Source organism: Triplophysa dalaica, chromosome 8, assembly GCF_015846415.1.
Source record: "Triplophysa dalaica isolate WHDGS20190420 chromosome 8, ASM1584641v1, whole genome shotgun sequence".
Lineage (NCBI taxonomy): Eukaryota > Metazoa > Chordata > Actinopteri > Cypriniformes > Nemacheilidae > Triplophysa > Triplophysa dalaica.
The window spans coordinates 14,692,148-14,836,326 of NC_079549.1; the positions used below are offsets into that span (position 1 = coordinate 14,692,148).

General features: G+C 36.9%; 6 protein-coding genes across 10 annotated transcripts in view; 1 reads left to right on the plus strand and 5 right to left on the minus strand.

The window, feature by feature from the left end:
* Window positions 1-4,026: 4,026 nt before the first annotated feature.
* ramp1 (receptor activity modifying protein 1) lies at window positions 4,027-26,846 on the minus strand. Of its 2 annotated transcripts, none has more exons than XM_056755077.1 (3): window positions 26,471-26,846; window positions 17,373-17,508; window positions 4,027-6,171 (listed from the first exon to the last, which is right to left on the minus strand). In XM_056755077.1, exons 1-3 carry the CDS (start codon window positions 26,514-26,516, stop codon window positions 5,916-5,918), a joined length of 438 nt encoding a protein of 145 aa, XP_056611055.1. In that variant the 5' UTR covers window positions 26,517-26,846; the 3' UTR covers window positions 4,027-5,915. The 2 variants fall into 2 exon arrangements, with proteins under 2 accessions (XP_056611055.1, XP_056611054.1); XM_056755076.1 differs by having other exon boundaries at window positions 17,373-17,511.
* Window positions 26,847-27,879: 1,033 nt separating this feature from the next.
* epb41l5 (erythrocyte membrane protein band 4.1 like 5) lies at window positions 27,880-49,514 on the minus strand. 2 transcript variants are annotated; one of them, XM_056754841.1, is made up of 26 exons: window positions 49,334-49,514; window positions 48,280-48,484; window positions 44,549-44,653; window positions 43,483-43,525; window positions 43,112-43,190; window positions 42,973-43,017; window positions 42,677-42,729; window positions 42,171-42,291; window positions 41,677-41,764; window positions 41,481-41,569; window positions 41,133-41,223; window positions 39,815-39,984; window positions 39,116-39,222; window positions 38,766-38,784; window positions 38,318-38,354; window positions 38,052-38,176; window positions 33,992-34,131; window positions 33,756-33,847; window positions 33,389-33,517; window positions 32,985-33,049; window positions 32,650-32,769; window positions 31,481-31,562; window positions 30,700-30,777; window positions 30,490-30,549; window positions 29,716-29,840; window positions 27,880-29,548 (listed from the first exon to the last, which is right to left on the minus strand). In XM_056754841.1, the coding sequence occupies exons 2-26, from the start codon at window positions 48,457-48,459 to the stop codon at window positions 29,482-29,484; spliced, it is 2,310 nt and encodes a 769-aa protein (XP_056610819.1). In that variant the 5' UTR covers window positions 48,460-48,484; window positions 49,334-49,514; the 3' UTR covers window positions 27,880-29,481. The 2 variants fall into 2 exon arrangements, with proteins under 2 accessions (XP_056610819.1, XP_056610818.1); XM_056754840.1 differs by having other exon boundaries at window positions 27,881-29,548; window positions 38,318-38,357.
* A 719-nt stretch (window positions 49,515-50,233) lies between these two features.
* On the minus strand, window positions 50,234-88,606 carry ptpn4a (protein tyrosine phosphatase non-receptor type 4a). The gene is made up of 27 exons (XM_056754796.1): window positions 88,221-88,606; window positions 76,836-76,990; window positions 71,291-71,398; window positions 70,611-70,653; window positions 70,407-70,485; window positions 69,795-69,839; window positions 69,478-69,530; window positions 67,553-67,673; window positions 67,328-67,415; window positions 66,919-67,007; window positions 65,871-65,934; window positions 62,196-62,368; window positions 61,688-61,756; window positions 60,948-61,082; window positions 60,492-60,653; window positions 57,198-57,351; window positions 56,871-56,954; window positions 56,730-56,786; window positions 56,286-56,442; window positions 56,004-56,170; window positions 54,795-54,885; window positions 54,648-54,709; window positions 54,410-54,556; window positions 54,174-54,302; window positions 53,728-53,876; window positions 53,449-53,584; window positions 50,234-52,452 (listed from the first exon to the last, which is right to left on the minus strand). Exons 2-27 carry the CDS (start codon window positions 76,971-76,973, stop codon window positions 52,348-52,350), a joined length of 2,805 nt encoding a protein of 934 aa, XP_056610774.1. The 5' UTR covers window positions 76,974-76,990; window positions 88,221-88,606; the 3' UTR covers window positions 50,234-52,347.
* A 1,806-nt stretch (window positions 88,607-90,412) lies between these two features.
* Window positions 90,413-91,838, minus strand: tmem177 (transmembrane protein 177). Its single transcript, XM_056755148.1, has 2 exons — window positions 91,723-91,838; window positions 90,413-91,457 (listed from the first exon to the last, which is right to left on the minus strand). Exon 2 carries the CDS (start codon window positions 91,445-91,447, stop codon window positions 90,515-90,517), a length of 933 nt encoding a protein of 310 aa, XP_056611126.1. The 5' UTR covers window positions 91,448-91,457; window positions 91,723-91,838; the 3' UTR covers window positions 90,413-90,514.
* A 2,536-nt stretch (window positions 91,839-94,374) lies between these two features.
* mrasa (muscle RAS oncogene homolog a) lies at window positions 94,375-111,224 on the plus strand. 3 transcript variants are annotated; one of them, XM_056754956.1, is made up of 6 exons: window positions 94,400-94,470; window positions 95,136-95,342; window positions 95,988-96,141; window positions 96,253-96,352; window positions 96,952-97,031; window positions 97,888-104,459. In XM_056754956.1, the coding sequence occupies exons 2-6, from the start codon at window positions 95,150-95,152 to the stop codon at window positions 97,985-97,987; spliced, it is 627 nt and encodes a 208-aa protein (XP_056610934.1). In that variant the 5' UTR covers window positions 94,400-94,470; window positions 95,136-95,149; the 3' UTR covers window positions 97,988-104,459. The 3 variants fall into 3 exon arrangements, with proteins under 3 accessions (XP_056610936.1, XP_056610935.1, XP_056610934.1); XM_056754958.1 differs by lacking the exons at window positions 96,952-97,031; window positions 97,888-104,459 and adding an exon at window positions 111,131-111,224 and having other exon boundaries at window positions 94,375-94,470; XM_056754957.1 differs by lacking the exon at window positions 96,952-97,031 and having other exon boundaries at window positions 94,375-94,470.
* The window catches only part of pth2ra (parathyroid hormone 2 receptor a), a 48,235-nt gene continuing 14,609 nt past the window's right edge, over window positions 110,554-144,179 (minus strand). Inside the window, exons 7-13 of the mRNA XM_056754955.1 lie at window positions 135,538-135,691; window positions 131,999-132,059; window positions 128,393-128,459; window positions 122,229-122,323; window positions 119,514-119,652; window positions 118,187-118,228; window positions 110,554-110,943 (exon numbers count right to left, since the gene is read on the minus strand). Of these exons, the coding sequence (XP_056610933.1) occupies window positions 110,554-110,943; window positions 118,187-118,228; window positions 119,514-119,652; window positions 122,229-122,323; window positions 128,393-128,459; window positions 131,999-132,059; window positions 135,538-135,691 (948 nt within the window). The remainder of the gene's footprint in view (window positions 110,944-118,186; window positions 118,229-119,513; window positions 119,653-122,228; window positions 122,324-128,392; window positions 128,460-131,998; window positions 132,060-135,537; window positions 135,692-144,179) is intronic.

Sequence of the window (144,179 nt, forward strand, 5' to 3'; positions counted from 1 at the left end):
GGTTTAATGAAAGGGTGTAAAAGTGAACTACATAAACATTATGTCACTGTGTGGATTTTTTTGAGGAACTTTAGACAGAAATGCAATATAATATACATACATATGTCTTCAGAGGTGTATAAAACCTTACATAATGAAGCATTATGTTTCTAGCACCATTAAGAATGAGCTTTTTCTATCTACATACAGCGCTGGTCCCCTTACATGGAATTGTTTCTACAGTATTCCTAAACGAACAAACTGCTCTTGTGTTTCGTAAATACGTTATGTCCTTTGGCAAAGAAGCGAAAATGTGAAGACATCTTAGTTCTGTGTCATCCACCGTAGTGTGTCCAAAGGGAGGGGTGGAGTGAGCCGTTGGTTGCAATTCGTGACCTCAACACTAGATGCCGCTGAAATTTCATACACTGAACCTTTAAAATCAGTTCATTTTAAACAATCATTTGGGTGAGTCGGCATTCACTTATAATGGTTTATTATGAGGGGGTGAAGGTGTAATGAAAAGCGTTCACAGATTTCTCAAAAGCCCTCTGAGAAAGCGGCTCCTCTAATTGGTGCATTACTTAACACTCAGCTGAAAATAACTCTCTGGTAATGTCTGTTAGCTCCATTGTGTCTTAAGAGACAGACGTCAAATTTGTCATATTACCAAAGAGTCTGTGCAAATTCATCTGTCATCTGAATACCTTTTAACCATTGAAGCATGACTCAAAATGGACGTTTTTGTGACAATTACTCCCCTCCTCTACCATCAAGGTGAATGGAGTCATTTTAATTGCCTGTTATTAAAGTGATTCATGTATGATATAGTCATCCACCCATATCAAGAACAACGACATCTGCAGCCTGCGTAGTCCAATATTCTAAGGTAATTATTAGGGTTATGGACACGAGTCTCATGACTTGCGCTTGATTCAGACTCAAGTCACAAATTTGATGTCTTGCTATAATACGTTATAAATATTTGGCCATTGACAATTGAATGTTGTTAAAGTAAACATTTTATGTTATGTCACATGTATTTTGACTATACTTTTAATTGATCGTTGTTCTGTTTTTGGACAAATGTATATTCACAAACAAATGTCAGAAGGTTCCTCATTTAATAATAATTTTACCTTGGGCCCCCACTCAAACACATTGCCCAGTAGTTAGTATGCCAGAAAGTATTTTCTTACTTTCTGTATTCTTACAAAAATGATGTTCAAATATGACAGTTTCATTGTCAATGCATTATTTAACATGATAATTAATCCCAAAATAAACATTTATTCACCTTTATGTTGTTCAATTACATTCTAAATTTATTTATCTAAATTACATTCTTACATTTTATTGAAAAGTTCCAAACTAATTGATAACAATAAATAAGAAAATTTTGACAATGTACCATTAAATGAAAATTGCATTCTGTTATATAATTAAATACCTAAATTCCATATATAATAATATGAACTATATAAAGTTATATATCAGGTAGAGTGGTCAGACCCAAAATCGGGATAGTTAGAATAGCTTGTTATAGTGTACAGATATTATCTATAAGCAACATCTTCAGTCAGATGTGTGAAGTAAATTTCTACCACGGTGCCCTTAGTGAAAATAATCTAAACTTCATCTCTTATAAAACATTGTGAAGCCTTTCTGACATAAATGAATATAAATCTACAATACTATTTCATACAGTGAAAGAGATTTGGGGAAAGAGACCTAATGACATGTTAAAGACTATAAGTTTAAACTTGAGGACTTGGACTTGACTCGATTGTCTTGATTCAGGACTTCACTCGAGACTTGCATGCAAAGACTTGAGACTTAATGTGACTTGCAAAGCAATGACTTGATCCCACCTCTGTAATTTATTGTGCACTAAGGGAATCCGGCTATTAGCATGTATTGAAAATGGCCTCCTATGTATTTCAAGGCAAAGATTAATTCAATACTCCACACTTTGTTTGTGATCAATAAACAGTGTACAAGGATGCTGAACTGAGCATTTGAAAACCCTTATTGATTGCACATGCAGATTATTTATTAATGTTGCCCTAGAGAGATGAACTTCCCTGATAAAGCACCAGCAAATCAGATAATTCTTTAGTGAGAAAAAATGGTGGAATTGTGTAAATGTTCTAAACAGAGCAGAGGCCATTTAAAGCAAACAGCCTGTTTTTGTACAGTACTGATAAGAACAGATGGACGGGTTTTTTGTCATCAGAATGCGGCTGTGAATATTTGGGGATATGCAGTTTGTGCCACCACCTCATATGTCCCTAGCAAAACATTTATAATTTATGGTTAATATCTAAGGATTTATTTGACACAAACATTGCCTGGGGTAAGCAAAACAAAATTTGTATTGCCGAAAAATATTCATTTTGCATTTGAAAGAGCTATATGGCATGCACTTATTTGGTTTTGTATTGTGATGTGCTACCTGTCATTTCATATTTATTTCAGGATGTGGTTGGAAATCAGAGTTCAATTTAAAAGAGAATGCTCTATTTTTCTTTCTCTGCAAGACATCTTGGAGTTTATTCTCTAACAATATCCTAAACACTGTAATTTCAAGATATGATAGGCAGGTAAAACAAGAATGATGTTCACTAAAAGATGTAGGGTACTATAAGAATCAAAGCTGGAATAGAAAAATGTGAAATCTGAATTGAGTGATTCTAAAAATATGTTTTCATCATTCATTCATCTTTATGTAATTTCAAACTTGAAGGATCTTATTTGAAGGACAAAAGATATCTTCAAAAACGTAACCAAACAACATTGGACCCCATTGACTTCCACTGTATGGACACAAAACCATTGAGACATTTTTTTCAATTTTCTTCCACGTTTCATACAATAAAAAAGTTATACAGTTTTTTGAACGACATGAAGAAATTGTTTTTTGTCTGTCATCATTTACTCACCATCTTGTCGTTTCAAAACCCGTATGATTTTATTTCCTATGAACAAAAAAAGAAGATATTTTGAAGAAAGTTGGTCACCGAACAGCACTGTTGTCCATACAGTATAAGTGAATGAGGGTTACCAACTTTCTTCAAAATATCTTGTTTTGTGTTCTGCAGAAGAAAGAAAGAGAGATCGACTTTCTCTTTGCTATAATAAGCCACAGGCATAAATGTCACAGGCTTTTAAACCACTACTTGTGGGCAAGGCACTCCAGAGGAACAGATGTTCCCAGAGGCGTTTATCTAAAAAGCAATTAGCAAAATTGAATGAAATAAAAACACCCTTTTAGTACTAATATGGTAAATAATCCCACGACCAATAATATTATCTCTTAAACTGGGGTGGTCTTCAGTGAAAGAAAATAAATTTCCCTTGACACGATGACCTTAAGAGCCCATGGAAATAGAAATACCAAGTGAATTCCTCAGTTCACTGCTCTTAAAAAATAGATGCATCAAGCTACCTCTCTGTCTACTGCCAGCGTACAGGTCTTTTACTGATGCATTTTAAAATATACTTCCACATGGAACATTCAACAATAAACCTATGCAGTCCTTGTATGGTGGACTTTAATTATCATCAATGCACAATAATCAATGATAAAATAAAAAAAATATCCATGACACTTAATTCACCCAAAAAAAAAAGTGCTGTTATCATTTACTCACATTTGAGTTGTTCAAAATCTGCATACAATTCTTTGTTCAGATGAATACACAGAAAGATATTTGAAAGAATACTTGTACGAAACAGTTCTTGGACCCAATTGACTAAAAATGACTTTATATTGTTCTGTTGAACACAAAGGAAGATATTTTGAAGAATGTAGAACGGTGAAAACTTCTGGGGCACCTTTGACCACAATTTTCATTTTTTCACTATTGTAGTCAAAAGGGGTCTAAGAACTGTTCTGTTACAGGCGTTCATCCAAATATCTTTCTCCATGTTCAAACAAACAAATACATGCATACAGGTTTGGAGTGACTGAAAGGAGAAGGAAGTAATTCATGACAAAATTTTCCCTTTTGGGTGAACTAGCTCTTGTGTAATAATAAAACAAGGTGAGGGAAAAGTTGAAATATTATTTAATTATGTAATGTACATTCTTTGTGTTTTAAAGCAGTTTAACAAATATAATGTTTTTTGTACAATATTGTGATGAATGCAGTGTTTCTCAACAGGGGATTAGAAAAACCTCATAGGGGGTCTCAAGGTGATTTAAAATGACAAAAAAACAACTACCAACTGAAAAAACTATAAACCAAGATAATTCTTGATGTTTGGTTATTGTTATTAGTTATACCAAACTTGACTATTTATTATTAAATAATATAAATGATGCCTTCAAATATTGAATCATAGCTTCTTAAGATCTCCACCTGGGAACCGTATTGAGAGGAGTTCCACCTACTTATAAGCTGCTTATACTTTATTATTGGGTCAGAAACAACAATTAAAAGCAATTTTAAACAATAAGCATACATCTTGAGATTAAAAGGTTTGTAGGATTATTTGAAACATTTCACTAAAGTGTTTCCAAAATTTTGACTGGTCGTCTAAATAAAATACCTTAATAATTGTACAGCCTTAAACTCAAAAACGTTAAGATCCACTGGACCTGTATGAACAGGGATGCTGTGTACAAATCTACATTTTATATGAGACTAAACTCATACATTACATGTTAATATATGCAGTATACCTGTATATGCACATACAATAAACAGAATACAAAATACTGGATACAACAGTCCAATATCAATTAGATTGAACTTTTTTTAGGTTAGTATTCCATCTATTATTCAATATAATTTATAAATAATAATCAACATTTCTCTTGGTTAAGGTCTTTCACTGAGCTTTTTACAATGACCTTGGGGATGCTCTTATCTGTGAATCATACAACATTTGTTAAGCAGGTTTCAAGTACAAAGTTCCCCTTTACATGTATCAGTAGGCAGCTTATTAGTTTTTGAAGTGCTTGAGTCTGTTATTGTAACATTTAATTTAGTCATATACATTCGCAGGAAAAATTAAGAGACCATTCCAAATTTTCATTTAATAAGCATTTCAATTGTGACCATTTCAGTCCAGCGTCCGTTGAATTTCAGTAAAATCAAACCTCAGGAGTAACATAAAATCATTTAACAGCAATGTGAAAGACTGACGGCATGACAGACACATGAAACTGTAATGCAAGAGCTTCAAAGTAATTATGAACTAGGTCTGAAATAAAACGGAGCATCTTTTTTCCTTATTTGACATGCTTCACCCGTTTTCATTTTCTGCAAATAAATGCAAATAGAAAAAATATTTGTATTTAAAATTATTGTTAGTAGTTCACATAATAAAACAAAAAATGATACATTTTAACATACATAGCTATAAATAGCACATTTAGATTTTTCAATGGTCTCTTAATTTTTTGTGCTGCTGTATCTAATAAGAATTGATATATTAAAACCCATTGATAAAAGATAACAATACATTAAGGCTTTTAATTACTTGATACATATGTACATAATAAGGATCATGACTGAATCATAATATTATTCCTTTCTACTGCTGTCATCATTTGGCAAAAAGTGTAACAAAAACTTATAACGACTGTGAAATGTACGGAGGTTGATGCATGAAATAAAATGAAATAAATAAAATGTCCAGTAATCACAAAACCAGCAAAGATACGCCAAATAAACACATGAATAGCGCCGTCTTCCTTGTTTTTCATCCATAGGTAATGTTTATCCACCATCAGACTGGTGATATTTAATCAAAAACTGCCTTATGAAAAATGTCACCACAAATGACTGGTGTGTTACCTGTTTGTCCATGACACAAGTGTTAGTGTTCTATAGTTCAATATCCAAACAAGACAAACTCATTCCTATTGTTCAGTCTGTCCATCATCACTTGTTCAGCGTGGGGTCACTTGGTTAACAGCTGCAGACTTATACGATTCCCTCGCTGCGTTTACTCCTCCACACAACTAGAGCTGTCATGAGAAGTGTCACCAGTATGGGCACCACGATAAACGGCCCCAGGATCCGATTGGGTGGGTCGTGAAGCAGTCGTCCAGTCAACGAGCAGTCATGGAAGTAGTGCCGGTGCACCCGAATGAAAAACTCATCCACCAGGCTGTTGGGCCAGAAACAGTTCATTTTCAGAGCCACCAGGAACGTGCAGTTCGTCAGTTCCCCGTAGGACCTTTAAAAAAAGAAATATTGGATAACTTACAATTGTACTCTAACATTTACATAAGATGCAACCTTGCATTTGTCAAGGTGAGATTGTGTTTCAAAGCATTTTATAACAGGTCACTACAAAGAGAAAATCGCTCATTTTTCATGGCGTAGAAGATTGATGTGCAGTAAGTAAACCATCCGTAGGTTGATTTCCAAGTATAAATGATAATTTATTCATATTTATTAACTCTGTATGTTAAAAATGAATAGAAAATAGTACAAAACAATGATGACACTGTGCACTCTCCCATATTAAAAGTCCAGTTTATGAAATTTAGGAGCATCTAGATGTGAGGTTGCGAATTGCAACCAACGGCTCACACCACCTCTCCCTTTCAAAGCACTAGAGGCTCTCACAGGACTAAGGATGCTTCTTTACATATTTACAAAACATGCTCTGTAGACCAGTTTGTCCGTTTAAGGCTACTGTAGAAACAACATGGCGAACATCGGTTTAAGTAGATAGAAATTGCTCATTCTAAGGTCATAAAAGCATAATGCTTCATTAAGCGTCACCTCTGACGACGTATATTATATTGCATTTCTGTGAATAGATCCTCCAAAATATTACACATTGGACCTTTAAACGTTACACATGTGCTAACCATTTGAGTTCCCATGAATCTTTATGGCCCATCTGTGTGTTATGTGAGAGATGGTGCGCGTGATAACCATCATTTGCACGTAACTATTCACGTGGTCGACTCTCTCTCTCTACGGCCCTTAAGGGGCTCTGGTGAAATCAAATCACCTCAATAATGATGATGATGAAGATGATGTCCACTCCGTTGAATGAGGAGTCCAGTGTGAAACAGTTCAACAGATGATCTCTTAATAGCGCCCTGTGTGAGTGTTAGACCCTGACCCCCATCCTCAGCTGTCTATTTATAAAGCCGGCCAGCCTAGCGTGGGATGCCTGACATAACCAGTGCAGACTTTTAATCAAAAGCCCTCTTCCGGGCCTGTTTTAGGGGCTGCAGCAGGCTGCACGCCTCCTCCCCTCACATTTCACCCGGAGGGATAAAGATGGCTCGCTGAACAGCAGCTCATGCCCACGGGCTGGACAAAGAGCACATCTCATCTTCCAAGGGAGGTATGTGTGACAGAAATGGATGTCTGGGTCACCCCTGTGTGCACAGCTGGGCCGTAGAGGGTAAAGGTGGATTGGTAAACACATGAAGTAGAAGCCAAATGAGAAGAGTTGATTATTCATTTTATTCTGTTTTAAAATTACCTTTTAATATCATGACATTTGTAGCTTCAACTGCCCTGTTGCTTTGGATAAATGCATTTTATAAAGATATTCATAAAATGCTCTATTTAGACTTAAAGTACTTGCCCTAAAGTAATATGAATTATGAATACAGACTGGTCATAAATACTCTCCAGTGGTGGGAGTGAGGCAGTATGTTAAACCCTGTCTGTTAATGGACTGACCCTGAGCTCTCAGCCCTAAATTGTCTCTGTCTGCCTGTGTATTTATAGCATGTAATGTGTGTTCACATTAAAGACTGATATATACAAAGAACCATCCCACTGTATCCCAACAAGTGGATGGTTAAATAATACTGAAATAAATAATAAAATAAAGATATAAATACTGCATTTGTATTTCTCAAACATTCAATTTTGAGTGGGCAAGCATCACTAGAGTTGTTCTGCGGTTCTTTTGACTTGAGCCAGAAACAACCACCTATTGACCGTAAACCTCATAAATGTATTCAGACTATATACTGTATATCCTGCAAATCAACACAACTTCAAGGCACTTCATACCTATACAGGGTGCCTAGTTTGTATACTTTTGTACTGTATTCATACTTTTTAGTTCAATCGGCTTTCGGCCCGGTGATGTTTGGTTTAGGGGTGTGGCTTAATTTATGCATTTTTCTAATAATAACTTTTTGTATGATTCACATCAACCAAGCTTCAAACTGAAAGCTTGTGCAAATTTACGCAAAATCGCCATCTTGGTCAATTATATTAACCCTTGGTGTTCAGGTCTGTACAAATTCAAACTCATCATCCTTGGCTTATTTTCTGTGAAGAACATATACAAGGACAAATTTTCAATGACCGCACACTGTACACCCCCTACACATTTATATTACATACAGGATGTTTGGGTCCACTGGACCCAGGGCTTACAAAATTGTGGAAACTGTAGGTTGTGTGTACCTTCATGTGTCCTCTTCATTTCTGGGCCTCCTTTTAAAATGTTTGTGTGTGTTTCTGTGTGCGTGTGTAAGAGAGAGTGTTTCAGAGTGTGTGTAAGTGTGAGTTTTCTGTATCTGCTCCTCCTGTGCCCACCAAAAAACATGGAGCACTTCAATTCATAAATGTGATCTAACAAAGGCACAGGGCAAAAATGAACCATATGCTGTTTAGATTGCTTGTTGTTGGGATGAAGTAAACATCTTTTAATTAATTTAACATAAAGTGTTTGATTTTGTTGAAATAAAAACCCAAAACTGCATGGGGTCCACTAGACCCACCAACACTGAGTAACAAAACTATGAAAACCACACAAGGGTTAAAGTAAATTAAACAAACCTAAATGGAAGTGGAAATATCATCAACTTTACACTTTTTACACTTTAATTGAAGGCGATTGATACAGCAGTGGAAAAAAACTAAGAGATCATTTCTGATTTTCATTTCATCAGCATTTCTAGATGGATTGTGATAATTCTAGTCCAGTGTCTGTTGAATTTCAATAAATCAAACCTCAGGAGTAACATAAAGTCATCCAACAGCAATGTGAAAGACTGACAGAATGACAAGACAAATGAAGACTGTGATAAAATTGAGGTTATCATATAAAAAATAACTTCTGGACTTTTCCTAAATACATGTAGAAATATTACTGTTGTATTCGTGAAAAGTGAATATGAACTTGTTTTCTTTGCAGTGTTTGAGGTCTGAAAAAACATAGAGCATATTTTCTGTCGTTTTACCTGTTTCTCCAGTTTTCAATTTTAAATGCAAATAGATACAATATGTTTATTTAAAATTTGGTATTTCAGGTAGTTCAAAAAATGAAACAGAAATTATTGTTTTACCTAAACACACAGCTAGTAAATTGAGAAAAACTGTAAACTATTTTGAAATTGTCTCTTAATCTTTTTTCTGTGGCTGTATATTGCAGGCTTTTGCTATATCAGCAGGTCAAAAGGTGCAAGTGACAAGAGAGGTCTCATTTGAAACCACATAGCAGCACATTTGAAAAGGTTAAAAGATGGATCCACATACAGACTCAACAAATGGCAAAGTTCCATGGTGACATTCAGAGACCATAGAGGTCACCACAAACTGGGAAAATTAGAGTCTAATAATATCATATTCTCTTCCGGATGATGGCTTATGTATTAACCCTAGAACATGTGCATACAGCTGTGCCATGTATTGACACTCCGGACATCTACAATAATTCTGGGAAAAAGTCATCACGTTGTGTTAACTTGTGTTTCATTTGTCCAGTTACCGTTTCAAACATTACCCAGCACAACTCTATTATAAATAACATGACATAATTTGCAAACCATTTTATTTGCAGCACCTTCTGCTTAATTCGTTGGAGGCAAATAAAAATGAAAACAGGCATAGTTTTTGCTCTGTTAAGGAGAAATATGGAACAAGTGTGTCAACATGTTTTCTAATAAAATTTGGTTTCTTGAACCAACCATACAGTCTAAAGAAAAACAGGTCATGTGTGCCATCATCATGACTAGAAAAAAACTGATAACTGTGATAGATTCAGTCCGTCTTAAATAAATTGAAATAGCTGCCCTGGGACTTTCATCACTGCCCTGTCAAGACTTACAGTATCATGCAATTATTAAATGAATACAGATAAGACTGAACCACAGACAAGAGTGCGGCTTTTCACGTTAGATCTGGGAGAAGGCCTTCAAGTTGGCCTAGTTAGTATTCTCCAACCGCAGATGTGAAACATCAATTCTAGAAAGTCTTTATGTGAAGATTAATACATTTGGTAAAGATTTTGGAGCAACGGGAATCAAAAAGTGAATCCAATAATTAAGTCATTCTTCAAGTCATGCCATCTTTTATTCAACCTTATTTAATCTAAAACCTGTATGACTCTCTATTTTATGTAGAATACAAAATCATTTGAGGCAGAATGGTGACTTAATATTCCTGTTCCTCACACAAAGCTGTCAATTGGTTTGAGAAGATTTTGGAAAATAATTAAGTTTTATGAGTTACGTTAATGGTGTCATTTTATCATCTTATAGCATGACAGGCCCAGTTACTATTTACGAACACACATACAAGTCATACAGTTCGAGAACTTCAGATTGGCAAATTAATGTTTGTATAATTTTATCTACAGCAAGTATAGGATTTTGTGAAATGTTTAAGTCACATTTAGTATTAGGTGGTATTATATGGACAGTATTCACATTAAATATCTGTTAACTAGACTCTAGATTTACTTTGTACAAATTTCTCAAATCGAATGAGTTTAAGGTACAGTACAGTTATTAGGATTAGAGATTAAATTAGGTTTTGGGGTAAAGGTTTGGTTATGGTTAGGGGCAATGCTATCCACAGTTACAGTTTAGTGCAAATATTTGTAATTTGTAATAAAAAAGTACTTTAAATATAATGATGTAATAAAAATAGTGTTTAGTGTTTAGCAATAATTGAAGAATAAAGGACAAAAAACATATTTGTTCACAAAAGTATCTTGTTTTGCACTGGGGGACACATACAGGTATATTTTCTCATTCTAAGTCTGTCTATTTAAAGAAGAGGAATCCATGAATTGCTGGTGTTCTCTGGTGTTCATGTGGTGGGAAAGTCTCTCTGTACCTTTCGGTGGTGTAAGATACCAGATAGAATTTCAAAATGGTTTAACGGCACTAAATATAACGCGTGAGAGGACAGAGAGCAGCAGGGACAAACATCAACAGAGACCATGACTACAGCACATGCTCAATTCTCCTGGGACACGATACTGTTCGCCTTGTAAACAAGATCAGATTTCATTAATACTCAATAACTTACGGTTGAGAACTAAAGGTATCAGACAACAGGCTGATGGATATTTTATTGCATTTCAAAAAATATTGCTATAAAGGGGACACATACCTCATACAAGATTCTTTCCCCAGAGGTCCAATTAAAATGTTAGCTCTAATATACTGGAAGGCTTTTTGCACCAATTTATAATTTGTTTTCATTACAAATTTTCACCTTCTCTCTGACCCTTGAAATGCAACTGATCCTTTTTGTAGCTGTGCTTTTAAGACATCAATGATAGTGAATGTGAAATGAGTACTGTGCTATGCTCATAAGATGTTTGTTTGCTGTCGGGTTCAGTTTAGTTGGCAGCAGTGATGTGTTTTATGGTCATTTTGGATGATTTCAACGATTTTAGCATCTACATTTTAATAAAAGTATTTTTGGACTGAGGAGGAAGTTGCGTAGAACATTGAACGTGTTTAATTCAATGGATCAATAATTTTTTTATCTAATTAAAAGGTTCTTTAGAAAAAGATAAAGTCAACGATAAGTGAGAGAAACTTAGGTTTGTATATACGTAACCAAAGATTTACTTAATTTTCATGTATTACAGATTCAGGGTTTATAAACTCAAAGTTAATAAAAACTGAGGTTAAGCTACTTTTTGAAGCACAGAAACAGTTCACAGGTCAATTTTATTATCAAATGAGGGTTCTTTTTTCAAGTACTGTACAAATCTTATATTCTCTTGTATATAGACAGTCTCTCTCTATCTAATCTCTCTCAAGTTATTAAACATTTCATCATCATTCATTGTTTTTTAGATGCCTATAACAAAAATACATTCATCTGAGACGTTATTTTTGTCACAGAACACTGACAAGTATGTTGATCCTGACATGCCCATTAAGACATATGAATGAAATCTGTATTTGATCTCTAACTGCAGTTGATCCTCCGGATGCTGAAGGACATGTGAATCGCTGAGACACTTTAAATGTCGGACTCTCATTGTGTTTCTCTCAAAGTCATTAGGTGTCATCACACAATACAAACTTGACAAAGGGGTTAAATGCTTTTGAGTGCGGTCACATTCTGAAAAGCTACTGGAAACAATTCCATAAGCACCTGGGCTATAATGTATGACTGCTGCATGCCTCAGGGAACAGATGGACTTTGGCATTAGAACTCAAGCCTGGGATCAGAGACCTGTAAAAAAGATCCAGGCTTAAATGGGTGACCCTGAAAACTACCTCAAAAAATATCAACCTTCAATCCTCAGTCACACCAGGTTTTCAATGTTTGTTGGGAAAGGCATTCTGGAGGGTTTTGCAGAAATTCAAAGCTATATTTTGGCACATTAATTTATCTGTGCAAAGACTTGTGTTATTCAAATGCTGGAAATCTTGTCAAGTGGTTGAATATTTTTGAACACGAAGACGTTATTCTATTAAAAAGCTAGTTATTTACAACAGGTCACAGAGGGTCTAACCAGTCAGAACTGCTCAAACACATTGCAGACGGTGCAATGGAGAAATAAGGTCCATTGAGTCAGGAGACTTGAGATGTTATACTACGTCAAAGGTATTACTGGTTCAAAGAGATCAACCTCCATCATGGAACACATTTCTGGAGAGACCAAAGGGGAACTTCCTCTACAATTTCCTGTATAGCTGCATTTGGCACTCATGACCTGAAATCTGTTGTAGATGAACTTATACAGTGGAATGAATCATTCCAAATGTTAATGCTCCATTTAAATACATACTGCATTGTACATCTCTCTGCTAATGCAAAAATTATATTTTATTCTATTCCATTCTACTTATAATGACACAGTAGCGATGACAGATAACACAAAATCAATTCAAAGTAAGGGGTCAACCAGAGTAAACCAATAAATCATTTGTATCTTAACTTGTTGATATGTAAAAATGTGTGACAGCAAAAGAGCAATAATGAATAAAATACATGCACCGATTTATCAGCTAAAATTGGGTATCAGTCGATAAAAGCAGCCGATAGTTTAAAAGCAGCCAATGATCAGTGCCAGCAAATTTTATGTTCAAAATTTATAGTCATTATATGACTTAACAACATTCAGAAAGTTAAAGTGGAGGTAGCATGCTAAGTCATGCATTCTGACTTCTTTACAATGAAAACGTGCTTGTTTCTCATGCATAACATGGTCAACTTGTTAAAAAACTAGTTTGAGGTATGACGTAGTATTTTTGTGCTTGATACACTCCCCCAGCACTCCAATTTGTGTTTTAAGTGTTTTTAAAGTCGGGATCCCTGTTTCGTAATAGGGATCATATTCCTTTTATTGGGCAATTTTCCCGGAGAACCACGGCAAGGCGAAAGAAAGAGCCCGCCCACGCGCAAACCGAGGAGCGAGACCCGCTTGCCATCAAGATTGTCTGCGCTGTGTCAAGATTGTCTGCGCTGCCCTGCAGATCATTACAGATAGTGAAGTTTAGGAGTGTCTGTTTGTTCACAGCATTTCAGTGATGGATGCTATATAAACAGAGAGTATAACGCTGGATTTGAAATTAATATGGCGCGGTCCCAGTGCTAAAAAATGCAGGACATGAACCGCAGTAAGTGAAACTAAGTCATATGTCTGTGTTTTGTTGGCAATCGCCGTGTACATGCATAATTGTGTGCTCGTGTTGTTGTGTTTATCCCACTGCCTGCCTCCAGCAGCTTGTGTATTCCGGAAATAATCGTCTAACTGCATCTTTCTTTAATAAATTTGATCAAACTTAATATGCTTTGAAGATACAACGTATGCAAAACTACTTTATAGGTACTCAAGATTAATATAAAATTGGCAGAAACTGAACGTGTTACCCGATCTTTAAGAAATTGTCATTTTCAGAATCAATCGGCATCAGTAGATATCATTCTGAATAATCGGCCATCGGTATCATTGGAGAAGTGTAGTCTCTATAACAAAATATGTTTTGCTCCCTGCAATAATTGTTTATTTGTGGTTTTGCTGTATTGTACTTGAAATTACATCAATATCTCCAGTCTTCATTTTGATCCATTGCACTACAGTATATTGAACCTATGGGAATCTAATCTATAGCGAAAAACTCGATCAATGAAACCAAGTGTTGAAAAGTGTAAAAAAATGTTTTATAGTAGATGAACACCTGCTCACAATTCCAGCCTCAGTTTTGCCATGTTGTATTTATTGTATTCTCGCCTTCTCGCTGTGATTCACAGACTGTTTTAAGAGCACATTGTATCAAAACACAAAGGCATGACCCCTTGCAGGGCAAGACCGGGCCTGTTTATAGATTGCAGGTTCCCTTTGAAGTAATTTAATGCACCATTGCCCAGGTGAGACAATTTGCTGAAGTGCAATAGTGTTTGGCTCTTCTGATAGTTTCTATATAACCTTAACTGCCTGCAATTGACTGTCCTCAGAGAGTCTTACCGAACCCTTTTAAGGCTCATTAGAAGGCACAAGTAGTACTTGCTTAGACATGATTCCAGACCTGTAGCTGTCCCCAGACAGTGCTTTGTGCATTATTGAGGAATGGAGCTGGATGACCACACGGAGGGAGCTCAGGGGCCATACATACTTTAATGAGTGTGTTCACGGGTAAGAGGGAGACTTGAACCTGTGCACAGATCAGAGATGCTTTTCCTTAACTAGAATCCACTCATGAGCCTCATTTGCACAGCTAAACTAAACTGTTATATTTAACAAACGTTCCATTAAAAACTATTAATAAGAAGTACTCAAAGTTACTCCAAAGGCAACGATAGTAAATCAACATCCAACACATCTAAATGCCTGCAGTTTTGGATGCATTAAATGCTTGCAAGAAAACAGCAGTTTTCTGACTTCAGTCATTTTTGTCGATAAATTATTAAAAGGCAACTAATTATTTGTTATTAAAGTTTAAGCAGATGAATCAGACAGAAAAGCATTTTAAGCAAGGATGATAAAGTCACTGTGCATATTTTGTGTAAAGGGCAGCGACACTTATTATATGAAGAAACAAAAAATGAAATGCCAGAAGTCGTCAAGGTCATTTATGTTTATTACCATGCATTATACACGATAAACCGAATCTATAATTCACTGTGACTCAAAAGAGTATCACGCACACCAGGCTTTTAATAAAGGTGACATATCCATTCAAGCAGGTGATATGAATAATACAACTGTGAAGGTTTAATTCAACAACAACCGCAGGAATCATTTGACCTCCTAAACACAATTCTGGTTTGATTTAACAAACAGCTTTGTTTACAACTCTAAGGCAACAATGGGAGATTTTAGTCTGATTACAAATTTACTGTTTTGCTTATGAAATATGAGTCTTATTTTCTTTATGATCATCACTCTACCTATACTGTAGGTAAATCTAAACCACATCCTATTGGGAATGACGAGATGAAACTGACTTTGGTACTGTATTTGATACCAGTACTGTAGAACACCATCAGCAATTTGCTTCAACAACACCTACAACACAATACTACGGGTTGGGTCACAGGGGACAAACCATGCGTGCAGTGTCAAACGACAGAGACTGGCAAACCTTGCACGTCGCAAACTGACAGCTTGGACATCATTGTCACTTTTCTTGATTCTTTCTTTTTTCACACCCTAGCGGCAACTTCAGTCTAAGGCTCGAGGTTGTCCTTTGGCCAGTTGTGACAGGGACAGACGTAAAAGCAGGACAGTTCCACTTGTTAACTCCGGAAAGTGAAAGTTCTTCCGTATCGTGTTTTGGAAGCACCACAAATAACCTCCTCGGTTATGTCACAGAGACAGCTGGGCACATGGAGGTGCCCAGGAATGGTGTACGCCTGGAGCTGTGCCACATGCTGCTGTAAATCCCTGGAAGCGGGTGTTATTATGGGAACCATCGTCTTTCTTTTACTGAGAAAACTTTGCCCTTCACTTTGTCATAAGGTGTTCAAATATACATGCCAGGGCGTCAGCTGTAAAGTGATATTCCTGTACACTGGAAAAGAGTGCTGGACTAAAGTGGCTGTGATGTGTAGAGGAAGTTGTGAAAAAGGCTTTTCAACCTTTAAAGGCCATTTTGGGGAAACTGCAAGGTGGATTTGACATGGCAGGAAACATTAGAAGTTCGAATTCATGCCTAATAATACCTCCAGATATTGAGTACTGCAAGCAATTTTCTCTCGCCTATGCACCAGAATCATTATTAGAATATAATAGAAAGGATAGATTATTGAACAGGAATGTACATGAATCTACAATTAAGGTAATGCATCTACAGCCTAAAGAAGGGTGGTTGATAAACATTTGGTGTGTAAACCTTCTACTTTGCTTCTTTTGTCAATAAACATTTAAGGATTCTTTACCCCAGCAAAGTCTCTAAGATTCTGACACCTTGGAGATTCCAGAAAGGTTGCAGTTCTGGAAAATGGTGTTCTGGAAAATATTTTGCATCTAAACTGTATCTTTTCTTCTTGGTTTTTGTCTGACTTTTTTGCTGATACAATGAGACTTTTTTGCAGGTTCTAATATTGCATTAGTATTGCATAATTCCCATTGCAATGTATTTTCTTATGTATTTTTTTATTGTATATAGAATGCAGTGTTTTCTTATTGTACCTGTAAAAGAAATCCTGGTTAGTAAGTGTGCACATAAATAAATAAAAAAAAATTTCACTTTAAGGCTTTATTAACCATCACTTATAAATAATTCTAGAAAAATAATAGTAGTTAGTAAAATTGATGCGGTTAGGAATTGGTAAAATATGCTTTGAAAACAAATACTGTATATGCTTATTGTAGTGAAAATTTTACTGAAAGGTAAAAAAAGGTTTAAAAATTATTTCCAGTGCGTGTCAGCAAACCAGAATCCAGAAGGGGCACAGAACTACGTAGAAATCCAATATACAATATGATCGCTAAAAGTTCAATATATGGTATGATTTTAGTCTAATACCAATTAAAAAATTTAGATAAATTTAAACAGCCACATTTTTTGGTGTAGTGATAGTACAGTAAGGATAAATCTGACAACGTTATGGCCAACCATTACATATTGATATGCATATTGCAATCTGCTCATTTGGAGCATTTCAATAATTTCGGTATATTGTGCAGCCCTGATTGTAACAGTATAAAAATACAATCAATGCTAAGAATGAGAAATATTGGACACTTACTCAACGGTGTCGTCCCAGATGCACCACTGATGCTGGTCAAGAAGCTCCATATCCAGCTTGAACTTGGCCAGGCAAAATTCCTCAATGGCGTATTCATAGTTGTTGCTGCATGCTGAGGTAAGCACAGACAGATTTGCTGCTGGAGAAAAAGATGAAGAGCTGAATAAGTGTAAAGATGAAAAAATGTTGAAATGATGAAAGGATGAACATTTCTTTATATCTGATTAGAATTTAAGGCAACAAAAGCTGAATATTTCCAGTCATCTTATGAAATGCTTTGATGCCCCAAATGAAATCAAAAAGTTTTTTTTTTAAGTTTTTTTGAAAACATGTTAGCCTTAAGCACGTCAAAAAATGTAATGCTGCTACATGCTGACAAAATTCCCATTTAGATGAAAACTGACAGTCTAAAAAAATCTAGAAATTCCATGACTTCACGCTACACTTCAGTCTCTGGATTGGAAATCAGCCACTTGTTTTCACAGTTATGATTTCCTACATGGTGAATGACGTCACACTGTTAAATGCAGCTTTACCAGGTTGACAGTGCCGTAAACTAAACGCTATTGGTTATTTTAAAGGGTGGCGGGGCCACTCGCTATGTCTTGCTCTCTGCATTTTTCAGTTGAGTGCTCAAAGGCGTTTCACTGGGACTTTAAAACTTCCAGTGTCAAATTGTTCCTAATTTATTTTCTTTCATAATAGACAAAGTTTACAAGTTATTTTGAAACTGGTTTGTGGCCATATATTGTACACCGAACGTCCCTCCAATCCTGTTAATTAGTCGACTGTCTCCCAATTTAATTTGAACATAAACGATACTCTCCTTCACCGCAAAGTAACGCATTTAGTGTCTGACACTAAAAGGGATCTGAATAGAGCAGGATGGGTGAAAAAAAACTTGAACAATGAGTCATTTCATTAACTCTGACATAATGGGATTAATGTTCAGCTCTTGGAAAAACAATCGTCTTTAAAATGGAACGGCCATTGTCAGCTTGTCCCTTTACTCTCATGTCCTCCGCTCTCTCTCTTCTATTGTTTTATCCTCCCTCTACACAGAGATTTGCTGTGGCACTCGCCCCAAGTGATCAGCAGACAGACAGGCTTACTGTCAGGGCAGCAGTGACGGCTGCTTCTTTCAGCTCATTGTTAGTCAACAACGGCTCTATCACATCAATTACGTGACAGGTGAGTCTCCTGCAAGATAAGACGCGAGACAAAATCTATCTATCTATCTATCTATCTATCAACTTTGTTGCCATGGCAATAAAATGAATATAAAAATAGTTTTTATGGTAATTAATTCCATAAAGCAAGTTCTATTAACTGCACTTAATCGGTTTTGAACCCCAAATATTCCAAACTTAGAAATAACCTGAATTACTCATTTAGTGGCCGAGCTAAGCAGTTACTGTAAAACCCTGTACCACACACAGCCAATCTTTTCGTATGCATACAGTCTCTATGAAAGTCCACAAAAAAAAACATCAAGCATGTCACATTTATATATGACTATGCCAACATACATTTTTTATGTTACAGGAAGTTTCTAAAAGAGTTAATTAGTGAGCTTTTGCTGTGCATTCACATGAACACAGACAATGATAGAATTTGTGTCTGTGTTCGGGACTACTTTACATGTGCAGTATAAATCTGGATAATATCCAGGATCCCTCAGAGTCTATCGGTCAGTAATACTTTATTCCCTTTGCATTTGTGTGCAGATGAAGATGATGTTGGCAAAAAAAAGCAAGAATTAAAATGTTACTACATCAAGTCTCGACTACATGGTACATGTGTTGTGATGGTACACAAAAGCACCATGGAATCCTTTAAAAACAACCCAGACTGTTTTCCAAAGTAGAGCAGTTTTGTTACAGTAGTGATTCTAGCAGTCATAATCATTTACATTACTCTGAAGATGGCTAGTGGGAAAATATAACACAAAAGAACATTGTTCTAGTTTTCATTTTTTACAACACCACCAAGTGCCATGTTTGCTTAGTCCAAAAGATTTTTTTAACCAAGACCACACTTACTGTGTTTTTTTAGTATGTTTGCTTCTTGAGAAGCCACAATCTTTGAAACAGATATCACAACAGACAGTCATTAATAAGTAACTGAGTTACAAATGAGTGGTATATAAACTATTAAAAAGAAAACATTATAATTATTTTTAGTCATTTTCTCATGCCTTGTTGGAATCCTGAATCACAGATGTCACGTTTTCAAATAAATAACAGTAAATAACAGTTTTTTTATGTGCCTTGATGAATGGACACATTATAGAAATATCTTAGATTTATTAAACCACAGATTTATTGGTAATCATCCCTAAAGGGAGAAGAAGAGAACACCCCTCTGTAAGAAACTGAATTACAGATGCATATAGTGAAAAGAAAAGTTTTAAAGTACTTCAAGAGAGGCTGCAGATGTTTCTAGGAGACACGCTGTGCAGAACTGTGAATAATGGAGGTGAATGCTGAAGCCTAGTGTGTGTAGGAGGGTTCTTCGTTTTTGGTGTCTGTTAACTACTAAACTCACAAACAAGAGTTTTAAAACAAACAAAACAGAACCTCCTCATTGACAGACATGTGAGTACATGTGCATGCAACACATGCATGTCCAACAACTATGAAAACGCAGCATTATACAGCATAAAAATTAAGTATTTTATTATTGTTATATATTGGTAAATAATAACTGTGTCCTTATTTTTCTATTCAAACATCTTAACACAAATTGCTGTTTTTCGTGCTTTTCATCTCACATTACACACAAAACCTTGCCAAAAAATATAAATGGAGCGTGAAGTCTCTAAGCAGCCTTTGAGAGGGAGGAAAACAGCACGAGCTCTTCCTGAGTTTGCCCTCTTGATGATCTGTCAAACTTCAACCGGTTCGGTATTTTCATCAAAATCGTTCTGCAAAGAGTCTCTGCAGCGTTATTATTAGATTTTTACCGTTAAAGAAATAGCTCAGTTTACATACAGCCGCATACAATATTAAGAGACCGTTCCAAATGTTCATTTAAACAGCATTTCTAGACGAATTGTGAATTTCAATTAAATCAAACCTCAGGAGTGACAAAATCATCCAAATTACTTACGTAAGACTTGCAGCTCGAAAACAGTTTGTATTATGCAGATAATAAAAGTCACATTCACATCATTCTCTTATAAACCCAGTACATTTCCTCTCCTCACATAGCCCAGACTCTACTGAATACAAGGGTGACAACAGATCCAACCAAACTCAGCATTACCCTTTAGTTTGATTAAATTGAGCCGCTTATAACCACCTAACAGGAGACATTATTGATCATTTGTAGTCCAGCTGTTGGGTTAACAGTGTCCTTCTCTCTTTCCGGTGTCATCATATCTTTTATGCTTAGCCAAACATGAGATGACCCTGTGAGGCCCTGTATTCAGTTTTGTGTGTATATAGCTGTTGTCCCTTCAGATCTGTTCGACACATGCATGCTTTACTGGTAAAGGGTAATTGGTTATTAGTATACTTCCTTGTATCTTGCATGCAACATGTATACGTTACCAGGTTTCCAGTCTTTTCATGGTATGAAAATTGCATCATGTAGACTAGACAAAAAAATTGAAAAGAATAAGCCATCGATTTGGTAGAAAAAATTATGATGCTGAAAAAAGAAAGAAAATGCTGGTGCTGACTGGGAACTTAAAAAAAAGCTGGTGACAAGAAAGAGTTAACTTGCATTGAAAGCATTACTGTACAGCACTTACGACTATGCATGACAGATATGCTGACGGATGTATTACAGTTATACCTGCAAAGGCTCCTTTAAATAAATTCTTTCCTTTAACATGCTTTTTGTGCTTCTGTCAAGCTGTCGTGTTCTGTAAAAGTATAACAGCTGCATAATTGGTAAAATAACACTTGTCACAGAGAACGTCTCCAGAATGTAAACAGATGGAGAGAGATTGACAGATATAGTAACTCTAAAGCACGACCAACACAATCTCACAGGAATTCGTAACAATTTTGCAAGGTGGCTGACTCGTATGATCTTGTTTGTATACACGTTTTAGTACGAAGTACGATTTTAGTATTATTTGCTTTTGTGGGTATGATTATGAGGTTGCCCTGCGATGGGTTGGCACTCCATCCAGGGTGTATCCTGCCTTGATGCCCGATGACTCCTGAGATAGGCACAGGCTCCCCGTGACCCGAGGTAGTTCGGATAAGCGGTAGAAAATGGATGGATGGATGGATGGATTATGAGGTTTTTGGCGAGGGAGCTTCAGTATTGCTTTTTCTAATAATCATATTTTTTCTACTATTCACATCGTACAAATTCATGCAAATTAGCCAACTCATAAAACAGTTACAAATTCTTGTCGGATCAGGTTGACTCGGCACATACAAATAGACTGTGGATCTCAAGTGGAGCGTTTGTGTGATATGCATTAATAGGCTGATGATTTTAATGGAATCAACAAGGCAAGATATACCATAAAAGCAAAAATGATGATAAAACAAAATCATAATTTATACAACAGTGAGTTCTGTCCCTCTAAAGGTTAATGCACGTTCTCCAGAAAAACACTTGACAGCCTCTATCATTAAAAAGCAACAAAACGTACCAACAACCTTAAAACAACATTATCATGTCTTACAATATCACATGTTATAGTTGGACAATGACACGCTAAATAAATGTATTACGTCCTGACATGTAAGGTGCAAAGAAATAAGGCTAAGACGAAACCAACCCAGTGTGAACAAATACACCCTGCAGCAACTTGAGGATAGTGCGGCAACATCTGCATTAATGCCACAGAAATGCATTAGCCTGCAATGTGCTACAGGGAAAACATAGTCAAGTACAGCACTTAGTCAGGAAGCCTCCGGTAAAATTATTTTGTAGTATTATAAGCGAACGCACGCTGGCTCCCTCATTGTCTGGCCGAGCTGCATTAAACTCATATTTAACATAATATATGCCGCAAACATTTGGAGTTTAAAGAACCATAAGCAACGTGTGGGAAGAAATTGCGCAGGATTGCTTTTTACATTCTTTTAAATGTATAACATGTTTTATGACCACTGATTAAAGAAAAACTACCAATGTTTACACCATTTGCTTATCACACAGGTGCACACACGACATCCATTATGGCATTCCAAAATAATCTACATGGCACCGGCCCTTTGTGATCGAGCAATTACAGGGGCCATGAACGTCATTGCATCTGGCCGTACAGGTGATGGATCACTCTTGGCCATTATATCAACGGCTGCCTCACATTAAATAGGGTCATTTGCCGAGGGTCACTGCCGTAAGAGTAAATCGACGCCTTGCACTGTAATTCGCCATAGCCTGTAATTGAAGTGCACTTTATATCAAGTGCCAATGTTCAGATGCGGGAAAAGAAAATGGGTGGCATGTTTGTTTCAGAATTTCCACGCAAGTCGAGCAGCCACCTTAACGCTGATGACAAAAAATGTCATAGCTTTATGGAAATAAGGACAGGTGAAGGCCAGAAATCTCTACAGATCCTCTGCCCACACATGGCAGAATACTAATGGTTCGTTTCTATTAATAAAGTGACTATTTAGCATGTACAGTATGCAGTTCTATTACATTATTAAGAATTAGAAAAAAAAATGTTCTAACCTCTCTGCTAGGTTCTTTACATTAAAGGATTATATTTTGAAATATTTAATTATTTAGTGTTCTGTGTTCAGTGTTCTGTAAAGCTATGCCTCAGAACTCATTCATTTAAAAGCAGTTTCAGTAGAAAAACACAATTTAAACTAGGTCCACATTTTTAGGGCAGTTAGATACAACATTGAGGTTAAATTGAGGTTTATTTTTAACAATGCTTCTCATCATTTTGGTCTGATCTTAACAGTTTAAGATTCACCCTTTTGTGCTTGCTGTGATGGTGAAACGCATTTGGTAAAAAAAAGCTGATATTTAAAGACCGGCAGCACAAACTGCATTGAATCTGCATGCCAAGTGTTCAATGCTTTAACATGGCTGGCTCGACTTGGGGATGGCCGGAGGAAAATTACATATTCTGGTTAGGCAGATATATAATCAAAGTACATTACATGCATCATTTAAAAAAAAATTATGTGATTAAATTGACATTTCATTATTTAATAGATAATATTGATGAGTATTTAGTATGTATGCTATTTAATAATAAGTATTTTTTATTATTTAAATCTGGGGGGGCATTGCCTCCCCCCTTCCCCCAGACGTCGCCCTGCATGTCAGGCAGTTTACATGCAGACTCTAAGAGAAACATAAAAAGAATGCTTTTGTTGACTTGAAGTGTCCGGTTTACAACTCAAGGGCAAGCTGTTGTAGCTGAGAAACGTTTATTCACTCAAGAGCTCAGAAAGATCTTGATTCCGGTCCTCTAGTTGTCAAAGAGGTTTAGATGTCTCTTTACACAATAATACCATAGGCCCCCCAGAATGATACTTCACAGCACATTACACCACAGTGGGGCACGTTCAGTGCCTTGTAGTCTGGCCCTCTCTTGACACGGTCACACGGAGGACCCGCAGAGCCCTCGATCTCAAACCTGCCAGCACAAAAAAGGACATCAGATGCCAAACCAATAAAATCAATCCTCCGCTTGTTTTCGTTTGAACTTAATTTATACCACAGCGATGTACCGCTGTTTGTACGGGCACTCGATCTGCATAATGAATAATCAGCTAATGCAGGGAGGAGTTCCCAACCCAACAGCGCTGCAGAGATCTGCGCATTCCAGAATGTAAATTCTCTGATGACATCACACGACAACCTTAATCTGGATTTTGTCTTACACTTGTTTCTTAAATCCAATAAACAGATCGACACCAATCTTGGTGAAAAAACAGCCAATTCACATGTTAGAACAGAGTCAATGTCCCCTATTCAGGATGTCATTCCTAACGTTCCATTCCAAAGACAAATTCTACAACCATTGTGATCCCCCCCCAAAAAAATGTGCGTGCGATAATCACAATGCGCACTTGCACTCGAAACCTGCTGAATTGAATTAGCTATCCCACACAAGGGTAGAACTCCTTAAGGCGGTACATTGGGAATGAAATACAAAGCAGCCCTGACAACCGCAGAGAAATAAAGCACCCATATATTCATCTTTGCCTGTTACGGCTGTCCGGATCTCCCCACCCACTTCCAACAGCTTATTCACCTCCATCAGAGAAATGCAACCTGCTATTCTATATTTAGTCAACTTGTTTCGTACACATCCTCGTGCTTCCCTTCATTCTGAAGTGTCCTTTGTGTTTGTTGATTTAGCATTTTATCTGTAGGAGACTTTCAATTGTCGGGTACATGAGAGCAATACATCTCAGGGGGGTTCAAAGGACAGCGTTCAGCTCTGGCTTTGACACAAAGAAAGCATTGTTCGGGTTTAAAAAGTCTGCTTGACATTTATCTCTTAGCTTGCGACACTAGCGTCAGGCCACATTTGTTCTTCGTGCCAGCAATGAATTGTCATGATGTAATCAATATCGAAGGACAACTAGAAATCATTTCTTGACATTATCTGTGACGATGGAAAAAAAAGAGAAAGGGGAAAAGTAGAAAGGAAATGTGTGTGCCTAAAAGGTCTCTATATGGACTTCAAAGTCGAGATAAACTGGCAGAGCAGGAATTACAGTTCAGAATCGTTTAGTACTCTTTGTAGGAATGTAAACTCAGACACAAACACTTTGTGAGTGCTTAGTTCCATTATAATTACTTAAGGTCAACGTGTTACAGTGTCGGTAGCAAACCTCAATACCCGATGTGATGATAGTGTTACAGTACCTTTCAATGACTTTGCCATTAAACACTGTTATTCTTCAGCCAGCCAGCCATTTACAGTATACATCACATTCTGACACATTTCAGAATGCAAGTGTGAATTCAAACTTACACAGAGAACATTTTTGGCATTATTTCAGAGACAAGCTTATGTATACTTCTTCCGGATTTATTTTGTTCCTCTCGCTCCTTTCAGAAGCAAGAATCCCCTAAAAAATCTGCATATTTTTTAGGTCACTGTCTGCAACATGACAACTGGAGTAGATGAATTTAACCAAGAGAAAAAGATTTCAGACCCATTTCTTGATTTTCTACATAATGGCATTTGTGAATCTAGTTAGATCTTGAAATCGACTGCTCCGATCAGCAGCAATGTTCTTCATAGGAATTCCTCCTAAATAACAATATACATCATGAATGTTCAAGTGAATAGAATAATTCCACATGAGTGGTGACAGAAAAACAAGGCAAGCAGAAAGAAGTTTGTTAGTCATGCTCGGCACACTTCAGTGAGCCTGTTAAGGTAAGTGTAAATGGAATTCTTTGCAACAGAAGGAGCTTGCCATGCATTCATAATCAAAATTTGATAAAAGACCCATACTTGTTTGTGTTTGAGAGTTGTGAATGTTGTGTTGTTAAACAAACGTTCAACCTATGAGCATTGTGAAAGACTGAATAAGAGATATAAACGTATTGTGCTCACCATGGCAAAACGAACTGTTAATATAGTCAACCAATTTCTATACAGTTTGAAATTCTTTAAAACTATAAAATATAGCTCAACTATATGGGTAGTTTCCAAAATACTGTTTTCTTCAATATTACATTTGAATTATTTTTTGTTATAAAATATTTAATATATTTAAAAAAATCATTTTCAGTGCTGTAACTTCTCAACCATCTTTAATTCTCAAAACCTCACTACAAAAACAATATGGTAATCCAAAATGCATGAACAATATTTAGAAAAGAAAATTTGTATATGTGAAAATGTGTTTGACATATAAATAAAAATGTAAAAATGTAATCCAAACTGTTATTTTAAACAACAGTAAGCTACGTTGTTTATTATCCATTCACGTAGTTTGAGGATAAGATCATAAGATCAAGAGAAATAGTCGCATCATATTTTTAATAAGAAATATGTAAATGAAGTTCACACTACATGTATGTTTGATCACCATCCAGTTACTAACCAGACAACCAAGTTATGTTTGTCAAGTTCTGGTTCTATACTTTTTTCTACTCTATGTAACATAAAACAGAAACAAACAAGTTGAACTTACCGATTACCAAGAAGAGCAGCGTCTGTCTCCACCATAAAGATGCCATAACGCTTTAATGTCAGTAAAACAGAAACATAAGTTTCTTCACACTTTCGCTCGTGTCAGGGTCGATTAAACGACGCTATTCCCGTACATCTCGAAACATCTTCGCTTTTGTCAGGTAATTACGCAGAGTTTCATTCACCTTAACGCTAAATTTCCATTGAAGACGCAAGAACAAGAACTCCCCCGTGTCTCTGTCACCACAGCATCTGTTTAATGTAAAGCGTTAGATAAAAATAAAACACGGAAGGTAAAGCGTGTCCAGGTCAGCAGACGCGCATAGACTCGGCAGGACGCACTGGAGTCACCGGTGGAGAGTCGCGCTCTGCGCTCCAGTGCGCGTGCAGACACACAGCTGGGGTGGAAAGAGTTAAAGTCAGTCCAGTGAGGGAGGGATCATGGCTCATCAACTCATGCTGGCTAATAATAAACATGGACATCATTCATTATGGTAGTGAAACAACAAAAATATACAAAGTTTAGGAGCAAATTCTGCTTTGTGGTGCACTAATAAAACATTTGTAGCCTATGTAATATTTTCATATCCAACATCATAAAACAAAGCGAATATAAAAATTAAACAAACTTATGCCAAAGCTGCTCGGATAGATTATAGCAATTGATATTCATATCAAAGGAAAATGCTGAATAACGTTTAGCGCCGTCTGTGGTAAGAATAGGAATTACAATTCGACTGATCTAGGTTATTGATCGGAGACATCGACGGCAGTTCAGTAGCCGGATCTGCATGTCCTCCTTCTTCTTCCTCACTGTTATTGTAAAAATGTATCGACATTTTGGTTAGTTTAATCACACCAAAATTCAAACATCAACTATAACTTCAGTTTCAGTGCAAAACTAGGGGTCGTAAATGTCTCCTGTACCGTCAGTTTGATCATTCTGATAACCTTACCGCCACCTGCTGGTTGACTAGAGACACGGTGGTAAAAGAGAGATTGAGAAACAAATGACAAATTTGTCTCAGTGACCGCAAAACGTAGCTACAACCTTATTACTACTTACTGTCTATACTCTTACGTTTATGTCAGTGGTATTATTTCCATCAACTTTGCTTCAGTCAAAGTTGATCATTTTCAGGTTAGATCCCTTTGACATACCTGAAGAAACTGGTTAATACCTCCAAAAACAAAGCTATAAATTAATTTAATATACAACAAAAATTCATGTGTTCATATATTTTAAAATTAAGCAAACTCCTTTGCACAATGTGCTGAACTTTTCTTCTGTCTGGACAGATACCTTAGTCCAGAGTACATCAGTACCTGAGGTCACTAAATTAAATACACAAAATTATGAAAGTCTTCATGAAACATTTATCAATCGGACCCAACAGCACATAAGCATTTACCTATCTATTGTGCATGTTATATTACATTCTATATCATGTTGCTTACTGATAAATCTAAATAAAATGTCCATCGTCCTCTGAAGTACAAAAATAAAAGCACAAACATTTTAACAGCAAAGTTAAAATACCTTTTACTTATGGAAGCCTCACATCATACAATGACAGAAAGCTTACAGTCAGTATATATATATGAGATCATTGCTGTGATGTCTACAGATGACATTAATACATGTAAATAAACCTTAAAAATGAAATTAAAAACAACAGAAGTGATGAGCATATGAATAGATTCCAGCTACAAATGCCCTGGCGACTGTGCACTTTCAAACACTCAGTACAGATGAAACTAGAAAATGTGCTGATCCTTTAAACCACTTGGACGTTGTCTATGTATTCACATAAAATGATTGTATAAAAGTGTTGGGCCTTCAAAAACAATCCATAGGTGAAAAGTTTCAAAAGTTTCCATTTTATGCCAGTGATTTCAGATCCAGTGAACACATCTATGATTATTTTGTGATGCAGTCTTCTACATGTTAACCAATAGCAGCAAATGCCAGTGGAATGTACATTGAAGGAGACAGCAAGGCATATCTTTGCGGTAACTGCTGGCACAAATTGTAAATGGTGTTTTTGTCCATTTTAAATAACAATTTGGTATGTTGACATTGTCTGGGTTGAACAGTTTTGAAATTGTATACGCCAGCGTTTACCAGAGGCCTGAGCTGCTCCTGTGTCTTACATAACATGTATTACAACATTTATAAACGGTGTAAAAGAACACATACTGCAAGAGCTGCTAATACATACTACACAAAACATCCAATGACTTACTCCTGTTAAAAGCAGAAGATAAAATTACACGAAAACATGTTCTATGTTGTAAAATGTTCATCATTCGACGCATACATATAACGCAAGTATCTGACCATTTCAATTTAAAATGAACTATTAAAATAAGGCTGGTCATAACTACAGTTTGGATAAAAATAGCTTTGATAGAAGACTGAAAACTTGGCTCAGTGGCTTCATAACTGCAGGCTGCCCAATCCTACGCAAGAGTCCTATAACAACAGTGCAGTTTGGAGTACAGTACTTAATACCGAATGCAACTACTTTTCATAAAAAGAAAGCAGAGCAACTTAAAGGCAAAGATAAAAAGAAAAGTTCTGTGTGACGGACTACATCAGAGATCACCTTGACAGAACGTGGTCAGCAGGTGGTGGAGCAACACCATGTCATCATAAACCTTCGATCAGAACAGGACTGTGGTCGTCTGATTTAAGAGCTTCACATCTTGCAGAGATCCAAATCCTGGTGCTACTTGGAAGTTAGCGGTAAAAAGTAATAAAAGGAACGGTGATCCCAAACACTGCCTCCTATTAGCCCTTTGTACACAACTCACTGTATTCTATTCTAATCAGTGTAGGGGTCAGGACATGCAGACACCATCTGTTCAAAAGCCAGTGTTGTTGAATATAAAGTTGCTGTATCCTCGAGTCCAGTTGTCTGTGCCTGCACTATAAGGGTGCTGGAAAGTATCTAACTGGAATGTACTATTAAGTGAAAAGCACTGACGGTCCAGTGACAGGTGCTGCATTCAGAGTTCAGTGGTCAGCAGACCCTTGGGCTTGTGGTTGTTGTCCTTGCTCGAGACGGTCATAATACTGTCAATAACAAAAAGACCAATTCAGCAGTTAGAAATAACACAAACAGGCAATAACAAGCTAATTACACGAAGGATCTCTGTAGCACAGCTAAAATTTTACAAGAAAAACATTTAGGTCTTCATACGGTGTCTGTTTAAAGAGAATACGGCAGGGATGAAACAAACCTGGTGGCAATCACATTGTGAGTGAGAGAGGGATTGGGAGGTGGGGAAATAGCAGACTTTTCGGAATGCTGAGATGACATCTTTTCTGTACAGTCAAGGAGGCCATTAGTAAAGGTGCCAGACAGCTAGAGGAGAAAGAGGAGAGAAGCCCAGTCAGTTTCTACAAAAACTACTAGAAATACCAGTGAGATGTGAAGATCTTGTATAGTGTAATAATAATAAAAACGTTATTTTAATAGCCCCTTTAAAAGAAAGCATCTCAAAGCGCTTCACATAAGTAAAAATAGAGGGATTAAAATTCAACATATACTAGAAATCAATAACAACAAGATAATAACAAACAGATAAAGACAACAAGAGAAACAAGCAATTTCACTAAACAAATTATAAAATGCAAATATAAATAAAAACAAGGCTCTCACATATGTCACATAAAAGCTACCCTAAAAAAGTCAGTTTAAAGAGAGGAAATAAAAATATTAAGAGATTTCTTTCTCAGAACGAAGAGAATTCTATAGCTTTGGGGCCAGAGAGGAAAAAGCCCTGTCACCAATAGATTTTAAGCAAGTATACAGGTACATTACTTCATTCATTTACTACACACAGCTACATTAATAATTTGACAAAAAGCTGTGATACAACATACATCAGGAAATTGGCTGCCTAAAGTCCAAATGACACAGTTTAACATTTACCGTTTTAACCACAGATTTAACATTTGACAACAGAATGTTGCACTGTATCAGACATCACAGAACTCAGAAGTAAACTCACTGTAGGTACTGATACTGGAATGATCCATCGAGGTGTGATTGTAGGTTTCGGGGGTAGTACCTATGTCAAATTATTCATATGTCATATTAGTCCTTAAAATGACATTGTAAAATCAGCAGAAGATCAAATTGTGCCAATAGTGAAACTTTAACAGTGACACTGAAGATTTAAAGCATATTTTCAGTTTTTTCAAAAGTCTCTGGAACTTACTACAGGGATGGGGTCTGTGAAGTCTATTAGGTTTTCAGCCTGGGGGTCTGTCTGCAGCTCAGGATCCTGAACTTTAACCTGCATTACAAAAAGCAGCATAATCTAAAGGGTATTCTATCAATGAGTACATTCCTTAACTAGATGTGTCTGGTCCTTGCCTTTGATTGCTATGGTGCTCTGAATGGTTACTAGAGCATTGCTGGGGTGTTCTTGTTAGTTGCTTACTGACAAAATAAACGGTTTTATTGATTTTCTGTTTCCTAGATAAGGCTCAGGTTTCTCTCCTAATTGAAAGCTAGGTGAAAATTTCCCTCAGGATCATTTAAACATGACATTGCAGTCACAATGGACCTCTTTGGATGACGTAAACAACACTGTTTCAACGCTTGTCCAGCAGAACTTCCTGTTTTAGTTACATCAACGTTTCAAGAAAATGCAACCTAAAGAATATTTATATCCAATTTAAAATAACTTTTAAAATAACAATGTAGGATTGATTTAAAAAAAAACTGAAATGGAAGTGCTTCTGGACCAGTGTTTATATCTAGCGAAGTGGTCTACAATAAAGCGGTCATACTATAAAATAATCAACACACCATCTTAAATGTTGGACAGCCAGGAAAAATAAATAATTTTGCTATATTCTGTTTACTTTTAAAGGAGAGCATGTGTCAGTAAAGGAGAGCATGTGTCAGTAAATGAAAGCGTATGTTGACAGCTGTTATTGTCTCTCATTACAGTATGCCAGCAGCTGGATTGGCATTCAGCCACCCTTTGATACCTTGGATGACTGGGCTTCAGTCACTGGATCGGAGGACAAAGGGGGCACAGAAGAAATGAAGTTGTCTGCTTTTGCTTCAAGGCTGCGAAAAGACAAAAACGAATTTAACATTTTAATTCTGCATTTTTACGAATGAACGCATGATCAGTGAACACTGTTTAAAATAAACACAATGTTGGATGTGAATGAAGATTCATATTGCAGTTGTGATGATAAAAATAACAGAAATATGAGCATCTTTACAATGAAAAGGAGGCATGTCAGAGTGACCAAGCTCTTGTATCAGGCACTGAAGAGAGAGCTTTAGAGGAGGCAATTTGATTTAATTCCAAGGACATAGAGGTAATCACCATTGAATGAAACGTGATGAACATTTGAGGAAATGACTCAAGGTGACTTTGAGAGAACTATTTAGCAAACAAGCCCATCATAATGAATTATTAACATTTCTGATTGGCATCTTAAAAGATAAAATTTAGTTTTGACAATGAGTCATTTGATGATAATTACATTCAGTAAACAAATGTAAATTTGATAATTAATTCCTTTCAACATATCACATGGTTACATAAGAACATATTTCCAAGAAGACCACATCCCATCAGTGATGACAGAATCCCCTAGATGGCAATAGAGTGCTTGAAATGAAGGGGATAACAGTTTACTTAAAAATAATATTCTGGTTTTAACAACAAATAAAAGCTCGACTGACCAGATTTAATAATAAGTAATACTGTTCATAAGCAGAAAAATATGTTCAATTGGTCATGTTTTTAACTCTCATTTTTAAGATCTCTGCACTTTCAAGTTTCAGTGGTAGTGGCAGCTGTTCAAATCTATACACAACAAATGTATCAGTAAAGGAGATACCATTCTATTAACTGTAGCAAACATATGATCACATCCAGAGGAATCAACTCTCACTAAACTATACCAGCGATGGGAGGACCGGGGGCCCCTTTAATCTAGGTGTGCCCCAGTTTCTGCCTGCCTACTTGTGTTCCACTGCCTAAAATTCTGTCCCAGGAGGATTAGAGGTCCACAGACTGGCTCACATGGCACTACTGTGTCTTAATTCACACACTCAACCGACACAGCAATGCTTCTATAGGGAATAATCTCTCACTGGACCTGCCCAAAAATGCTGGTGTTTGGCAATATGGTCTCACCTGCTGGAAGGGCAAGGCAAGCCAGACTGTGTAAGCAAGTCCCAGGTCTCCTGCCGTTCCGCATGCCCGGTCACTGGCAGAGAGCTGGTGCTTCCCATTCTCGCATCTTGGCCCGTCATTCTTATGATGAAAAAGACAGGAATTACAAGTATTACTCACCATTTATTCATCATTTAATATGATGGCAGTGGTGAACAGTGATGACCTGATGTCACATTCTCTAAATAAAAAAATCAAATGATTTTCAAAATCGAAATGATAAAAAAACATGAAATTTTCATAATGATATTATGAATATTCAATATTAATAAAATCAATAACACGCACACACATACCTGGCTGTTGCCTCCTGCAGATTACAGTTCTTCTCTGTAGTTAATCCAAGGTCATCTTTAGTATCCTTAAACATAAAACATGTCAAACTATGGAATCTTCAATAATAGCTCTGATTTGTAATAACGTATAAAAAAATCATGTTTAATTTACTAAATATGTCATGTCAACCCTTGATATTTAGACCAGTCTCAGATGACTTAAAAACAATCAGGCAACCAAATGTAAAAAAAGCCAGATTAATAAATGCACAACACTTCATAGGCCATCATCAAAATGCAGGGACACAGACCACAAGTTTGTAATAAGTTTTTAAAACCAGATGTAAATGGTAGTTGGTGAGATCAGATCCATTGAGACATGTCTATATCGTTTGTTAGTAGGGACTACAAGAAATGTGGAATACCTTGAGCGCTGCCTCTACCTGAGCCTTCAGTATGTTGCTTTTAAGATCATCGGGAGCTTTGAGCTGGTTCAGAACAGGACTGCTGCCCACACTATTCAAATTTTTCTCTGTAAGCTTCATCACTTCCTCCTGCACAGATCAAAGCAGGACACAAAGCATTAAGTCTCCTTTCTTCACAATTACATGGTCTTCATCTTAATTACATGGTCTTTTCTCTAATTTTCTCTAAATGAGTTACTTAACCACCAGTTCAAACGTAATGATGTCTCAATACCGGGAAAAGCAGTCTGCACAAATATCATTTACAAAAAGCCTGTTTCTCAATGAGTTTGTGTGTCTGTGTGGTCTTCCGGATGACTAAACTGACTTGGTTGTTCATGTTGAGGTTGATGTTGGATCTGGATGGAGCAGGCACTGGAGTGCTTTCAAACTCCAGTTGCTTGAGTCGAGCTGCAGCATCTGTAGATGAGAGCACATTCAGGGAAGCAATGAGAGGTCAAAACATCTCCATGTGTGGGAGATGCTGGGGTAAGTCCATCCTGGGGTTAGTCAGATCAGGCTATGAAGCCCATCTCCTTACTGTATTTGCATATATTAACTCACCAGTCAGAGAGAGTGTTTCCTCAGCGACTGTGCTGGTATGAGTTCCAATGGCTCCCACCTCTTCTGGCGTCACCATGGTAACAGAGACCCGTAGAACCTCATCTACACACGTCTCAAGTAGGTCAGTCACCAAGGGCACACTGTGATGAATGAAAGGTTTGATTATCATCTTCTTAAGAAAGAATGTATCTCATGATTGCTGCTTATACGGATGCTTCATTGATAGATGACAAATGCGACTCACCTCACTGTCCAAGCTATAGTTCTCACATAATACCATGTGCCCTAAAGTATATACTCTGGGAATGTGGGAATATTTTCTATCACCACCAGCAAAACAAACACAAAAATATTCAACATATTCAATTGTATCCGTGGACAAATGGGTATAAAATCTTGCAAACTTAACACTAAAAACGTATTACTCAAGAATCTCGAGCAAAGAAAAGGGGCTGTTTTCAAACGGATTCATATGCCAACGGACCGCACACATTTCACAGATTAAAAGACCCCACACAACCATGCAATTCATGTTTCATATCGGTAATGATAGCAATACCAGCATTAAAGTCACAAAACGTAACATTCCGATTAAATTTCAGGAGAAATGTGGGAGGGAACGGAGGCACATTCCATAAGCTACTGGAATGTGATTAAAGCACAAAGGACGGGTCACTCCTAGACACTCTGACCAAACCCAGCATGTAGTGCAAAAATACAGTGCGTTCCTCTAACAGTAATTAGAAATCACTATACTGTATTAAAGGGACAGCTCATCCCAAAATAAACAATGGTAGTGTCCCAGAACAGTTTTTATTGATACATTCTGCAAGATATCTTCTTTTGTGTTTAATAGAACAAATATTTTTTTTCTACTGTGGTAGTCAATGGTGGCCAAGAACTGTTTGGTTACAAGCATTCTTCCAAATATCTTTTTCTGTGTTCTTCAGAACAAAGACATTTATACAACTTGAGGATTGATTTTTGGTCGAACTGTTCCTTTAAAGTTTTCAAAATGATAATTCTGTCAACATCTCACCCTCCTTTCATTTCAAACCAGTATGACTTTTTTTTTTCGCAGTACACAAAAGAAGATATTTTAAGAATGTTGATAACCGAACAGCGATGGCAGAAATTAACTAGCATTGGTTTTGTGTCCATTAAATAGTACATGGGTGCCACCGCTGTTCGGTTATCAACATTCTTAAAATATCTTCTGTATACTTTCAAAAAAAGTCATACAGGTTTGAAATGACAAGGAATGAGTAAATGATGACAGAATTATAATTTTTGGGTGAACTATCCCTTCAAGTACTTTCCAAGACATTATAATTTACAGAAAAATTTAATAGTATCATACGAAGAGTACATGAATGTCTCAAAGCTAAAAAAAATACTGGAGAATAACTCTCGCCTGATGGTTTTAATAACACATCTTCAAGCCATGTAACACATTCTTTGGTCATATCAGTGTATAATAGTACAGCGGCAATGCATATTGTTTAAAACTAGTTTTAAACTGTGTCTCACCTTAGTGAGAACTCACTGAACATAAAGGCCAACACTTCAACATAATGTAAATTAGTACTTTGATTACACATAGCAATACTGAAACAATATATTCTTAATGACACTTTTTATGCAAAGTGTAAAGTCCCAACACTTTAAGAGCAGTAAAAGCACAATTTTCCTCTCGAGAACCAATATTAGTAAATACTAAATGTATATAAATATATTCTAATTGTAGAGCATCTTCATTCAATGACACGGTCTAAAAAGAACAATCATTTTCATTTCTTTGTAGAGCTTCAAGTCCTATGTACTTCTGTATTTGTGGGAAATGTCTCAATGATGATAACTGTGGCTGTAAATTATGCTTCATATTAAACAAACCAATCAAGTTGATTAAAATAATTAAGGTCTCATTAACTGACAAATAAAAAGGCTAAAATGTCAGCAGGATATTTCCTTTGTAACAGAGCTGGTTGGTTAACAGACAAGTCTCAGTGAAAGGCACTTTCCACCGTTTCTCCTGTGAACAGGCAGATTATCTCATCACCGGCTGGTTTCGTTCTCAGTGGGGAGGGACACATGACTGTGCAGTATCTGTGCTCGAAACGAGAGGAAGACTTCAGCCCAGGTAGTTTCGCATGAGATCAGCCAGAGAACGTGCCTTTCATCCTGACGCTGAGTTCGTATCAGAGGAATGCGAGGGTGGAGGGACTGTGGCAGCGTCCGTGTCTGAGATGAAGTGCAGGGAGGTGCCTGGTGGTCACGCTGGTGTGAGCGGTGTGATTGGGGAGGGGGGTGAGGCCTGGATGGGTCAGTGGAGGGGGAGTGTTAGCATAGGAAAACAGGAATGCTGCCGAGTTTGATGTGGGGAAGTTGAAAAGGGGAAGGGAAAAGATTACAGAAGCAGACTGAAGGAACAGAGAAGAGGACTGTAGGACAACGCACCTTATCTTAGATTATTCTAATTAATGCACTTCAAAGTATTTCCTGGTTATTTCCTAAAATTACAGTATATGCATTGTATTAAAATCCATAACCTGAATAAGGTTCTTCAGTACTGGTCTGACTGACACCATACTTCTAGTTTAAGCTAGTTAGAGAGTAAATAAGGTGTCTTCGGTATATATTTTAAGCAACAATATGTGTATTGTTATAGTATATTTTTCACAGCATATGGGCAGTGATTGTTGATTAAAAGTCATGTTTCATTTCAGGGTCAAATGGTTCACCAGTCATTCTTTGTTTAGAGTCCTGCAAGGATTGCTTTACTGCATCTCACTAGTAGTTTAAGCTTCCTCACGAATGTTCACGGTGCCAACACATGCGTTTTGATTTCAGGCAGCGGACAGTTACAGTCATCATAATATCGAGAAGAACCTTAACCAGAATCAGGAGAGAGTTTTTAGCCTATTTTCTAAGTTAGTCAAAAGAAGGTTTTGTGTAGCTAGTGAGGAGCATTAATAAATCACAAAACCGGCACCAACTCAGTACGGATAGGAAAAACACCATAGAGAAATCTAATGACCAAAAAGAAGTAGAAAAGTGATGATCAGATGCTTATTTAGTTCCCTGGCTTGTTTAAGAGTGTATGCAGTAAAAGAACAGAAAGTCAGAGAGGCACTATGGAGTCCTTAGCCCTACAAACTGTTTAAGTCTTATTGTGATTGGATTGTGACACCCCAAATTTGCTAAGCAAAGGTGCTAGTCAGCCAAGATTGATTGGAAGTGGAAGTTACAGGATTGAGAAGGAAGACGGTGGGACAGTCCCGCAATTGAGTCCCAAAGAAAGCTCAAATCACTTGTCTACGCTCAATCCCACTCATTGGGTTGGTTTGAACTAAAATCAATAAACAGAAGACTGCAAGCAGATATTGATTTGCCAAGCCAGACGAAGGTTAACCAATCAAAAGCCAATCATGAGGACTCCCGAAGAGATGCACTGATTGGATGAAGCGTATCAATACAATGTTGAAAACAAGAGTGTACATACCTTGCCTTATGAAAAGGCCACTGGGTTTCAGAACATCATACTAAAACAAAGTTAAAACATTTTTTAACATTAAGAAACAAGGATCTGACTTTCATAAGTCTGGAAAACCTATCCGCAATCCCAAAGTCCAATTCAATCTCTTTTCAATATTTCAGCAAGTTTTAGCCAAAGCTCTGCATAGCACAATAACCCCCAAAAACAGCCCCAGGAAACAGCGCAAGACAGAAAGGGAGAGGAGGAGAGAGCGAGTGGTCTTTCACATTAAGAAAAAGTTTGTTTTCGTCAGCCCAGCAGGCGTTCTCCGCCGTGCTGAAGCAGCCATCTGCTTAACGTCAAAGCTAAACAGCATAAAGCACCTTCAGCACCAGTCACCACTATAACCCATCACCATATAATCAACACGCCACCAACAACTAGCAAAACATATCATATAGGTAAGTGTTGCTCTCTGCCAAAGTAAGGTTAAGTGCCCGCCCGTGCAGGAGCCCTGAAGTAACAGCAGGGCATTGGATTAACCAGCTTAGAGGTTTTATTGCATTACAATTGTGAGCAGCTCACCTCCTCTTGTCCGATTGGCTGCCACCGGGACTCCTGGGGAGGGTTTCGATTTCCACAGGGCTTGAAACCGAGGGTGGGCTGCTGACCACAGGCATACCAGACCAGGGAGGCCGTGTGTGAGCAGGCTAAGAAAAGATGAGCAAGTTTTGTTTATAATAGGTTCCAAAAAAGAAACGGTAACATAATTTGTTAATAAAAACATGATGCAATTATATTATCATATGTTGTATTATAACATCCCATGATATAGCTCAAGCTGGTAGTACCTTTGTTTCTAAGCCTGGGCTCATTCCATTACTGTGGCTGCTGTGGAAAGAGGAGAGAAAATGACTGAAATAACTTATCTGAGGGTTTATGAGCAACTGCTGACTGATGTTTTTGACCATCAACCAGCGACAGTTTCTTAGGAGAGTGACCCATGACACAGGTTCACTGACACAGTTTTCAGCATGTGACTTATAGACACGCAATGAGTCAAACCGTCATATTTGTGAATCAGTTAGAATTGTTATTAGTCACAGCAGAAAAGCTGAAAACACCCTGTAAATGAATATGACAGATGCCATCACATGTTATATGTACACTCCTGTTGTCCTGCCTTAACACCAGCAGTATTACAGCAAGTAATAAGAGGACTATTGGAAGCATATTCTTTAATAATGCTTCAATTAGATTTACTAATGCCTAGTAAAAGTGTTTGTGTAAAGTACTTACTCTGAAGGCTTGATGGGGCCTGGAGAAACACAAAAGAAAAGAAAGAATATTTCATTAGAAATCACATAATGCTCAAGTCATATCAGAATGACATCCATGGGGCTAAAAACCAGACAAGCAATTTTATGGCTTCACTACTTGAGTGGCTTGTTCAGAATCAATACAGTGATTTAAAAAATAGTTATGAACAAACTAAGTGATGATGTAAATAAAACAAGCAGAAATCTTAGGATACTACAACATGAACAAATCACTGAAATACTGTATCTCCCAAAAAGTTCAAATAATTTTTAATATTCAGTGTACAGTGCTGACAATCTTGTGCAGTGCTGACAATCTTTTTCCCTCACCTCTGTTCTGCATGGTTCTCCTAGAGTAACGTCGGCTTGGTCTTCTTTCAAACGAGGCAGATCTTCTGGCTTTGTTGGCCTTAGTGGTCTGATATTCTGTCTTCCCGCTTACAAATAAAACAAATTAACATCAGTTATACAGATCTCAAAACGAGTCCCTGCTTTCTCGATAAGTCTGCTGACATTTCTTTTTATGGGCTTAGAGTAATGCAAGTCTCCTGTTATCAGACAGCGTAATTTCACAGTACAAACACATTATTCCTGGGAGGATACGCAGACTATCCAGCATAAGTAAATAGTTGAACAAAAAACTGAACAATCAGACACACACATGTGAATCCAACGATAAGGTAAATCACAGACGTGAAAAATGGGTTAATTCTAGAGCGAAGAGAGGTGCCAAAATGAGAGAGCAGACAAACAAAAGCCCATCCAACAGGGAGCCGAACTGGACAGCGTCAAAGCGAAGGGCTGGCAGCTGGAGATAAGATGTAATTCCACACGCGCAAACACAAGGCACTGTGCAGACAAGGCCATGTTACAGTTTACAACTCTGCAGCAGATATTGTTAGGGACTACTATTAAAAAACAGTAAATCTTGTCTTAGTGCGGGGTAAAACTCAACTCAAGTGTTTATATAAGAAGCTGTATATTACAAAATGTAAAAGAGAAAATGTTGCAATTTCACAACATACTGACCTGTATCTGAAACGAGAGCCCATTCGGATAAACCCAGAGCGAGCCGAACTGTTCTGGACTGGGCCTCTCAGGCGGAAGAAAGCATGGTGCTCTACAGCACACTTCCACAAATGCTTGCAAGCCTTCGGATGGTCCATACGGAACACAAATGTGTGCTCCTGCTCTTTCCCCTATGGCAGAGGGCAAAGAGCAATAAACACCACATTCACAATCTGGTGCGAACACATAATAGATCACTTAAAAAGGCTTTCAGGCCAAGTGAACTAGGCTGTACAGGTGTTAGGAGTACAGGTATACACAAACTTCGTTTAGTGTATATACCATATCTCCATTTCAGAATCTACTGAGCTGCCTACCATGACAGCACTGTGAGGTATCATTAGCGGCTCTATCAATGTGAAGACTGTTCCAAACCGTAAGAAGCAAAAAAAAGAATTTCTAATCTATTTAGGAAGACAGATTTTAAAACAGATTTGTTTGTCTTAGTCTCTATTTTATTTACCTGGTAGTTTTGCCTTTGACTGATAGCAAAAGTTAAAAACAGATCCTCCTACTGTGCTAGCAGTTATCAGTTACTGAATTTAACCCCATCTGAGGCAATTTAATTGAATCTGATAACACACAGATAACTACAATACAATAAAAAGCAAATAATCACCTTTGAGAGATTATTCATATTTTTGTTGATCACCAAAATATCAAATGGATAAACATTAATCAATTCTGATCCTCAAAATGAATAATACTGGTATGATAATAGCTAGTAATAGGTTGAAGTGTGTTTATATTAAAAGGTGAGGGCAGTTCTGTCCTCATGTTAGCAGCCTCGGTGCTTCATATTCATATAAAGTGTGAATTGCTACAAATAGCAAGCATTCCTGAAGGGACACTCATTTTTTCCCCTGTAGCTGGAGAGATACCAAAAGTCCCTGCATGAACATATACACACACGTTTCTTCATCTCAAATGCACATATATTTTACTTCATGTAATAAAAAACTGTAAATCCTATATGCACTATGAAAAAATATTTTAGAGACATACTGTAATTGAACAAAAACACTCCTTAAGCCTAAGCATAAGTATGCCACAGCAGCAGAGTTAAGTGGAGCTGAGCCCACCCTTATCAAAACCCCTTTATGATGGACTGGCCTTCAAATATTTCCACATAATACCATGTAACAAATATGTTCACTTTATTCAGAGGGAAAACTAGCTTAGAGCAGAAAATATGAAACTCTATCTCTGATAACATACATTTAAAAGTATGGTCACTTATGGTGTAGAATGTTTGTGTGTGTGTAAGACGTGTCATTACCTCTTCAGTCTCCTGCACTACCTGTTCATCATCCTCCACTACCACCAGGGTGAGTTTGCTCTTCCTAAAGTCCAGTCGTGTGATCTTGGGCCTGGGGAGACAACCATTTTAGTTTTGACAAAAATTGCTTTGTCCATTATATTGCATTTATTGCAACTATGACTGCAGGGGGCAAACATCAAACATGTTACCCTAATATCATAGATCAATACCATAAATAGGATCATGTAAATACTGTACATATTTTAGATATAGGAAGAATAGGGCATGAAGCTACAAATGTGCATTTTGTTAGAAAACATGAAAATCCAGTTATTCGCTTTGGTCCTGCTAGACTGAAGCACTTACCAGAAAAACAGACCAATTTTAGTTTCCCCTTCAAACACGAGCACTCCAGTGGGGGTCAGACCCAGGCTGTATTCATTCCCGTCTCGTGCCTGCAGGAGGTGAAATAAAGAACACATAAGTATCTGGATGTACCTGGATCCTGACTTTTAAAACTTTAAATGAAGTAAACCTGCATGAGAATGAATGATTTGAGTACCTTGACCATATGCATGTCCACCCCATACATCTCCAGCCATTTGGCCTTGTTTAGGTAGTTTATCTCAGCTTGTGCCGGTGTCTGGCCTCTGTAACACACGGTAAAACATAATCTGAAGAGAAGGACCCATTATACAAGGTACTGTACTGATGAAAATTGAGCAAAACCAAAGTTACAGTGGCAACTACGCAGAAGACAGCAACTGTGCTTTTGCTTTGCTACAGAGACAACCTGAGGTGCTTCACATCTGCTGTACATTACAGCTTGTCAAGTACAGAGTGACAGGTTATAAATCACATAAAGAAAGGTCAGGGTCAACAGTAGAGCTTTGGTTGAGTAGATAGAAGATATCCAGACAGAGATAGAGGTGATGACCTGCATACTGACATTCATCAGACTGCTTTCCATTTCGATTTCCGCTTTAACAGCTATCTAAAGAGGAGTCATTACACGAGGCTATAACTTTTTTATAAAATAAGCTCACTAATTTATACCTGCACTCCTTCCAAGCATTAAAGATAGCTACTTCCATGTCTTCCGTCTGGTTAGGCATGAAACGGAATTCCGACACAAGGTCAAATATATGCTCGGCAGCGTCATAATCACCAAGTTCAGCTGGAAGGTAAGACATCAAAGATAAATTAATAATGATATTCCTCTTAAAAAATTTGCAACCTTGCAGTTTTAATTAGAATGTAGCACCCTTATTCATTTAAAAACCTGAGTGCAAGTGAAGATTTTAGTCAAAACTTAGTGGAGTATTGTGTTAGTAACACAAATAATAACAACACATACTGCTAAAATTGATTAAATGCAATCTTATTCGTTATGTGCAAAAAACTAAAACAGCATAGTACATAAAGTTGAAGCATTTGTAAAGAACAGGAGAGTGCATTCTAAAACATTAAACTCTTATTTTGCTTTTACTTTTATTTTTATTTTCGCTGAATCGAAAGAATATATCACTAAAGTGGTTCAAAATAAAAGCACTCATACTTACCCTGCATCGAGTATGCAGCCAGCTCCACTGCTGTGTCGAATGGGCACTCTAACCTATTTTAAACAATTTATATTTAGCCACATTTATAATATGTGCCTTTTCAAAACTAACAAATACAAATACAAATAAAATACAAAATGAAACTTGAGTATTTGGTAAGGATAGATTAGTAGGACCGAGTTTCATTTAATTTTCTCAGTGCAATTGACATTTACAGATTTTATTGTAAAAATATGCAAATAAAAAGAGATTTTTTTTTTAATAATTTGCCTATAGTAAGACATCTAAACACTTACTTGCCACTGAGGATGTCCTGCTTTAACTGTAGTACAAAGAGGTATCTGCAGCAAATAATTTATGAAAAATATAATAATATTAAAGGAAAATATACGCATGAATAATACTATATAATAATGACATAAACATGCAACAAACCTTGTTAACTCCTCGTGCAGATTATTGGGTTCAGAGGAATAGAACTTTACTCTCATATGAAGGCAATAAGGTGGTCCAACTAAAACAAGACCAAGCACAAAATATGACTTACAAAATGTGTGTTAGGTAGTGCACAGGTTGTTGCCAAGAGACAGCACTTAAAATTGCATAATATAAATGGAATTTGAGGGAGAATTTCATGCAAGGGATGAGATACAATCTCCTTTTTATGGTTTATTACTAACTGGACTTCACAGACAGTTAATTATTAAACTTTTATTTATTTCTGAGAGCACTCAGGAAGACTAACTAAAAATACAAACTGTTCCAAAATCTAGTTGGCCATCTATGTGCAACAGTCGTCTACTTACTTTTGACTTGTTTCTTGATGCTTTTGGTGACATCAAGCCAATGCTGTAACATTTAAGAGCATAAAAAGCATCACATTTTTGCACAAAATAAAGAAAACCTTTATTTTGCTGTATCAAATATTTTACATACAGCTGTTTATTCGTTACTTACATTTAACAAACACTGACTACGTTCAACAAACATCAATTGAAACGTATGCATAAATAAATCTGAGTCTGCAAGCAGATTTGGCATGCCATAAAATAAAATCAGTGACAATGTCAAATGTGCAAGAATGTTACCCTGTGTCTACACCGGACAAGAATGACATTCAAAACGCATTAGAACCCATTCTGATTTAAAATTTTGTCCACACTGGATGCGATGCGACAAACCCATTAAGAACAAGCAGGTTGTCATGTCGCGCCTGTCGTGTCCGGTGTAACATTTCATAAACAGACACCATTTAACACAAGAAACAACTTTTTGTGTCAATGAACTAGAAACTTCTGTCCTGTCTATTAAGCTGGGCTGCTGTATCGAGGTGATGCATGAACAATGTGGACGGTGGAAGGGAGGGAGACACTCATGTTGATTGAAGAAGACTGCCTCAATGTACTCTCCCACAAATTCCTTACACGCTTCTCCCTCCCTCTCTCTCTCCGGTTTCTACACTAGCTTCAGCTCCATCTACTGCAAAAGCTACTTAAAGTTACATAAAAGTTTTGCATTTAGTGTCATTCAAGTCTGAATTATAGCTGCTTAAATCGCATTGTACTACATGACAAAGACCACATAGTCATGCAGATTGGCATTTTACAACAGTAAGATCAGACCTTATCTTAGCATGCTGCTACCTTAAATCCTCCCAACCCTACCGGGTCAAAAGTCCCTGAAAAATGATGTCTAAAGACAAATGTCTAATTTTAGCACTTGTTTCACAACTTGAAATACACCCCTCTGTATGTTATTCTATACAAATAGACAGGAGCATCCTTATGTTAATATCAAAGGTCCCCAGTGTCAGTCAATTCAGATGAAAAATCAAAGCACATTCTGTATTCACTGTTTTGAATTTGCTCTTACCGGGACTTGGGCTGAATCCATGAAACGTAGGCCAAAGTAATCCTTTTCTACAACATCCAGATGATACATGATCTGCTCAAACAGTTCTGCCCCTTTGGCTTTTTTCTGGAGAGAAAGAGAGATCATTTAAAGTCTAGTTTGCAGGAAAAGCCCTTGAACGAATATTTATCAATGCAAACATCACTTTTATTTATGGTTTTGTTTATTCTAACAAGATGTACTGTGTACAAACTGCACGAGAATATCCTCTTTTGTAACCATGATAACCGTGAGTATTGCCTCAACAACTTGATTCAAACTGTGCCTGATTTCAAACCACAGTTCTACATCATCTTATCAAGCCAATGAGCCATGGTCTGGCCTATCACAAACAAAAAAAGAGCTATGACTATCAGAGACCAACAAAAAGACAAATGGTCAAACATTTCACAGAGCTGAATTTAAAGAAGTGATTAAATGTCAGTCTGTCGAGTTTGTGGGGGCTCCGATGTAAAACAAATTGAGTTATGTGTTAAGACCTCTGACAGAGTCTAACATCAGTAAACCTCTTACAGTACGCAAAAAAAGAGCTTATGGAAAGCTATACCCATAACAATACATCCATGTAGAAACCAAAGAGCGCTGACTCACAAGTCGCTCACCCAACTGTTGTGCTTCAAGTTGGGAACGCGGGTGTAGTCGCTGCCTGGGCACACATTACCGGATACTCATGGAGGCCCCAATGAGTTGGCATAGCGTACAAAGCATCCCAGTAAGCTACAAGAATGCAGACAAAGAATCCATTGTGCACTTGAGTGAACCCTAGGCTTAGGGCTCACATTGTTCGTCTGAGGTTTTCCAACCTGCTATGCCAACATTCAGCCTTTGGAGGCGCAGTTACATTCCTTTAGCAAACAGGACAGAAACTTAGTTGGGCTGCCTGGTCCGAATCCAATTCTACTCCCTCACCCTGTTCACACTGTACAATCTGACAATACACTGAACTTGCTGCTTTCAAAGATGCACTGATAAAGATGAATTGCAAAAGCTGCAAAGAAAACAAGATGCCTTTTCTGTAAAAACAAGCCACAATGACAAATACACAATTTGTCATGCATTACAATAATAATAGGCTCAGTGCATCTCATCAATAGCTTTCCAATTCAAATCAGCAGGACTGCAAGTAATGGAAAACAGCCTTTACATCCATAAAAACCAAACTTTGGTAAGTACTGAAAGCTTTAGTGTGAAAATGCCTTGAGATAGAATAGAGGGCTTATCCAAGAAAATTCAACCCTAATCCATTGAATCATGGGAGGTCGCTCTGTGTAAAAAAAAAAGGCTGGCATTCTCCCAACACGTCCTCTCAATGTTCTCAATCAGACCAAATGTATTTCCCTTTGAAGACATATGTTAAAAAAAATTTTTACCATCTTGACCCCCTTCTAGTGTGCGCTTAACAGGATTTGTCACATTGAGCTTCTCCGTAGGCTAGACTATGGGACATACATGCCAAGCCAGGAAATAAAGTATTTAACTTGAAGCCTGGGCAGTGAAACACCAATTCAGCATTTATGGGTATCCATGGGAGACTGCCTGAAAGGCTTTTCCCTGGAGATGCTACAGATGGTCAATGCATGTTTGTAAAGCTTGTTGACCGTAACTATATCTTTTTTGTCCTTTATCCTTTTCTGCAGCATAGCACTGCACAATCAGGTTTACAGGTCTCTTTCTCTGCAGAGCTGCAATACTTGATTTTCTTCACAGCTTAATTTATGAACGTAGTAGTGCAATTTGGGAGGAGAACAGAAAGATAAACAGTCTGTCCTTTATAAACAGGCAGAGGACTAACAAAGGTCAACTTAAGTCAGTGTAGCCCGTTGACTGTCACCCGTTCCGTATACGGGACACCAAAGTTTGCATCCATATTGTGCATGTAATTTCTAATTGAATCATGACAAACTTTATATCACTGGAAAGGCATAAGACTCTAGAATACAGATTTCTTTGGTGGTTTTTTAAATAATTTATGTAGGGAGAGTACTTAATCTTTTTTATAAAGAGTGTGCTTAGATTTTTTGTTATCCTTTTGCGACCGTATATTTTAATGTATTTTTAAATCAAAGAAAAACTAACTTTTTATTTATTGTTTACAATTAACCTAACACCATATCTTTAATATTTGTGTGTGTGTGTGATTTTTTTTCTTTAGCGATAGTCAGCTACTTTTCTTATTTCAAACGAGACGAACCGTAAGTCTGTATTCCAAAGAATTCATGAGTTACCGCCATTTTTGTTCCAACATGCGTTTTCATGTGTAGGCTCAAAAAGGGCTCCGACAGTTAACAGAAAATTGTTCATCCAAAAATAAAAATGCGGTCATTATTTGCTCACATCCATATAATTTAAAACTAGTTTAAAAAAAAGAGACATTTTTAGTGTAGATATAATGGACGAAAAAATTCAAGCCTTTATTTACCGTTAAACTTCCTTTGTAGCATATGGTTTACCACAGCACAAATCCCTAATGACAAACAAAATGATAGACAAATTAGACAATTTCCAGTGTTTAACTATTAAAGAACCATTATCAAATTTTTAGGGGCATCTGGTGGTGAGATTGCAAACTGCAACAAACCGTTCACTCCACCCCTCCCTTTCAAAGAACTATGGAGGCTGAGAGAGGATTAAGGTGTTGTCTCGTTTCGCTTCTTTCCTGAATGCAGTGTTTAGCATTCATTACAGGGCATTACAGTTTGTCATGTGTATTAGACAGAGCTGCATGTTTGTGTGAAGTGCGTTTGTTGTTGCGCTTGTTTGTGTGTGACATTCCTCTATCAGCTATTTCACATAGTTTTAGTCTATTTTGCGAGATTTCCGGCTGCATTGAATCCAAGTAGATGTGGACTCGCGGGCATATCCTGAATATTTATTTAGTTTTACATGGCAGAGTAGGAATGGCAATAGGAATAAATCAGGTGATTATTATTTCATTCTTCTTACAATTAATACAGAGCCTGGTCCATAGTTCATGGATGTTCAGGTTTAAAGTCTCTGAATCTATTTTGAATATGAAAAAACTAAACTATGTGTGTATATGTACTGTGTGTGGGGATATCATTTTTTTTTATGGGGCACTGAACTACACAATTGCAGAAATTACCCTCTAGCCTGTAAAGAGCCACAAAATTTGAATAAATGAACTCTTTTTCTTTTCGAGTTGACTCCAGTCCCAAATGTTTTCATAACTGCAAAGCTTAAGCTCTTACAAGGGGTGGATTAAGTCTCAACAAGCCCAAAATATGAGTCCACATTTCTGGTGATCCCTAGAGACACCTCACCTGGTTTTACTTTACTACTTTCCCTCAGTTCTACTCACAGGATTGTGTAACATGAACATAAAACTCTAACAGCAATTTAGAAAAACTAGCTTTGTCATACGTGACTCAGTAATCAAGAACATGACATGTCACAGCATAGGCCTTGGATTTAACTGAGTTTATATCAAATCAAGGTCAACTTTTAATTCAAGATGTGGAACCACAACCAAACCACAATTAATCACTGCAGCTGTCAAGACCTGACTCACCAACCCAAGAGTAACACATATGTTTCTGTAATACAGAATTTACAAAACATGAGTGACATGAGTAAACATCTGATGGAGTTCAACTCCATTAAGTCAAAATGCACTTCAACTCCATCAAGGCATAATGCACACTTTCCAAAAGAAGTAGTTTGAAGCAACTCACCGGCAAGTCAACACTGACATCTGTGCCATCTAACAAAGACACTCGGCAAGTGACGATAGACTTGGCATCTCCAGCAGCAGGGATGTGTGTTGTAGCTCGCTGGGCTTCCCGGAGTCGAGTTTTCTCTGCGTGTTTGCGGATGGACCGACGGCCCAGGGTCCGGCGCAGAAAGCTGAGCATGATCAGGAAGATTTGTTATTCCAGCCTGGAAGAAACAGTCAAAAGAACATCTCAGTTAAACTAAGGCCAACCCTTATGAACATGTACATCTACATAGTAACTTTAGTTTGTCGGTAGCATCTGTAACGTTAGTGATATTGTAGTAAGAAGAGATTTCCTTTATGAAAATGGACTACACATTTTAAATTTTAACTATAGTTAACTGTGGAATTTGGAGTAAAATCATATGAACCACACAGGTCATTTCATGAACGCCTCGTTTTGAAAGGTTTACGTCACGTTTACGGTGTCTAAAGAGAGGTAACGTTACGTGTTATCTAAAACAGTGTGAATTTGTGTAATTTATAGGATAAATGAGTGTTTATCTTTACTTTTATGAACACTTATCTCAAATACTAGATCGCCTTCCTCAAATAACAAGTCGCTACGATCTCGCTATTGATATATCATGGATTAGCAATGATTTTCCTTTAACGTTATAGCAGCAGTCCAGGAACACCCAATACGACCTTTAAAGAGAGAAAATACGCTTAAAGTACAAGCATAACCTCGAGTGTTTATACTCCCTGTCAGATTTGACGCAAAATATTTTACGTTAAATACCGTCTCGAGTTGAATTCCACTGACACCTGTTTGCTGAACGAATCGATAATAACCTTTACTATCGACAGATAAAAGTAATTCATTAATTGTCGCAGATAACCAGCACTCACAATACGGCTACACACTTGTGATTTATTACATTTATTGTCGGTTTAGGTTCTTTGTTTTACATTAATAGCGCCCACCTAAGAACTCGAGATGTTCACGCTCGAGCGGCGCGAATCCACTTGTTGATCCTGACTTGTAGTTCAGAGACAAAAGCGATACTTACTGCAGATTTATCAATATTCCGCTAATGAAAGAGTCCTTTAGCATCGCCTTTTATCAGAAAACAACTTTGTGCCTTGAATTATCCATTTTCTAAGCCGCAGTCTGCATTTGGCACCGTATTATTTTCTTGTAGATAAGTGTTTCTGATATTCTCCCTGCTCCGTAAGATTGAGGGGTGGCGATTTTCCCTCAGGAAATGACGTCATGTAATTCCCAAACAGTGGATTTACATTTAAAGGGCCGGTGTGTGGTGACTACATCATGGACTACATCATTTTTCTTCTAGCTATGCTTTCTAAGAAATGTAGCGAATTTACATATAATATACTGTATATAATAAATTCAGTTGACTAATTGTGTGTATTGTATATGCATGTTAATCCGGAAAAAAGTCCTCCGGTGGAATTGTAATGCTGCCTTTACGTGCTTTTGAAAATTCGATCATTCCCAGTGCGTGACCCCTGATCTTAAAAATACTTTTAGTTTAAACAATTTACACAAAACCAAACAAAAATGAGTTCTACAAAAAATCTACACCCTAAACAAGTCACGTTTGTATGCCGCAAACAATAGATTGTATGTAATGTATACATGTTTTAATATGCAATCATGTTAAATCTAGCTGGATAACAAAACATATATATAAACAAAAAAAGACTGAATTAATTGGATTTATTTTAATACCATCGGTGACAAATGATACAGTCAAGCCAGTGCAGGTACTCTATGTTTTAACAACAGCACCCCCCACTGGTTACTCCGAGGACTTGAAAGAGCCGTATATCCAGAAACTCTCCTTCCAGCCAAAATCGTCTTCACATATTCCCACACCAGAGGTTGCAGTTGTATCGCTGTAGCCAATATGTAATTTATAAGTAACAAAATAATACAGAGCACACTCTTAAGTTTAAAGATTTTCTTTTTAATATACAACATTGTATTTACACTTTATAATATTTTCATAAAAATGGACAAGTGGAACAACTTGACCTTCCTTTTATTTGCAGCAAAGAAAATGTTAACACCACTTTGTAATTGTATGTCTATGTTGTAAAAGTGCTATCTATCCCACAAGGCTTAGTTTCTCCCAAACTGCATGATTTGTTTCTGAATATAATCTTTTGGTAAAATCCATTATTTCACTGATATGTTGCATAATGATCATAAAAGGGAATTATTTGGTCCTAAAACCTAGTTTCTCCAGCAAGTATGACTACAAAGAAATGACAGGTGCTTGCCTGTAAAAGTATATAGTACCTTACAAAGAGCATAGGCCTGGACTAATTGATCTCGCCATTCAACTAGAGATGACCTGTGAATAGGTCCAAATTTTATATCAAAAGTGTTATGTTTAAGATCTCAGCAAACATATGAGGGCAATGTTATTTTGTTTTTAAACCCAGTGTTGGATTTGATGGCTTGTAAACACAAGTCCTGTCATAAATGTAGGGCTCAAAGGAATAAACACAATAAGCCAGGCCTAGGTGAAACCTGAATGTGAATTTGGCTATCGCGTATAAACTATTTTCAGTATAGTACAGTATATTGTTAAAAGATACTGACAGACAAAGAGAGGAGAAACATACAGCAATAAACCAACACACACTCATACACAAAGGGCAGTCAATTTGTTAATGGGATGTTAGATGTAGGGGTGTTCTGCATGTGCACAAGAGTGCCACTATGATTGACACATCGGGTTTCTAGCCTATGGAGGAAAGCTACCGTAGGGTGTAAGGAAATATCCCACTTGTCACACTCGACTGACTGGATAGCCTTGGAAGAAAATGAAATTTACAATTCACTAAAATTGTCTTCTCTACGAAAGCTTTTATATCTCATTTGAGCATTTATATATTCAAAATTGGCTTGTTAGGATGCATTAAGGCAAATTTAACACAAACACCATCGAATGCTTTTGCTTCTCATATCCTGAAGAAAACCAGGCAAAGCTAGCAGTGGGAAAAAAACACCCACTCTGTGTTCAAATTATGGATAAAAAGTGGACAGCACTTTGGATAAAAGCGTCTGCCAAATATATACATTTGCTGTAAAGCTTGACATAAACATGAGATTTGAGAGCTTTTGTCAGAGAGAAACATTTTCAGTAATAATTAAAAATTTCAATCTGTTCCTCACATGAAACGTATGGCTTCATAAGATTTGATAGAAAAAATAAATAAATCACTTGGGCTACCTTAATAGTGATTCTTTTTAACATTTGTATTCCATTTTAGCAAGTCAGAATGTGAGTAAATGAACTATTCCTTAACCATCTGAGACCAAACTGATATGTAACGCCAGGTAAATATTTTGCATTCTGACAGAGTCAGGCTGGATTCAATGCTACTGTATATACTGCAGCCACAGAGCACTTTGAAAACACACAAAGTGCTTTTAAATCCCTGTTGACAGCATTGATTTTAGCTTAGTGATGAGTTAGCACAATAAATAAAAGTTAATTTCACTCACTGCTATAAAAAGAGAACAAAGCAAGCTTTAAACATGATCCATTATCATTGTTGCAAGAAATGCAGATCTTGATTTGTAAGTAGTTAGTCTTGATCAATGGGCAGGGCTCAACATTAAGATTAAAACAATAAATATCCCAAATAAAAAACAACTGTTCATCTGCAGCACAGGCCTGGATGTGAATTGTCTTGTGTTGGTCTTGCTTCTGAAATAATGGAGGTGACCACATATAAAAACTCATTCATTCACGGGCCTGCCCTTACACACTTACATATGGCACCATATATCTCCACTATATTCATTGTTAACATATATATTTGTCAAAACCCTGAACACTCAAAGTCCCAACAAGTACCAACTTCACCTTTGTTAGATTTTTTTGTCCTTTTTTTCTTATTAAATCTTGGCATAATGTCTTTTTAACCAGCCTAAAGTGCAGCAGTGCTTGGTTTATGTCCCGTGTTCTCAACTCGAGAAACTTCTCCAGTGCTCTGGGATGTCTTGGGATGGAGAAGGTCTCGTCAGTGAACTTCAGGATAATTTTTAGGAAAAGCTGGCATCACATTCGTACAGCGTAGACTTGAGCGGTCTCACCGGTCCCTCCTCGTAAACCTTCAGTATGGCCTCGCACACAAACTTGAACTGGCCCTGTGTGGACAGAACAGAGGGGAAGTCGTGGTGAATGGAAGATGTGTCATTTTGTCACACGAGAGCAGTCAAGTGCCCAAGGCATTATGAGACACTGGAACATAATTCACACAGAGACAGGTGAAAAAATGTCCACATACTTGTATATATTGCCCACATAATCACAGTAAGTTGAACCAAAAGCTTTGCTTCTTCTAACGGAAAGCAGGATGTGAAGACAAAATATACTTACTGACTATGTTTCAAAGGATAGTTCACTCAAAATGTAACATTCTTTCATTATGTCAGAGTAAATCTGTACGAATTTCTTCTGCATCACATTAAAGAAGACATTATTAAGGGCATTGTGTAAATATTAAGCCCCATTGACCTCCATTAAATGGACAAAAAAACCCTGACATTTTTCAAAATATATTTTTTTGTATCCCACAGAAGAAAGAGTCATAGTCAGGTTTTGGATGACACGAGGGTGAATAAATGATGAGAGATTTCAGTTTTTATTATCTTAACTGATGAAGACTATGAAACATATAAATATATATGTGACCATGGACAACAAAACCAGCATGTGTTAATTTTTTCGAAATTGAGATTTTTACATAATCTTAAAGCTAAATAAATAAGATTAAATAAGAGTTGTTAGAAGAGGACAATATCTGACTAATATACAACTGTTTAAAACTCAGGAATCGGACGGTGCTATAAAATCAAAAGATTGAAAAAATTTTCTTTGAAGTTGTGAATCAGGAGCACTGTGACAGGCCACCCACTCACAAAAATAAAGTTTTATATATCTAAGGTAGGAAATGTACAAAATATCTTCATGGAACATGATCTTCACTTAATATCCTAATGATTTTTGGCATAAAAGAAAAATCGATAATTTTGACCCATACAGTGTAATTTTGTCTTTTTCAAAAATGTTCCCGTGCTACTTAAGACTGATTTTGTCATCACATATGATAAGAAGTAAGATCATAGACTGCTAGGACTTACAGGTGTCTGAATCATCATGGCTCTCTGATCTCTCATTGTTCTCACGATGTCCAGCGGATTCACAGGCTGACTACATTCCATCAGACACATGGCCGTTTCCATGGTGATGAGAACTCCCGTCCTGCCTATCCCAGCACTGGCCACGGAGGACAGACAGGGAGAATTCAATTACTTAAGAAACATCTACTTTAATGAATATAGTGAGAAACCCAATTGTCCATTCAGTCCATTAAGGACTCACAAACGCCATAATCAAATGACCACTGCTTTATCATTTACCTGCAGTGGACCACAACAGGCTCATCCTTTCCAGCTCGTTTACTCCGAACCAGAGCCACAAAATCCAGGAAATCGGTTGAGTCGTCTGGTACACCGTGATCTGGCCATGCCAGGTATTGGATCTGGGTCAACTCCCTCTCCTCCCCACTCTAACAACACACACAACAGCAAAATTCATTTCTTATTTTACGATAAATATTCCCATGAATAATTTAGTGTAATTAATTATTATTAATGAGAATAAAATTATCATAATAAAAATAATAATTATGTTAAAATAATATGATTAATATTATGATTATTACTACAAATAATATAAATAATAATAATTCAAATCTTATAATCTAATTAACTAGATTTATTTATTTATCATTTCAAAGCAAAACAACATACAGTTAATGTAAACAAACAAGTCCTGAAAGTTCTGAAATCTGCAATAGACTTACCTCAATATGAGAAAGAGTCATCTCTCGAACCAAGAAAGCCAAGTTTCCCTCCTCCGTTTTGCAGGAAACCTGAAAGTCTCCGTATGTAGCACTACCTGAGGGGTTTGGCCAGTACTGATGGCACTTCACCTAAAGTAGAAATGAATGTTATACCGAAACGTTAAGACACGGTACAATCAATCTTTGTTAACCCGAAGTACTACAAAACTAATAACAGATCAAAGAGTCTCACTTACACGTCCTCGCTCAACTTGAGTGGTGAGCATGACTACCATCGAAGATCCCTGCTCCCACGTCATCTGCCAGAAGTCAGGGCACGTGTTGGGCAGCGGCCCCTGACAGGCTATATAGCGGTTTATGAGACTTGAGGCAGGGATTTCCATCTGCAAACGATCAATGGCAACAACATAGTGTGGCAATAAATCACAGTCTGAGTTTGTGTGCAAGATAATAACATCATTATGAGCTACTCACATTGATGTAATTTGCATTGATATAGTCATCTGTGCCATTCAGGATGACTCGGGTTGCATCATCTGATAAAAGAACAAAAAAAACGATTTGGCTTAAACCGCCTCCACCCGTTGTTAACGCCAAGGAATGTCATGCAGTGATACTCACAGGGTGAGATGTCTCTGTAGCGGTTTTTGGAAATATTCTGAGGTAATTTGGCACAGGACATTGTCATTCCGGGCCTTTTCCGGTACAGTTGCTTTAAAAAACAGAACACAAACAAATAAGTCTACAAAATGCCAATGAATTAAAACTCAATAATGGACGGTGTTCATTCATTTAGCATTTTTTTTATCCAAAGAGACATTAAAGCTTGTGTTTTGCTGTAAATTGTACATTTGTTATATGTTGTTGCCTCCTTGGCCAGTTCACTCTTGTAAAATAGATTTTAATCTCAATGAGTTTTTACCTGGTTAAATAAAGAATGAATGAATGAAAGATATGCATTTTATCAGAATGCACATTCTTTGGTAACAAAAAAGCATGACCTTGCCTTTGTTTATGGCATTCAAAATAATAAAGTAATGTGTTTTTTTGCTTTACAAAAGAACTCAAGTCGCGATTCATACTCGGACAATCTAGATATTTCTATATAGTACATGCAATACTTTAAATACACATATTCTACTCACTGAATTATGGTGTAAATGCATACACTGTAAATAAGGTCACCTCCTTTAACAGTAAATCTAGCCAAGTTTGGATTTTTATGCATGACTGGGAAACATTTAACACATACATAATGTACATTTGTATACACCACCCATACTGTGCACCTGCACTGCACCTGAATTAAATTAAAACTGCATGAGCTTCAATAACAGGGTTATAGGAACATCTCTCTTTGAGTCATACAGTTCACCATACGCTTACACCCACACTAACAGGAAAACATTAGATCTGCCTGATGAAAGACAGGAAGTAATAGAGCTCTTGTTGATATGACCACATCCTGAATGACCCTGATTATGGTAAATGTCACAGAATGTTGCAAGTGAGATGTTTAGATAAGCAATAACCCAAACTATAATTGTACAGGTTTGCGTCTCCTCAACATCAAGTGTTGTAACAAAACCTTCAAAAGTACATTTTCCCACACAATTAAAAGTGTGTTTTAAAAATCATAATATTCGTCTTCTACTTTTTTGCTTCAGTTCAGGTGGTCTAAAATAGTGTGCAATGAACTCAGGAGTACAACTGATGATTGTGAAAATGTAAATCCTTCAAACATGTATCTCCTGCCACACAAAACAGTGGGAAAACAAATTCTGCTTTAGCATTCAAAATGCAAGTGTTTGTGAATCCATAATAACTCACATCAAAATGGGCCAGTAAAGTGGCACTGTTAAGACCCTCTTTCAGCTGCAGCATAGACTCCTTCCAAGCATCCTGGTCCAGCTGAGAGGCATCTATGGGAGATTTCTCTGGGATGTACTGAAAATCAGGCTCAGACTCCATTTTCTCCTCGACAACATCATAGATAGCTACAAAAAGAGATCCTATTAATGTTACACGATCAGAGCATATAATGTGTATACATGAGTACGAGGAACTCTAAGACTAATGCATCAAAGATCAAAACACAAGGCAACTGCTCACCATTGGGCCGCACCAACAGCATGAGCTCCACTGAGTGGCTCTCACAGCTGGCCTTAATAAACATGACCACCTGATCATGCGTGTGCTCTGAAATATCTCTACCGTTGATCAGAACGATCTGATCGCCCTCATTTAGACGAGGCACACACAAATCAGCCTAATGGAGAGACACAGACAGAAAATGTGTGCAGATATTATAACATTTGAAGGTTTAAATCCACTCAAATAATCTGGAACTTCCGATTACATATAAATTAATGTAATGTATTAAAGTTTTTCAGAGGCCTGTAAAGCAGTAGTAAGTCTATGTTTAAGACAGTTCAGAGTTAATCCTACAGGGGTCACTCTTTAGTGAGTCTCCCTTCCTATCTCAATCCCAGTTGCTATATAAAAAGGAGCTTATGCTGCAGTATTTACAAAAAATGTACAGCTTCGTAAACATACCGATGTTCCAGGTGCGACCCGAGACACAATAATGGGCATCTTTTGGTCAGAGCCACCCTGACAGTAAGAGAGATAGAACACAGGTTATTGCAATGACGCAACAAAATCATCAAGTCAAAAATTAGACACCGAACATTATACCTTCACATTAAACCCAAATCTTCCATTCTCATCTGGTTTCATCTTGATCAGGACAAGATTGTCATGAGGAATGACTCCATTGGGCTGAACATGCAACAAATTCCAAAAATTGTAAACATCAGCATTTGATGTTAAATCAGTATTTGTTTTGACCAAAAATTGTGCTTTTTAATTAATCATATTCTCTTATAACGTTCAATGAAAGCAAAATCCCATCAAATAACAATGCAGGAAAAGCAATACTATTATCAGGAGTACCAACTAAATTGGAAAGAGGAACAATAAATTCCCACATAGATCGGATCAGTGGATGTAATGTATTCTTACCGTAGTCTTGTCTATTGCTATGGGGACATCATACATTTCGTTGATGTGGTTGTCTAAGTCCTGTTGTGAGTGGGACAGTATAAGTTGGCTCAGGTTCTTCCGGGACTGTTTGGGAGGGAGGGCGGGTGGCGGGCCTTCAACACCTTCTGGAGACCTAAGGGGTAAAAAAGTTATGGTTCCTGAATTGGATTTTCAATAAAAAACACAATTTTGAAAAAATAATGATATACTTTCAAGTTATGCAAAATAAATTGTGAACTTCCAGACAATTAAAGCCTAACCATGGCTGTAAACTCCAAGCGGACAAGTAATCCATATGATTACAACATTTATAAACGTAATCCTTATGACAAATAAATTCAGAGTACATTAATCCTTGAATAAATCCCAGTTTACAGCGTTTTAGATGATATAAACATTTTGCAGTAGCATTCCATCACTTATTACAGATTTTAAACTAGTTCAGTGCATTTCATTTAAATGCATTTAATTTGGTTGAATTCTAAATGCATGCAGCATTCAACAATTCAGTGAAGCATTAAATTATAAGACACTGTGTATTTTAACTTTCACACTGAGGTTTTGCTTCCAAAGCACACCCACATCAAACCCGATGTGTAGTTTATATATAGGGCGTGTATATGCTCACACTGACCCTGTTTAGTCTGTCTGTCACTAGTTGTGTCCTTACCACAGCACAGAGTCAAAGTGGCCCAAACTGAACAATTCTTCAAGGTCAGCTCAGGAGGTCATAGCTGTCCTTCTGAAACCTCCAATCCCCATATTTCAGGATGTTTATGTTTTTTCATTAAAAAGTATTATAAGTATTATAACTATCTAACAAATAAAAAGTATCAAAATTTGCTTGTCAGTTTTGACATTTGACAAAAAAAGTATTTAATCATTTAAAAGGTACAATGTTTTTCCATTTCCTGAACAACAGTTAATTTGGACATACGAGGTTTCGGTGCCTATATGCTGAATAACTATACATATGTGTACATCCAGCAGTTCTACAGAGAATTAAAGATGCACAAAAATCGGTCGATTGTTTTTTTTCGAACAAAGATAAATATATTTAAAATAAAACACAAAAGGCAGTAAATATGTTGGAGCACAGCAAAAGAAAACATATCAACAGAATCTGCCAAAAATAATTTCCACAAGGTCGAAACGGAGCCGGATTAAGCAAAAACTATGAACCAAAAGCTTGTTAAAATATATAAATTTAATCTTCAGAATCAGTATCAAAAGCTTCCACTACTAGTAATCTGTTACTGGTATAGGTGCATCTCAAGTTAGTTATATTATATTTATACATGTTCAAATGTTGTTAAATGTGCACCGACCACAAAAATATACAAGACAATACAACAGACTACATGTGTTGTGTTCACGAGTGCTTAAGCAGAATTCTGCAGCAGGTGGTTGTGTCATTATTTTAATGTATGTGACAGAGATGAACAAGCAGACACATGTGTGTATTTTAATCAAATCTTTATGAAAGAAGAAATATAGTCATTTCTGTGAGGTAGAAATGTTTCGTGTTCAATTCTCTGAATGACATAAAAATAGCCTAACAAAGAAACCATGGCATGTGCACTAAAAATAAAACTGAACTCTGATGGAATTTCCCATGGGGATGTGTTTTCTTATATGGTCATCAAAAAAATACTGAGCATGTTATTTTGTGACAACGTATTCATCACAACCTTTAAACAAAACACATTTAAAACAAAATTATCTTTAGCAATTCTGTGACTTTGTAGGGCCTATCAATGACTATAAAAGCTTTAAATGACACATATAAACTAACAACCACTGACAATGGCATCTTTTGTGACACGGCCTGTTATCAGATGGGCTAATGTGTTGACTGTAAACAGGCTGTTTCTGCAAAACCAAAAAGACTGATACAAAGGAACTCGCATTACTTTTCTTTTGAACAAGCTGAGTGAACAAAAGCAGAAATAACCACATGCCAAGCAAATATCTACCACTGGCAGTGTCATTACGCTGAAGTATACTGCAGATCTATTCAAGAGCAGCACAAAGGCCTTGACATATTTACCACAGACCCATTAAACCCAAGCATTGTGCCCACTGCTCAAAGCGGTAAACATGTTTTACAGCAGCGCAGTGTGCGTTTAGTTTCCATTTGGGGCCGGTAAAGGGTTTAGACAGAGAATGGTGATTGGAGGGCCAGACAAAACAAATAGCCAATAAAAAAACGGTTTACTGCAGAAAAACCACTTTATACATTTGAGGCGCTTTTCTTACATTAAATTACGTGGCTTCTGCAAATAGTGTTTTATAATAACCAAAATGATTTATGTGTTAAATATGTTAGAGCTGCTCTGCGGTTAAAATGAACAAATAATAAAGACTTGAAATGCATTATAATGCATGCTATAAAAATGAAAGGGTTACCCGAACTTCTGTTAAATCAATTCAGTGGTATTCTCCTTTAAGACAATAACCATGCACAAATACACCGTATATGGGTAGAAGCTGCTTTTAGGAATATTGAAAACTTTAGGCTTAAAGGGACAGTTCACCCAAAAATGAAAATTCTCTCTTCATTAACTCATCTTCAAGTTTTGAAATCTGAATAAATATATTTGTTCTGTTCAACACAAAAGAAGATATTTTGAAGAAAGGAGGAAAACAAACAGTTCTGGGGCAATTTTGACTCCCATTGTAAGAACTGTTTGGTTACAGGAATTCTTCTAAAATATATTTCTCTGTGTGCATCAGAAGAACAAAGTGTATACAGATTTGGAACAATTCGAAGGTGAGTAAATGATGACAGAATTTTTATTTCTGGGTAAACTATCCCTTTCAAATAAGATGTCACTATATTGTTGGTCAACTCTTAAATGCATAATCTATAAACACAAGAATTATGTGACAACTTTCATGAACAATATTACATAATTCAATAAACAGTAACTTTCTAAATGTTTGTTTACTAATTAATGGTTAAGCATTACACAAAACAAAGCCCTGCTTGCCCACACAAAACTCATCTTCAGTGTGACTACTTAGGCCGTGTTTACACTAGTGCACATTTATTTTAAAATAACTTTTGCTACAGTTACGCCTGTCAACACCACTCCGGAGACTAGGAAATTGTATTTGCCAACTGATTAGGTTCATGGTTCATTTTGTATTCCTCCCAAAATCCTCAAGCATCATCATATGACCATTATGCTACCAGAAGACGTCAATGACTAGCCTCTATTACATTAAACATTAAATAAACCAGTTCTATAAGGACGTGGAAGTACTCACGGCGTTGACTCTAGACTGATACTGTTGGCTTGCGTAGACAAGGCCGATTTGTGATTGGAAAACACCGGGAGGCTGGGAGAGGCATGGATGACATGATCCACCAGGTGACCCATGGAGGAAGGCCGGAGCCGGGGACACTCTTGTACAAACAAGCAGTTTCTACTGTTGACAGAGCAAAAATAGTTGCTGTAGGCATTATGTTTGATTTATAAATACCTCAAGTGTGGTGTTGTCACCTATTAAACCTAAGAAAATATTATACTGTAACAACCTTATAACCTTATCATATGTCCTATTGAAAAGAAAAAAAATCTAACTTTAGCATGAAATTTAACTAAAGCATGCTATTATGAGATGCACCTACATAAACATCTTAACACCTCTTTTTCCCAATAGTCTAACACCCAGTCTTTGATCATTAGATTGTGTGTTGCACTAAAACAGAAAGGCACTCACTGGTTGGGCGTCCCGGGGGGTGAGCGGGTGGGCAAACTGCGGGTCTCCAGCCTTTCTTCAGACAGTGAGGTCCTGCTCACTGCTTCCCAGTCTGTCAGACCCATCAACGTCCTGCCCAGAGGCTTGCTGGGAGACCTAGGTGAAAATAAAATATCTTGACAAATCCAGAGACAGCTGTACCTCTCCATCTGGCTCACTGAATTTCAATTTTAAAAGCATGACTGTTGAGGGCATTATCTAAGAGATCAGTCTACGTTTTTGTGAAATGATTGCAAATATCTTCCTTAACCATGCACAGTTCCTAGAAATCTGAGTGTATAGTTTGACCTTTCTGTTTCACAATGTTCAGATTTTAAATGTTTTACTGCTGGCGTTCAGGTTACATTTTGACAAGCAACCCCTGGGTTTGCCTTTTCCGTACAGCAAGGCATGTGATAGTTTTTTCAGTCAGTATCCAGATCAAAAAGTCAGACAGAACTGAATTTATCGTCAATAAATGTCAATCATTACTATCATGAATAGTTAAAGTGCAGTACAATTTAACAAACGGTTGTACTTGCTCTGTTATAGTTATACTTTCAAAAAGTAAAAAAAATGATGCAAACAACTTTTCAATTGAAGCTCTTTGGAATTAATTGTGATAACTGTCTCTTTGTGGATACTTTATCAAATAATTATGATAAACTTACAATAATAATATTAAATAAATGCACTGATAGTGTTGACAGTGCAAACATTACCTTGTAAACACTCTGTCTTTGACTCCCTTTTCTTTCCCGTACTGAACAGATTGTGCTTCCGTCCTCCCACTGTGAGATAAACAATATTTGTTAGAATTCAAACGGTTTTCTTCATTTTCACAACCATCAATGTGACTTTACCAAAGCTTGTAACATTGAGTGATACAGTATCTGTGACATTCAGAGGTTTTATACAAAGCTCCTACTGTTCAATGTACTTGAACAGGGAGTGTTTTATCATACGGCAGTGGTCATCAATACATACTAATACAAATCTAAAAGCACTGCGAAATGAATTATTGATCTCCACTTCCTCGATTCCCTATATCTGAAATAGCCTAAATGATCATAATGAAAGTTTATCCCAAGTAGAGCAATTGTTTGTGTCGAATAAGGTCAAGCTCTTTGGCAAATGCACAGTTGTAGTAAGAAATACAATGGAAACAAAAATTACAAATAAAATCAAAATCTGCTTTGAAAAAATTAAAACAATAACACAGATGCTTACCAGTAATGGAATTTGGAGCCTAATCCAAAGTAGTGGGAGAAGAAGTTCTTCTGCGGGGGAACAGGATGGTCAAGCCGAAAAAAGGTATGATGTTCAACGCATGCCTTCCAGAGGTTCTTACAGGCTCTGTAGTTCATCATGTTGAAACCCAGCATAGTATCTCTCGTGTCATTCTGTATGCAAAAAAGCCATGGTTAAAAAATAGCAAGTGTCAATGCTAACCTAAGGGTGTTACATTACACAGCCTGCATTCTTAATAGGAGATAGTACAGAGTACAGGTTTATGGTTTACCAAGTTGAAATCAAGGTTTGTGAATATGATTAAGTTCACCTATTATATAGTTCATTATACTAGTTTAAATTAAGGATGGGTCAGGGTTAGTCAACTAGTTTATCTAGATTTTTCTGTATATTTGTTTTGATATTTGTAGGAGTGGTGTGGTTTACACAGTGTGCGAACAGCTTGCTGCGTTTTAGCTACCCGATGGTGTTTGCATGGTAAAACCCTCTAGCTCTTGCTTTCTACAGCCGTCTTGTTTTGCCATGAAAACATGGGGCTCCACTTGAAACGTGGCCAAAATTCCCAGAAGGCTGTCCTCTGGAGAGACCTATTAGGACTGACACTCCAATCTGCAAAGCTCCATTGGTCACCGGGGACTCCGGAATGTACTTCCCCCTCTGTTGTTGGTAGCGCAAATCGGCGAGGCTGCGACCCAGGTCCAAGGTAACTGCACCCGCTCAGCCAAGCTTTGCCATCTGGGCATCAATTATGGATCATGACATCACCAAATCCTGCTTTTTGCACAACTGCATCTGAAAGGTCCCTGTGCATTATTCACATCGCCAGGGTGACTTGAGGGGCCGATGCCACGGAGACCCGACTCAGGCACGCAGGATTCTCTGCAAATGGCTCGATTCCAACGTCAAGTCGTGCGTCCCGTTTCCCCAAAAGCAAAGTGCATTATCTACTCTTCATAATTAATAAGCTATAAAGAGTCGCTCTTATTGCACATCCACTGACAGCAGGGTAGTAATTACACAAGGCTTTCAAATAAACAAAGATCACTAGGGCCACGGGAGCCAATATGCTCTTTCATTTGATGTAGTTCGAACAAAATGGTTTATTAAAGGTGCATTTTGATAAAACAGCCACTAGAGGGCGCACGATCAAAACAACAACATGCATTAGCTTGTTAGCAGGTAAAGTTTTATAAATGTTGCAAATAATTGTGGTCCATAAATAAGTGACTGATCAAAAAAAGCTAGTGGCTTGCTAGACGCTAGACACTACTTCGGCATTTGTCCACAACACTGTTGTCATGCGGTTTCTACGAGCTGAAAGACGGTAACAAAGGGTAACGCGGATATAATGCCATTGAGAGGCGACTGCACAGCCCCATGTCACTGTTTACAATTGCGATTTTCTCTCGATTTACAAGTATCTGGAAACATTAGAGATATTGAAAGTAATCAGGTGAACAAAATATATAACACAAGCCTAGCTGTTTTTGATATTTTTCTGCAAAATATTTTTCCTAAATCGAATGCTCATTCAGACCTGCATGAAACACCTTGTGTAACCACACCCCCACAAATCTACGTCAATTCGTTGTATGACTAGACAAAGACCGCCTAGATATATATGCAATTAAGGTTGGCGTACATGCCAGTACAATTGCTTTGAAACCTAATGTTCCAAATATGTGAAGAGGTGTTACATTTCCGTCACACGCTTGCAGTATTAGATGAGCTTTGTTAAAAATCTGCACGTTTCAGAGAGGCAGGACAAAGAGGAGATACAAACATGCACGATATGTGGAAAATACAGTGCTTTTGGACCTTAAATCGTGTGTACACATTGCATTACTTCGAAAACAAACGATAATATTCGTTTTAGCCGAGTCATATCACCCCTTTAATAGAAAGTTAGGCACCCTGCTGTAAGTTATTGGAAATGATGATGTCTGTTGGAGTCTTCAAACTTAAATTGTTATCAGTTAAATCAGCATGGGGTAAACAAATTAACAAATATAAATGATAAGTCCCATGCATTTTGTTTATGAAAATGTACCCATTTACTTTTAAAATCATCTATGGTGATATTGTAATCTATATTTTAACTATATAGACCGTTTCATTAGGCACGCTCGCCGGGACTGCAGTTAACTTCTGGTCTGTGTTTGGCTAGTGTCTAATAATATAACTATTTATATTTGATTTGATTTATGTTAATATTAATTTATATGATTATTTTATTTTATAATTACTGTATTAAATAAAAGATTTGTTGAATTTTGTTGTATGTTCAATTTAATAAGGAAACAATTTGTTGAATGGTTCCTGTAATTTGGTCGCATTTAAAGAAACCATATGGTACATTGACATCTAGCGGTTGAGCTTGGTATGGCAGTCTAAATTAATCTAAAATATTAGAGACACAAGTTTAGCCAAGTAACAGCTCTTTTCGGTTTCTTTTGCTTGTAACCAGAAATAATCTACATGCACTCTTTTGTTTGTGAATGTGTACTGGAAGTTATTGGCAGTCCACGAACACGTGCATGCGCAGAAACGTTTGTTTATATTGTAACTTTGAAACCGTATATTGAATTGTTCTTAAAGAACAAAATACATATTACAATGCTCTGTATTAAAATGCAGTAATGACTTTTCAAGTATTATAGTCAACACATTCATAACTGATAGCTATACTAAAGCAAGACTGAAGACCCTCTCCTAACCATCCATGACACTAACGCAAATCAAACTACAAAATATGAATCGTAGCCTACAACAAAGTATGAAATTAAATACTAAATTAAATTAAAATAGCTACGAATTCCCATGAGATTGTATTGCAAGACCATACAAACGGGAAAACAATACGTTATACTGTAGTTATATTATAGGCATTCAGACCTGTTCGCACCCACACAAACAGACAATAACGTTACGTTTCTTTAAACCTGACATACTGCTGTTTCACATTTTAAACGCGAGAGTTCTTTGAAGTCCCTGTGAACTGAAAAATGTGATCATTCTTACCTCCGTTTTCTGACGTGGAACAGAGTTTCGAAAGTTTTTCACTGCGATTTGATTGGATGTATAAAAACAACCGTTACATTTTGAAATGAATCTGGAAGCAGACTGACAGTTGAAGGGGAGGAGCTGATGGATGCTCCGCACATGCTGTCTAACTTACGTCATTTGAGATGGATAGTCACTAGGTTTTTCTGCCAAGTGTAACCCCAACTCTGATGAAACACCTGAACAAGCTAATCAGGATCTTTAGGAATAGATGTGCTCAACTTAATGCGGCGCTGCGCAAATCTATAAGCATGTGACATTGAAGTAGCGCGAGATCAATTCAAATGTGTACGGTGAAATCTGCACTTGATCACGGTACTTAAATGTCATATGCTTAAAGATTAAGGGCTGGAAGTGCATTTTCAGACTTTAACAGAAGATTATGAGGGCACATGAATTTGAAAAAGAAATTACCTACATTGGTAAACTATTTACGGCCCCGGCCAAATTTAACCCCTGCCCACAAGCCTATGACATGAATGATAAATATGATCATATAATAAAAACTGATGATCAAAACAAGTCCTTCTCTATATTTCCGGATCGAGATTTAGAGGAACTATAATGAAAGGGGAAAAACTTTTTACTCACCCCCTCTTTTCTCAACTGGATGAAGAACTGTTTGCATTTAAAAGATATTTTCACAATCTTCAACCTAAAACAGAGGAAAATGAATAAAAATATGATGTGGTCGGCAAACCAAAACACATTTTCAAGGGCAGTGACAAACAAAAAGAAATAAACTGTTAAAGTTTCCTGACCCATTTAAGCCCAGTGTGTCTGTAAGCTTCCCTCATGACTCAGAGGGAAGCTAAATATATTCCTCAGAACACACACAAAAACACAAACCGATGTCCGCACAAACACATGCCGGCACAGTGTCACCCACTTATGACACATTCGGTCACACGCTGAAGTGCAACAGCACACAAACACATGGTCCATGAGTCAAGCTGGTTGAACTCTAATTCATATGTCTGAAGAGAACATCCATCCTGAGCATCAACGATAGCAAGAAAAGTGCAGACAAATAATACCATTATGTTATTTTACTACTGCTGTGTTTACATGACAGGGTATAAAACAGAATCATGGATAAGAGCAAACGTTTGCCCCAAGATCTTAGTCTGTGACAGATGACCCCTGTATATTTGTGGGCTAAACATAGTATGCTTGGAGAGCATCTGTGTGTCCATTTCAAACAGTAGATGCTTGGACAACAGCTAGAGCAGCTGGTCTGTGTGTCAGAATGAACAGCCTGTGTATGTCCCTCTGTGTGTGTGTTTGTGTGTTTAAATGCTTTATGTAGTAAAGATTTGGGTAGATAAAGTGTGCAAATGCATTTGGAACCGCTGCAGCCATTTTATAAAACAAAACAGAGGATTCGTGGTTATATAGTTTTAAATTGCAAATCAAAGATCAAATATGTTACAGTCGACTTTTATTTTTGTGTCGCAGCATCTCAGTGTGGACACACATACAGACTTTTTGCTGGAATCTGACAAAACTTCCAAATAAAAGCACAGACCTGGTCTGAATTGGAAATCTGGTAAGAAAAAGGCTAATATTAACATGCATAAAAACACTCACATAACCTCATGACCCAAACCACGGCCATTACACTTTACCACCGACTTACCATGGAAAGTAGTTGATTCGTACCCTGTTCTTGTAGATGGCTATGCCAGTTGAGATCAACCCTATGAAAATCTCTGTGTTGCTTTGATCCTATAAAACAAAAAAAAAGGGACAGAGTACAACTCAGGATCATTCAGTGTTTTCTAAACTGTGTGGTGCTGTGCTACATTTTCCCACATAAATAAAGTAACCTATAAACTTCCAATGGGAGCGCATTCACAGCAAATTAAACAACGGATGAGTCAAAATGATTTTCTGTGGTGATTGACAGATTGTAACACAGAACTTGTTTGAAAGAGACTCCTGGGGTCAGTTTCCCACAAAGCTTTAAAGCATCCAGCAGGTACAGAATGTGTTAAATGAACTGTGAAGGTTTTATGTGTAACAGCTTGTTAAACATCTGCACTCACCCTTGCATAGTGCAGCTCCACTCCATAGAGGTCCAGCGCCCGTGCAGTGTTCAGGTAGTTGAATTCAGACTGTGCTGGTGTAAGACCACTGTGTCCACAAAAGTAAGAGAGAGAGACAAACACAGAATTGAAACTCGAAGTGAAGAAGACCGTTGGATCACATGAAAGATGGAGGTATTGTATGTGTTGTACACAGCATGTCAATGTCAAAGCTGTGACTCTCACCTGTGTTGCTGGTGATGTTTGGTGACGTCTTTTTCGAAACCCTGAGGCTGGTTGGGGATGAAGCAAAATTCCGAAAGGTATCCCAACGAATTATCTGCTTCACTGTAATCGCCCGCCTCAGCTGAATCACAAAACACAACCACATTGTTATGAATAACTGATGTGATTTTTAACAATTGAACATGTGGGGTTACACGACCATATACTGTTTATAAAGAGATATGATCATGTTACAATAAACAAGCTACATTCACACTGTTGTGGTTATATCTTAATCCATCACTTGTGTGGCCGACACACAATATTATGTGACAACTTTGACAAAAGAATAAACAGTGGATGAGTAAGTGACATTAAAACTAAACATTTTAAAAACGTTTTATTACATAAAGTAAAGTAGTACGCACATAATACTTTGATTGTTTAAATTCAACTTTATTTTATAAACTTTTGTTTTTAACTTGTTTAATATATAAGCCAACTTCACATAAAATCTGTTGAATGACTAAAATGTGTACTTCGGGTACTTACGAAAACTACCATTAGCCTATTATTTTATCACAATAATTATCATATTAATGATAATATTGGCTTGCCATATAAATTATTAAATCAAAATCTTGTGTTTTAAAAAACATTTATTCCATTTTCAACAACATGGTCCCAAGGACTACATTACTGTCCTGCATATTCTAATTCGTCATTGACCTGGTGCAAAATGTTGTTAGTTCAAACATGTTGGACATTAATCTAGGATTGTACTGATTTAAGAGGTCCAAAAGCATCGGTTCAGTTTACATGCCCATAAACCTAGCATTGCACTCATCCCGATTTAAAAAAAAAAAGCTTTTCAAGGGTTTAGCATTACACTCAAAGCTATTCAAGGGTTTAGCATTATTAAACACCTGTTACATGATCGTAAAATACATGAGAGATTAGTAATGCTTTCACATCTGCAAACATAAACCAGTTCCTCTGACAACAAAGAAAATATCAGCAGCATCAGTTTTGCTGCTATAATAGCCTGTCAAGAAGCTAACATTAAAACAAACATAAAACGGATTGCAATAGATAGTGCTGTTCCAGGCTCAGCAAAATGCCCTCTGACCTATATAGCGCCTAAACTGCATGTTAAAGGCTCCGCAGAGACCGAAGCAAATGTGCTCACTACGCCAATCTGTCAAGAGTCATTATTACTGAGGTCAATCTGGCGAGCGGGCCCCCGAGGGTCCCGGGATATGCCACCGTCAGCACACACACATGCCTGTATAAAGCATGTCACTGCTGTTAGGTCTGATATGATGTTCTGGGCGGTGTTAGCTCCTGCTGTACTTCAGAGAGGTTTCTTGCTTGCATGTATTCCTGTTTTACAAGCTAGTGCTTGTTAAGTGTTGAGATTGTGCACAGATGGAATGTGACGTGCTGAGTTTGCGCTGCTGTATTTTGGCGGTTTGCACACAAGAGTTTCATAGGGAACTAAATACAGGATTTGGGTATAAATCTTACAATTTATGGTGTAATAGACTGCCTGGAAGGGAAAACATTTACGGGAGTAAAAAAAGATTATGCTAGGTTTAAAGAATCATGTGTAATAAAAAACACATGAACACATGAAAATATTTCAGCTTCTGTGAAATATGTCTAGGTCAATGTTTCTTTACTATGTACTGTGAAATTAGTGCAAACTATTGATAATTTCACAATAATTACTTGTATAATCATTATTTTTAACTTAATCATAACGGTTATTTACATTTTGCATCAAACTGGCAAATGTGGGTGATTACATGTAATGTTTTCCCAGTCCTAAATGCAGGTAACCATCACACACTGTTTCAAAACTAGTTCAATTTTGTAGCTTTTTTGGTACCATGCCGAATTCACATGAATAACCTCAGATGCCACATCGAAGAGCTCATACTTACACTGAACAGCGTACGATGCCAGGAGTGCGGCAGTATTGTGCGGACAGGGCAGTCTAGGAAGAACATGAATTATATTAAATTAACTGTGTAATTTGCTTGCGATCAAGCCAAACGTCAAATACTCCTAAACCGTATTTAAATATCTTTTTGAGTTGAATTTAAGGGTTTTTTTGGGTTCCGTAAAACAAAGAAAAGTCATATAGGTTTGGAATGACATAAGGTGAGCAAATGATGATGGCTACCCCTTTAATGAGGATACTTTACATTTAAACACTCTAAAGTTATGAATTAAAATAGCTAAATAATATTCAACTCACATTCCACTGAGTATGTCCTGCTTAATCTGCAGAAAATATAGGTACCTACAAAGAGATGAAAAAAAATACAATATTTGAACAAAGTCTTTAAAATTAATGAAATGTACTGATGTCGTAAAAAATAAATCAGAAAAATTACTTACATTTTATCATAACTTTTAATGCTTGTATTTAAATGATTCATAAACTAGATGAAACATTGGGCTAGGTTTGGGAATCGGAAATCAATTCCAGTTCAGAATCGAAAGAGTAGGAATAGCATCAGATTTGAAAAAGAGAGGAATCGGGATACTTGTAATAAAATTTTCAATTCCTGTGAGCTTATTTTCAGAAATGTGTAAACTTCGATCTGCTTATCTCTAAATAAAATCCCTTATAAAAATGATCGATATTTTTACTATAGTAAGCATAGTTTAACTATAGTATTAATATAGTATAGTATAGTATTTGCAGTGAAGCACAGTTACCACAAATTCATCATCATTCTAGGAACTAGAGTTTAACCATGTAGTTAAACTCTGGTAATACAAATTGCAATAAATCAAACCCTGTTTTGTATATATATATAGATTACAGTTATTATGTACAGTTAGTATAAATGAGCACACTCACCGTGTGTATTCTTCCTGAAGTTTGTTGGGGTCACTCACATAAAATTTCACCCGGAAGTTCAAGTGATGCGGGGAGCCCCCTGTAATTTCATTAATCACAACATATGCGTCAGTACAGAGATGTAGTTAAAACCAAAGCGAAGAACAAATCAATATCTTGTGTTAAACACCAGCACAGTTTAGAGGCTTGTATATACTAACTTACGTTTTAATTGCTTCCTTATGGGTTTAGTTGGATCCAGCCACCTCTATAAAATATTGATGAGATGGAGAGATAAAAAGAGATGGAGTGAAACAGGGATAGAGAGAGAGGAAGAACCTTTAATAACATGGCAACAGTCCAACACAACGTAATGCCACTCAATAATTCAATAGGCTTGTGTTTTCTGCTGTGGGGATGTACTTATCTGCAGTTACAACACAAAGAGACAAAACTGTTGGTTTGTTGGGGAAAAACTCTTTAACTGATCCAGTTTCAACCAAATCAATATAACCATGCAGACTTGTAAACAACAGATCGAACGGTTTGTAGATGATTACTAAAACATGAATAAAAGCGCACACAGACAGAGATATGTTACATACTGTTACATACTGTACAGTACTGTTACATAGTTTTCTCTGGTTCTCAGTCCGTAAGCACATGGTTTTATTTTCAGATTTTCCTAAATGAATTGACCAAATTTAGAGGAAGTTAAAGTTGAAGCTTTGCACAGGTTGAATATTTAGGGGGAAGGTCCAAAATTCTTAAACATCAACCTATTTTGGGACTAATGCCCATTCATGCACTTCATATGCTTTCAGATGCTATGAGTAAAATCTTGAATCCCAGAGAGAAGACCAGCTCAGCTGGAGTTCATCCTTGCGCTTGACCTTTGAACTCACCGGGCTGTCAGAGGAATCATCGGCCAGGTGTAAACCAAAATAGTCTCTCTCGGTCAGTTCCAGGTGCTTAAAGACAGCGTCCAGAAGGATCTGTCCTTGATCGTGCTTCTGTTGTGCACACACAAATACGCACACAAAGAAACATAAGTTAAGTCAATTGTAAAAATGATATTTGACTAAATCATTTAAAGTCCAGTTTATATTTGATATTTAACAGTTTATGGTACTAAAATTGAATTATGTTACCCAAAAGCATGTTCTAAGAGACAATCAGAATATATGATGATTAATGCACTCTAATACTTTTTTATTACAGGAGTTAGAGAAGGATTGTATGCTGTAATTAAAATGTGCAAGTACTCATTAAAAAGACACTTTAATCCGAGCATTTATGACAACTATAATAAAAATGTATTGTCCTGCAGTTCAAAAGCTGCAAGTGTCACCAAAACTGTTACTCTCACATCTAGAAAAGATGTCTTTGAAGGTTGTGATAAAAACTTTAAACAGGGTTTCTGTGGGATTCACAAAGTCAAATGTACGTTTTTTTTTTAAGACCTTTTTTAGACCATTATGAATTAAATTTAATACTTTTGCATCACAACATAGAAAACCTCACATTCCCAGATCAATTTCTTTCCGCATACAAAACAGTAGCTTCAAAAATAATGTATTTCAATGAGAATTAGAGGTTCTCTTGTTATTTTAAACCAGTTTAACTTTCTTTCCTCTGCAGAACACAAAAGAATGTTGGAATCGAACAATGACAGTAGCCATTTACTTCTATTCTATTGACACAAAACCAATGCTAGTCAATAGGTACCGCTGTAGTTTGATCACCAACATTCTTCAAAATATCTTCTTTTGTATTCTGCAGGAGGAAGGAAGTCATACTGATTTGAAATGACATGAGTGTAGGCTTGTGCTGGTGTTTGGTAATACGTTACACCACAGTAGTGAAAATGCACAGTAGTGTTATTACGGGCACGTCAAATCACCATGAGGAAAAATGTGCCTTATCTTTTCCTTTGACTGCAAAATAACACTGTTTATTCTGCATAAGCGTCATACGCACGAAGCCTTGCCGTCCTAAGGTGAAATATGAGTTATGTCACGGCCCTTTCTCATATTTACATGTTTCTAAATACCACATAGAAACAAATAGCTGAACTTAAGCGCCAAAGTTGCATGGATTATATTGAAATTTGCATTCCTGACAGATGAGGAGTTAGCTTGGTCCGCTAGCCAGGCTAAATTTTGCATCTCGTAATTTCACAAATAAACTTCAGTTATCCGGTTAACATAGTGATGTAGTTTATAATGGTGTGTGGCTTAACAATTATTTGTATTTGAAGTTGAAGATGAAACGCAACACAATTGCATCTTGCCACATAGTGCTGCTTTAAAATGTATTTTAAGTTATATAAGCTATCCTACTGCTTACTATCCGGAAAAAAAACACAAATTAGTACAATTGTTGTACTGTGTCAGTAAAAATGACCATTTAAATATTAAGCTATGAATATTACGTTACATGTGTATTTGACTATGTTGGCTATGTTAAATAATTTTTTTTGTACAGCAAGTAAAGTGGGCATCTTTATCTTAATCATCACCATTACATGTGTTTGCTAACTAAAATCTATGCAGTAAAATAGGTTTTATCATATTTAATTAAACACCTGAAAAATTATCAATAAGCTGTACAAAAAGTTGCTAACTTGTTTTTGAAACTGATATTTGCTTGGCTTATGCTTTTGACCTGTTTTTATTATGCATTTCATCACCGAGATACAAGCGTCTAACGTAATAGAAGCTTCATCAATTACTGCCACATAAAAACGTACTACCGGCACAAGCCTGCATGAGGGTTAGTAAATAATGACAGAATTTGCATTTTAAGGTGAAATATCCCTTTGAGTGCCTGGTAGACACTTAACGCCTTTCCTGAATTTGATGAAGTGGCCTTTGTGACCTTTCCAATGATATGACACGCGTCTTCACTTGGATTTAACACAATCCAACTGAGCAACTACGGTGTTGATATTCTGTAGCACCAAAAGCTGATTACCATATAGGCAGACAGCAGGACAGAAAGTAAACAGGAAGTTTCAACATATATCCATTTAAACCCAGGGCTCTACGGCAGCTAAAAACAGTCTGAGGTTTATTAGTTGGTTTTATTGGCCGTCGTATCCGTTACAGGATCCTGACAGAAGAGCTGATGGATTAGCAGCGTTTTCACTTCCTTTGTCTCCACTTATAAATGATCTATGACAGCATATTCTGATAAATACAGACAGCACATCCCACATACACACTGTGTTGCTCAATAAACAAAATATGGCAACGGTCACATCAGCAAAAATGAATGACAGGCCAGCTGGGTGTGAGAGGAAACAGTCTGACTTGCCACAGAGCTGCAAAGCATGACCTCAGCATGAGGTCTCACGCCAAACATGAACTCAGCAATAATACATGTAAATTCACCTTTTTTGCATTCTTTGTTTCATTTACAGTCACGACAAATCATCATTTGCAATTTAATGGAGATGGGAGGATAAGCGAGCAAAGTTTGAACACAGGCATGACAGAAATGCAAGCAAACATGCGGCAGCTTGTCCATAGGAGGTCTGTGGGAAGACTGTCAGTGTTTTTGAAGACAGCCATCTAAACATGGCAACTACAGAAACAGGTAGGACACACACTCTATCCATGACAAAACATAACAAAGATTTCATGTTTTGATCCCACAAAGTTCCAAAAAATAATCATACTCGCACACTTTTTCCGGGTTTGTTCCATGACTTTGGGCCACAAGATCAGCAGAATCTATATCTGTCTTTAAGAATCTCTTCTGTCAACATCTGACCCATTAGTACGGTCTTCTGCTTCATTTTTACTTTTCAATCCCCACCCAATTTTTTTAGCTTTGTATACTCTGATAGGCTGACTGAGACCAGTTTTTACTGCACCTATGCATTGTTGTTCTTTTGTTGCACAAATTTCTACTATTGTTTTATCCAACTTTGTGAGTCACTTTGTATAAAAGCATCTGCTAAATGTAAATGATATCAAGGGAAGAGTTGCACAGACTATAAAACAAAATTTAGGCTGAAGGGAGAAGCCGTCCTCCATATTCACGTTCAACTCACAATCACAATTTTGATCAGAAAAATGTAAAAGAACGTAAGAGACGCTACAATGAAGTAACCTATTCTAATATATACAAACTACTCTGCATTTCAGACAAAACCTGCACATCTTCACTCAAACACCCAAGACATATTATTGATGGCTTTCTCCGTAATGTCGAACAACATCAAGCCCTGAAACACAAATAACTGCCTTCCTGTTTTCAACACCTCACTCCCTCTAGCTTATCTGCCTCTGCTCGCCCCTTTTCTCGCAATAAACCGTCTGCTTCCATACATATGCGCCCTATCCTCATCAAGGGCTCGCTGTGCTACTGGACTATCTAGGTCACTGAGAGGTTTTTAGCAGAAATGTAAGAGGCCAGAGAGCGATTGAGTAAATTTGATCAATGGGGCTGTTACATGAGGACAGGCTTTCCTGGAAATGTTGGTTGCAATTCAAAGAGCAGCATGACAGACAAACAGTAAAAGAATGGTCTGATTCATTTAGCAGATTAGCAGCTGTTTGAAGACACTCATGTGGGTAGAATGGGCTCTATGTCTGGAATGTCATAGATTCATTTCACATTAATACGCATATAGAAACACTTCCTGATACACAGGAAATCCTATTAGGTTATGTAACTAATAGGTAAGATCATGAAAATGATAATGACTATGATAAAAAGATTCCTTTATAGCCTGAGCAACCGTCTATGACCCAAGCAACCCACTATGAACTGAGCAACCCACTATAATCTTTGAAACCCTCTAACCTTCCACAACCAGAGTAACCAGGTGTAACCTGACCTGAGCAACCCGGCACTATCCCTTTTTTTCATGTCAAGACATAGTTGTAGCTCTAAGTAAGGACCCTTTGCACTTTTCAGAACTTGGATGAATAAACATGGGTTTCGCAATCAGTCCCGCATATAAAAGAGCAGTGGATTTGTCGCGTGTTAGGGGGTGCGCCTTGGCACATCTTTATTGCAGGTGCAAGTATGTACATGAATCTCTGGAGCCCTAAGGGATACTTTTCATCCTGCTGGAATGTCAGGCATGCATCCCTTCCATAAGTCCAACCTACAACTCTATCCCCTAGGTGGAACAGAAGCACTTTATAAGTGATCCGGACCCTTTCACAAAAAACTCACATTAATGACAATCAAACAGTCTTATATAATTCTATTTATACTGTATATGAAAAAATGCTTACTTTTCAAGTCCTAAATGGGTGTGAGGTAGTACAGTAACAATATAATTTCCACGTAACAATCTCCCATTATAACTCTAAATCTTATATGTAATTTTTCTTAGATTGAAATAATTTATTTATTTATTACAGTTCAATTAAATGCTTACCATAAAATGTAGGCAAGTTATGAAAATGTACTAAAGATATCAAATATCAAAAAAAGATATCACATTAAAATCTTATAATCAGATTTATTATTTATTTATATTTATCTTCACGCTAGGGCTGGACAATAGTTCGATAACAATTTCTATCGCTATATAATTAATTTTGATAACGGGGATATGGTTTTTAAACACGTTTTTAGATATTTCAGTATACATTGCACATCCGGGTCTGAGCTCAACAGTTTGGTTGTTATTCTTGTTGTCATGCTGTTTGCTTGGATTGTTTGCAATGGCGAAAACACTTCCTCAATGTTAAATTTGCAGTGGGTCTGTGAAGGACGCTGCCCTCTGACGGTCTGGTAGATCACACATACTCGTTTGTATTGCGCATGTTAATTCGGAAATTCGTGCTTATCTGTGATGAGTATGCACAAAAACTGCGAATCTCTGGTAACTTAGCACGCGTCTCCCAAAACAGTGGTTATGACGCGTCACATCAAAGCGCTCACACGGCGAGCATCATTGTGCGTTTCAATGCAGGTTTCACCTCGGCTCGCCCAAAGTTTAATAAAATTATTAACAGCATTACAAAGCGATCTGACTTCGGAAATACGTGAATATTCAGCTTTTTTATGTCCATGTACAGATCTCATGCCTACTTATTTACATTCCATGGAATACACGGAATAGAAAAATCTCTTACGGTTGACATTTTATTGCGTGGTAATATATATATAATATTTACATATATATGCATTTAGGACAAATTACATGTATCCCAAACTGGATAATATACAAAACTACAGTATATTTTGTAGAGTGGTGAGTGTTGGGAACAAGAGGGGCAAATTTTATAATACGTTGTGCAAGTGGGGCGCAGCCAAAATGTTTGAAAACCAACTGTTACAGTAAATAGTAAGATACATATGGTATATAAAGTGTAAAACGTGCTAGAATTATTATTGGTGCTGTTTCCAATTGTATACATCCTGAGACATGGGGTAAGACATTAAAACCTCTTGCTTTACTTAAAAAGGGGTACTACTTACATTGACTTTAAAAGGCTGGACAGTGTTGTCCAAAAGAAGAACGTCGCAGACCACTTCGGTACGCTGCCGGTCGCGTGCCAGCTCCGTCGCCCGGACATTGTAGGATCTGCCTGCGGGCAACCGGAAGCGTGCGGTCATTACGGTCCAACCAGGGTCTGTAACACAAGGCTTCACTGTCAAGCATTTTTAAATGAAATTCATCTATAGACACCTTTATATAAGACTGAAGAACAAAGTCTTTAAAAAACAGAAAGCACAGAGAGCCGCGGTTAACTGCATCATATACCCATAACTACCAAAACAGGCTATACTTGACGTTTTTTGTTGCTGTTATTTTACTGTACAGGTGGCGGAAGCACCATAGTAGACAATAATGAAACAGACAGTTTGTTGATGTGTCTCTAATTCATTGAGGTCTAAAAGAGAGATCTGTTTCACACAAGACAAGCTGACATTTTTACATACAGCCTACATTTAGCCTAAATATAACCTTCCTTAGGGGTTCATCTGACACTTTTAACAGCTATCCTGGATAAACCAAGCAGGGCACACAGTACAGGTACACAATACATAGGATTTAGTGTCTTGACACTTCATCAACCTTATCAAGACATTTCCCTTGTTGTTAAAAAGTTTTGCTTATTTTTAACAATAAAAATACTTTTACAAAATAAACTCAAGATTAAAACCAACCTGGTGTTGACACTTTCTGACAATTTCATAAGAAATGGTCTTAGTTACCTGCCAACAAGTGCCATGTGAACTGACCATTGCACAGTAATAACAGCATCATATACTTTTGAAATTAACCTGCAAGGTATATTTTATTAATCCTACCTATCCCCCACATTTCCCATGTTGTCTCATCATAGGAGACCTGTGATGCCTGCATAGATGTAAAGTCCAGATCAGCAGATCATTCATGTGAAAGAAGCGTCAGACCCACCACAGAGACTCCTGAAGTCCCCTTATGTTCATTCATAGATCTACGGTTACACAAAGATGACAGTGAAACTCTGACCTTTAAAAGTACCCAAGGGGCCGTTTACACAAGACCGTTTTCAACCGCAAAAAAATGAATGTGTCTTGGCCATTCGTTTACATGGAAACAGCATTTTGGGGGACTGAAAACGCAAACTTTTGAAGACGGGTCTCGAAGTGCAACTTTTTGAAAACGGCACCTTTTTCGTTTCCATGTCAACTGCAAGACGGAACCAGAGCCATTGAGAGAGAGAGCATGTCAACTACCCAGAAGTTACTAGTTACGCATGGAGCTGCGACTAAACAGACCAGCTGAGGTAAACTTTTTACCCATTTAGAGACGAAAGCCATTTAATGAATAAAAAAAATGAAAGAAAGAATTTAAAGAGAAAACATAACTTCCTGGAACTATCTGAAGGCTCCATGAATCACGTGATCCTGAAGCATTTTGGACTTCTGTTATCAGAACTCTCTCAATGGACCGAACTTTCCGATGACGTCATGCGTGCGTCTGAGTAATCTTGCGCAGACTGACCACAAGAATTCGATGGGTGGAAAGAACTTATTGAAATTACAAGTTTGCTAAAGAAATAATATTCTGCAGGAGTAACACTGTTTTGCACGCCCAGGCACTAAAGTTAGCTTGAAATTCCGCTTATTTACAGAAAATGTATAACGCTAATGCACATCATCGGCAACTCATCAGGAATACAAACATACAAACAATCTCAGACACCTTGATCCACGCAATTTTCATTTATTTATGTCCCTGTACGCAAACAGGGATGCCTCAGATATAATTGGGAAACCCGCCACAGCAATAATCAACCTCTCCTCCATTTTGCTTGTGAACTAATGTGGTCAGAACCAAAGTTTACATGGCTGCGTTCTCTGGAATCCTCTCAAGCGGTGGACTTCTACGTTTCGATTGGTTGCCACCGAACCGCGTCATAACTCATTGCCATAAAGTTTACCTGACGGCCAAGACACGCCGCTGCTTGCCGCTGGCTCGCTTTGAAAATGAATGACTTCCATCTACTTTGACGCTCTCGACTCTCGATGCAGTGGTGTGATGAGACACTTATCCCACGAGAACAAGATTTTTAAGGTATTTTAAAGAAATGCTCTATGATTAAATATATATAGGGGAAAAAGTATTTTATTCACCTTAAAAACAAAAAATGAAAAATTGTAGGTATAAAATCATCTTGTACTTAATGAAACAAATTAAACTTCTATTTTAATTAATTATATTATGCAGTAATAAACAATGTGTAAACACAGCTAAATGTTTTATCACAAACTCAACTGACAGGCAGTAATTGCACAAAAATTATAATTTGTTTTCTTATCAGGTGCAGCTTTTAGTAAAGAGCTGTGGTTGTTTTCGTTATATGCTTTTTGCATAGTGCTCGAGTTAGCAGAGGTGGCGATCATATCACACTGTCAATCCTCCCTCCTCCACTGACTAAACCCTCATAGCCTTCAGACAAAAAGTTTAAACTACATAAACACATCATGTTTTATGCTAACATTGCACATATATAAGAGACAGATTATATGTTTTTGAAGAGGTTTGCCTGTAAATGTATTTAAAATAACAAAATAGCGCTCCCAAAGTGTAGCTGGCAGTGCAAACCAGCGTAAACACTAGTGCTTAATGCAAAGGCACTGCAGACGCGAGTTTTGCATGAGAATATTGTGTTCTCGTGAGACAAATCGTATCTTCTCATGCCTATTATTATGTATTATTATAATTTGGGGTGAATTTCAGCTTTATGTTTTTTTTTTAACAAAGCAGCTGATATTACCATCAATATCAGGGCTCCAGACTAACTTTTTTTACTAAGAGCAATGAGAATTTTGATAGTCGATTATTCTAACGATTATTAGACCGATTAATCAACAAATCTGTACATTTTTAATGATTATTCAGCTTTCGCAACTAGTCAAAACATGTAGTTATACATTATTTACGAAATGAATAAAATCAATTCAGCTTTTGATATTTGTTTTAATTAACTTGAACCAACTGGTTACTCTCTTTAAGTTTGCTGATTCTGTCCAACTCGAATCACACAAATACTCTCTACAAACTTTTAAACAGAAATAAAAATAAATAAATAAGGTAAAAAAAAAATTAAATGTGTGCAAATCTCTTGACAGAAGCATTAAGCAGCATTTCTATGACAACAATTCAGTTTAACTCTTTCCCCGCCAGCCATTTTAAAAAAAAGTTGCCAGCCTACGCCACAGTTTCTTAAATTTTCACCAAACTTACATGGCTCACAGTACATTTTCTGTAAAGAAAAAAAAAAATGTCCAATGAATGAACAGTCTCTGCTTTTAAACAAAGGAAACCGTATTCTACTATCTGAATTTGTTCGTTTTTTTTTTATCTCTCCTTAGATGTGGGTAGGTTTCTTCAAAAATGCATCATTTTGAATAAACAGCTGAGATAAAGTTTTTGTCAAAGATTCCACCAAGATTACACTCAGAACAATCATTAAAAACTGATAAGAAATATACGTTCTGGAATTCTGTACTTTTTCCCCAAAGGTGTGTAACAGCGCCACCTGCTATACAAACAGTACAAACACTGATTGCTGTAATAACTCATCTTTGTCGGGGAACCGTTATTTTAAAATGATGAGATAACTCGTAAATGGCGTTGAAAGAGTAATGAAAAAGAGCAAATAACAGAAGAAAATATTAAAAAAATAAATGCAGGATATAATCCTCCTATCAATTAACGTCCCTCTCTTATAATCATTTTCCTCTCATGTAATACCTAATAGTGTTATAATAATCAAAACAGGCTTGACTCCTAAGCTTGATCAAAGCTTTATACTTTGCAAACAAATAATAACATTACTGTTATTATATGATTATTGTTGTTATTATCATTACGATTATTATTCCATTCTCTCATATAAAGATTTACCGCTAAGTTAGTTAGTTAGCTCTAGATGGAGAACAGTCACCTCTCTCCTGCTCATTCTCCGGGATGTTTCCTTTTTAAATGCTCCAGGATGCAGGTTGTGCTGCCGTGTAATGCAAGTACCGCCTTGCATGCATTGCACACAACCGCATTTTTTGTTTTCAATTTGGTAATGCTTTGCCACACTTTACTTGTTCGCATTCGTTTGTACGCCGCCATAATTTTCGCTGTGTGTCCTTCTACTGCGATAGCATTCGGGAAGGCTGCATTACACTCTAGCGCTACAGTTCCGTAGCGGTCAAATTGTGATATTACAGGCCCTAAAATTAAGTCACGTAATCAAACGACTACTCGACAACAAGAACATTGACGATGTTGACTAATCGTTTCAGCCCTATTCTCCCAAGGTTTGTAATTTAATTGTTTACAGTGTTACACATTAAAGCAAAATGGAAGGCTTCCTTTTATGTTCTTACAATGATTTTATTCTGTATTAAGAACACTTTTCCTCATGTTCAAAACATATAACGTTAAATAAAACTTTTGCCTGTTGTGTTCATTCTTGCTGTGAATGGATTTTAAATAATTCAGTGATGTCTCAAGTAATCCACGGATAAATGACGTTTCCTGAACTCCTCCGCTGTAGGTTTCGTTTTAAACGTCTCAACGAAATTAGTATCACTAAAAATCACTTTTAGTGATAATGCAGCCCATCTTGACGCAGCGCATATAATCTTGATGGTAAGTGGCTCTCGCTTGTCTGTTTGCTTGTGGGCGGGCTCTTTCACCTTAGCCTTGCTTTTGGCCAATAAAAAGAATAGCATCCCTTTGACGACACAGGGATCCAGAATTGTGAGATGGTGGTCTAGTGGGTTAAACCACTGAACTTGTAAATCAAAGGTTGCTGGTTCGATCCCAGCAGCCACCACCAGTGTGTCCTTGAGCAAGACACTTTACTCCATGTTGCTCCAGGGGGATTGTCCCTGTAATAAGTGCACTGTAAGTCGCTTTGGATAAAAGCGTCTGCCAAATGACTAAATTAATTAGAAAAAAACTTTCAGAAACTATTTGGAGTGCTTGGGGAGTGTATCAAGTACAGAAATACTACGTCATACGTCCAACTAGCTTTTTAACAAGTTGACCATGTTAAGCATGAGAAGCCAGGACGTTTAACAGTGTAAAGAAGTCAGAATGCATGACGTAGCATGATAGCTCTGCTTTAAAGACACACATGAGTACAAAATTAAAATCAAATGCTAATTCCACCAAGGACAGAGTAAGTTTGCATATGCAAGACAGATGCTGTGTAATGTGTGATGTTTCTACACCTAAATTGTAAGCAAAAGGGAAACACATTTAATGGTTTACTTTGGTCCATAGCTCCTTTCCAAAAACATCAGCTTTAATGCATTCCAAGCACCCAGCTGAGTGCAAAGGTTAGCAAACACAGCAGCGGCCGCAAAGCCCAGGTGTCTTCTACATAGCTTCTAACTACATGGCCATGCCCTCAGGGAGGTGTAAGGCGTCACCTAATCGAAGGGCTCCTGAAAAGTCTTCCAATACATTCAACATAACTCATCTTTTTCCTGGCCCTTAAGAAAATTAGCAAAAATTTAATTCTGTTTTGGCTGAAAGGTATCACTTTCTTCCACAGAGTAAAATGTGAAATGTTTATACCAGACAGATCAAGTGCAATAGCAAACAAGGTTTTCAAACACTCATCCTGTCATCCACTGTTTGTAAAACAGGTAGTCCCACTCCCACCCTAAACTCCCATCCTGTCAACATATCGGACTGGTCAAACAAGCATGTTTTGAAGCACCAAAAGGCTAGTGTTTACCTTTGGAAATAAACTAGCGAATGGTTAAATATGCATGTGATTAAAAAAGGACTTCACCCTAACATTTTTCTTAATGTTCTATTTGGACAATGTGAATAGTAAGGAAAAATACACAGAAACTACAGATCACTGCCACATTAGCAAACTATTAGCAGCTTACGCAGGAAAAAATGTATGTGTTCTCAGGTACAACCAGCCTGGAGAAAGGTTACACCCATAAGCTTCTTGGTTCCCCTGAGTCATATCGGAGCCTGCAGACTGGTCTATGCCAGACTTGTATTAATTTAGAAACACAGTTTTGATTAAAACTGCACTTTCCCAAAAATTCTGCACAATTTACAGTAGGAGGATTAACAGCTGATATTCAGTAACATTTCTGCTTCTAAACGTGCCCGCTCTGCCGAGATGCAAATCCTTGGCAGGAATGCACATCTGCCTGAATAAAAAGACGCCTACCACAGCAATCAATATCCTGTAAACGAATCTACTTCACTTCATTAGACCTAAGAATGCCTCCCTTGGGCCGGAGAACGTAAAAAGCGTTTTAAAGCACTTCAGTAATGGAGACTACAGCTGAGAAGAAGGTTAGCTCAGACGAGATGTTCTGTATTCATTATACGTCCCCAGACGAGGGACACCCGGATCAATATACACTGTGTGTAACTACACAGTTAACTTAAGCCTCGAGCCCTTTGGAGGGATCTGTTGAGTGTTGGAAACCCCCAACGACATTTTCTCTCATTCATCTTGATACAGATGACTCGGGAGACGGACATGTTACTCTGTCCATTAGCCCACGGCATCTTCATCACTGATGTAAGGGGTGACTCATGAAACATGGAGAATCCAGATTACATCACAAAATCATTTCACAGGAAAACCCATGTTATTAAAAGGGGAAGCCATCAAAGGCTGAGGTGAAATCACTGTATTTGCTTTGAATTATGTATTGGTTTTTGAAAGCACTGGCACCTGGACAAAAATGTTATTACTCAGAGATTGCTACATGTCACTTTAGGAGATTTGATTGAGTTCTCACAAACTAAATGTAGACAGAAAATAGAAACAAGTGGAGTTGTAAAATATACAAAGACTGTACAGGTAAAATTATATGGATTTGGAAAAAATCCATTGAATTTGATTAGACAATTTCATATTGACAGTAAGAGGTTCATATTTAATTCTTCAATAATACTGAAATTTGAGTGCAGACTTGAAAAATCTGAGCTAAGTTGTGACATTGTTGAGATATATTCTAAAACTCTAATATAGACATGAGATTTCTTGGTCTTTTCCTCAAGAGAAACATCGACAATAGCTTTTCTTTACTCTATATATATATTTAATTTAATTGATGTCTACAATTTTTTTTTAAATTCAAGATATTTCATTTGTTTTTTTTCTCGTATGGGCATTTTATTAACTACACTTTAAGCTTAATGCAAAATGTAATTAATTAATATTAGTAACAATGAGTAGTTACACTTTTTAAATGTGTCTGATTTGTTTTTGATTTGTTTAATCAATTTAAGTATGATGATCCGATTAAAATTGTAAAACTCTGGCAAATCTCTATAAACATAAAGACATTTACAGTTATATACACATTGCTGACACAAACATCAACAAAGTATCTCTATTAAAATCCCCACAATGAACACATCTGCAACATTGCCAACATTTTACTGCAGACACACAAACAGAAATGCAGAACCCTTAGAACAGCTCACAAACACAAATAATAAGGGCTACAGCATGTTGCAAGTCAGCATGCTTGCAGTTTGATAAATTCCCAGTTCGGGAGAACAAACATAGAACTTTCCTCTACAGCAGGTGGCCGATAGCGCCACATAAACACTGTAATGTACAGTGAGTGTGTTTTCTGGCAGAGGTGGGCTTATCTCCTGACTCAGGTGAGTACACACGCTTTTAAACTTCATCTACAGAAGCGTGTAACCAGATCTTACAAGCACAACCCAGCCGATCTCTTACATTTTTGCACCCTTTGGCTACATTTGGAACTGTAACCACAAATGCAACTAATGGAGGAAGTTAAAAAGGAATAGAGTGATTTTCCAACCGCAATGCTTCAGAGCCGTTTAAATGTGGATGAGGAATCAAAAAAAAAAACTAGGACAGTATGAGATGTTAAGGGAAAGCACTTTATGTATTAGGATTTTTTATTGTACATTACCACAAGGCCCATTATATTCCTGTTTGTCGGTCTGATGAGAGTTTGTTTAAATCAAATCATGTTTACTTGTCTGTCTACAGGTTTATGCTTTATCAGAAACACTAGATTGCTTTAAAGGGACATGACTGATGCATGAAACACGGCAGTTTTGCTAAGTTTATATCATGTGATTGATGCTTTCCATAACTGCTCAACATCAAGGCAAAACGTGCGAGTACAATCATACTGTTATACAGCTCATTTCCCGTACACCTAGTGATACCATCTGTAATCTATCTGTCTGCCTACATTCAAATGAACTACAAGTTGTAAAAACTGAAGTGGCACTTCTATGATTTTCCACCATGGCTCTGTAATTAAAATAGGTCAATCAAGTTAGAATCAAAGCTGTGCAACTTGTAAAACTTAACATCTCATATAACAGGTCAATAAAACAACATTTAATTCAGCTTCCTACTTAATAAGTGCACATATTGAGGGCAAAGTTAAGAGTTTTCTTAGAAAACAAACCCATGGCTAAATTAAAGGGTTCCGTTCTAACATAATTTACAGGATTTTCCTATTTCATAGACTATAATTTGTGCATCCTTAAAATCAAGATATTTTAGTTTATTGGTGAGGACTATTCTACAATGCATCCTCTGTTTCAAATGCTTACAAACCAAGATTATGGATTTTAACAGACCTCCAGCCCTACCCTTTGTGCTAACTGCTTAGGACATCAAATATTCCTCAAACTATGCAGCTTGTTCTAGAGAGGTGTGACCAGCAACTGCAAAGCAACGCACTAAAATACACTCAATACAAAGAAAGATGACAAAGAGAGCATCCATCAAACACTGTACATTATAATGAATGTAGCACAAACTATCACAGTTGTGTGCATAAATACATTAAGCTTTAACTTCAAAGTAACTGAGATGAGCTTAATGTAAAAGTAACGTGGAAATCCATGCACAAGACATCCAGACACACGCTGTTAAATCAGAGGGACACAAAGAGCAAACCGATGAAGCAGAATTATTCTAAAAAAAGACTTCCTCTTTCCTCAACAAGAATTTCAGTCATTAATACTTAAAAGATCTCATTGTCTCTTTGAGACTTGTCACGAGACTTGACTTTAAAATGAGGGGGAAAAGGAGGCCGTCTATTTTTATCTGTCTGAGTTTAGATGCACACATGCAAAAGAAGCCATTGAAACACAGCAGGGAATCTTCTTTAGCATTAGTTTTTAACATATAGTACACCAGGATGCCGTTGGGACTTCTAAATGCAATTTAATACATAATATTTAACAGAGAATTTCATTTTAGTGCTGCATTGTTGTCCTGCATTATTTATACAGACCAAAAAATCTGGAGCGAAAAAACAGTGGCTACATTTATTACAATATTTTGGTGGTGTATTGCACTGGTCTGTTGCTGCAATTTTTATTGACTTGGTTCTTTGTAAATGTTGTAATATTCAAAGACATATTACAGACAATGCTACATAATATTTAGGGAAGTTCAGTGATTTCTCATCCTCGCCACTATAATAAGCATTAAGTTTAAATCATAAAATAACCACTTCACTTCATGTCAACACAGTGATATAAATCTCATAAATGGAAAGCTTCTCCCTTTCATTTAGGAACACTAACCACAAAAATCTGATGCTCTCAGTGATTTTCTCAGGGCTGAGTGTGTGTTGGGTGACAACAGAAGGAAGCTACACCGAGCTTTATAATTAACAAAATCTGCGATGTGGATTGGACAGTATATGTTACAGAATCTATGTCAGGAAAATGGAATGGATCATCCCACAGACAATTTACACTTTGTGTGTACTAAAATGTACCATAGATTTGGTCAAACACCTTTTATTGAAGAAGCGAGTCTGTGACAGATGGATTTCTACACACAGCTGTGTTTTGCGTCTGTGTTTTTTGCTGGAACGCATGGTGACATGTGGTTGGCGATATGTTTTGGACTGCCACATGAGCAGTCACACAACAACAGTGCTGACAGAACGCACGCTATTCACAACACCAAAGCCAGTCATCCACCTCATACTTTTTGAAATATAGCATAGCTTTCATTTCTTTAGGGACTCCTCCGAAAGACTTGACAGAACACCAGTATATTGGTAATATGACAGCGGATTATTCTGTAATTTTGGCTGTCATTTTATAAGGTTCTGAATGTTCATGCAAAGTTTTGCCATTCAGAAAAACGGCATATAAATCAACACTTTAACTACTTATACAGGCTTCTCACAGGTCTCTTACTTCGAACTGTGGATAAGAGGATTCCTTCAGAAAGTAACTAAAAGCTCAACCTCAAATATGAATACATGGTGCTTATATCCCCTGAAAGCTTAACGCATAGCGTAGGTGCTTAACTCAGAAGGTTGTTACTCTCAAAGCAATGTGAGAGGTCACTTCCTATATTGAGATCTTGGGCAGGTGTTGCCATTTCCAACTGTCTGGACACCTGCCTCCTGTTACCCCCTCTTCAAACCCCCCAAACTCAGCTCTCTATGGCCTTGGCTCAGGTGCTCAGAAATGCATGCCAGGACCCTCACTGCAGGCCTCGCACCCCTAACAGCTGACACCCTAAAATGAGCAGCACTACTCCCGTATAAAATCCGCCCAATGAGATTTCCAGCGTATGTCCCTGAGAACCAGAATCCCAAAACATGTTTACATACATTTATATGATCTTTTGCGCCCCAGCTGTCAAAATGTTCTGTGTAGAGACTGTGTTAAGTCTACTCTATTGTGCATTTTTTATAATATGCATATGGTGTGTATTACGCACAGCATCTGTTTGATGTTTCAGGATAAAATACTCCTTTTCAAGACCGAAATAGCAGACTAACAACGCTTCTGTTACTGTACTCTTGCTTCATGAACGTGTAAGAATGTTAGGGCTGAATACCGAACAACTGGTTATTTCGCCTCGTGTTTCACCTATCCCTGTGACGTCAAATCGATCACGTGTCTCGTCACACACTGACATGTACCTGGTAAAAGTGATGACGTCACTGCCAAGTCAGATATAAACGCCTCTGACCACATAAACACGTCGTTGAATATCCAATCTCTGAACATTTCAGTTCATGTTGACCAATATAAACTCTGAAACTTTGTTTGGTCTAATAATCATAATGATAACAATACACTTGATAAATAACAATGCATATCTCCAGCCAAAACGCTGGTGTATGGGGTAAATACTGTCCTCCAGAAGCAAAGCTCAAGCTGTGTGTAACGTCCTCAACTACGGCTACAGGTACAATCCACCAAACACTTAATGTAAAAAACATTGTAGTTATTTACTGTTGCTTTTATATTTGACGAAACAAATTAACTTTGGATAGTACAAGACAACGTTTTTACAAATTTACCAACAGAAAGCAAATGCAAAGTGACATGGTGAAGCTTACCGTCATAAACTGCTCCAGGGGTGTCCAGTTTTATAAGTGAATCTTATTTCGAAAGAGACCCGAGGCAAAGGAGCGGAGTCCCCCGCTCAGACCAGCAGCAACCTCATACCGACCCACTACAGCCCAGCACACACATTCAACTCAACGGGGCCTCCGGGTTCAAATAATCCACACATAAACCCAATTCTGTAAGACCAATAAGCGACGACACGTAACAATCCAGTGAGCGGACCACTAGGGCTTTTGAAGAGATTTCTCGGGGAAATAATAACGCATTCCCCACTCTTTTGATCGACTCATCGGGATCAGTGACTTTCTCAGCTCGCGTCTCCGTTCACGGTTCTGTTACATTGTACCAGTAGCTGAAGCAACAGCAGTGCTGAGTGTTACATTGTAACATGGCGCGGCGTCTCTCAACAGCGCCACGAGTGGTCGGGGGTGGAGTCACAACCTGAAGAGGCGGGGCATTCGCTGACCAGTAAAGAATCAGAATCAGAAGAAAGAGCTTTATTGCCAAGTATGTTTGCACATACAAGGAATTTGTTTTGGTGACAGGAGCATCCAGTAAACAGAATAAGCAACAACACAGAGACCATCAAACAATACAAAAAACAGTTACACAGATGATTTAAATAAGGGCCTATGGGTATAAAAATTAAGAAATACAATACAGTAAACATAAGAGTAAAGCTATAGAGAGTAAAGTTATGTGTGTATGTAAATATGTTCAAGTAAAAAATAGAATAGACTATTTCAGTAAAAGGTATGCGTTATATACAGCAAGATGAAATATAATTTACAGAAAAAGTTGTATAAAAAATAGATAGTGTATTATCTGAAGGATATTGAAGATTGCACTTTGTTATTATTGCACATTTAATTGCACATAAGAAGTGTTGCACGCAAGAAAAAATTAAAAAAATAAATTAACTGTTCAAGAGGTAGATGGCCTGAGGGAAAAAAGCTTGAAGAAAGAAGACCTACTATGTCAATTATCCATAACATACTAAACAAAAATCTGTGGCGATACTGTGGTGTCTGATGGAGTCAAATGGTGATGGCCAGGTACTTAAATATACACCAAGATATTAAGTGAATGACCATATTTATGTACTTATTTTATTATATGTATGTGTATATTTCTATAAATAAAAAGCCAACAGTATATACACATAAATAATTTAAAACACCATAGAATATTAATGATCATTTTGAATATCACAGACATAACTGGACCATTATCATTTTTATCTGCTATTATGGATAGGCTAATAGGTTTTTTACAAATATACAAATATATAATTGCCACAAAACAACATTGATTATTGCATTTAGGATAGTGAAAACAGTAATGCTATTTACATGTTGTTCAATTGGAATAATTTATTTTTAATTCGAATAATTTACTTTAATTCTAATGATGATATTTTCAATATATTGGTTTCTGAAAATCCCAAATCCTTGCATAATAATGCACTAATGACACCTTGTGGTTGAATCGTGTTAATGGTTATTATAGCTCGTGATCTTCACAACAGATTGAGATTTTCAAATTAGTAAAATACTGAAAATAAAAAATATTTATATCTGAAATATATGTTTATGTTTAGTTTTGTATAACATCACCCACAATTTAACTTTAATGTGGAGAAAAAATTATGAAATAATGAAAAATATACAAACGTAAACAAACAACTTTTTGCCAGCCATTCTCAGTCTGTCACACACCAGAAGACTTTTCATAAAAATACCACCACAAGCTTTATGTATTTTAAATATTCTTTCATGATCTTAAATATTTCATGGCCAATGTATGATAAAAACGCTTTAGGGTTGCACTGAAAGATACTCTTAGGACCAATGAAACTGATTCAAGCCAATCATTTTCTTTGTGATTTCACATAATAATTTCTCACCACTAAACAATATGTTGATTGACATCATATAAGAACATTTTTTTGCATTGGTCCCGAGTTCTATTTGCAAACTATTTATTAAGTAAATGCATAAAGCAGCAATCTTTATTTTAAAACCAGACTTATTCATTCTACAAAAAAACTATTATTTAATTAATTAAATGTGAATTATTACGTGCGTTTAATAATTTGTCATGTGTTGTCAAAGTTATCAAGTAATTTTTGTTACAATATGAGGTTGGTTTGAAACCATACATACATTAAATAGATACGCAATAAGATTATAAATTATTTATTCAGGTTCAAAGCAACTGTACCAGTTTTTTACATGGTGGGCACCAAAAGCCATTACCTCATACGTACAATCTATTTTGCAGTTTATATTTTCTCTTTTTTCAAAAGACTTAAAATCCCATCTCGTCTAGATGTATAAGGGGCGTGACTGAGTTTCAGAAGATGACTGGGAAACAAGTTTCCACTGGGGGCGTACAACTCTTCCCCTTTAGGACCCATCAGAGCGCGCAGGGTCCTGTTCCGTGTCAAGATTTTGTCATAAAACTCTACGCCACCTTTCGCGTAGTTGCTAGACAGGCATGCTGCACGGCGGTCCGAGCTATAGTCCAACCACTGACTAAGAGCATCAGAGGCAAAGACATAAGAGATGGCTCCTAAACCGAGAGCAAACACATTAACACAAGCTCTAAGGATGATGGACCCAGCATGAAGACCGAAGATTTGCTTGAGGGCTACGTTATATACACAAGCCCCAGCGATACATGCTGGAGCCACTGCAGCGTGTATCACCGGACCCCCAGCCCCCAGCCGAACTACTTCTCGGGCTATAGCAAACTTCTGTGCCTCAGGAGAGAACACCAGGGAATTTTTGAGAGTGGTACCCAATTCGCTGTCCCATTCCACCTCTTTGCCATTGACAAGAATAGTGCGGTTGGTGATGCCCGAAGGATCATCAGTGGTGCTGTTGAAGTTAGCAGGAATACCGATCAGTGTTCCAGAGGGAGGCCACGGAATACCTGCCCCTACCGGATGAAACCCAAAGGCAGCAAATGCATGGAAGTTATCAGGAGAGTTGACAGCACAATCTTTCAGAACCTCTTGAAAGAGACAACTGAGCTTCTCAGACAGGCTGGCCGGTTGTCCTTTGTGCCAAGCCTGGTACACTTTTCTGTATGTATGATCTGGGAAAACATGATAGAAAATGTTTGTAGAGAAAACGCCACCACATCCAACAAGGAGCAGAGGCGTCCTATACTTCTGGATCAATACCGAGAATCTTAAAAAACGCGAAGCCATTTCTTCTGTTCTGTTGAGCACAGGAACAAAACGTCAGGTTAAAAAACACATTTTTACATTTCAATTTAATTCTGTGTGTTGCCTAATCTCATTAACATACTGTTGCATAAATGACGTTTTACAAAACTGAATGTCTCTCAAGGCCAATAACCAAGAATCTTTTTCTTACCAAAACAAAATAATTTTAACATTTTGAGCTACTTTCTAAACAAATATATGAAAAGACTGAATATTACCTAACTGGTTGAATGTATAAAATACACCAAAACACTTACCTCCTACTTTGTGTTCATCTCACAAGGACAGCACGCTGACACGCAGATGTTTTGGTAACACATGCCGTAAAGTAAGAGCACATTACGACAGTTTTACGTTAGTACTTGGACCCAACAGAAATTGAACAGAGTGAAGTTACATATTTAAAACGCATATTTTGACGTATTATCACGTATGCCTGTAATATTAAGTCAAATGATTTTAATTAAAGCATTGAAAAATTGACGTCATTTTTAATGGTGTCCGTTTTTACTTATCTAGTAGTGGTCAGGATCACAGTCTGTAACTGAACTTTCTATAAGACATGTTATTTAAATTATCAGACAGCGGTATGGCAGGGTATATTTTGGATTAATTATATACAAAGCTTCGATACAATATAGAAATGTGCGATTACCCAATTGGGTCCGATTTTTGAGCCACCAAGCGCCCCCTGTTGGAAAGTATGGGTCTTACTGCGAAGCTATTCTGTCTTATGAGCTACACCGATAAACTGCGTATTTTTTTTTTTTACAATTTTAATATAAAAAGGTGCCCACTTTATAAGTCTCCTGCAAACAAAAAAGGCTAAACCTCTTTATATTATGCGTGTAGTTGAATAAAGCGTATAATGCTGATTATATAATGTTCAGATAGCAAGACCAAATATTAAAACTTTACCTGCCACATATTGCTTCTGGTTTTCTTTGGATCCTGTTTCTAATAACTTATAAAGCTAATTATTTGTTTTAAACCTTTGAATATTGGAAACCAAGCCACCTCTTTAAAAGGGATGATGAAACTTTCATCACAGGGGAATAGACCATTTGCATTTGTGGTGAATATTTTGCGATTTGTGATGCATTTTAGTGATTTAAAGTAGACAATTTGTTCAGGTTTGTTTGTAACATGCAATACACTGCCACATTAAAGCTACAGTTTGTAAAAACCGCCTCTAGAGGGCGCACGATCAAAACAAAACAATGGCGTAGCTTGCTGACGTTACAAATGAGCTTGGAATGATGGGATCTGTTGACTTCAACTCCACCGCTGATGGCCATCAATCAGATGGGGAACATGAAGTCATATTAGCGGATGAGGTTGGATGGATTTGAATACTACGAATGTTGCTGTCAGATAAGGTTTCCCCGTGTTGAATAAGTAAATAAATCTGCCCCTCACACCTGCTGTCTTTAAAGCAAACACACTTACCACAGGATCACTGGGACTTTGGATTGGAACCAGAATGAATGTGGATCCTTTAAAGGCAATTTGTTGTTAATCATAGCATGGGGAACATTATCTGACGGCTGAGAATGTTACTGTCATATACCGTTCCCCTTATGTTCCATTAAATAGAAAGTTCATACTCGTCGCACATTAATACTGATGACATTTAAAAACAAAACAAGTAGATTATTTGAATTCAAGCCTAATATTACAATATTTTCCATCAAAGCAGGAGAACACATCCCGAAAACCTAGAAATGATGCTGTCAGGTAAGATTCCCATGTTTGGAATGAAAATAAAGAAAGCTGGGTCTCAAACCAATAACCCACTGTTTTCAAAGCCCTTACACTAACCACTAGACCACTGGGCTTTTGGTTGCTCTAATGCTTGGTTAAGTTGGCCTCACCAAGCTTGATTGTCATTGAGTTAATACTCTGTAACTACAATAGCAGTGCTATAATTAGGCCACTTGTGACTGAAGAGAGATCAATGTCGAGATGGCTCAGGTGAAGAAGCTTGCTCTTACAATCTTTAATTTGTCTTTAAACAAATGCAAAAAAAAAACTTTTACTGAACAATACTGCCACAACCTATTTTGTGTGAATGTTTTGGGCTTTTAAGTACACATAAAAAAATCGACTTCAGGTAAGTTGCAGTCGTGTTATCCCAATTCTTTTTTGTTTTGTTCAGTAAATCTGCTCGTAAATATCGGGCGTTACAATATTCACAAACACAATGAGAATCCAAGCACAGTTTATGAAAGGTGTAATCCACAGGCAAATCCAAGAGCAGGCATTATCATAAACAGAAAGACAGTACAAAAAAATACAAAATCCAGTGCAAAACAGAAACTGGGTGACAAAAAGCAACTTGTAAGTGAGAAATGATTGAGAAATTTGGGTTTAAATAGACAGAACAAACAGGATAACGAGAGGTGAATTTGATTAACAATAATGAGTCCGGGCAAAGGTTAATGGGAAATGTGTTGCGTTATTACAGTCTGGGTAATGTGGGGAGTGCCCTCTGGTGGAGCACAAGGGCACTCTAGCTGACAGGTGTGACAAGGTGATTTATCATTAATATCTCAATCATCACTTAATTCATCAATTGATGGACACAATCAGATTTTAATTTCAGCCCAATGTTGTTAATGCTGGAGTCCAACGTCGTTCTGACGTTAAGAACTGACAGACTGTGCCAGGAGAGACAAAACACAAATCCTCATTTCTTTGAAGGGGAAAACATTTTCATTTTTGAGTGACCTGTTTCTTTAAAAACAGGAACGGTTAGATGGTCAGTTTAAGGACTTCCTCTGGGGTGTGTCTGTCCAGAGGTGTCTCACAGTTCACTTAAATATCCAGGCCTGGTGGAAATAGGAAGGAAATGTACTCCTTCCTCACATTGTGGGCCGCCGGAAGGGGATGGCCGATGACTGGCTTTTCTTTCAGCCCATAGCTCCCTCCTCACAAGCTGGGTAAACGCTTCCATTTAAGCCTTGCTGCTCTCAAGACAAGTCCTAGAGAAATAATATTTTTAGGTAAGAGAAATTGATTTTTTTATAAGTCAAGAGAAAACTGGTTACACTGTTCAGAACAAGGTAACATGAATGTTGTTGTATTTTTTCACGTTATTTTTGTAACGGTAACTTTTCTTGTGTTGATTCACCTTTATTTGAATAAGATGGACCTCATTCGGTCTTCTCTGGTTTAATCCAACAATTAATTTTATTTTATTCTTAGTAATTGTAGGGAAATTGAGTGACTAACTGTTTAACCGTTTTATTACACTAGACATTAGCACAACATACTTTACACGTACTGCTATCTTCACATTGAACTAGGAACTTCATTTAAATTCCTTTCAAAACTTTATGTGTATGAGTGTAACTCTGTGACTGTAATAAACAAATGAAACAGACCTAGGTTTGGAAGTCAGTTTTTTGCAGAAAATAGCAGCAATTTGAACCACACAGTCTGAGTCTTGACCCTATCCTTAGTCATGTTCTCCCTGTCTCTTAAATTAGCTCTCACTGGACTGCAGAACTGTTCCCAACCCACAGAAACTCTCATCACACTTTTTAAATTAGCACCTTTAGCTATATTATTTCATATAAAATGAGTGCTCATCAGCTATCATCTACCCAGCGCTTGGGTTCAAATTATGATCAGGGATAACGTTCTCTCTTTTTCTCACCCCTCATAGGTATAGCCGTTATCATGGCAACCAGTGCGGTCCCTAGCGAAAACCTTCCGACATATAAACTGGTGGTTGTAGGAGATGGAGGCGTGGGGAAGAGTGCCCTCACCATCCAGTTTTTCCAGAAGATTTTTGTGCCAGACTATGATCCCACTATTGAGGATTCCTATTTGAAACACACAGAAATTGATGGCCAGTGGGCTATCTTGGATGGTACGCTTGATATTTCATTTGTGACATTTTTACATTGACAATTTAAGTGTTTGTAAAGCATTTTGTGTATTTGCTAACGTACATTTACATTTATTCATTTAGTAGACGCTTTTATCCAAACTGACTTACAGATGAGGTAAACAATAGAAGTAATTGGAACAACAATAAAACTACAACAAAAAGCATAAGGGCAATAAAAACTGGTCTCATTTAGCACAGTAAACAGAGCTAAGTTTTTTTTTAAGAGTAGAAAAGAGAAAGAAGTCTATGTTTAAGGCTTTAGCCTCTTTATGGGCAGGGCAATATTTTTTTATTCCTGTTTTTTGTGTGCTTTTGCTCTAAAATAAATGAAAAGATAATTATACTTTTTCCCTAATGAAAAAAGCACGATTTGAGTAGAACGTTAAACATATTTATTGAAAAAGCATTTATCAGTCATCCGTGCAAAACTTCTAGACATAAACTTGCTTTAAAAGCTTTCAGGCTGGGTTAAGATGGTCATATGGTCAATAGTTGACATTAGACTAATGTTCAGATGGTGAGGCAGATGTTGACCTTGCATTACCTTTGTGCGGCTTTTCCAGGAAGATAGTTTAATATAAATGTTATCACATTATCCTTTCACTAATACCAATCTTTTTGCAGTTCTAGACACAGCAGGTCAAGAGGAATTCAGTGCCATGCGAGAGCAGTACATGAGAACTGGTGATGGTTTCCTCATTGTGTTTTCTGTTACTGACAAGGCCAGCTTTGAACATGTTGATCGATTTCACCAGCTCATCCTACGAGTGAAAGACCGGTCAGAACTCTATATACAATTCAAAACCATAAAATCTTTTCATCAACTCGACATCACAATATTCTTTCACAAAGGCTGTATATATTTTGATATATTTCTTGTCTTCACCAGAGAGTCTTTCCCAATGGTTTTGGTTGCTAACAAAGTTGACCTGGTACATCTGAGGAAAGTGACAACGGAACAGGGCTCTGAGATGGCCACCAAACACAATGTGAGTCGGAAAAACCAGAGCAAATAACACAAACCTGAGCACTACGTTACAACTAAATTTACTACTTTTAATTAAACAGATTTTTTGTTATGGTACTTTACACAAATCCAGTACATTATTAAACAGAACCAACCAAAACATTTCAATTGATGTTTGAACCTGATGAAGATTGTAGATCATGTCAGAAAGGCAAAAATGTGCTCTTTTTGGTCTTGAAAACCCAATACAGACAGAGTTTTTAGAGCCAAAGCTTATAAAGCCAGAGCTTTTAATTTCTAATGACTAACACGTAATGGGATTTGATTAGTTAACCCCCAAAATTAATATTTCAGTCTTTTAAGCTCGCCTTCATGTAGTTAGTGATATAATTACTTCTCTGAAAGGAACTTCTTTGTACTTCTCTGAACAAAAAAGGAAGTTACACTGTAGAAATTAGCAGGCAGATTATTTTGCACTCCAGAAATAACAACATTTTTTTGGGAATACAGCACAGGAGTGACAAATATTTGGTGCTTTTTGTCATTCTTATTTTAGCTTACAAAAATGTGGGGAAGAATTATGAAATATGTGGTTATTTCTTGCATTTTGTATTACTTCAGATTAGCTTCATTGAAACAAGTGCCAAGGATCCCCCAATGAATGTGGAAAAAGGTTTTCATGAATTGGTCAGAGTTATCAGGTGAATAAAGCTTGTCATCTCAACTTTGAATGTGACATTTGCCAAAGATCTGTTTTATACTTATATAGAACTAAACTGAACAATGAAAGTAGAATCACAGATGATAAAATGTGTTTTAAAATCTGGTTGGCGTTCTTAATAGATGGTTTCAAAGTAACAACATAAACAAATGTAACTGCGCTTGCATGCTTTTGTGCACTCTTAAAGATAAAGGTGCTTATAGCACCCATAGAAGAACCATTTGTGGTTCCATAACGAGCCATTCAATCACAGGTACTTTAAACCATTTTCTTCATACCATTTTATAATTTGAAGAACCTTTTTTCACCACAAAGAACATTTTGTGAAGCAGAAAGGTATTTTGGATGTTAAAGGTTGTTTATGCAACCATTTAGACAAAAAAGGTTCTTCAATGGCATTGTGAAGCACCTTTGTTTCAAGAGTGTGGCCTAAACCTACCTTCCTGTACACACCAACAGAGTCCCTGCAGTTTGTTTCTGAAAACAAGCAAACAAAATAACAAGTAAATTACATTAGCTAGCAAGTCTGCAGTCTAGTCTGCAGTATTATTTTGGGTTACCAGTAGAAGAAGCCTTACTTGGCCAAACAGAAATGCATTCAATACAATTATTATACAATAAAATATAAAGAAATTATAAATAGTTGTATTATTAGCCACTAGCTAGATCGATCAACAAACACAGACCAGAAGTTAACTTGTCCACCAATGTAACCTACTATACAGAACAATTTCTGACCATTTTATGTATGCAGTTAAATTTGAATGTAGGAAATGTATTGGGAAGTCATCTTTTAAAGTGAACTGACACTCTCATTCTTACTTTTACATTTTTAGGCTACAGATTCCAGAGAGTAGTCTGAAAAAGAAGAAAAATATGAAATGGCGCGGAGAACGAGCCATAAATTCTCACAGACTTCACTGTGTGATATTGTGACTGCTTCTCCTTTTACAGTAAAATAATTTTTAGCATTTTGTGCAATAAACTGCCAAGAAGACTGAATGGAGATCTACACCAATTAGAGGACCACAGACTTTGACAATCAAAACCCATCAAACATGAAGTCAGACAATCAATAAAAGTCAAACTTTATTTATAAAGCACTTTGTTTGCCAAACAAAGCTCAGACAATCTCTTCCTGTCTCAGGGAAGCAGATTGGGAGACATACAGTAGGATGTCGTGTGTGATTTTGCACATGGATATTGTTGTAATAGAATCACTCAGCTCTTTAAGATGCTTGTTTTAAGGGTTTCCAACATTCATTCAAAGATGTGTATGATTGTTGTGCAAAGCCTTTTCAGCATGCGCAGGGATTGTTGGAAGTTGTTGTCCCTGCGGTTCCGTAAGAAGAACTCAAATCTGCCTTCCTAATGAATATTTATTGCCATGTTTGAGGGAAATTGTAGCAGGAGTGTAGCAGTAGTAGAGCTTGTTTATGATGAGAACACCTTTGAGTCTTGGGAGTGTTTGATATGTCCCCAGAATGGTGTTTAGTGTTAAGAACAAACAGTACAGATCCAGATAAAGGTCCCATTTGCACTAGCACACAAATGCAAGTCATTTGGCACTTTTCCAGGAGGGCATGTTATTTACTCATGGGGTCGTTTGCTGTTTGCTGCGATTGCAAATGTATGCAGTGTTAAAGGCACGTTAATGTTTGGGTCTCAAGAGATTTTTTTCCCTAATACACAATTTGTAATCCTGTCTGATAGCACTGAAATAGGTGTCTGGAGAAATCACACCTTTCACACAGTCTTAGTCTTAGACTTTCTAAGAGACAACACACAACAATGTGAAATACACGTTTTTGGTATAGCATCAAAATGCAAAGATATTTTTAAATAATTTCGCAGTATTACGAATGCATTCAAGCAATTTAACAAAATACATTTTAATCATTTAACTAATGCAATCCTCGCACATTTCATTTTTTTTATTGGTAAATCACATGAAGCACACAATCATTTCTAAGAGCCATGGTTCCAATGCCAATGAGTACAGTTCTGTGCATTGGGTCCGATTTGATCGCGGTCCAAACCCATGTTATAATACATCTGGAGTCGGACCAGGTTTGTTGACAATAATTTATTGTTTACATAATGTACTGCTTTGCCATAAGTGAAAAAAGGGCATTGTTATTCAAACAAGCTTATCATTCTGTGGTCCAACAATTGTTAATGAACAATGTGAAAACCGGAGTTGTTTGTACATTAACAAATCATCTCAATCTAAGATGATAAGACACATAGTTTTTCTATTGAATGTCACTTTTTTAAAAGAACTGTATGGGGTATTTAATTAAGTTATCATCTCTATAAATATCCCTCTCCTAACAAACATTTGCTTAAAACATGTCAGGTTTGATTTTGAAACATTATTGCAACAAATGTTTCTGTCATTATAAAAGAACGCTCTGCTTTGTTTGAATACAAATACAAATGAAATTTGGAACTGGTGAGAGATAAGCATCATAAGATGGATTGTTAGAGAGAGGTTTTAATTGAATCTTTGGAAGGCATATAGTTTTAATTTAGCTTTAGTTGTTTGAAATACTTTAGTAAAGAAATAATCACTTTGTAGGATTGAACAATAAGGATTTTCTTTCTGCTGCCCAAAAGGACAGGTTTTTTTGTTTTTTTCCAATCGAAGAGAATATACTTTATTTTTTACTTTAAGACAGAAATCTTTTTAAAACAAAAAAAGTGCATTTCTTGATAAAAAATAGTAAGCTTTGATATGCAGTGGATCAAATGTGTGTAACAGCAGATGGCAGCAAAGCACAGATATTTTCAGAAACAGGATTCCTTCATTGCTCAACATTTTTTTATTCTGATTCTGCAGTCACATCACAATAATTCATTACTTCTGTCAATGGTGTGTTGTGTTGTGTGTAACAGGAATTGATGGGGTGAAGGGTAGGAGCAGGTGACCAAACTCAGTCACAGCTTGCCAGATCATGTGAATTAACCACAGGGTCACGGCTTCAATCTGAAATCTGTACAAGAGATTGAAACTCAGTTGCTGACCCTGAACACTACACTGTGTTAATTGGATGGCAAAAGGGCCAAAACTGACTTGAAAAGAATATGACATGTCTTAAAGAGAAAAAGGTTTGGATTTATCATCAGAATCTGCTGTCATTAAAATATATAAAGGCTACAGTATGTATTTGACTTGATAAGTCTATGTTGTATTTCTATAGTGTAGGCTACTGTGCTTCATATCTTTTTCTGTGCATTTGACATTCATTTACATTTACATTTATGCATTTGGCAGACGCTTTTATTCAAAGTGACTTACATTGTATTATCCTATACATTTGTTTCTAAGTATGTGCAATAGCTTGGGATCGAAGCCACGACTATGCATTGTTAACGCAATGTTCTTACCACTGAGCTACAGGAAAGCATATACATTCATGGATATTAATATTGAAAAGTCTGGCCAAATGCTAAATGGATGTGAAATAAGTAGAATTTTGAAATGATAAAAACGATTTGATACGCTATCCTCTCTCTTAAAATGTGAAATGTTAATATTTTTAGTAATATTTCAAATATTTGGGAGAAATGTTGTTAGTTGCAGATTTTTTTTGCCGCAACTATAAAAAGCATTTCAACTACTATGGTATTGTTATCCATAAAGGGTTGTTAAAATTAAAAGAGGTCCTCATTACATCCATGGGTGGGTGGCCATTCTAAGAGATAAAGAAGGGAATAGACGAAGGGGACAGTAGGGTTATAAAATCTCAGAAAATGCTCAAATTATCATGTCATAGAAAATAATTATAAACATAAAGCATCAAATTTATTTTAGATACTGTTTATCAGTACTATTGTATAACATGTCTGAATACGTGTGTTATTCTTCTAACTGTTAGTGTATTTTTAAGTGGTGATGTTGATGTCGCCGGTTGAGCTGAATTGCTTCAGCAGGGTACTGTTTGGACAAGAACTTTTTTATACCTCCCAGCTTTGGCTCCCGGATTCAACGGTGCCGTACAAACACTGATCTAACTCTGAGCTGCCACCCTGGGGTATAAACTATGGTTGGTGGGGGTAGAGATTTGAGAATTAACCGCTGCGGCAGGACTCGGCACGATTCAAAGGCTACATTCAGAATGGAATACTAGTTTTCTACCTCCTATACTATTTTTATAATTAATATGTGAAGCACTAGGCACAGAATGCAAAGTTAGCTTTTCCCACACAAGCCAACAGTAGGTAAATTAATCAAATGTATAGGTCAAAATGATTTGTCATTAAACTCTGTTGAAAAAAACATGTTAAAAGCCAGCTTATATTAATTCTTATTCATCCACTCGAATTGGAAGGTAAGATAAAGTGCATTGCATCTGTATTATTGTATTAAGTACATTGCATAACACACATTTATTAGGTGTAATAGGTCACCTGGGTTTTTCATGCTTACAGATTTTTTTTCATATCTTGCACTGTAAATATTATCTACAGGAGCAAAGTTGGAATATTTGCACATAAAAGTCAAATAACAGACCAGCAGTGCAGTAGATACACATTCTGCAAACATCCTCATACACATTGCAGGAAAGTTTCATAATTTCCTGTTGAATTGACACTTAAAGGATGAGAATTGTAAATAACAAGGATGATTGACAGATTGGATATTTCACATCTGGGATAGTTCTTCTCAACTACCATTACAGTAGCTGCCTACTGCCCTTAAATACCTTAAACATTTTGTTTCTTCCCCCTAATCGGCTTTCTGTACAGAGTGTCAACCCCCCGAACAATACAGTTATTGGTTAGCGCACCTGCAGGAGCATCATTAATGAAGTGCAAGTCAAGATAAATGTCAGTTCACTAAGATTGAATATAATGTGTTCCCAAAGTCAGTAATGGAGTGTGCTCGGGGCTAAACTCTGTCTTTTGCCTCGTCAGCATGTTAACAATTTTAACCCCTGTCATATTGGAAGCTCAACAGTTTCATAATCCTACAGAGTAAACCGCTGAGTCTAGTATTGCAGAATAATCTTACAACGTGTTGAAAAGTTTTTTTTCCACTTTCCTGAAGAAAAAACGTGCATACTTGAGCAAAACACAGAACAGATGTTGTGAGAGATTGCCAGGGTGTTATAATCCCTAAATGGTTTAGGTAATTTAAAGGCTAAAACAAGTATGTTTATTTTATGTAATGCAATGTGTATACACGATTTATGGTTCAAAAACGCTGTAATTCCCAGCATGTTCTTTCCTCTTTGCCCCGCCTCTCTGAAACGCGAGGTGTGATATGGTTGACCAGTTAACCAGTGCGTAGTGATTGGTCGAATACTGGAAGTGTGTGATTTTTTAAACAATTAAGTTTAATACAGTACATTATACAGTACATTTAATCCCTACATTGCTTCTGGGGTTAAGGCAGGCTATTAGTCCAAGATTGCCTTGGCAGTGACTTTTTTGTTATGTATTAAAAGAATATAATATTCAGGTCAGCAGCAGATTTGGACCAATGTTCAGAGTTTATTTTCAAGGTTATTAGATTTATAAAGCATATTAAAACAACCTTGGTTGAAGATAGGTTTTTAAAATACTTTTGAACTCAGCCACCGTGGGCGATGTTTTGATTAATAAAGGCTTTGGGTCAGCAACTACCAGGGCTCTGTCCCTCCTACATCGTAATCTATATCTTGGTACCCATAAAAGATGACTGGTCTGTGATGTGAGCGATCTGCCTGTATTATGCTCTGTAAACAGATCTGACAGATTTTGAGGAGCGAGATTGTTTAGGGCTTTGTAGACAACCAACAGGATTTTGAATTCAATACGATATTGAACTGCTAACCAGTGCAGAGAACATAGAATAGGTGTTCCTACAGCCCGTGAACAAGTGGGCAACCGCATTTTGGACCAATTGAAGTCTATTTAGACTAGACAGGAAGCCCATGAAATAGCGTTTTGCAGTTGTCAAGCTGTGATGAAATAAAAGCATGTATTACTATCTCAAAACTCTTTCTACTAAGGAAGGGTTTAACTTTCGTTAATCTTTTTCAGTTGGCCCAAACAGGACAATTTGTGTTTTTCCTTCATTAGGTGCAGAAAGTTATTGGATAGCCAGGCTTTCAAATCTTGAAGACAGACTGTAAGTTGGTTTATGGTAGACCTGTCGTTGCGCATAACTGGAATGTAAAGTTGCGTGTCATCGGCATAGCAATGATATGATACCCCAAATCTCCTAAATATTGAGCCAATGGGTAACCTGTATAGTGAGAATAGAAACGATGCCAGGGTTGATCCCTGAGGAACACCAAATGTAACATGCGCAACAGAAGAAGAGTGCTTCCCTATATTAAATGAGAATCTTGGACAGGAAGGATCGAAACCAATTAAGTATGGTGCCTCCGACACCGATGCAACGCTCTAAGCAAGATATCGTGGTCATTAAAGTTAAATGCAGAGCTGAGATCTAATAACATTAATGCCATCGTATTACCAGCACCAGTGGACATTAGAATGTCATTATAGACTTACAAAAGGCCGGTCTCGCTACTGTGTAGTGTTTTAAAACCAGACTGAAATATATCTGTAATACCATTCCTATGCAGATAGTTTTGAAGATGCCTAAATACCTTTATATCAAAAAGTAAATTGACAAAAATGGTAGATTTGAGATTGGTCTAGAATTTGAATAAACTGAAGGGTCAGATGAAGGCTTTTTGTGGGATCGGTGACACGGATGCTAGTTTGAAGTCATCTTCACATTTTGCATGTTTATGCGTCAGTACAAGATTTTAATTAAAGTGATGACAACACTTGTAGGTAAAAGCCAGCCACCATGAAATTTGCTATCATTCAGTATAATGGGTTCTGCATCTTTAGTGTGCTGTTGGATTTGAGAGAGTTTTGTTGAGACAGCTAATCTTACTGAATGAAGAAAATCAAAGTTCCCCTCACACACAATTGTATTATTATTGAGTTAATGTAAAGTGGAAATATTGTTAATTAAGAAAAGATGCATTTGAAGAGAGGCAAAGAGGTGTTTGTGTGAATATGGTATGCGACATGGTTCGTGTCTGCTTTTTTTGCACACAAGCGTTTCAATTTAATGAAAACTTTCCTGAAATTATAAATGAATGAACCTCTTTATATTGTGTTTTCTTATAATAGTCAAGAGCCTCCTGTTGAGTCTTGGCACTTCTGCCAAAGACTGCATCTGAATTCATTGCCAAGTAATGGTTGGGCACGTTTTTGTTAACTTTGCACTTTATTTGTCAGAGAACACCTTTAGGCTAAATGCATAATAAATGAATGGAATCAAGAAGAGGGCGCACTTTCAAAACAACTATTTGAGTTAAAAGCCTTCCAAACCCAATTTAATTTAATTAAACTTGCGTTTAGGATTTGTGACATATCTGACATGCTTAAGAAAGTAGACTCTTATGTTTATGACTCTTGTTATTTGAATACTAAAACCAACGGTTGTATATTGTCTATCTTCCTGTAAAGCTGCTTTGCAACAATGAAACATTGTGAAAAGCGCTATATTAATAAACATAAATTGAATGTTTAAAATGGCAATTGATGCAATGATGTCACTTCCTGTTAATGCTTTTCTCATTCACTGTACTGAAGGTTTCACATACGTCAACATATAATGCTAGCTACTTGTTTTAGAAAAAAACTATCATCTAGAGTCATCTATAATCAACTTTAAGAAAATGTAAGAAAATGTACCAGAAGAACAGATGTACAAGACCTTAACGCACCCTTGCCCTAATGCACAAGTCAGAACAACAGATGGAAGGAAATCACACAAGTCAACCACACAATCATCCCTTATATTATTGGAGTCATCATTACTTTGTGATGTAATCGTTTTTTTTACCAAAAACCCTGAATTTTTACTTTTCAGTGTAAAAAAGCATTAGTTAGTCCCTTAGTTTTACATTCCAGTTCGTTTTCCACCTCACCAATAGTCTAGTCTTCAGGTCTTTTGTCCTCCTTGTTTCTCAACCCATATAACCTTTATACATGTGTTTGTACTGTGAGCACACACTGGCACACAGTTGAGTGATGTGATCATGCTGTTAGTGAAGATCCAGGAAACATTCATTTCCACATTAATGGAAACTGGTCCAGGGAAGTCATAGACATGATCAAGTCTTTGAAGACAGGGAAGAGGTGTGATCTCTCAGAGTTTGACCCAGGGGAGCAAAACCTGTCTCCACGCTGACAGTGAGTTTCTAAAGAAACGCCGGAAACTTCCAATGTTTTCAAGATTTGAACCTTTTAAGTGTGTGATGAATTGCTTGTGTTTCTGATCTGTTTTACTGTAAATTATGATGTGAAAGAAAGAAATGAAATTCAATCCATTTAATATATTAGCAAATTTGAACAAATTTCTTTTGTTCATGTGTCCCAGACGTATTGGGAATTTGGAGTGATTAAGGATGTTTTGGAGAACAATAACCGAAATATCCATTTGCCCTAGAATGCACCAGTAACAATATTTATACATTTCCAAGCGAAGCACATTTACATTCATTTTAATGAGCTACACATATTCAACAACAATAGAATGAAGCAGACAGGATCCAGCATAATAAATCTCATTTATATTCTCATCAAATTATAATTGATACTTATAAACCACCATCCAACATTGACCTCTTTTGCTTTAATTGAAGTCGATTGAGTGATTTCGATTTCACTTTAAAAATTGACGTTTGGTTTATTTCGCTGCCAAAAACGCATGCTTACACCAGTGACAGCATTTCAAACTAGATATGCCAAGTAAAAAATGGCAAGCAACACGTAAATGGCAAATATTTTATTATAGTTTATAATATTTTTATAGTAACATGGTTTGCCAGTGATAATAAAAATATTCAAATTTACTCCCTTCTGCTGCTGTCAGAGAATCAGTTTGGTCTGTTTTTCAAAACATAACTTTGTGATAAGTCCAGAGTCATGAGACTCATTGCATTTACTTCAGGAATCTAATTTGGAAATCTGTTATGAGAAATAGTTTTACTGAGTCTACGGATTTCAGTTTTGCTGTGGATATAAGAGGGAGAAAGAAAGAATTACATTTTTGAAACTCAAACATTTGCAAAAGTATCAAGTTCAAGGACATCAATTCCAAGTATAAATGGAAATCATTCAGAAAACCCAATTATAAAAGAAACAAATTGACATGCATTTATATAGGATGAGAGATCATTCTAATAATTATATTGAGTACTGGCATGCCATTTTAAGAATCCGGTGGTTTGGATTTAGTTTGGTATGTTCATTGCTCATTTGTTTCCATGGTTTCTAAATATTTTCAACTCTTTCTCATAGCTACCACTTACCCCCCTGTGTTTTAATAGCGCCATGCTTGCATAAGATGTCTTCAAGTTGGTTTGTAAGCTTTTATTGTGTGTTCTTTTTCCAACAGCTGTTATACCCAGTAAAAACTGCTTTAACTGATAAATCACCTCTCATCCTGGTATAAAGCAAACCATCTTGACCTTTTACTATATGTTTAATGTATCATGTTTGTATGTCCTAATCCGTTTAGAAATATATTAAATATTAGTTTGCAATCCAAAAAAACCCAATTACAATACAGTTCATCTTCAATTTAACCAATAAACAAAAGATCACTTAAAATTGACTAACCAATATGACTATGGGTGAGCGTGGTCCAGTTTTGATAGGTTATTGTGTTTATGGCAAAAGAGTGTTTTACCCTATAACTTGTACAAGTGATTGAGATCATATTGTGTAAAATTTGTAAAGATTTGTAAAATTATCTTTTTACACTTATAGGCATTAATCCTCTAATGCTGTGTTCACACCAAACACATTAAATGATTTGAGCTAGTAAATTACATACAATGCAAAGACGCGAGTAAACACAAGCTCGTGCCAGGTGACGTGAGTGACGCAAATTCGGGAGGCATGATTGCTACGAACGTGTTAATCGCGTCAAATATAAAAAATTTCAACCCTATCAAGAAATTTGTGCAAAGAGCAATTGACACCTACTGTTTGACGGGAAGCGAAGGCGTTTGGTGTGTACACAGCATAAGAATAGTCTGAAATGGATAATTTTAAGACACGTTATGACTTCCAGAAATGTAGGGTATATTCTATGATGGACACCATATTCATTTTATCATAACTTTAACATCTTCTGTGAAATGGATTGACAACTCACTAAACCATTTTCTTTCATACGGGCATAACTGACAGGTCAATTACTTTACAGGTCCACGCTTCACCCTTTCTGGCCTATTATTGGTTTTGACAGTCACAGCACACAGCATTTTATAATCATATGTTATATTCATATTATGTAATTTAATAACATGCTTTATGATGGTCCATTAACATATTTAAAAAAATTTGGTTTAAAAACAAAAGGCAGATGCTGCTCACTGTAAACCCAAATGTTCAAAATAACCTGTTTTTAATATGTAAGCTCAAAAAATGAATTCGGTATTTTTTCAATGAAACCAATGACCTCTGCATGGCTAGCTCTGGTTCAACCAAGGTTGTCCTTGAGGTCTCTTAGCCAAATAAAAAATATCTGTATAACAATATTTTCCATTCAAGTCATTCACTATGCACTCTAAGGTAATTATTCTGTTTGAATTATTTCTGACACACTTGGAAAAGGCTAAACTCACGAATAATTCATACTTTATTTTAAATGTTGGACAATCCACAATATGACAAGAAACAGGCTTGGACTGAAACAGGGGTTTAGATGTTCCTGTAAAGATGATCTAACTTGGGTTGAAAGCTAAAAAAATTGATTTGCAACCCAAGATGAGCTCCTTTTTAGTCCACAGACTTTAAGTGCTCTGCAAAAATATGTTAATAAGTAAATAACACTAAATGATAGAATAGCCCTAATATTTGTATATATTATGAATCATTTCTGAGGTCCCTGTTCATAAATTTGCCTATAAAAGTATGAATTTCGGTGTTGGTTTTTAAATGTAGGTGTTTAAAGTTGAATATGAGAATTTGTCAGTATTTGAGAATTGGAGAACAATATTTACCCTGTTTATCTGCACAAGCTGTATCACAAACGATGGTTACGATAATTAAAGGGATAGTTTACCAAAAAAATAAAAATTCTATCATGAATTAGTCAAGTTGTTCCAAACCTGTATCAAAGATTTTGGTCATTTGAACACAAATGTATTTGGAAGAATCGACAGTTCTGAAGAATCATTGTCTATACCATATAGGAAAAATATTGTGTATTTTTTGTTCTGTTGAACATAAAAATAATGTACAAGAATGAGCAAGATCACCACAGGTTTGGCAAGAAGGTACATGTATCTTATCCTCATTAACTTATGCAGACTTATGTACCTGCAAACGAACGATGTCTTGTGGTCCCATCCCAAAAAGGTAAAAAATCGCTCTCACAAACCTCATTTGTGGAATGATCTGCCTGCTGCTACAAGATCAGCAGATTCTGTCGTCATCTTTAAGAATCAGCTGAAAATTCCGTCTGCACCTGACCGATCATTTCTGATTTCTACATCTTTTCTACAATATCTAATAAAAAAAAGCTTAGATAAACTAAACTTGGCTCTGTACACTAGGCTTTGTGAGACATGGTTTTATTGCTCTAATGCTTTTTGTTGTGCTAATATTTGACCCAATTGCTTCCATTGTTTACCCCTGTAAGTCGCTTTGGATAAAGCGTCTGTTACATGACTAAATGTAAATGTATTTGAGGAATTTAGGAAAGCAAACCGTTCTGGGGCACCTTCGACTAACATATTAATTTTTTCCTGCTATGGTTGTCAATGGCGCCTCAGAACTGTCAGTTGCTAACATTCTTCCAAATATCTTTCTTTGTGTTCAACCAAACAGAGAAATATACAGGTTTAGAACAACTTGAGAGCGAGTAATTCACAACAGCATTTCCCTTTTTGGGTGAACTATACCTTTAAGACTGCTAGGACTACACATTCTCAGGAATTCGTAACTGTTTTAAGAGTTGGCAAATTTTGTGTGATTTCATATCTTATTTGTACGTTGTAGTATGATTTGCTTTCACTCCACTGACAATGGGTTTAGGGGAGGGACTTCAGTATTGTTTCATTCTAAAAATCTTACGAATTCATACGAATTAGCAAATAGTTATGTGAGATCAGGTTGCCTAGGAACACCCACACCAGCAGATATCTTTACGTGGAGGAACAATAAGTCCAACACTGCACTCAATGGCTTCTCGTTACAAAAAAAAACATTAATTTATTATCAAATGTTAAAAAATAAATTATGATACAAATGTATCCATTCATTCTCCTGTGGCTGGAGTCTACTGTAGTCCCGAGCTTACATCTGATTGGCTTGATGCTAGTGAATAGTGTGAGGTAATGCGCTTTCAGCAAACCAGCAGAGTTTTGTATTGCATTCCCATACGAGCAGTAAATCGGTTTCCAGCTCATTCACATATACAACTCCATCCTGGTGGAACATTCTTCCTAACTCGGTCCGGTCAACCACATCTGTCACAACATTAAAAAATCACTTAAAACCCATCTCTTCTGTGAATAGTTTTTTTTACATTGCAGCAGAACAATGCGAGAGTTCATTCATTTTCTACTCATATCTGTTAACAGTGAAGGCAGAAATGTAATTTATTTAAATTTACAGAATTGTTCATATTTTTCATCCTGAATGCCAGTCCCCTCAGAGAAACTAAAAGATGCATAAACAAACAGCAATTGACATTAGATTGTGGTTAATTGGGTTAAATTATTGAATAGCATGATGGGCATTTTATAAAACAACCTGACGATTTACTGTAATCACCAGGTGGTTTGAAACATCACTATCCCACAGACCAAAACAAATGTCTTTAACTACACTGTCATGAAATAAATTATGTTTACCAGATCAATCTGATTTGGTACAGAGAGAAGGGTCAAGAGTACCTTAGTTAAGCTTCAGATTTAGAGTGTTATACTAAAAGTTTGAAGCACAAACCAACAATGATCATTTTACTGTCCAAATAACAAATGCAATTCAATAATTCAAATCCATCCTCTGGAATGGTACAGAAACTTTGACGGATGCCTAAATAAATTGGTCATTCCCCCAAACAATCCCTCATCCTTAGTCGCCTTAATTAAGTTTACAAATACGTGGAAAGTCATGCTTTTCACCACATAAAAGCACTGGATTCTCATGATTTTTAGTAAAAATATGTTCACTTCTTGCCGCTGGCAGATCCAACTGCCTGTGAAGCAACCATTCAAAGTTCCCCTATTAGCAATTCCAGATCTCCTGTACGTTTTTGTCACAGAAATAGAAGGAGACATCTTGTCATGACCATATCAATCTGTCTGCTAATGCTATCGTGCCAACAAATCTATGTCACATCTCTGACAGGAAGCGTCTGTTGCAGAGAGGAAGTTGCTTTCCACAGGAGTGTGCATTAAATGGAACATGCTGTCACATTTGATCTCAACCACTGGCACACATAACTGTTACTGTATCATTATTTACAGAGTTTCTTCATCATCCTCCAGGCCACTGCTGGGTCTCGTGGGCAGAGATTCCTTCAGGTGGATGTCATCCACCTGCTTGGCGCTGTCCTCAGGCTCCTCGGGTATGGATGGTGGCAAGCTGTCAGCGTCCGAATTTAGCACGTAGCCTGGCAGAGCGGCATGGGTGCTGATGGTCAGGCCCCCGCTGCTGCGGTAGACTCGGCTGGAGAAGAGTGTGGTGGAGCGTGTGCTCGAGCCTCCGCCGGCCAGCTGTGACTGACTGCTGGTGCTGTTGTTGAGGCCGGCCAGTACAGAGCCGTAGCGGTACCTCCCGCAGATCACCGGGCCCTTCCAATCAAAGGCGAGGTTCCACCGCGTCCACGTCTTTTTGATCTCCGTCTGGACCTGAGGATTAAAGTTAATGATACAGATTTTGAATTAGCGTCTGTGGTTCAGGAGACTCGAGCACATGCCGGCTGTATACTTCAAAAAGAACTGACCAGAGGGTTGTGGAATTAAACTAAACTGAAGAATTTGTTTCAGATGCAACTAGGGCTGGCTGAATGTTTGCTTATTTCTTTGTTTCCTGTAGCTCTGGTGCTGCCCAAGCTGAGGAATTGGTGATCCGATAAAATGTAAAACCCTGTGGATTGTCACTTTGGATGAAAGCGTCTGCCGGATGCGCGAGACGAAATGTTCACATATAGTCATGCATTTTGCAACATTGTAAACATGATTTTTCAATACACTTTTTATTTGGCCATTAAAAACTTTTAAAAGTGTTTTATGCTGCTTTTCAAACTTTTCTTGTTCAGTCAACTTGCGATTATGATCGTGTTAGAACAGATGTTGATTTTTTACATTTCTCCAACAAGGTTTCCTGAGTTGATTTGGATGAAAGTATCTGTCAAATAAATTAATGTAAATTGGCAATAAACTGAAATAAATGTTGTCACAATGTGAGGAGGAATAATCCAGATGCAGGCAGCACTGAAGAACAGATTTATTTAAGTGCAAAACAGAAACCCACGATTGGGAAAGCAAGACACGATAACAAAACAAGAATTCAAACAAAACACTTCCCACGGGATGCAAAAATAAACTAACAAACAAACTGCCGACACAACGTATAAATGAACAGGCAAGGTAAGGGTTGGCAAGGTAAGACAAGGGTATCCACAGTCAAGGTACTACATAAAGCACTACAGCACACGACTCAGAAAACAAAACAAAACGAATGACTAGGAAGACAGAACCATGACAGAACCCCCTCCTTAAGGAACGATACCCTAGCATTCCTGAAGGGCCAAGCCGAGACATGACAAACTGGGTAACCGACAAGAACCAACAAAACATTGTAAACAAGACTAGGGGCACACAAGCAAGAATAACAAACGGGTTGGGACAATAAAAATAGTACACATAGGAGGGGGGTGGGGTAACAACGGAGTCCGGGGGGACTTGGTATTGGCTGACGCAGGCTTGGCTGCCAGTCGGACACGGCTAGGGAAGGCCGGCAGAGTCACCGGCTGGAACACCTCTTGACATCGGACTGGACACTGGCTGCACCGTACTGGAATGCCGGCTAGGGCGCCGGCTGGATCACTGGCTGTGCTGAGTTCGGGCCTCCATCCATTGTCTCTCCTTTCTCAGCCGCGCCACCTGTTTGGTAGTCGGCTGTAGGAAGGAGGTTTAGGGCAAACCTGGCTCGGGGTCGGAGGCCTCTTTCGAGGACCCCCAATACTCTCGCCTCCACCGCTTGTCACCGAGGCTGGCTTGAGGCGAGGATGCAGGGGGTGAGGAGACCTGTGTGGCGACACCCAATACCCCGATCTGCAAGGGGATGTCCTCATGGATGGTCGCCAGCCCTGAGAGAGGCTCCGCCATGGAAGGTCCCCATGGATTACCTTCATTTCTGCCTCCCTGAGCCCCGAGTAGAGCGCAGTGGACAGGAAGTCTATGGCGAAGTCTTTCAAGGGGGTCCCCTTCTGGCGGAAGCCTACTAGGACCTAAATGCCTCGTTCGACTCCATGTTCCTGCTGGGTTATGTAATGGCCAGTTTGTTCTGTCACGATGTGAGGAAAAATCCAGATGCAGGCAGCACTGAAGAGGTTTTAACAAAGAACAGATTTATTTAAATGCAAAACAAAAACCCACAATGGGGAAAACAAGACACGATAACAAAACAAGAATTCAAACAAAACACTTCCCACGGCGCGCAAAAAAAAAATAAACAAACAATACAAACTAGCAACACAACATCTAAATGAACTGGCAAGGTAAGGGTTGGCAAGGTAAGACAAGACAAGGGTATCCACGGTCAAGGTAATATACAAAGCACTATAGCACACAACTCGGAAAACCATACAAAATGAAATGGCACAGGACAGCAAAAATGAGGGCATTAAATAGGGAGACAAACAAAGGATAATTAGGGTTGAAAGGATAAAAGGATAAAGGATAAAAAGGGGAGAGGTGTGGGTGATGAAACACTACAGACTGGGTAGGACATTTCCTATGCTTCTCCTTAAGCCTGTCTTTTGGTTGTTTTGGGCATTTGTCATGTTAAAGGCACATCCACGACCCATCTTCAGTGATCAAGTTAAGGGGAGAAGGTTTAGTCCAAGATTTTACAGTGCACTGGCCTGTCCCTTAGCCCCTCAATGGGGTGAAGTCATCCTATACCCATATCAGAGAAATAGCCCTAAAGTATAAAGTTTCCAACACTGTGCTTCTCTGTAGGGATGGTGTTCTTGGGGTCATAGTCAGCATTTCTCTCCCTCCAAACACAGGAGTCAATTTTTTGTCTCACAGCAGTGCTAGCACATTCGCCAAAGCCTTTTCTGAATCATTTTGATGTTCATTGTCAAATTTCATACAAGCCTTTCGTGGCCTGGAGGACCTTGCAGGTGCTTCAGGATGTTTCAATCTAGTCTTGAAATCATTAACAAGCTTCTGCAATGTAGTTCTGGACTGATCTTAAACCTTTCTCATGATCATCTTTACTCCATTGGGGAAATCTTTTAGGGAGCTCTAAACCATGGGTAAGTGGTAGTTATTTTGTATTTCTTCTATTTCCAAATAATCACACCAACAGTTAACTCCTTCTCACCAAGCTTCTGTCTGTTGTCAATTCAAGGTTTGGGCAGGTCTACAATCCTGTCCCTGGCATCCTTAAAAAACTATTTGTTGTGGACCATGGTGGTGGAGAGGTTGAAATGGAAGATAAAGATTATGTTGGCAGGCATCTTTTACATACATAAACTGATTTATGAGAACTTCCTTAACGTGACAGGACTAATCTGTGGTCCATTTAGGCACATAACCAATCTGTGGTGCCAAAATTCTTGCTAGTTGGTAGGGGATCAAATACGTATTTCACTGACTGAAATGCAAACCAATTTATAACCTTCATTAAAAATAAATCCCCTGAATATTCTGACTCTATCAGTTAAAATAAACCTACCTTAAAATTATAGACCCTTTCATTTCTTTATAAGAAAGGCCAACTTACAAAATCAGCAGGGGATAAAATAATTACATCTCTCACTGTATAACAGCACCAAAAAATAGAGAAATAGATGATAAAATGACAAAAGTATTTAAAATTCCTTACGAAAATATAAAAAACAATATTAGCTAATTCAAAATATGAAAACAACTATGATAACTTGAAAACAATCAGTATAACATATCTCTTCTCCAAACTAAGGTCAGTGATCTCCAAAACAACAGCCTGAATTTCAACGCATATTAAAATACTACAATAAAACATTTCCACACACATTTATTTAAAGAAAACAATAGCATCACAACTAATTGGCTTATGTACTATACATTTATAAAAAAAATTGACAAATAAGTATATCTGTTACGATCATCAGAGGTAGTGCCCTTGAGCTCTACCAGAGGGCATTACAGTCCAAAAATGTAGACCAGAACCCGAAGAGACCCGTGAATGTGCTACACACGTCCGACCCGGAGCCGTCTAATAAATTTAAAGTTGGACCCGGACCCATGCAGAACAGAGAAAAATCTTAAATTGACTTCCCAAACCTGGCAGGGACCCGAATATTATTTGAAAACTTGACCGGAACCCGGCCGGACCAGTAGTCTCAAGTCAGGTGGTCTCCGAGGCCTCTGTTATGTCTTTTTCCACTGTCTTTCTTGTGGTAGCTACAGGTATGTGGTGTGTGTGGTCTACTTTCTGTTCCTCAGTCTCCTGAGAGGTTGATGCAAACCACAAACCTGAGCCCAGTCGAGCCCAAGGATCCGCTCCTGAGCCCAGTCGAGCCCAAGGGCCCGCTCCTGAACCCAGTTGAGCTCAAATGTCCGCTCCTGAGCCCAGTCAAGCCCAAGGGTCCGCTACTGAGCCCAGTTGAGCCCAAGAGTCCGCTCCTGAGCCCAGTTGAGCCCAAGTGTCCGCTCCTGAGCCCAGTCAAGACCAAAGGTCAGCTCCTTTGCCCAGTCGAGCCCAAGAGTCCGCTCCTGAGCCCAGTCGAGCCCAAAGGTCAGCACCTGAGCCCAGTCGATCCCAAGGGTCGGCTCCTGAGCCCAGTCGAGCCCAAGGGTCGGTTCCTGAGCCAAGAGGAGCCCAAGGGTCGGCTCCTTAGCCAAGACGAGCCCAAGAGTCCCTTCCTGATCCAAGTCCATTTAAAGAGGTCGATCAAGAGTCTGGTCAAGTTCAAGAGTCTTTTCTGCCAAGCCACCAGGGACTCCACCCAGACCGCCATCTGCACTACCTACTGTTCAGTCTACTACACCAACTCTGCTTGCTTCATCTCTGCTCATTTTACCCTTGTTGGATTACTGTAGTTTGACCCTGGATTGTTTTTTGTTTTTAACTCTTTCACCGCCATTGACGAGTTATCTCGTCATTTAAAAAAAACTGTTCCCTGCCAAAGACGAGTTATTACGGCAATCAGTGTTTGAAGTGTTGTACAGCAGGTGGCACTGTTACACACATTTGGGAAATAGTACAGAATCCCAGAACCTAGAACGTTAACTTCATATCGGTTTTTAATGATTGTTCTGAGGGTAATCTGGGCGGAATATTTGATAAAAAACGTTAATTATCTCAGCTGTTTATTCAAAGTGATGCATTTTTGGAGAAACCTACCCACATCCAAGAAATGATAAAAAAAGAACAATTGAAGATAGACGAATATGTATATAACATTTTTCATATGCTTATATTTATCTATGCAGATACTAGACGTGAAATTAACAACTGAAGCAACTTTTTGTATTTACACAGGGTCTCATTTCTGCCCTCTGAAGAATGTCATCCTCATCACACAGCATGTTCTCTTGAGCTTTGCATTCAGAAAAGCAATGTTGCAAATAATAAATACACTCCTGTCATGCATACTGTATGCCTTAGTGTGCCTCTGCAGGTCTCTTCTAATGCTTTCGGAGCAGGTAGTTTGTTTAAGGTCGAACACTTTCCACCCCCAGCTGGAGAGGAGTTTTTTCATCTGTAAAAGTGTGTGATTGAGAAACAGCATGGCAAATTTTAAATGATTTTCGAACCCCTCGCAAAACAGCACAAAACAAACCTTTGCTCGAGTCATACCCGCTCCTCTTGTGGAAATAAATGAATGAACAAATCAACTTTCTCTACCCACTCCTCCTCTTCAGTTTAAACCGGTTCTTCTTATTGTCCTCGCAATGTGTTAGATTTACACTTTAAGGATGAACACTTTTGTCCAAACTTATGATAGTTGCAAACACAGTTATGTCAGTGCATGCATTCAATTAATGTATTGAAATATATGCAGTACTTTATTGTGCAGTATGACAGACCTGTTGACATCACCGAGCGATAGCTGCAAGATTTTGGATGCTTGTCCGCCAACAGCCCTGCGTTAGATTGGTGCAGTTTTAAAACTGACGTGTCACTTAAAAGAACTGTTCTTAACGTCAAAGGAATATACTCGAGGCCCGAAACACGGTAAAACAGTGAGGTGTTAAGCAGACTGTATAGCAGTTGCCATACCCTTGCATTCAGACAAAACAGTGGAAACTAAGTGTGCATATGATGCTCATTAAAGATAATGAAAATATTTTAGACTACTGTGTATATTTAGCATGGGCTTTGAAAGCATGTATATTTTAGAGTGTAAAAACGTAGAGGATAAGATATGTGACTAGTTATTTTTGAAACTGTCACATTGCAGGTTCGAATCCACCTTCAGCTAGCTACATTTGCACATTTTAGATCACAGGCATTTATTCTAAACGAAATGAACAGGTGTTAAATAAAGTGAATGGTAAGGTTAGTAGGGAGGTCTTTATTATCGACATATGCCAATAACTTGCCAATTATAATTTTTTATTTTAACAGTCGCATAACAATCTCATCTGCCCAAGCCAGATGTCTAAATATTGCAAGATGAATAATATTTGTTAAATTATCTGTGAATAAGCAAAAAATATACTCTATGTGCCAGGGTGCGCAGTCACAGTTTAGTGGACAAAATATATTTTGAATTAACGTTACGTGTTTCATTGGATGAACTTGTCAAACTTTTGCACTGCTTTAACATTGCCGCTACTTATACAATAAACTGCACTGCGGCAAAGTAAAACATGTTTTCTATTTAATCCTGTTGTCTGTTAATTTCATGTTTGGCCTATATTTTTAGACCTAAAAATGGCAGATGGTTTAGTAGATATTTTGTTGGAGTCAACCTTTTGCTGCAGAAATTGGAGTTTTATATTCCCAGTGAAATATAAAATGACAATTCTTATTTTTCACGAAATATTGCAGTGTCTAAAGTAAATAGCTTATCAATGTGGGTCATTTTGTTTTTAAAATTGATGTACCCTCATAATCTTCAGTTAAAATCTGAAAATGCACGTTTGCCCTAAATTATTGAAAAATCAATGCAACAGCTGATTTACACGTTTGCTAAACATACGACAGATAAAAAAAAAACACCTCTAGACAATGGCTCTGAAGGAAAATACACTGAGGCACATGGAAATGAAGGTGAAATACGCACAGCAACATCCGATGAGTCGAGTGCTAATGGCACTATTAGTGCTTCAGCCTCTACTAATATTCTCACTCAACCAGCTTTCGAATTAGTAAATCAAAATTGTCCACCTCCTCTCTCCGCGTTGGAAGAATAGAAAATATCCGTTTACCGTAATTGATGGACAGTCATGCTCCTTTAGTTCTAATTCGTATGAGCAGTTTAAATGGATTGAATATAGCAATACAAAAGTTGCCATATTTTGTAAAGCATGCAGACATTTTCCTGAGGTACCACCGAGTTAACTTCACAAGAGACAGTTATTAAAACGGGAAACGCCTCCGACAAGCCTGTTACAAACATCACTCTTGTAAACCGCATGCAGTTGCATTGTCTTTTGATGCATGCAGGGAAAGCCATGCACCGCAAAGCCGTGGGACCGTGTTAAATCAACTGCACGGTGATGCGGTTTCATTTGTAGAGTTTAGTGAATTGCATTTGAGGCCACAATGGGACAGAACACCGGTCTATCCTTTTATCAAAAAAATTACTTCGGTTGAAAGGGTGTTGCGAATTATTCCGGCCAAACCGCAATTTTACAGGCCCATCTATCATTTACTTTCTGTATCCGCCTCTGCTGTGAACACTTTCTCTCTGCAGATGCTCACCTCTCCATTACAGTAGCAGTAGATGATGGACACAAAGAAACCCTGGAGTGAGAAAAGAAACAGGATAATATGTTACACAGTGCGAATCTACTGACATACAAAAAATCATATTTAGTTCAATAGTTTACTTTTAATAGGCAAGTTACTGTCTACTAATAAATGCTTTTGCAAAATATCATTTCTTTTTTTATTGCTCAAGTTTAGTGGAAATTGATTTTGTCTGTTCTTTAGGTAAGTGGGCATGTGAGTGATTTGTTCTTTGATGTCGAGATGTAACTACATGCTGTTACTGTCTAACCCATCTGTGATGGAAAGACTCTCACCTGTCACTCCCAACTAAATATCACAGAACTCCTTAGATGTCACTCCTTTTTGAAGAACTCTAAGGTGGACTGAACTTTGTACACTTATTTGTTTTGTTGAAAGTTTAAAGTACTGTCAAGAGCCTGGACTGCATCTGTTCCTTTGTTTCTATGTTCTTTATTTTATTTTACTTTATTTTAAAATTACACATTTCACGTAGTGGTCTCAATTATAAAATATTATCTACCGTGCCCACTCCCCCTCGGGCATTTTTGTGTTGCTTTTCATATTGCTTGAAAGCTGTTTACACAATGTGAGGCATGTGCTGAATGCAGATATATTTACAATCATATTTCTCACCAATATTAAATTCACTGACCACACCTCCATCTTGTGTATTGTACCCATGCTGATAAAAGACTCCAGTTTCAGTTCCAAGGGAAATTGTTTTTGTGATGCTTTTTTAGTTATTTCACATCTTTTTTTTGCTAAGAATGCAGTTAAAAAGTTTTTGTGTTTGTGTTGCTCAGATGCTATTTTCTTTTATAGCTCCTAACCTGCTTTACCCTTTCCCAAGTGTAGCCAACAGTGTTTAATTCTAAGCTTGTGTGTGAGGTGAAACTAAGTGAGCTATAATAAAAAAAAAACTTTTCATTGTGTTCTAAATAATAAGGCAATTTTGCATTTGGCAAAAGAGTCTGGCGAATGCACAAATGTATATGATTACTTTTCAAGAACACCTTTTCAAATAAAGTTTGAGATTCCTCCTTGGCTTGTAAATAAAGACATTACAGTTACAAAACCTTGCCTCCAACCTTTACTTCTCTGTTTTTATTCTATCCGCTCAATCATTACTTAATCATGCAAATAGATACACAGTGTTTATTATGGTAAGTGATTCTATCCTACACTAAAAATTATAATACATGATTCTAAGATTATCAAAGGAAAAACATATTCATCTTGACTTGCAGGGATCCCTGATTGCATTAAATATGCATTACAAGCATCTACTTTAAGTTACCTGGAAAGAGTTGAAGAAGAGTTCGAAGTACATGAGCACCTCCCAGCCCAAACCCTCAAATGTGTGAGGCATTCCAACAAACACAATGTAGTGCACGCCAAACACAAAGACCAACACAAGCGTGGATTTTGCGAGCTTCCTAAGGAGAGAAAAGAAATACAACTAGCTATGCAATCCATCTGTGTAAAATACACATTCAAATTTGAAGCATTGTTCACTGAAAACCATCCTTTCATCCAACTCAGTCTCAAGACAGATCGTGGCATAGGCAAGAAATTTGGAATCTATTGACTTGAGTTCATAAACACGAATTTCCACCTTTTCATGTTAGCAAGCACTACTTATTTTGTGTCACTTAGGAAAACTTTCAATACACAGACTGTGTGTGTATGTAACTTCATATATCTACAACCTGTTATCAAAAGTCGTACATATTTTATGAGGTGGCTAACCAACACCTTACCTTACCCCAAACCCTAAAATCACAGCCCCAAAGGCTAATTTAGCTGAAACACGAGTTTCACAAGGGGGCAAAGCAACGATTAACAGCTTCCTTAAACCTAACCTCAAAGTTAAATCATAAAAAAACATACAAATGGAAATAGGAAATAGGAATTCACACCAATGAGCCAACTTGTAAAATAGATATGAATTCTGATCACATTGCGTTGACATATATTTATACATATAAAAGATACCAAGTATTAAAATACGTTAGATCGAAAGTCATGCTCAGTGACACGAAAAAGGAGGAAATTCTTGTCCATGAACACAAATTAATAGATTGCTATGAGGCAACTGAAATATACAACGCCACTGACCAATGAAACCTGGTAAAGTCAACGACAAAATATTTTGTTTTGTTATTTAAAGAGCATGTTAGTAAAATGCGCCTATAGGCGGGTGCACAACGTGCATACACTCTGCTTATTACAAACAGAGAGATGCAAAGCAGCACACAAACATGCCAAATATTAAAAAATAAAAGGATTGTGTAAGCCTACATGGGATAAAAAATACGGCTTGTCTTGTAGATGGTCTACACGCACGAATTAAACTCACGCACAAGCAAACGCGTTTCCTCTCTGAAGAAGCGTTTAGTCTTTGCTCTTGCCAATTCCACCCTATAAATAACAAATCCGCCATGGCACGAGCCAACTGGCTCTTGAAGGAAATGAGAGATGAGATGCTGATTGCTTTACTGCACGTTACCTCCCAAAACACACCCATTACTCATCGAGAGAATAGGGAAAACTCTTTTAGATCAACCCTTTTAGCACACAGACTATTTTTCCCGTAGTCAAACTAGAACAAGTGGATTCGGATACACCCTAATTGCACTTGCGCCTTCGTTTGAATAGCTACCATATCTGGCCCTGTTATGGCTGACTTCTGACTGCCACACTCAGGTTGAGTCATCGCCGTCATTCCGCGCTGTATGTAAGCCAGAAGAATTTCGTAGATGTGGCCCACAACTGGGCCAGATGTTGTTTGCTATCTGGGTAATGTTCTCTTAGCCTCTCGTAGTGACATCTAACATGCGAATGTGACGAGTGGTTGACTGGAACGGATGGAGGTCGGAATTCAGATATTTCAGGTCATAATATCTGAAACCCGAGTTTTCATACGCAGCAATTTCAGCATTATTTTAATGAGATCTCTGCGTGTTTAAGTTGAATAACAGGATACAAAGTTTATCTTTAATCCTCATTTGATGAATGTCATCCCACACATCCCCGCACAGCTTCAATAAGAATGAAGAAATCTGCAGCATTAAATGTCTTGCAAATTAGTCATGAAAAGAGTCATCGAAAATAATTGGAAGAAAGGTGCTCTGTAAGATTATGAGGTGAAAATCGTTTTTTAAATGAAGTTTGTCCTAGATGGATCAAAGTGTTTTAGTAATGGGAGCATCGTATCAAATACGATGTGTCAAATCAAATGATCGTTTACGTTAATTCAATGAACTTGACATTTAAAGTTCATTTTTCCCAGAACGTGAGAATCGGCTGAGCCCTTCGGTCGAACGAACGCACTTTTGATCTGCTTTGACTACACGTTGACTGACATGTTTACAAACACTTTCGGTCTGTTCTACCAGCTGTGCCGTCTGACACCTGTGGCTCCGCGGACAGCAAATTAGTTGAAAGGCAATAATAATCAAATTGATTACTGTTATTAGTGGCCAAAAATTCCATTCCATGCCATTGTGTTTTGGTTTAGAATACATCCAGAATAACATTATGTCTTGCCAGCACCCAACTGTGCATTTATTGAGTCTGAAAGCATTTTGTCCACAAAGCCAAATTAAAATGGAAGCAACATTTCTTTCAGCATGTAACAAGCTCGAACCTCTAATACGCAGCAACCCTAAAACGCAACGCTGATTGTAATGCATGATGGGAATGATAGAAGCCAAAATCATTGAATGACTGTTCGTAGGAAGTGATGCTTATTATCGCATCTTTAAGGCATGGGGAATTCTGCCTTTAAGCTGTCAGATGAAAGGTTTTCGTCTAAATTACATAAGGAAATAAAAAGTTGCTGAAAGCTACAGGCTTTGCTTCCACTGACAGCAATTTAGAGGCGGTGGGTGCTATTGCTTCCACTGACAGCCGAGGTATTGAATTTACAATTTTAGGGCACTTACAAATTTTAAAACAACCCCAGAGGACATGAGCTCAGAGGGCATAAAGAGGAAGACGCTTCACAAACCTGTACTGTTTCCTCGTGTCATATCTGCCCGCGTTAGTCTCGCGGATCTTGGTGGCGAGCACCCGCACGATATTCACAAACAGGATGAAGTTGAGCTGAGAAAGAGAGAGAGAGAAAAAGTAGCATTGATATGAGAAATTGCTCTGAGCGGGAGCGTGATAGCCAACTGAATCCCTCTTCTACACAATCCGCTCGATTCGTCTCACTATGAAGCTCATCTTCTTAATGTGCCAGTCTCTTGACGCTCAATCATTTACACTTCCATCACTGTGCCGGTGCCCAGAGAAAACGTTTTGGCTCAGCGGTTGCTTGACAGGGCTCAAAAGATCCAGTAAGGGAGTTTTCACTTTCAATGTATGTTTCAATTAAGGATTGACTTTGGTGTTTTTGTTTCCCTTGAAATGTTTTAGGAGAAATGCAAACAGACACAGTTGACAACTGCTGATATACTATAGAGACATGTAAAAGAAATATAAACATATCGAATTAATGTGCATATCATATACTGTAGGCCTGTCACAATATTAGACTTTACATGACATGATTATCATGGCTAGTGGAAATCACAGTAACAATATTATCACAATATCTTTGATATTTATTTAAAGAAATAAGTAATACAATCAGTCCAATGTCCTTTTTAATTTTGTTTATTCATGTGTGTGTTTTACCTTTCTTTAGCCTATGAATCATAATACATAAAAAATGACTTTCTAACTATTGTGGCTCTTAAAGGAATAGTTGGCCCAAAACTAAAACTCTGTCATTTACTCACCCTCTTGTTATCTCAAACCTGAATGACTTTCTTTCGTCTGCACAACACAAAATAAGATATTCCCTGATTTGGTTTTCTGACCATACTATACAGAATAAGTCAATGGGGACCAATGGTTTTTGGTTATAAACTGTAATGGTGCAGCAAGGGTATACAGGGAGCAGATCCGGGTATACAGGGAGCAGATCCAAATGCAGTTTTGGGATTAAATATAATCCACAAAATAATCACAAAAACATACAAAAATAAACAAAAAAGACACCAACGCAACATTTACAACAATCAACACTAGACAAAGGAAACACTGGGGTATATATACACAAACTAAAGAGGGCCAACAAGACACACCTGGGAGGCAATCAACTGGGAACCAATGAACAAAAGAACTACAACTGACTACAGGACAGGAATCAGCAACTAAAAAAAAGTAAAAACTAATTTTTAAGATATTTTTAAGAACTAAAAAAGTTCTTAAAAATATTTTCTTTTGTGATTTTCTAAAGATAGAAAGTCAAATAGGTTTAAAATGACAAAAATGATAAAAGTGAAAGTGAATTAACTCTTTCAGGCAAAACTTTAAACAGGTGCTGAATTATGATATTTTCATAAATGTAGTATTAACAATATCAATAATCATAGTTTTTAATTCCACTGTTTCAATATTTGTATATTGTGTCACCCCTAATAAAACAGTTTAAATAATTGTGTGTTTAAAGGTTTTCTGAAATCTGTCTGTTTTTTCATTTCATTATTAAAGCAGGTGTTTTTGTCCAAAGTAACAAATAGGAGTAAAATGAAGCTATTCATCCGAAGGATGCGATATCACCAGAAAGCAAAAATACAAAGTTTCAAATAGGATCAAATTTGTTTTTTGCGGGAGGGGACAGGCATGACAAAGAATAAAATCAGGACATAATTTCCAGACTTTGTCCATTACAGATAGCTGGAAAATAAAGCCTATCAGGGGGGTCACTAACAGATGGTTAGCTGAGTGGTTTGGATCACAGGCTGGAAGCCAGAATGAACAGGGTAGTAATTTGAAATATGCTAATTTCAATCTGCTTAATCAGAAACAGCAGGAACCATGCAAGTGATTGAAAATAAAGGCCCACGCAAACCTTGACCTTTCAGGCTTTTAAACTGAATCAATGGAATCAATAAGACAAGCAACGGTGCAGCCTGTGTTTCTACATGTGTTATCCAAGTTATGATATTTTATATTCAGTATTCAGGAGAAATTTACTCTAGTATTAATTTCCAATATGTATATGTACTGTACAGCCAAGTGTTTATGCAAATCATGCTATGAAATAAGACTTCTAGAATGAATAACTACTGAAGCAATGTGACTATATACCTCACCATATACATAAAGGTCTTAACTAGCATCTTTCTCCACATAGGACCTCAAAAGATCTTCTCTGTCAAAATCTTCATGTCAATCCCTATCACAGCAATCACACATTTCAATTACAACCTTCTGAAGAATATTGCCTCCATCAATTTAGTGTGAGTATGGAAATGTGTTTTCTTCCTGTTTCTGGCATGTGAATCCTCCATCCCAGTCTCACGGGAATTCGTGAAACTGTCATTGTTACATTTGAAATGTAAATCTATTAATCATCACAAGCCAGATGGATACATGTCTCATTATACTGACTTATCTTTAAGTAGGCTGATCAAAACATGTTTCCTTACATTTGAAAAAAATATATTCTTCTTGCACAACGTTCTTATTATACTTATGATTATTTTCTATTAATATTTGCTAACTGCACATTTTAAGTGACTACATTATGAAATACATCACAATACAATACTTGTTTTAATGGCACTTAGTTATATATTGCTTGCGAATGTTTTTGCTATGCATTTCATGTAAAAAATCTGTTTATTAGCAAAAAAAGACAGCTATAAATATTCATTGAATATTCACTGCATTTCTCAATGTGTGAAAATGTGTAACCCTCAGTTACACAGTGTGAAAAATCAGCTCTTTAGAGTCTGTGTAAGCATGCCTAAGAACAACACAGAAATACTATCTACTGTCATTTCCCGACTGCACAGTCGAAGCAATTTTGAATGTCTATATTCGGAAAAACATTTCAACACGTCTAATCTTGAGAAATCTGAGAGATTTGATCCGTGTGATTATCGGGGATTACTGCAACTCAATAGATAGGGCACTGAATTCTCAAGGATAACTTGTCTGATCCCAGGGAACACATACGCTAATAAAAAGATTGCCTTTAATGTTTACAAGCTGTGGGTAAGGGACCGTGTAAAAAGTTCAAACCTTAAGTACAAACAAACTTGTATTTTCATTGGTAGCGATGGTACAACATCATTTCATGACATCACACGCAACATGGCACTGCTCTGGCCTTTGGTAGGGCTACTATACATTTTTCATATCTAGCATTTTGGTGTTCTTGCAGAGGACAGAGAAAGGGATGGAAATGGCAAGGAAAAGAAATGAGAATGCAATCCAGGCTCAACCTTGTTTTGCCCACACAAGCGACAGAAGAAGCTTGACATGTTGGTGCACAGTCGGTGTCAGTTCAACCACTTTGATGAGTTGAGCTAACACCTGTGGATACATCACTGTCCTCCACTTTGTATTCCTGGAAGAAAATAAGTAGCAGTGACCCTCTTTGCCATTTGGAAGGCTGTAGGTCACTCAGAGAGAAGCATGCAGCAGGCATCTACAACAGCTGCAAAGGGATGGATGAGACGGTGATGTCATACGACCAAGCATGAAACAGAATGCAGAATTTGTGACATTTCATGGCTTCAGAGAAGACTGTCTATTAGAGCTGAAAAGGTGGGCAGTGATTGTGTTCTGCAGAAGAAAGTCATACAGCCGGGCTATTCAATTGGCGGCACGCGAGCACCAACCCGGCCATCGCTTAAATTTGTTCCAGCCATTCAAGTAGCATAGTGTGAAGAAGAATCTCTAGAATAAATTGAGTTCAGTTGGGAACTGACCCTACAGTCAGGAAGTGATGCGGGTGGGACGATGACCTTTAATTAGTTTAATTTCTGACCTTGCTAGATAGAATAGGACCACCATTTCAAAAGTACAGAGGCTAGGACGGAGAATAGGGTATTGGAGAACAGCACCTGTGTAGGTTGATGTTATTTCACAGAATTTCCCATTTTTTGTTATAAAGTTTGAAAATACAACAAATTAACATGTTTGAATGCAGAAAAGCTTGATTGGCGGTCTTACAATGCACAGATGTTGTTGCTGTGCAGTTTAAAATACAACCTCAGCATGTCTAAATGTAGGAAACGACTTGTTGCTTTGTGTCTTATGGGGCAAAATTTTTAAAATACAACATATGGGCTCCCATATTTATGGCTCCATGGTTGAATCATAAAACAATTCTTTCTGAATTCGAGGAATGGCACAGAATCTGGAAAATGCTCCATGTTTTATTTCTTAACCAGAAAGTAGCACCGAACAGCTAACAAAATTCTAATTGTGCATGAATAACTTTAGAAATATACAAATGGTGATTAAATAACTAATCTGGAATTGTTTTTTGTGGGTGCTCGTGGAGCTCTCAGAGAACGTGTGCACTTGAACTGTTTCTGATTCATATGAGAAAAGCAAGGACTGTATAAAATATGGATGTGACGTCACCCGTAGGTTTCTGAGGAGCTGTTTGAAGCTTAAAGTTGGCTGAGCCGGCCGCCACCATTTTAGCAGCGTGTCACTCCCGGATAATCGAAAAATGGGCAAAGAAGCAGGACATGGTTGGAGCTGAGGCACCTGATTGCTGTAACCCCTTCTCACTCAAGTGGCTACGCAACTAATTTGCAGAATTTTAAGGCTTAATATAAGTTAAGCGGGTGAGTTATAAAAAAATAACCCTCCTCACAGTTGTCATGAAGGATAAAATTAGCTATATAGAACAAAATAATTTTTTGCACCAGGCTGTAAACATGATTTTTGCTACTGTAAAATTGCCCATTTTAACATGGGGCTCATAGAGATTATGCTTTCTTTTGAAGCCAGTCTCTAGCGGCAAGTCGATGAATTGCAGTTCAAGTCACTCCCGTGTTGGCTTCAAGAGAGAGATCAGAAGGTTGTCCCTTGAAAAAAAGCAACTGTCAAACACTCTTTGCGGCGACCCGTCAAATTAAAAGCCCGGTTAACTTGAACAAGTTATAACACCCAAATTTACCACACCACCCCTCTTAATTTTCACTGAGTATGTTACTTACTTTAGTAAACTAATTAAATGTTCTAGTTAAATTATACAAAATTAGAACTTATTATAAAAAAATATTACTTACATTTAAGTAGATTTAAAAACTAAATATACTGTGTATATATATATATATATATATATATATATATATATGTGTGTGTGTTTTACCCTGTATGGTTCAACGTATCTACTCCAGGTTTTTTAATATAGTTTATTTACATTTACATTTAGTCATTTAGCAGACGCTTTTATCCAAAGCGACTTACAGCTGGGGTAAGCAATGGAAGCAATTGGGACAGCATGAGGACAACAACAAGCATAAGTGAAATCAAAATAGAAGACTGGTCTCATATCACCTGACACAGTATACAGAGCTAAGTAAGTTTGTTTTTTTATAAAGAGTAGAGAAGAAATAGAAGTCAGAACTGATCAGTCAGGTGTTGACGGAAGAGATGTGTTTCAGACGATTCTTAAAGATGGCAACAGAATTTGCAGATCTTGTAGCAGCGGGCTACGAGTTTATAAGTGAATACTGTAGTTTACTGAAGTATTCTTTTATGATGGCAAATATATTATTATTGTATAAAGGACAGAAAACACAGAGTCATTTAAACAGAAAAAATAAAAATGAAAGCCATATCTCTCTGGCCCCTCATTTGGGATGCTCTTAATGAACTGGCCCCCATGACAAACTAATTGAATTGAGGTTTGGAATGGTTTGTAAATTATAAAATAATCTTCATTTTGCATCTATTCTTTCAATCTATTAAAATATGTTTTGGAGCCTTTGTTATCTATCTTAACTGCCTTTATTTTACCTTTCTTAAGTGTAACTGAAATTGTAAATTCAAGTGAAATAATTGAGCTAGAAAGGAGAAGTGAGGTTGACAGGTGGGCTCCCCCTGAAACACTTCAGTTTTTGCTGATGTCTGAATAATACTGTCTGTATGGCAGAACTAGCAAAGACTCTGGGTGATGCCAGACCTACACTGACATTTGCCTTCTTTGCCAAAGAGCTTTACATCTTACAGTGTTGCATAATAGAAACGAGAAAAGTTTAGATGAAGTCAGATTATTTCTCCCTCCTCAGGGAGGATTGCCTCAGTCTTTGAACAGTTTCTTAGCTTGGCACGCTATTCACACGCCGTATTTTGCACATTCTTACTCACCCCAATGGCTGTCAGAATAGGGACCTGGTAGATCCATTTGATGTTTCCTGCACTCAGCTCCCAGCATCTGCAGAGATAATGAAAGCGATAGAGAGAGAGAGAGGGAGAGAGGGAGAAACAGAGAGATAATAGGAGGATAGTGAAAGATAAATGAATTGATATGGGTTATATTTGTAAAGGGACAGATAGAAAGAGATGCTTAAATGTTCTTTCTCACAGACAGTGCTAACACAGTAATAATATCCTTCAAATAAAAAAGCTATATATAAATATATATATATAAACAATATACCATATATATTGCTAACTGTCCATGAAACGGTTTTGTATTATTTATTTATTCTGTATATATTTCCTCTAAAGCAGGCAAATTATTTACAGTTCTTTTCTCTTTTGTGCCTTAGAAACCGTACCAGTTACATAAATTATGAAGAAATGTTATGATTTTATTCCGAAAAAAATAATTTGTATATTGAATTTAAATATTCCACATGTTTGAACATGGAGTTGTGGAAGAAAAGAATTGCTAGAAGTTACCTTTTGATGAAAGTTAGTTTTGAAACCTGACTGTACTTAATACTGTATGCATAGTTCAGCCTCTCTCTCTCTGTCAATTTTCAATTTCAAGGTACTTTATTGCCAATATTGTGTGTTATTACAATATTGCTGAAGCATTGAACATATAAAAAGACATTCAATAAGTACGAACATTGAAATGAAATTAGAATAAGGTGCTAAGTAAATATTAAATACAAAATGAAATATGAAATCAAGTCTCACGCACATCCTCACGTACAAACACGCACTCAAACGCGCACACACACACACACACACACACATACACCCACATTAAGCGTGCTAAAAAGCGTCATGAACCTCATTTCCATTTGTTTACCTCCAATTTGCTTCAGCATTTGCAATCCCTTTAGAAATGTTTACTATGATGTGTGACTGTATCCATGAATAAATTACCATGCAGAAGTTATTGGTAACGTAAGCACTTATATCTAAAATTATTATCTTATTATCTAAAATATTTCATTTTACTTACCATAAAATGATGATGATTTTCATTATACTCATTAGGTAACTTTAATATACACAGTATTGTACTGTATTTGATATACAGTATAGTCAGGGATGTGATATTGCCTCTCTAAAATTAATTGAGGGCTGTTTTCACTCATACATTCTGAATAGGACTCATTAGAAGGAGCATAAATGAGTTTCACAACAGGAAGACCACAACCGGCCAGCATCAGTGCACTTTTTTTAACAACATATAGTAAAATCATAATCATATTAATGAAAATGAAAATGTTCTAGTATCATTGTTCCTTTTGTTTATTTACTGTGGAAAACAAGTCTTGATTTTATTTCTAACACATTTTTATTCAAAGTTATATGTTGAATATGTACTTGACTGTTAAATAATATTATGTCTGTATGGTTAAAAAAACACCAATAAATATTGAGATAAAAAATTCTGTATCAAATAAGCTAGTAATGTTAAGAGAAAGCTACCCTATTACTGCAATCTTTTGATTAAACTCGCTGTTCTCAATTATAATTAAATCTGGTGTCTACCAGTATCCAATATCTTTACTAAAAATAATATAAAATAACTATATAGAAAAATAAAAAACTATACGGAGAAACTATGATAATCATGATTATCAAGACCTCGGCTATGTAGAATAAATGCCACAAAAAGGTTTAAGAAGAGTCAATCGGAACAGCCTGGGAATACCTGTCATCTTTTAAGAAAAAAAATTCTGAGTGGAATATTAAGATTTTAAGGCACCGAACGTTCAACTGACAAAAATACTTGAGTAAATACTGCAGAGCTAAATTGAACAAGCTTGAATTCTCATTTATTGGCTCTCTAATCTAAGCTTTCCACTTTTCCATTTCTCTCGAGTAGAGAAGATAAATTAGACATGGAGATGAAAAGCTGTGGTCCATTCAGGAACATGCATTCTCCGGGAATTAAAACAGATTTGATAATCAACCTTAAAAGGAAAGGGAATTAATTTATGTAAGAAAAAATTATTTAGATTCTTAAAACTGAACTGAATTTCTGGTCTTTTAGATAAAAAGGAGAATTTTAAAACTTGAGAATCTGAAAGAAGTTGCAAGGTCACACTAAATTTACAATATAAAACACAACCAATATGCTGAATTCTACCTTTGCATTTTACCTTTGCATATTATACGAAAGGTTTTATATAATGTGGTTAAATATAATGTTAATGAAGGTTTATTGCATTCTAAACAGTCCGTAGTTAGTTTTACACGGATTAATAAATAAGATAGTTTGTTTAAACAATAAACAATATATCACTGCTGTCCTTCTGAAACCTTGTATCTCCATATTTTTTGTGGCAATAACCAGTTTAGTCAACCTTTACGTTTGTCACTGGTTTTTGCAAATATCGAACTAATAAATATATAAAAAAACTTGTCAACTTTTACAACACAGTATTTAATCATTAAAAAAGTACAGTGTTTTTGACATTTCCTGAAAAAACGCAAATTTGGACATACAAGATAGAATCTAAGGTAAACTATTACAGTTAAATAATAGTTCAATAATACAAAAGGATTTTTAATGGCACTTAAAAAATAAACTATGCTGGTGACATTAGATCTAGAGGCTTGATAAAAAGTGCATCAGAAGTCTGCCAACGCAAGTCTAGTATCACTGTTACAGAACGCTTTAAACACACAGTCTGTGATAATCTTACTAAAACTAGGGCATTTTAATACCAGTGAAAACTCTACAACTAAAAACAAAGCTTTATGTTGTTCATGAATGTGTCTCCCCCGAGATACACTTTGTTGCTTGAAGACATTTACTTTGTTCCAGTACAAACAGCCTGCAAGCTACAAAGAATACAAATTGTTCTCCCAGGGGGAGAAAATCATTTTCCTTGCAAGTGTTAGAAAATAACCCAAGGAGAAGATTATGCCTCAGACATGGTCTAATACTTTTCCCGTAAAAAAAACACTTCTTTTAAAGAGAGTCAAACTCTAAATGATCTGGTGATAAACAGCTTGAACGAAGTGTTCTGCAAAACAAATCCTAATTTACAAAACAAACATCAAGTATCTAATAATTAGTTTATGAATCACTAGGAATCACTAGGTTGCCACATCTTCAGGGAAGGGATAAGATCCCTTCCCTGGATCTTAGGCCTCAGCTAAATTAGGATACTAAAGGCATTTAAAAAAACATAGTTTACAAACAAACATTACTGTGTGCATCTTGAGAGAAAACAATCGCACTAAGATATTTTAAGATATGCAAGTGCAAGTTGTTCTTCGATCAAGACGGCACTAACGTTTTAATGAGTCTGGGACTAGTCTTAAGACCTTAAGATCTCCTTAAAAACAGTTACAATCTGGTCACTAAGTAACCTCAGAGCATACAAAGCATCAAGATACAGTACTTGTATTTAAAGTCATGTATGGTCATCACCCAGCTCTTTCACAATAGGAAGTTGTAAGAGGATGTCTGCCATCACATTTCCTATACTGTATGATTAAAGATGATTAGAATGTGAACGCTTTGAAGACAAAAACATGAATGCATGTAGTGATCACCTCGCATCCGCTAGCGTTGCCCTGACAACTGCCCATGTTGCAACAAAGAGAGCAGGAACCCCTGAAATAAAAAAAAGAAATCCTGTACTGTTTGCAAACACTGTCAACATGATTAAGGACATAAAAAGAAAATAACACCAAAAATAAATTCTCTTTCAATTTTTTTTTTGCCAGTTAACTGCTTTTGACATTTAGCGGCATTCTCATGAGAAATACTATTACACCAATACATTCATACGTAATAAAAATGCAATAGATTGGACTTTTTATAATTAAAATATATTGGACACCTGAATAAATTTGCTAACATCCCTGTAAACATCTCTTTTAGATTGTTTTTAGGGGCAATGAAGCATGATCTCAAGCTGCCAGCCTTCCCAGAGATTCAAGAGAGTACCCGGAGACTTATAATCAGACACTTATCTTAATTTTAATAAACAATTAACAATCTGTTTGTTTATTCATTGTCAATAGGTGTTTTTATTTAAAGCAAGATTCTAGACATAGACAACAATTGATTTATTTTCATTCTGGTGAAAACCTTATTTTTGTGCTGGACTGAATGTTTCTTTTCAGGCCAATCTCTAAATGTTTATTTTTTTGCTTGGAACGTTCTGCATGAACTGAACATTAGCCTGCTTTGAATTGGAACTGATAAATAAATAAAAATTCTGAACATGTAAAGACGGGCTTTTCTTCTGTAGAAAAATTGTTGTTTTTATTCTTACAGTTTGAAGGTGTGGCGTTTTAAATTTCTGCATTATGATTCGTGACATTGTGTGGTCAACTGGGGCTATGTAATTGAAAATGGGAATAGAATGTTAAAATAGTAAAGTAATAAGAGTGAGTCAGGAACAGCTCTCAGTCATTTTGAACATTTTGTAAAAGTAGGCTACTACCCGGACCATCCTGTATCAGGAACGTTTGGGATGTAACCCCAGAACATCAAAAGTGATGAAAATATATGATATTAAATGGCAGATAACAATGTATAGATAACAGAATGGCTAACATTATGCCTGTTATACTTGATTTACATTAACGGACCCCAAACGGACAATCTGCTCTTAGCATGTTTTGTAAACTTGTTACAAACTTTTAAACGGTGTTACCCACTGTAGTTCTTTAAAAGGGAGGGGTGGAGTGAGCCGTTGGTTGCAATTCACAAACTCACCACTAGATGCTGCTAAATTTCATACATTAGATCTTAAAAAATAAACAGATTTATTTGAAGGTCAAGGTGGAATGAATAATCATTTCCAAAGAATTCAATGTTGCCTGGTTATGTTGTATTAATATTATCATATCACTAATGTCAAACATGTTAACGCTCTTAACCAGAGAAAACTGAATGGTCAATAATAAAGACATTTGCTACACTTATTTTATTCTAAATATATATCTCGGGCGATTAAGCAACGAAATCAGAATGCTGCCTCCCACTGATAAGCAGAACGGTTTAAGAGCAAAATGGGATCATATCATGAATATCAAGAAGCAAGCTGGCTGGATCTCAGGGTGAACGTGTCAGTTAAGGGTCCCCTGTTTTCACTCAGCAGTTCCCATGGAGATAATGGGGTCTCAGAGGGAGTCAGGGATTATCTCTGGGAAAGAGTGTGTGCCTTGAATCGTATATATTCTGTAGGTGACACTATTTAAGGAGTGGAGCTTTATCATGTTTCACGATAACTGAGAGAAAAATCGATGGAAAATTTTAAAAAGCAGACGATCAAATAAATTAAATACATTTCTAAATGTATAAAGAAATATGTTGACTTTTATTTTGCTAAACCTCTCATGTTGTGAGAAATAAAAAAAGGAAAGTAATTGACACCAATCCGTTTTTTTAATCATCTGTAAAATGTCCAAAGCCGAAGTGATGCCACAGTTTGTTATGATTATAATAACAGAGGTGGTCGGACACAACGTGACATTGTTGCAAATTTTCACAGGCTTAACCTGGAGGTCATTAGTAAACTGTAGCAAACAAAATCACGAGAATGTAGTGAGCAGTCGCTCTTAGAACAGAAAATCTGCATATCAAAGGGGCGTTCATCTCTGCCCTTCCTGAAGGAAGACATCAAACAGGAATGACAAATAAATAAAAAACTTCAACTTGAAACCACTTGAAAAGGAAGCAACCTCTCCAAACAAACTGCAACGAGTTATTGCTGTGTTGTTTTACAGTGTAAGTGCGGAGGGGAGGGAATAAAGTGATATATATTGCTGATTGGTAGATATTTCTAAAAATATATATATATATACATATTTAAAAGCTGCATCAGTGTGAACTGTATTACCGTGTTAAATGTGAGCAAAATAAAAGCAATAGATCAGAAATTAAATTGTAGTTGTGTCTTATTCTCTATTCATTGTGAACCAATGAATCAATGTTGCTATGTCTTTTGATTATAGGATTAGTCACTATACACACAACATGAAGGGTCACAGTAGGTGAAGTAACTATATATTATTTCTATCCAATTAATAATCATACAGCAAATATTCCTGTAAGATATTATATCATTATGCAGCTTATTTTGGGAAAAGAAACCAGACAACATTTCCTGTAATATACTGGCCACTATATGTCTAATAAATGTGTTACATTTAAAATTTATAATGATCTGATATTTAAACAGCTTAAAAACTTTTCAAACTTTTCAAAAACAACAAATGTTTTTAAATGATAATCAATAAATAACTGTTTCTAAAAATTAAATGAAATCAAATCTATGATTTAAATGTAAATTAATGTTTGATGTTATTCATTTTTAGGGAAATTAGAAAAATTATAGAATCAAATTATGCTATTTAACATATTTAATATATTTTTCTGATGCTTTAAGTAGTCAATTCTGATTTAAATTATTTTTTTTAAATCACAAATAGATGTAGACTGCAAACTGCATGACAATAATTATAATCCACTTATAAAAAATTACATTTTAACACTTGTAGAGATAAGAATGTGCCACTATAGGATATTTTAAGGTAATAAGATATATATTATATTAAGGAAATTTTCTCCAGCTGTAGAAACCCATCTGTTACCTCCCACACAAATAAATGAAGCTGTAACTTAAATTATGCTTATTTGTAGAATCTCTTGCTCTAATATGTGAAGGTGTACAGTTGACTAAACGAAACATTTCACAAAATCTACAAATTAACACAATAAAAATGCTTTCTTTTTCCTGTTTAGTAAAACTTCCGGCAATTTCCAGGAGATCTAATGTTCTGTCACTTTTGTTCATTTTGTCCATAAAAAATCAAAACACAATTTTGAATAGACCATAACAACTTCAAGCAAAAGGGGTGTCGTCTGTTGTCCAGCAAAATCATTTATTTTTTAATGGGATATAAATTACATGTCATGTCAACTGCCCATGAGCAAAACTAGGTGCTGAGCAGAAGTAAATGAAAAGCATGACGGCAATGAAAGCATCACAGTTGCCAAGAAATGTCGCAAACCCCGTCACAGGAAGAAAATCCATACATTGCTTCTTTCAGGAAAATCACTACCATTACATACTCACCCCATCCGATCAAAGTGAAGCCCCACAAGTACTTAGAGTCAGACAGAAAAGCCATAAAGATGAGGCTGTGCAGGTACAAGCCTTCCACCAGAATCCAATAGTAGTTTGTAGCCAGGAAATAGATAAACAGCAAGACTGTCACTTTGCAACCCATCTGAAGAGAAAAGTGAAGAAGAGGAAAACACATGTTGGAGTTTTCATCAAATGGAGCCCAATTTCCCAAGTTATTACGAAAACATATTGGCTGCGATGCAATACTAGCTGTGACAAACTGATTTCATGCACACGGTTGGAGGTGACCGCAGGTTCTGTTCCACAGTTGAGGTGCCTAATACCGTGCCATGAAAAAGACGTCTCGACAAGATTACAACGACAAGCAATTGGTCTGTTTTTAATAAATGTGAATATGGGGCGTGACGTGACACGATCAATCACCAATAACAGGACAGGTCCTCTCGGTTTACATGCTCTCGGTTTACAAGCTCTCCTGCACTTAACAAGTTAAACATGCACCTTCAACTATAGATGCTTCAACAGACAGAATCTCTACTCAAGTATCAACGATTTTATTTTAATTTAATACTAACTTCCTCTATGATGGCGTGTTGTCAAAACCAATGACAGAAATATTCTTTAGGACGGAAGCACTGGGGCCAAATGATAACCTTTCATTACAATGAGCTCACTGAGGCTGGAGGATGAGAGCTGTGAGGTTTAATGAAGCTGTTAGCTTACTGAGATGACAGCGCTGTGTGGTTAATGACCATAATGTCTCTCCAGACCAATGAACTGAATCAAAAGAATTTTCATGTCACACATCAAAACAAAACTTGATGATGGATATTAATATCCAGAAGAAATGCAGATATAATATGAAAGTTTTACACTGAATATTTTTTTCTCAACAATTCCATTCCATTTCTACCTGCAGTCATATGCATATTTTGTGATCCCAACCTGATCTCACAGGAATTGGTAGCTATTTTACAAGGTGGCTAATTCACATGAATCCATAAGTTGTGAATTGTACAATAACATATACGATTCCTAGGATGTGGTGGTGACTTTCCCAAAGGAAAATCGACATGTAAAAACACCGGTAGTACCTGTGACACCAGGGTTTGCTGTGGGAAGGTGCAAGATGTGGCCATGCGCATGATGACGCATTTTACTTGAACAGCAGTTGCCTGAATTTTAGGGGGGTCAATATCTTTCTTAACAAAAACACACAAAACTACAAAAAGTTCAATGACATATTAAACACAGACTAAAACAAATAACTACTGCACACACTTTGCAAAAACCTTAACGTCACATAGTTCCCTTTAATAAAACAAATAACCACGACACACATCAAGCAGAAATAAATAAGAAAGTAATTTAAAGAACCTTCACGTTCAATAAGTTGCCTTTAGCAAAACGAGTAATCACGGCACACATTGTGCAATAAAACAAATGAATAAGAAATAATTATGAAAGGGACTACGATAAGAAATGAAATTAAATGGAGAACGTTTATGTTAATCTAATAAACAAGAAACAAATATGAAAGGAATAGCCGAAACAAAAACCTTTATGTTGGCAAAGCACTGGCTTTTTAAAATGAGATCAAAAAGAATATTTTAATGTAACCGGCTCTTGATGACAGTGCTTACATATTCTAATATGTTCTTTGACAGAAAAGCCTCCTCCATCATCTTGTCAGTCAGCACTTTACTCTCTTCACATGATGAATGAACTCTAACTCCTGCTGCTGATCTTTGCTGTGACACTTGTTCCGCTTTTAGATGTGCAGATGCTCTCAAACTAAACTAAGTGATTTATTACAATAAAAATTGTAAATGATGGTTGTGTTTGTTGCCGCGGTGGACAAGTGATGTAATCGGTTGGCGGGTTGACACCGTGTATCAGCAGTGAAACCAACAGGTTTCCTGTAGCTCAGTGGTAAGAGCATTGCGTTAACAACGCTAGGTTGTGGGTTGCATATACCTATGGATAAATGTAAAGGAGATGGTGGTCTAGTGGGTTAAAGCACTGATCTGGTAAATCAAAGGTTGCTGGTTCGATCCCAGCAGCCACCACCAGTGTGTCCTTGAGCAAGACACTTTACTCCATGTTGCTCCAGGGGGATTGTCCCTGTAGTAAGTCGCTTTGGATAAAAGCGTCTGCCAAATGACTAAATGATAATGCAATGTAATTCGCTTTGGATATAAAAGCATCTGCCAAATGCATAAACATATTGCAACAAGCCTTACCATTACTAGATAAAAAGCAATTCTGAAGCCCCATCCCTCACCCTGTAACGTTGTCAAAACACCAATGAAAGTTTGAGAATACATTTTTTCCTTCCGCTTCTTTAAAATAAATTCCCTTTGCCTACAAGACAGATTTGCACACTGTTGGCATTCTTCAACAAAATATCTCAACCATCTGTGATGCTTCTTAAATACTATAAGGAGTTCCCATGTGTGCTGGGATACTTCTTGGCTTATTTTCCTTAACTGTCTGGTCCAACTTGTCTATTTAAATATAATAAACACACTAATTAAAATAAAATACATGATGAAAATCACATAACTGCAACACATAATTCCACAAAACTTATTTCAGCGTTTACCATTAGCCGTTAGATTTAAATGCTTTAGAGCCTAAGTGTTGAGAGTTTGACTGGTAGTTGACTTAATAACCACTACAATTATTTGTTTATTTTTTTCAATCTGTGTACTGTAATTGTGATCTAAATACTCCAAATATCTTAGGCGAACTTTGACAGCAGGTTTATTAACTATAGCCTAGATTTGCCCTAATTCTGTATAAATAAACCACATACAGTGAGCAGTTAGTGTTGTTTTTAGTGTTAGATTATACAGCACCTGTACTGAAAATATTGTAGCCTATTGCTGTTTGATAAAAAAGGTTTTGGCTTTCTTCCTTTTTTTAAAAACTTGATATAATGCTGTTTTTTATTTTATGATATTTGCGCATGAGTTAAAACATGGGGTGTTCTTAAAGAGAGAGAGAGAGAGAGAGAGACATAACTACAGTAAGTATGTAAGTAGCAAGTATAATGTATTATACTGCAAACACAAAAATAAACTTTATGTGGCCCAAACGTTACTTCCGGTACACAGCCAAAAATAATCTATAACGGTTGAAAAGTTCTAATGTAATACAATTAATATAAATTAAAATATTAATATTAATTAATATAAATATAAATAAATGTTGTATTATAGCCAACACAGTCCAGAAGTTCACTTCGGACTAGGCAAGGCAAGGCAAGTTTATTTATATAGCACATTTCATACACAAGTGCAATTCAAAGTGCTTTACATAAAATGATTGACAGAAAGAAATAAAAAGGAGATGATTTAAGATCACAAAAACTTTAGATTTTTGAGAAACAGTAAAACAGCAATAAAATTGATTAAAAAAATTAAAAGAATAAGAGCAAAATAAAAATAAATTAGAAATAAAAGTGCAGTTGATGTTAACCAGCACAGTGCTTAGGCTGTGAATGCACAGCTAAACAAGTGTGTTTTTAATCTGGAGCTCTGTTTTCTCAGAGCAGGTCTTGGATGTCCTTTAGATTTTTACAATCGACATGGGGAAACTTTTCAAAATTTCTACAGCCACTTTGAATTTTGTCAGAGCGCTAATGCTTCTCAATTGTGCAGTGAAACCTAGCTTTATCTTATCTTATAAACATTGTTACAGCGCCTTTGCTTTCCTCCCATGCAAGCAGTCAGACAATTGTTCCCAAGGCATTAAAATGTGATTTCGAATTGGCCTTCAATGTGTTCAAAATATTTTTATTTTAAAGGAATTACTTAATTTAAGCACCTTTTATGAAACTAAAGATTTTTCACTGATGTGCAAATTCCAAATACTGTAGTCTTTCCCCTACAGAGCTGTATCTTATATGCTTTAGTGATTTCTTACCCTTAATTTCTTGGGTATTGTTTGCATCGGAAACTCAATAAAAGAACCCACTGTTCTAAACATGAAAGTTCTACACATAAAAGTGCCAGAAACTTGTTGTTCCTACAAGAGCTTCATTTCTTCTGACAGATGATCATAGAGGCGCCAGAGGAAAGCAAGCTCCGGATTATTCTGTCGATACACCTGCAGGTCTCTTGAGGGTTCTTTGTCCCGTTTTCTTCACATCACAAAGAACCGTAATGTCCATTCACTCCCTGTAAAATTTTCTTTAACTGTCGCATGACGTAGATCCCTGTTTTTTTGAAGTAATATAAAACAGTAAATGCCAAAAATGTGTAGCAAACCTGACTTTCACACAATACTGCAGGCTGGATAATGGATTGAAAATGATGTCCTTTTCAGTGAACGATTATAGGCGGAAATGATGAAACGTAAAAAGTACAAATAATATTGAGTGAATAATGAATAATAAGACTCTTGTGAGTGTTATAAACAACTACATTAAGACAGTACCATCAACAGTACTACAGCATTTTTAACTGCAGTATTCTGATCGTTGAAAAATAGCTTTGGACAAATGTACAGCGAGCCACCTTTCCAAATAAGGAGACCATTCCAAATTTTGATTAGCATTTCTGGATGCATTGTGTTCATTCCAGTCCAGTATCAGTTGAATTTCAACAAAATCAAACCTCAGGAGTGAACAACAACAATGTGGAATACTGACAGCATGACAAGACACAAACTGTGATAAAACTCCAGGTCATCACATAAAAAAAAGTTTTTAATTTATAATAAAACTTTCCCTCCGTCACACATACTGCCCAACCACAACCCTAAAATCAGCAAATGAGTGACACCTAGAAGACCCTTCACAGAAGGGCACAAGATCAATTTCCCGCTTATTCTCTTTCGCTGTTCCTGGCTGGTGATCTTCGCAAAACCCTGCCCCCCTTCATTCCTGTTGCTTTGTCCGACAAGCTGTCAATATAACTTGTAATTTAAATTTAAATATAGAGTTTTAAATTTTCTTTATTGCCCAAACCTCCCGGGGTCTCTTCAAGGACCACTTGTGGTAAGCGTACAACAGTTTGAGAACCAATTATTTACCGCTTCATTGTTTCCTTGCCTCTGCTAAATACCTAAATGTAAATGTTATGTAAATGCAACCCTAATGAAATACACCTGCCTGTTATTTTTCTAGTAATCCAGAAGATCTTGATTATTTGCTTCGGGTGTGTTTTATAAATTTTGGAGCTGAACTCTGGTTTTGGCTAGAAGGGATACAGCTTCCTCCACCGGGCATGTGCATAATTTTTGTCACACTGACAACAGTTAGTTCCTGTTTTTTTATTATGGTAAGTTTAGGGTTGGGGTAGGTGTAGGGATTACCTAATGTAATTTGTTGTAATTTAATGGCGAGATTTTGCAACACTTCTGGCCGTAGCTGTATCCCTTCTAGTCACAATCCCTGAACTCTGCAGGGGTGCGTTTTTTAAAAGCATTGTTAGCCTACTATGGTCGCAAGTTCCATCGTTCCATCGTTCCATCGTTCCAACATAGTTCAATGATTCAAGTGTTTACTTAAACCAAGCTGTGGTTAGAAGAATAGTTCCTTATTATTTTGACATGTAGACTTTCATGCATCCAGATTTTGATCAAAATAAATAAGCAACATGCTGTGCATTCTAGAGTATATCCATCATTCTAAATATATACAAATTCTATTTTACATATTTTAGTTTGTCAAGAAAATAGAAGAGCTGTTTTTGAAAACGGAATACGGTAACAAAAATAGTTTTCTTATTCAGTTTATATTAGTTCTAAACAGATTACTTAGAAGACGGTATTACTCCCCCACCTACAGTATGCGACTTCTTCAACTATGTTGTTGAACCAATGTGGTTAAAACAACAGATGTGCGACAAAGCTTCTATGCTTTAGTGAACCAGTCGTGAGTAGCTAGTTTCTCAAACGATGCATCATACTATGGTGGTTAACCAGCGAGTTATGTCGTTATTAGGGAAACGCACCCCAGGACAAATTGCTTCTCGCATCATATTCCACAGAAGGAAAAGAAGGGACAAGAAATCTCTTGCATGTTCAAAAAGATGTGAATTTGCCTGAGCTGTCAAAACAGCTGAGATTGAGAATGTTGTGTAACTCAAACATACAACACAATGAAATTCAAAACAAACCTTATTTACCTGGTTTTATTGATAAGTACAAATGTACCAAAGCCTCCAATGCCTTTGATCTTCATAGACATACAGTATAGAGAATCTGCTGTTTGGAGATAACGTAAACATGATAGCTATAGTCAGAAAACAACAGGTTTCCAAATCTTCTATAATATGCTTGTTCCAGCACTTATCTCCTGCAATGCAGCTGTTTGAAAAAAAGAAGAAAGAAAACAGAAGAAATAGAAAAGCTAGGGGTACAGTCAGTACATCCCCAGCACTGCCCACTACGGGCACGGATACAAGCTCAGGTGGGGATGGATAATTATTTTCCAACCACAACAAACCATATGGGGACAATTGAGAATTTAAGCCTCTCTGAATGGGTAGGTGGGTTTATATATTATATTTTAAAACGGTCCTATTGACAGATTTTGAATCACGGTGGAGATGGGAGGCAAAAGCCGCCTGGTGTGGGTACTGTATGGCACACGAAATTGTGAGTACTTACAGCTCCTAGCTATACAAAACCCTTTGACCTCTAGCTTGGTATTTCCTGCACAAAAATTCAGCCCTACTTTTCAACAAAGTATCATTAACATTAAAATATGTATTTTTCATAATAATCATAATAGTGTAAGCTCTCGTGTGGATGTCACTTCTTGCAGAGCCAACTTGACCCCTTTCAATTTCTGCTCTTCCGGTGTTGTTTAACACCCTGTGGAGCATTTTGCACCACTGAGGTTGTTAAGGGTGAAATTCGGAAGTCATTTGTACCTCTGGTTATGAATTCAAATGCCACATTTTGCATATAGCTAAGTGTGTGCTTGGAACAAACAGCAGATGATTTTAAAGAGTGCTCTAAATGTTCAACTCATTGAACATTTGTTGTTTGTGATATTCTTGCAGTTTGTGATATTCACTCACTATAACACTGTCTAGATTAGCAAGATCACATCCATCATTCAATTTCATTACAGCCCATGGAAATGATATGCTAAATTAATGAAGCTGATTAATTCATAAATTAACAAATAAATGCATGATAATTGCAATAATAATGAAGACAACGACTATTTATAGTGAACATTTGTGGCAGAGTTCCACAAAAAACTACAAAAAAGTATTATGACTTGCTTCACTCTAAACTACATGAAGCTGTATTCTAAGCTTCGGTGAGGAAAAGACTTCAATGGATATCACAGCACATCATCTTGCATGTGTCCTAAACAAATGTGACACGGCAATTTGAATGCGCAGACAAGAGAATGATTTTGGAAATCTCCAGCACGGGGCAAATTATAAGTCAATAACTTTATGACTACATGTGAGGAATCTACTGAAATTATAATGTGTCTGACAGCAGTGACGTGCAAAGATCTAGAGCCACATGGACTTGAGGAAATAAAACAAAAAAAATACTTACCAAACAAAACCATGTCTGTTTACTTTTACACAGTTGCCTATTCAAATAATTCTCATTCAGGATCAAATTACCTGTATTTCTATAAAATACTCTTCAGTTGAATAGCCTTAAACTCCCCATACACCTGAGGTTGCGATCGTTTTTACTTCTGTATTTTGACGCAATTCCTAGTGAAATTGTATTTCTAATGAGACAAATTGTGGGCGTGGCTTTCATCTTTCCCTGCAATTTGATTGGATGTATAAAGGGCGATGCATTTTGAAATGGTACTGTCAACTGTTCATTTGACCCAGATGAAAAATCATTAAAGTAGACGTCTTATGGCTCAAAATAATCACAAATCAAGCACATGCTTCATTTGACAACTTATTGGAACTGTAACTATAATCACAGATCTTTTGCTCAACTGAATTTTACGATAATACATGTTTATTTATGGATATGGTGAAAATACTCAAATAGTGCAGCAATAGTGTTGCATTTAAAGTCCCCCTAACATAATCTTGCACAGTGGCATTATTAATAATGCATCATCTCACAATCCATACAAATGCTTGGGGCCCCTGCTGACTGCGAGAGAGTTAATGAACCAAATCTGCATATCGTGTATATACACAAAAATTGCCATGTAATGTTACAGAATTACATTGCTTTTATAGTCAGAATTAATCTTATTGTAATACAAAAATTAATCTGCCACATATATCTGATTTCATGTGAAATCTCACCTCAAGAGCAAATGCTTTGATAGGAGGATTGTGTCAGATGATGTTGTTGACCTATCACTGCATCTGACTGCTTACTCAACGTGTGTAAAATCCTTTTTGTTACTGTACAAAACAGGAGTGTGGTTGTCTTTAATCCCGGCCATTATTTATTTAACTCAAATATCAATTGCTTCTCGACATTGTAACAACTTTCACAATTTATAAACATGTCATTTAGCATTTTGTATTAAAAAACAATACATTAGTTTGTACATTTTTTCACATTATTTTAAAAAGGGCAGATGTTTTCTTGTTTCTAAGTTACAGAACTTTTAAAAAGTAATTAGTTATAGGTACTGTCACGGTTTCCCTCTGTTTCTCCCTGTG

Bases quoted from the DNA above. Each gene is read 5' to 3' on its own strand.
- mrasa (XM_056754956.1), top strand. From the start codon at position 95,150: ATGGCAACCAGTGCGGTCCCTAGCGAAAACCTTCCGACATATAAACTG. The intron at 96,142-96,252 runs GTCAGAACTCTA...TGTCTTCACCAG, and splicing joins ATCCTACGAGTGAAAGACCG to AGAGTCTTTCCCAATGGTTT. The intron at 97,032-97,887 runs GTGAATAAAGCT...TTACATTTTTAG, and splicing joins GAATTGGTCAGAGTTATCAG to GCTACAGATTCCAGAGAGTA.
- ramp1 (XM_056755076.1), bottom strand. From the start codon at position 26,516: ATGGCATCTTTATGGTGGAGACAGACGCTGCTCTTCTTGGTAATCG. The intron at 17,512-26,470 runs GTAAGTTCAACT...CTTTTTCTCCAG, and splicing joins GCTGCTCTTCTTGGTAATCG to CAGCAAATCTGTCTGTGCTT. The intron at 6,172-17,372 runs GTAAGTGTCCAA...CTTTTTTTAAAG, and splicing joins ATCTGGGACGACACCGTTGA to GTCCTACGGGGAACTGACGA.
- ptpn4a (XM_056754796.1), bottom strand. From the start codon at position 76,973: ATGACCGCACGCTTCCGGTTGCCCGCAGGCAGATCCTACAATGTCCGG. The intron at 65,935-66,918 runs GTAAGTCGGTGG...CCTCTGTTTTAG, and splicing joins CGAATCAACTACTTTCCATG to GTTGAAGATTGTGAAAATAT. The intron at 56,955-57,197 runs GTAAGAATACAT...TTGCATGTTCAG, and splicing joins TAGCAATAGACAAGACTACG to CCCAATGGAGTCATTCCTCA.
- tmem177 (XM_056755148.1), bottom strand. From the start codon at position 91,447: ATGGCTTCGCGTTTTTTAAGATTCTCGGTATTGATCCAGAAGTATAGG.
- epb41l5 (XM_056754840.1), bottom strand. From the start codon at position 48,459: ATGCTCAGCTTTCTGCGCCGGACCCTGGGCCGTCGGTCCATCCGCAAA. The intron at 42,292-42,676 runs GTAAGTATGAGT...CTTACCTTCCAG, and splicing joins GGCTGCATACTCGATGCAGG to CTGAACTTGGTGATTATGAC. The intron at 33,050-33,388 runs GTATTCCACATT...TTTATGTTTAAG, and splicing joins AGGTAGAGGCAGCGCTCAAG to GATACTAAAGATGACCTTGG.